The 144,179-nt window shown below is 36.7% G+C and overlaps 1 protein-coding gene and 1 pseudogene across 7 annotated transcripts; one reads left to right on the forward strand and one right to left on the reverse strand.

Moving 5' to 3' along the window:
* Positions 1-2,906: 2,906 nt before the first annotated feature.
* Positions 2,907-121,462, forward strand: PIKFYVE (phosphoinositide kinase, FYVE-type zinc finger containing). Of its 7 annotated transcripts, none has more exons than XM_072617428.1 (42): positions 2,907-3,012; positions 6,965-7,145; positions 8,171-8,323; positions 12,004-12,122; positions 16,352-16,523; positions 19,716-19,923; positions 23,174-23,263; positions 34,538-34,676; positions 41,763-41,920; positions 46,338-46,449; positions 48,018-48,165; positions 48,692-48,859; positions 53,945-54,004; positions 55,556-55,685; positions 56,094-56,274; positions 56,862-56,936; positions 58,086-58,193; positions 59,262-59,402; positions 60,146-60,272; positions 60,538-61,712; positions 76,685-76,785; positions 79,342-79,413; positions 80,734-80,905; positions 83,305-83,483; positions 85,204-85,317; positions 86,246-86,354; positions 86,463-86,617; positions 87,203-87,293; positions 88,873-88,933; positions 89,810-89,947; positions 90,157-90,277; positions 92,185-92,280; positions 93,663-93,746; positions 95,153-95,250; positions 98,527-98,691; positions 99,865-99,924; positions 100,538-100,714; positions 103,428-103,531; positions 104,559-104,687; positions 107,005-107,266; positions 107,495-107,569; positions 121,338-121,462. In XM_072617428.1, exons 2-42 carry the CDS (start codon positions 6,974-6,976, stop codon positions 121,364-121,366), a joined length of 6,228 nt encoding a protein of 2,075 aa, XP_072473529.1. In that variant the 5' UTR covers positions 2,907-3,012; positions 6,965-6,973; the 3' UTR covers positions 121,367-121,462. The 7 variants fall into 7 exon arrangements, with proteins under 7 accessions (XP_072473529.1, XP_072473527.1, XP_072473530.1 ...); XM_072617426.1 differs by lacking the exon at positions 121,338-121,462 and adding an exon at positions 108,484-112,442; XM_072617427.1 differs by lacking the exon at positions 121,338-121,462 and adding an exon at positions 108,484-112,442 and having other exon boundaries at positions 2,916-2,954.
* Positions 106,020-106,724, reverse strand: LOC140510887 (14-3-3 protein theta pseudogene; annotated as a pseudogene).
* Positions 121,463-144,179: the final 22,717 nt, after the last annotated feature.

The raw sequence follows: 144,179 nt of genomic DNA on the forward strand, positions 1-144,179 counted from the left end.
AGGCACTCTTTCTTTTCCTCCCTCCCTTCCCTCATCCTTCCCTCTCTCTTCTTCTCTTCCTCTCTTTTCTCCTTCCTTCCTTCCTCTCCTTTCTCCTTTCTTCTTCCTTCTTTCCTTCCTTCCTTCCTTCCTTTTCCTTCCTGCTTTCCTTCCTTTTCCTTCCTGCTTTCCTTCCTTCCTCCTTGCCAGGGACTATACTAGGTGATGGGGCTAAAATATAAAAAATGAAAGTCTTTACCATTATGGAGCTTACATTTGTGTGTGTGTGTGTGTGTGTGTGTGTGTGTGTGTGTGTGTTTGTGAACAACATACACAAAGATAAGTAAGAACAAAATATATGCAGTGTAATTTCAGTAATATCTGGGGAGATGGAGGACATTATCCCATTCATGATAAACAGTATTTTAATTAACTTTACTAATTCAACAAATCCCAAGTGGCAGACCAGATTTAAACTTGACTTTTTACAATTAAAATGAAAAGTAACTGTGAGTTTTAATTGAATGGAAAAACTTTTGAATTAAATGTTTCATAAAGCTGAGCTCTAGAGGGATACCACATTTTCTCCCTGACCTCTGCCCCATTTCTTTTTATTAATCCTGTTGCCTTATCAAGACAGCCACAGGGTGCCCAGTCACTGGTTTTCAAGCCTAACCAAAGGAGGAACTTAGTCTGAAAGGAAAATGCCTGTGGTAGAAGCACACTCTATACTTATTTGTATACTGTGTTATAGTTTCTCAGAAGGAAAGGATCATGAGAATTTAAATATAAACTGCAGCCCCTCTCCCCCTTTCATATAAGAGCTGGTTGTTGGAAAGAGCAGAAAAAAGTATTTTCACATAAAGAAGGGATAGATCATTTTGTGAAGAATATAAGGTAGAGAAGAATGTAATTGATTTATTTCTTCTTCTGTTCATTAAAAACTTCATTAGTTTGAGAGTTGAAGAGTATTTGCCTAGTAGGAGAATGGTAGGCACCAGAGGAAGAGCAATTAATAGAGAAGTCTCCTTGTGTGGTACAGATTTTCCTGAAAGGATCAATGACCTCTAGGCTTGTTCAGAGCTGGGAGTTAGCCTGAACACATGCATTTCCTTTCTCATGTACTTTGCTTCCAGGTTTCTAGAATGGTATTCCCACCCTACTCCTCCTTCCCCAGATATCACCACCATCACCACCACCACCACAACCTCAGATACCAAGTACATTGATGGGAAAGCATGATCCCTCACAAGGTCTTTGGTGAGTAATATTTATTTGTGGACTATGATGTATTAATTATTACTATATTTGCTTTGCTGTAATGTTTATGTTTGCCTTTGTTTTATTATTAATGATTATATTTAATTGTTATCATTGTGAGCAGATGATTTATATAAATAAGAACTACACTGAAGTGGAGGGGAAAGGCTCAAGAGCTTTAGTCGTGAATAAGTAGAGCGTATCTCCTGAAATAGCGTTACCCTTAGGACCCTGAGACAGTTGGAGTGTACTAAGATAGTAGTGGTTCTTCTCTGAGAATTCAGATCTGCCATTGTGAGGGTAGGCTACCGTTAACAAGTCAATGCAGAGACTCATAAATAATTACAGAACCTCAAAGTTTGAGAAAACTTAGAGTTTTCAACCTATATGTCTATATATCTCTAGAGTCCTAATAATCTATTCTCTCCCTGAAAAGTTTTAATGAGAGGAATCCCATTACCTCCTATTGCAGCCAATTCTACTTTTGGACAGCTCCAATGGATTAGCTTTGTATTAGCTTTGAATCTTGTCCCTCCGATATGTCTGTCCACTGCTCCTCTCCCTCCCTTGCTTTTGAGCACAGAAGACTGAATCTAATCCCTCTTCTTCTATGACAGAGTTTTAAAAAAACACTTGAAGACAGTTATCACATTCTCCGTAAGATTTCTCTTCTCCATACCCAAAAGTTTTTAGCACCTTCATCCTCATCTGTGTAACATAATCTCCAATTATCTCACCATTTATCTTCCTCATCTTCCAACTTTACAATACTCTTCTTAAAATAGGGTGCCCAGAACTGAACCAGATACTGGTCTGACCAGGGCAGAGTAAAGCAGAAGTATCACTTAATCACATATCAATATTTAAACAGTCAAAATTATGCTTGATGATAAAAATGCACGGTGATGGAATTATAAAGGAAGAGAACTACTTATATAGAAGGAATAAGAAATAACAGAGACAGACGCTCAGTCTGGTTAAAAGTCATAACTTGTTGCAGCTTTTCAGCCAATGACAAAGAGGCTGTTCCCAAGCCACAGGGTGGGGGAACGCAGAGAGGTCCTGGGTCCCTAAGCATGGTAGTGTCTGTACGTTACATCAACTGCAATGAACAAGACCAGCCCTGTTACGCTTGGGTTTGCTTCCTGTCTTTCCCCAAATGTGGTCCCCTTTCAAGTATACGTAGGTGTATACGTCCTTTAAATACACAGACATATCTTTCCATATATGCCCTTGGATTTATATATAGGTATAATGTGTGTGTGTGTGTGTGTGTGTGTGTGCAGGCTTGCAGGACAGATACCGCAGACATAAGGCAGGAGGTACAGACAGACACGTGCGCAGGTCTATTTCATCTCTCCTGAGAGAGGGTAAGCGCTCCGAAGACCGGAGCTGTTCGACACGTTTTATTTCGGTCTTCCCGGCTTACGTACGAGCGAACACTCCCCCCCACGTACGTGAGCTGGAGCTATCGGAGCGCGCATGCGTTCTGCAGCAAGTCTCTTCTCCCGCTTGCTCGACGGATAGATTGTGATGCCTGTTCCTGGCGCTCCCGCTCCTCTCGTTGAGTCTGGGGCGTGGGGGGCGGGCGAAGCCGCCGGAGAGGCGGGACAGGGTCGTGCTCCGGGGACAGGAAGCGGATTGGGAGGAGGAGGAGGGGCCAGTAGAGGGGGCGGGACCTGGGGGGGGGGGAAGCCAGAAGCCGCCTCAACCATGTAAGCGCTGCTTCCTGCCACGGTCGCCGGTCGCCGCCGCGGGCTCCTGCATCCCTCGGTGCTGCGTTACTGCCCTCCCCCCCGCGCGCGTTAAATTGAGGGACTGGGAGGGGGTGGCGGTGGCGGTCTGACGGGCGTGGGGGAGGGGAGGCGCAGGTGAGGGGGGAGGGGAGCGGACCGCTGCGGGGAGCGGGGAGGAGGGAGGAAGGAGGAAGGAGAAGGGGAGCTGGGGGTACCGGATGCCCCTGCTGGAGGGGGCGTCCCGGAGAGGTCGCGCGCCGGCCGGGCGCAGGGAGGCGGCGGAGGACTGTGGGCTGACTCCGGGTCATGTGCCGCGTCGGGGCGGGCGGGGATGCAGGGAGGGGGCAGGGGAACTGATGGGAAGGGAGAATGACAGGTCCTGGCTCCTGTCCCTGCCCCCCCGGCCTCGGCTCCCGGGAGGGGGCGGTCTCCTGCCGGCCGTTTCTTTTCGGGAAGTTTTCTTTCCGCTGCTCTCCCGACCTCCTCCGTGCCAGGGCTGCGATGCCCCTTGCTGCCTCTCCAGGGCACTCCCTCCTGCACCGAGACCTCTGGTTGTAGGAGGAGGAGAGCTGGGGGGCGGGTGGCCCCGTGGTTCTTCTGTAGAGAGCTGGAATCAGAAGCAAAGTTTGGGGGTTGCAGAAGTGGAGCCTTCTGTTGTGTTTACTTGGGATTTATTTATTTATTTATTTTTACCCCCCTGCTCCCTCAAAACCCCTTCAGGTTTCCTGGATAACCTGTTACCAAGTTTTCCTTTTCATCCTTCCTAATGGGTGGTTTTAACTTTAACTTGAAAACTGTTCCATGAAGGGAAAAGCATTATAGGATTTGAGGAAAGGGAGTAGAAATTAAGATTTACCAAAATACAATTAAAAAGTGTTCAATTTGTAAAGTATTCATGCACAATGTGAGATATGCCAGAATGTCACTTTAAGAAACCTGTTTATCATGGTTACTTTGGGCTACTAGGTTTCTGTGGACGGATGTGTGAATATTTCCAAGTCTGAGCGATTCTGCGTATCCAGAGTTCTTAAGATTGTAGTAAACATATTCATCTATGATGGGGGTGTTAGCATACAGATGTATAGAGATTAAATAAAAAATACATTTGCTTATTTCCAAGTTCTTTGAAGTTTATTTCCTGGTACTTGAAAATAAACTTTAAAAAAAATGAAACAGCACCTGAAATACACCCAAACTACTGTATTTTAAAAGCTTACTCTTAGCTGCCTCTTGTTTACTATTATTTGTGGAAGGGGGTGAATAGGTCAAGGCCTAGGAAGAGATAATAGGGACCTTCTTTATGGCACCCCATACTCCAGTTTCTGCACAATACTCCTTTATAATGGGAGTGACTGGCAGTTTTTTTTTCCTCCCCTACTAATGGGAAAAAATATTACACTTTAGTTTTTCCACATCAGCAACTCATCTGTCAAAACAAATGAAAGATCTTTAAATGTTCCGCTTTTTTGATGAGAGAGGTTCTACTGAGTAGTTTCTGTTTGGTTTTCTGGAATGTACTAAGAAAGCACTGGGAGGTCTATGCTAAATTTCTTTTATCTTCTAAAACCGTCCTACCCTGGTCAGTTGCACTTCCCTGGTTAGGGCCCCGTTTAGTTTTGTACATGTACAAAACTTTCCCACTTTTTTGAAGTGGGAAAGGGTTAAGTATTGATGATTAACTCATCAGTTGTTTCAGTACATAGTGCAGTACTTCTAAGAAGTGACTTTTAAAGAAAGAATTAGTCTGTATTTCATAAGGAACTATTAACTTGAAAAAAATCTCTTAATTTTGAAAGACAGGTTTTTCACCAAGAATTTTGGAAGCATTCCATATGCTTAGGTTTAACACTATTTGATTACAATTGTGTTGGAGCATTTTGCCCAGCATTTTAACAGTTATTTTTATCTCCAAATTGACATAATAAAAACTTTCATTTACGTAGGAAAAATAGGCCCCCTAAAGTAAGGATGATCTAACAGAAGTATACCAGCCCCATCTGGGAGAGTGCTGTAAAGGTTATTAAATCCCTGTTTGATTGTGATTGGTACCCATTGAACCATAAAGGGTGATTTTCAACAGTAGTGCCAGTCACCTATCTTATCCCATTTTCTGGCCTTTCAGAGCTGCTCCCTGAGAACATTTTAGCTTAGTTGCCTTGGTATGTGTGGATATGTGTGAATATTTTCAAGGCTTACTAATTTTAGTATCCAAAGTTCTTAAATTTGTAGCAAGGTAACTTTCTTGCTTGTCAAAGTCAGTATCTAGTTACCCTCACCTACCTCCCCACTCCACGAATACTTTATTTTAGTGAATTGCTAAAATAGGAGACTACTGGATGTTAAAATTATGCCCAAATCACTAGCATTAAGTTCTTTCTCACAATTTGGGCTTATTTTGGTCAAGAGGTTTCTTGGCTTAGAATACTAGTGTTTAGATAAGTTAAAGTTGGACATCTCTAGAGTCATGGATCTTGGTCTAATGTGAAAAACCTGAAGCTGGGACTAAAATTTGACTTCCATTTTCCCCACCAATTAGCAATATGACCATAGACAAGTTATTTAACCTTTGCCGGACTGTCCTTAATGATAACAAGATAATGCCTATATATCTCCTAGGGTTGTTGGGAGGATAAGATGAGATGATAATACGTAGGACTTTGAAAAGTTTCAATCACTATACAAAGGTGAAAATCATAAAGTTACAGAATGTTAGTGTTGGATGGAGGGCACTTTTGATACCTAGTCCAACTCTTCTATTTTAGAAATGAGGAAATTGAGGCACAAAGTATTATTTGTTAAGGTCATTCTGTTAATATTAAACTTAAGTATTAATGGCCATATCTTTCCTAGGTAGATGACAGGTAGGGAAACAAAAATATCCAAATCAGTGTAGTATTCTCATTATACTCTTGAAACAGTTCAGAGAGAAGCAGAAACTTTGTTGAGTCTGTTAGTATAATTGAACTATTTAAAAATTTTTTTCCCTCTTAGATGACCGTACATGCCTTAAGAACATTCCCAACTCTCTAAACTGATTCTTTAAAAAAAAAGGATTGGTGTAGTAGAATCTGCATAGGATTGGAGTCTGAAGAGCTTAGTCTAAACTTCAGCTTTGCTGCTTATTTAATCCTAGTTAAATCATTTTATTTCACTGGACCTCAGTTTCTTCATGTGTAAAATGACAGTAGTTCACTATAATCTCTGGTATCCCTTTCAGAGCTTAGCTTGAGGCAAGCATACTATCTCATTGCATTGTCTAGGTAGTATTAGTTAGGGATGACTACTTTCTCCATAAGTAATGTTAAGGGAAAAAGTTTAAAAAGTACGTTGATGAAAAGTGTATGAGGCAAGTTTGCCTAGTGGATCAGATGCTGATCTTGGAGTGAAGAACAAGGGTTCAAGTCCATCTCTAGCATGTAATTGACCCTGGGACTTGGACAAAGTTATTTTATCTCTCAGTGCCACAGATACTTCTCTGAGACAGGGGTTCTTAATGTAGGTTTTATGACTTTAAAAAAAGTATTTTTATAACTATTGTTGATTTCCTTTATGTATTTTATTTTATGCACTAAAAAAAATTCTGAGAAGGGATCTATAGAATTTGCCAGACTACCAGAGAGGGCCATAAAATCACTTCTTTTTCTTAAATACGCTAAAATGGAATCCATGTAAGTTGTTTGCTCTTGCTTTTATCTCATTATTAAGGAGCAGAATTGTCACATTAGCTTCATTTCCAGTTTTTAAATGTACTACAATTTGGTACTTGCTCTGGAAGGAGTGTTTTTGTCATTTTGAAAGCCACATGTAGCATCATTTCAATCTGAGGCTAGTTAGTTGTATGAGTACAATTTAGTCAAGATCCTCTTTTTGTGAACCAGAAATCTATTTTCATATGTGTGAATTTTCCCGAGGTTAGTCATTAACCTGTTTGTTGCTGACTCTGGCTTCCAAGATATCTTAAAGTTTCCATTTTGTCTTTCTTTTCTCAGACACATGAAATGGCCACAGATGACAAGACGTCACCAACATTGGATTCTTCTAATGATCTGCCTCGATCTCCTACTAGTCCCTCTCATCTCACGCACTTCAAACCTTTGACTCCAGATCAAGATGAACCTCCTTTTAAATCAGCCTATAGCTCTTTTGTAAATCTTTTTCGATTTAGTAAAGGTAAAACTTTAGATTTTGAAGGTCAAGGAACCCACATCTCTGATGAAGGAAATCTGAAGTTCCTTTCTTCAGCATTGCTTTTACATGCCCTCTTGAGATATGAGATATCAGCAAGGCAGCAGCTTTAACCCTTCAACTGCCAATAAGGAAAAACTGCTTAGTAAAGAAAAGGTGGCATCATCAATTAAATCTCCCACAGTAGAACTTAAATGTCCTTGGGTATACGGGGATCTGAATTGAAAACTAAGTACTAAAAGGAAATCTGTCATAGAAAAAAACGTATCAGTACTTCATGTTTTCTTTTTCATCCTAAATGCCTTTTTCTCACCTCAGAGGTCATTTCTCTTAGTTTTTAAGTTTATAGGACAGGCATTTGCTTGCATGCTTTTTCTCTTCTCTTCCCTTTTCCTCTCTTCCCCCCCCCCATCCCTTCTTTTCTCTCTTCTTAAGAAATAGCCACCAAATTCTAATTGAAGCAGTAAAGGAATAAAGATGTGTTCAAAGATAGCTGTTAAAGGAAAGCCTTTTTTTTTTTAAAAAAAAATACTAAGGAAGTTACGAAGTATATTGCTGAATAAATCTTTTAGACTGAAGTTCATCCGTGATGGATTACCATTATGACAATTTTTAAAGCCCTTGTTTACATAAGCAAAGATTTCTTGTCTGAGGGAAAATTAGAAAAGAGCTCAGTTAATGTTTTGCTTTACAGGTGACTATTTCATGTGAAATTCTTTGTTAAGTCAATCTGAGTGATGGCCAGTGTTTTAAGATTTATGAGGCTTAAAGTTCAGTTCATTTAGTCTTGTAGAAATGTTAATGACATCAATATAATGTAAAAAATTGTCTTTAATGGTGAGGTCAGCATTTGTGTATGTTAATATAGTTTAAAACAAAGTTTAAAATTTAAAAAGTAGAAACAAAGGTGATTTAATTTATCTCATTCTCTTTTCTTTTTAAGCTCCCTTTATGTCTTCAGTACCATATCTTAGATTTTTCAAATGATGACATGTTGTCTTCTTCTACAGAGAGACCAGAAGGTGGACAGGGAGATCAGCAATCTCTGAGTGGAAGTTGGGCTAGTCCTCAACATTCTTCGAGGACACAATCCGTGAGATCCCCTGTAGCCTATAAAAAGCCGCTTAATGAGGATCTACATCATCGATCATCTGCCGTCTTAGGTAAAAGAAAGTTTTTCCTTGAGCTGCCTTTGTGTGATGATGATAAAATGTTATTCTTTCAATCATTGTTTTCTCAGATTGTTTTTTGTTATCTTCATACTTTATATAGTCTTGATTTTGAGTAGAGACTGTAAATGAATGAAGTTCATAAGCTTGGAAGACCTTTGTTTAGTGTTTATTACACTTTAGTCCATGTTACGTAGAGAGCTCCTGATTGACTATTGAGTTACTTACTTGAGTTTTAGTGGTTCTTAGTTTGTAGTATCTTCAGAAGAAATCAGGCTGGTTTTAATTTCACACATGAATACTGCATCAGTGCTTTGGTGGCACTTCTGACATGGGTTGCTTTCTCTTAAGAGGCCTTGCTCTTATGTTATTCCTCACTCCTGCTTCTTTCATAGTGGTAGAACAGATTGAGTTTCTGTTGTCACAGAGAGTCTTAGTACCTATTGTCACTCTCTCTGCATCTTTTCTTGATTCTTCTGCCCTATCAAGGATTTGAATCAATGCTTGAGATAAGAAACTAATAAAGGAAGAGGGCCTGAAGACGTTGCTTCTCCCCTCTCTTTTCTTAATTAGGAACATAGACAGGTCATGTTCTTCTTTAGCTCTCACATATTCCTTTTCTTTTTCTTTTTTTTAAAGTGAAATTATATTGTTTTCAGTGTTTCACAATCACTTCCATATATCTTATATTTTTTTCACATCTCTCCCTCTCATTCCCCCCTCCGTTCCCACTCCCTCCCTGAGACAGCATAAAATGTTACATAGGTTCTACACATGCATTCCTATTAAATACATGTTGCATAGAATAATTAAAATGAATGGAAAAAACAATAAAACAAAACAAAATACAAAAGAAAGTGTTCTGTTTCTGTCTGCGATCTATAGTTCTTTCTCTATTTACCTCAAGAGTCCATTAGAAATTTTTTAAGTCCATGCATTTCAATGAATCACACATTCCTTTTTGTGCCTTTTCCTCAGGGGAGTGGGAAGAAGGGTGAGGTTCATGTCATTTTCTTGGGAATGGTCCCCTTACATGTGATTCTTAGGGACTAAATGCAGGTGGCTTCAGGATGGGAGCTTTTGTATGCCTGAGAATCCACTGTGATCCCAGTAGCTTCTTTTTATATCTCTCCCTTACTTGTTAAATCACAAATCACAGACTGCTACCTTGCAGTAGTCATCCTGTGATTCAGAAGAAATTGTACCTGGGATTTTTGTCATTCTTTACAAGTCAGTGTAGCTGAGGTATAGGAAAAATTATTTATAGAGATCTCTTATAAGGAAAAATTATTATTATTATTTTTTATTTAACTTTTAACATTTATTTTCACAACATTTTGGGTTACAAATTTTCTCCCCTTTTATCCCCTCCCCCCCCAAACCCAAGCATTCTAATTGCCCCTGTGACCAATCTGCTCTCTCTTCTATCCTCCCTCTCTGCCCTTGTCTCCATCTTCTCTTTTGTCCTGTAGGGCCAGATAGCTTTCTTGACTCCAGGAAAAATTATTTAAAGAGATCTCTTATAAGCTTTTCCCCATGTTCATATTTACATATCCCTTTTCCCACTTGGATCACAATGCATATCTTCTGTTTTCCCACCTTTGCCCCAAACTTTCAGGCATATGACAAACACTATCTCAGAACTAAATGATGATAGAGCATTTATTAAGCATAAGTTTTAAACAATTTATAATTATAATTTTATTAATGTATAAAATAACATTAACATATTTATTAAATGTTAAATGTAATAATATTTATAATATGTTTGTTAAGTATTATAAGTATTAATAAATTAAATATTTACCATGTGCCAGGCACTGTGCTAAGTAAATACAAGCAAACAGGAAAATCCCTGCCCTCAAGGAGCTTATGTTCTAGTGAGAGAAAGATAGTATATAAAGGGGAGCAAGAAAGTGGGTGAAGGGAGTATGCATTTGGCAGCAAGATTTAGAAGTGTCCAGCAAGTGGTGAGCTGGTCTAGTTATAGGTAAGAAAGAGTAAAAACTCACCTGTCAGAACCCCAGGACCCAGAGAGAGAATCCCGGTAATTCTGGTGGGAGGGAGTTGATGAGGAGGCTGAAGTGGAGGCAACATGGTGTAGAAATAGTATGGAATGGAAATAGAGTAGTGTAGAGCCCAGGTAATTTGAGATGGCTTGTTGCAAGAGGAATTTCTACTGTGTATGATATACATATACAATAGTGGGTTAGTGGGTTACTGTAAGGGAGCTGTCCAATAAGGAACTATAACTTTTCACACATTTTTTATATATGTTCATCTTCATTCTTTCCTTACGTTAGTAAGGAAACTGGTCCAATTAGTGCATTAGTGTTCTTTCGTATTCTAATTCTATTTTAAATGCTGTACAATGGACCCAGCAGGCTAGAGAGGCAAGGCATCTTAAGTGGTCAGAGACCTTCTGAGGACATTTAAATTAGATCAGAGCTGTTCTGGGGATATATCTTAAATTCTAGGAATCTTTTGGAATTCTGGTTTTTAGAGGAGTATGGGTGGGTTACAGAAGGTAGGTGGCTGATTCTTGATGTCATATCCTTTTGGTAGGGATGGACGATAAATTTGTTCATGAAGGACTTCCTGATTTTTGACTTACAGCAGAGCTCAAGGGGTAACAGGTTTAGGCTGGAATGGGACTTTTGATCGTGTCATTCTGCCTTCCAACATAAAGTAACAGTTCATGGTTCCTTTTTAATCTAACATCTTCTTTTTGAGGATGCTTGTTTATGAGTAATACTAAATGACCCTGTTATTTTGGTAGTGGAATTTTAACCATTTTAATACTTTGTTCTTTGCACCATTTTTTCTTCCTGATCTTTCCCTTGGGTTGAACATTTTCTATTTCCTTTGGTATGAGGGCCCCCAGTCCCTTATGAAACTATTTTCTTTATTTATGTAATATGTAAATTGCTGTTAGTCTCAGAGATAACTTTAAATTAAAAATTATTCTATACATTTTCACTTAGAATTTTTTACTAGTTTTAACCCATATAAAATCTAGTCCAAACCTATGTTTTAAAAAATAAAAGCTTATTTTTTAAAATAAAGACACGTTTATCACTAACATGAATATCCACTGAAAATCAAATATATTGTGTGCATACATACACTGAAGAATCTAAGTGTTTTAATATTTTTAAGTTCTGAATTTAATAAACACTGAAAAATATTTCTATGTAAAAAACAGAAAACACTACTATATGTAAAATTGCAAATTTATTCTGTTAAGTACAGATTGCTTTTTTAAAAGTTTGTAATACATTCATTTTGTTACTTTAAGAGATGTCCTGCTTGTCTGAGTTTTCCTCCAAACTTCCTTCTGTTCCCTTCTAAAGATTCTTTAATGACTGTATTATTTCTCTTTTTAGCAACCCAGTCTTCCTTTTCTAGTTTTGTTTTTTTCTTCTCTTTCCACTACTCCATCTTCTCTTCCCTAGCACAAAAAGAAAACCACAATCCTTGTTAACAAGTAGAGTTAAGCAAAACAAATTTTCCATGTCCAAAAATGTACGTCTCATTCTGTGTTTGGCGATTATCTCCCTATTGTCAAGAGGTAGTTATCATGCTCCATCATTGGTCTGCTGGAGGTTTTTCATTGCATTGATAAAGGATCTTAGGTGTTTCCAAGTTAACATAATCTTTTCAACCTTTCCCAGACACCCGAAGGAAAGCAGAAGCTGTCATAGGAGGCCATGATCCTCGAACAGCTGTCCAGCTTCGAAGTCTCAGCACAGTATTAAAGCGTCTCAAGGAAATCATGGAGGGGAAAAGCCAGGTATTGTCTAGCTGTTTGGGTAATGCCATAATCACTAAAAACATGTTATAAGTATCATCTGAAAGAAAAATTCATGCTAATGCTTGTTTCAGCAATTAATGCTGTTTGTTTCCTCTACTACCAATATCCTGAATGAGCTGTTGAACAGGGAGGAATGTACAAGAGAGAGAAATGGCATGTGTTTTCCCTTTCTGAATGTTCCTCAGAGATTAAAGCAGTAGCCGGAGGAGACTTTGGCATCCTTTTATCCTCTGTTTTTCTTATTAAATGTGAAAGTGGTACTGTTTTGCATGTGAATGTAACATTTCATTCTGGGAGTGCAAATAATGTAGGCTTATTCTTGAACCAGGAAAAAATGGGATACGTATTTTTCTATTAGTAAATCAAAAAGCAAGAGCAGCAGTCACATTGTGGTAAAACTATCTTGGGATATGGGCTGAACCAGATTGAGGATAACCAACAGGCTTCAGACCTGTTGATGAGTTAGGGGGATGTCTGTCCCAAGCATGTAAAGACTTCCCTTGGCAGAATGGGCAGATGAGAACAGTTTGTTCTAGTGGCCACGAAGGGGACTGAAGTAGGAGCTATGGAGCACTTCAAGCTTGGTCAGACAATGTAGATGTCAGGGCTATCAGCAGTTCTGACTTTTGTCCTGCCACTGGACTTTGATGACTCTGAGGATGAGTGAGGCTGATAACTTTGTGCAGCTCTGCCCCAGTTAAATCCAACTCATGTTCAATTGGAGACATCACAGTGATGTCACTGGTTCTCTTTGAAAAAAGAAAGAGCAACAATAAATCAACAAGCATGTGTTAAGTACCTGCTGTATGTTAAGCACTGTACTAGGCATTGGGATACAAATACTTCAGCCTCCTCATCAACTCCCTCCCACCAGAACTACTAGGATTCTCTCTCTGGGTCCTGGGGTTCTGATAGGTTAGCTTTCACTCTTTCTTACCTATAACTATACCTTCTGTATTTCCTTAAATGATTTCTTTTCCTATTCAACTCTTGTCTTAGTGTTTCTTGTATGTATATCAACCACAATTTCTTTTTTTATTTTAAGACTGAGTACATAGATAATTCTTTAATTCATCTATCAGTGTCAAGAATCTATAATTTGGTGGTGTGGGATGCGTGGAATTGCAGTTTTCTTAATATTCAAAACAAGATTTTTCTTTTTGTTTCTCCTTGTCTCTCTGAGTGCTTTTGTCTACTTCTGTTTCTTAATTTTGATCCCAAAGTCTCTATAGTCTCTTTAGTTCCTGGCCTCGCACTGATTTCATAGCCAAGTGAGCGGGCACTGAGGGCCTTGTGCCTCTCACTTCCTAGGTTTTCATGTTGCTTCCAGCCCAGTTCCAGCCTTGGAAGCTACAGCCTAGGTGAGATAGCTAGGATGGGATTAGTAGTGGCTAGAAGCAAGCATGCTGTAGTCATTGTTTATTCATTGTCTGCTCTGTGAATGAGCTGTTCTGCTCCCAGGGACCCCTCCCTGAGCAGGGAACATAAAGGGACTTTTATCACAAGGAAATGGAGTTGGAGGGGTAATAACAATAAAAATTCTCATCTCCAAAACTTTGCATATGTTTTCTCATTTGATCCTCATAACAACTCTGGGAGGCAAGTGATGTTATCTCCATTTTATAGATGAGGAAACTGAGGCTGACTTGCCCTCATCGAGTTGGGCAGGGTCTGATGCAGGATTTGAACTCAAAGCTTCTTGAATCCAGTGTGAAGGAAGCAGTATAGGGAGTGAACGTCAGCCTAAGAAGACAGATAGGAACTAAGGGTGATGGAAAAGACTGGAAATCCTTAGAGGCAATGAAGAAGCGAGGGCAGTGAACCTGGACATGATTACTCTTCTATTTCATCCAGTTTTTTTCATCATTTAAGGTAGCATCTTGTTTTTCTTGTAACCAGAATGGCCTGTCTTCTGTATTTACCTATCTGGTGCATGTTTTAAGGTCCAACTAATGCCCATCTCTTCATGAAACTGACCTTGCCTACTCAAGCCTTTGTTGATTTTCCTTTCTTTTCAACTCTCAATTTAGAGTTTGTACTATGAAATTTGTGCTTTTGGAGAAATAGTATGGTCTACTGGATAGAGTATTAGACTTGGATTCAGGAAGACTTGACTTTAGATCCTGCCTCTAATGCTTGACTCACTCTGTGACCATGAGTGAGTCACTTTCTTGAGTCTTAGTTTCCTCATCTGTAGAAAGGGCATAATACTGCTAATACATACCTCACAGGGTTGTTGGGAGACTCAGATTAGGTAATCTAAATTAAAGTGCTTCACAGTGTTGGAAATATTGTACAAGTATTTATGATTTTTACAGTGTAATGTCTTTTATTTTTCACTTTTGTTTCTTGAATGTTACTTCTGACTTTCCCAGATAAATTATAAGATCTTCAGTGTCAGAGATTCTCTTTCATATTTCTTCTGCTTGTATCTCAATGCCGGCTTTTGTAGATCTTCAACTGTTTATAGGATCACAACTTCAGAGTGGTCTGGAGAGATTATGTAGTCACCTGTAGAGATGAGAGATCTCTACAGAGTCTAGGGAGTTTATGATCACAGCTCTAGAGATATCAGAGAGATCACATTGAGAGAGAGACAGAGACACAGAGACATCCAAGTTCATATCTCTGAAGTCATATAGAAAGAGGGAGACATCATAACTCTAGAACTATATAGAGTGATTATGACTCTAGAGTTGTCAAGAGGGATCATGAGCTGTAGAGTCAGAGTGGGGAGTAGGTAGGTGGTCCTAGCTCTGGAATCTTCTAGAGAGATTATAGCTCCGTATTTGACTATGTAAGGCAGGTAGGTGGCAAAGTGGATATAGCACTAGACATGGACTCAGGAAGACTCATCTTCCTGAGTTTAAATCTGGTCACAGACACTTACTAGCTCTGTGACTCTGGACAAGTCACTAAACCCTGTTTGCCTTAGTTCCTCATTTGTAAAATACATTGGAGAAGGAAATGGCAAACTACTCCAGTATGTTTGCCATGAGAGTTGGATACCACCAAAACATCTGAGTAGCAACAACAAATTTCACTGTGAAGGATCTGTGATTGCCTTGGAACCTTAGGATCTCAGAAGTTATCTTATTCAAACCCCTGGTTTTACACATGGGAAACTGAGGCCCCTTTTACTTACATAACTTGCCTCAGGCCATAGAGGTAGCATGTGACTTTAGAAATTCTTCACCTTTTTTGTGTCCTGAACCCCTTTAACTGTCTTGTAAAGTCTGTGGACCTCTTTTTCAGAATAATGTTTTTAAATGCCTAAAATAAAATATGTGGGATTACAAAGGAAAGTAATTATATTGAAATTCAGTTATTCATGTATTAAAAAAATAGTTTATGGACCCCAATGATAGAGTTTTCAAAAAGATGGTTGAGAAACATGGCCATGACTGCTTGGTGGCATTAATGCTCTTCTTTCCTGGCTGTGTTTTGACAATGCTCTTAGTTGCCATGGACACTTGCCTAGATACCAATTTAAGGGAATTGAGTTAAATGGGCCAAGTATTAGCAGTTTTCCGGTGATTTATTGTAAAGATAGAAAATAGCAGAGATTACAGAACTTGTGTCTTAGTGTGTTACAAGCTACCCTTTAATGTCTAGAATATTCAGACTTCAGTGGTATGAGTAAAAATGAACTGGCTGTCTGTTAGTATCAGTAATTGTGTGTTTTCTACATAAGAAAAGTACTTGACTGTTTTATACAGTGAGTCTTTCTAGAATGTTAACCAGAAGCTTTAAACAGTACTGCATTATTTTGCATTAGAGGTTTCTTTTTGTATCTTCCCTCTATGCCAGATACTGAATTTGGATACAAGTGTTTAAAAATAGTAGTAACATTGTATATGGAAATTGGTTCTTAATTTTTCAAATTTAGTAATATGCATGAAACTGAGCAGGTTAAGATACTAGATCCAGAACCATCCTTGATTCTTGGCAAATGCAGTTCCAGGGAAAGCAACTTTAGATTACAGCCTCACATGTGCTGTTGTGCTCCTTAAAGTAATGGCAAGGCTACTAATAGAACTCTGCTATGCGCACTTGGATCCCAATGCATATTTTTGAGGAAGGAGATTTGTGACATTTCTAGGATGGTAAATACTTTTTCTTAATTGCTTGAGCCTTGGAAATTTACTTTCTGTGATCAAAAAGACAAAACAAAACCCAAACCAAACATAACACTTTTTATCTTATAGGATAGTGATCTGAAGCAGTACTGGATGCCAGATAGCCAATGTAAAGAATGTTATGACTGTAGTGAGAAGTTTACCACCTTTAGGCGTAGACACCATTGCCGGCTATGTGGTCAGATCTTCTGTAGTCGATGCTGTAATCAGGAAATCCCTGGAAAATTTATGGGCTATACAGGTAAGCCTATACTTCTGACAATTGTCATCATTATTATAACGAATACTTTTAGGCAATATATAACCCAACATTCATTTATTCAACAAGTATTTCAATATGTACTGTATAAAAGAGTGGTTATGTAGTGGGGTGGGAGATACAAAGATGAATGACTGGTCCTCCCACTAAAGAGCCAGACATTTAACAGATAAGTTAGCAACATAAGATTCAAAGAACTCTAAATTATTTCAGCTTGTTACAAACAGGTACATCATTTGATCCTCAAATTACTTGCTTTATAGAAATAACTTTTTTGAGATAAGGGCCGGTAGGTGGCACAGTGAATAAAATGCAGGGCCTGAAGTCTGGAAGGCTCATCTTAGACACTTAATAGCCGTATAACCCTGGGTAAGTCACTTAACCCTGTTTACTCCAGTTTCTTCACTTATAAAGGGGGTTGAAGAAGGAAATGCTAAACCACTCCAGTACGTTTGCCTAGGCAACCTGAATGAGGTCATGAAGAGTCAGACATAACTGAAATGTCTCAACAACAAAAAATTTGAGATGAGACTGGTAGTGTGGACAATTTTTACAAAAAGTTATTTCCTGATATTCTTATGTTAATTCATTGATGCTAGAATAGGCTTTTGCAAGTTTAATGTATTATAGATTAAGGATCAAAGAGTCTTTATTGGGTGATGAATTGTATTGAACAAGTATACATATTAATATTCTAAACTTTCAAGTGTTATTTTCCTAAAGAAGATAAAACCATTACATAGAAAATAATGAATCCTTCTCCTGATGTTATATTACTCTAATTGAAGATGGGTTTTATTCAATGTCTTTGGGAATCTTAAGCTGTGTTTGTGTTTCTTATTTTTAGTGCATCCTATATATTAGGTGCTCAGAAATATTTGAAGGAAGGAATGATGTACCCACTCATGCGTCTTTTTTCTCATTTTAACATAAACCAAAGAGTTATTTTTCTTTTGTCGCTGTTTAAATGTTGAGATTGCTTATATTATTATATTTTATAGCTTATGAATCTGGACTTAGGGTATGAAGATACGGCCATTAGCTAATTTCATTGTAATTATGATTGAGAACAAAATATGGATTCACGGTTTTTTGTCATCAACAACTTAGGTGAAGAACTATTCTTAAAATATTTACATTTGTGGGATGACTTCAGTTGCTATGAGAATTGATTTTATTTTGATCTCCCCATAGTATTTCTGGTAGAAGAGTAGAAACTTACAAATCTTATTCTTGAACATTTCTGCTTAATGAAATATCAGTAAATCCCACCATGAAGTTCATCAGACACCAGAATTTATGGTCTCCTTGTCTGTAGCAAAAATCACATTTTGTAATAAAAACTTTCTAACCCAAAGACCATAAGTTGCCCTCAAGTAGCTTATATTCTGTTAGGGGAAACAGCATGTCTTTTTGGGGGAGCTTACATTCTGTTGGTAATTTTGGGGGAGAGGCACTAACAGCTGTAGTGAATTAGGAAAAGCATACTGTTCGTTTGAAGTATGTGATCCATTTCCTCAGAATATGTGTGACTTTGCAAAGAATTTGTGATTGCATTACCAGTATGGGGCCTCACTCCATTGAGGCAGATTTGAGGGAGGTACTGCCAGCACATAGAGGGTAAGTGACTTCCCCAAGGTCACACAGTTAGTTAGTGCCAGGGGTGAGCTGTGAATTCTGGCGTTTCAGGGGTTTGGTTTGCTGTGGCTTAGGAAAGCCATAGCTGCCAATCTCTGCTGTGTTCAGTGGCACCTCAGTGTGTTGGTGAAACATATTCAAACATAGAGCATGCTAACGCTGAGCTGAGCAAAGGGAGTTGAAGCAAGGGTTAAGGCAGGTGTAGTTGGCAAGCATGCTTTGCAGACTTGTCACATGCGGAAAATAGTATCTATCCTGCCAAGTTTGGTCTTGGAAGTAATTGCACCTGATGCATGAGATGTTAGTACCCATTATAAAACACATTCATCTGTGATACTTTTTTGGGGGGCAGTACAGTGGATAAAAAAGCCTTTCCCTTTTGGTTCACATCTGGACTATCAAAAAACACTTATTAAGCATACCTACTCTATGCTAAGGGCTAGGGATACAGAGACAAAAATGGAGGAAGCAGCTTGTATACACCTAAGTGTGTATAAAGCAAATATTTATACTAGGTCAGTTCTGGGGAGAGGGTCTTATAGCTGAGGAAATCAGGACTACCCTCATTAGAAAGTGGTACATGAGCTGAGCTTTGAAGGAAAGTAGGGATTCCAAGAGGTAGAGGTCAGAAGAGAGAACATTCTGTACCAAAACATGGAAATGGATGATGGAATGAATACCCATTTCTGAGGAACATCCAAGAATCCAGGAAGCTGAGAAAGGTAGACTGGATACTTAAGAGAGGTTCATCTTGGAGGCAAGAGAGTCTCTGGGGCTCATGGAGCAGAAGAATATGGTTAGATCTGTATTTGAGGAACATTGCTTTGGCTCTTGTGTGGAGGATTGATAAGAGACAGAAGCCATCTGTTCTCTCCTCTGTTCTACTTTCTCTTCTGTCAGTTTACATATACTGTTTTGTAGTTCAGATGCACTGGAGAGCTGACTGGACCAGCAGATTCCTCTGGGTTTGCTGAATTAGGAAGTGGACATTTTACCCTTTATTATAGTTATGTTTCCTGATGAATCAGTGACTGTCACAAGAAATGTTTCTACATTCTGACTGAAGTTCCATCTGTTTTCTAGCACTTTCATTTATGATACCCTAGACAAAAAGCCCCTTTTCAGGGCCTAATAACATTTTTTCCCCTCTTCTTGTAGTCTAGGGCCATATCTTTTTTTTGTATTGCTTTGCTTACTTAACCTTGTTAAAAGCTTGCTTTTTGCTCTTAACGTATTCTTTTCAATGTGGCCTTTTTTCCTCTTGAAGCTTTAGCATTCTTTGAACTATGTCTTTCTGGCACCTGATTAAGTATTGAGATAGGTAGTTTATATACCTGAATATTGGTTCTTAAAATTTGTAAAGTAATAAATTAATTGAATATTTAAAAGTTTTCTTCTCTGCTTATTTCTATGTTAACTCATTGAGACTTTCTGTTTACTGATTGGTAGAACTCATGACATCAGCTCTTAATCTAAGAATATAAAGTATTCTTTTACGCACCATGTCTAACTACATTCTTTTCATTTTTCCTTTAGGGGATCTTCGAGCTTGCACATATTGTCGAAAAATAGCTTTAAGTTATGCTCATTCCACAGATAGTAATTCCATTGGGGAGGATCTAAATGCTCTCTCAGATTCTGCCTCCTCCGTTTCTATACTCGATCCTATTGAACCACGAACACCTGTTGGTAGTAGGAAAGCAAGCCGCAACATATTTCTAGAGGAGGATTTAGCTTGGCAAAGGTACTGAAAATCTTATTTTTATGTGTGTGTGTGTGTGTGTGTTTGTGTGTGTGGCGGTGGTGGTGGTAGGGATGGGGGGTAAGATGGTTTAAAATCTTAGTATTTTAACATTACAGTGTAAAGATATATGGCTGTTTTTGTTAGACCAGGGCTCCTTCTTTTTGTGTCATGGTCTCTTTTGGCAGTCTGATGAAGCCTGTAGCCCCTTTCTCATAAAAAGTTTTTTATACACTAAAACCAAAGTATATAGAATGACAAAGGAAACAAATATATTGAGATAAAGAAAAAACTTTTGTCTCATCCAAGTTCACAGGTCCCTTGAAATTTGTACACAAATCAGGGTCTGTGGATTCCAGGTTAAGAACTCTTGGCTTAGAAGATAAATTTTCTTTGAAACATTTTCTCAAATCAGTTTTACTTTTCTTTTTGCCTTGATTTACCTAAAGGAGACTAATAAACATAGTTCACGAATGATACTGTGTTTTAATGGTATTGATTTTTTAAAAAATTATCAACCACTTTCTTTTTCCTAAAATGGCAGCTATCCCTTTCTTAAAAAAAAAAAAATCCTACTGTTTATATGAACCCTTGTAGAAAAAGACATTGGTGAATTTCTTTCCTGGAAGAATAACTGCTCTAATTAAGAATCCTATGTTCAACAATTTCTGGTTAATGTTTTCTTCAACTACTTTTTCTCAGTTGAATATCAAACCTCTGGTAAGTAGTGACCATGATTAAAAAAGTCATATTTTGACTCTTGACTTTCAGATTAATATTTTTGTCTGTTACCTTAGACTGTACAAATAACAAGTATCTAACTTGTTAATGTGTTTAAAGAAAGTGTAATCATTTCTAAAAAGAAGATATTTTTTTCTTTGTTTTGGAGGGGCTTTGGACCATGATTTCATAAAAACAGAATGCTGAAAATATTTGATGGATAGAGCATTTAATTTTCAAAATGTAATGGAAATAATTAATGATCTTGAGATGCATAAAATAAACTCTTAAGACTCCTGTAGAAATTATAGGAGGAATTTGACTCTTCATTAAGTAATCTTCCCTCAGGCATGAAGACCTTGGCTGTCTTTTGCTTGCCTAGGAAGTATATATTTGAATCATACCATTTATAATAGTATGCCATATGTGGGTATAGAGAATCAGAGTCATTCATAAATCAATTATAAACCCATTTAACTTGATATAGAATGTTTTCTTATTATAAGATTACTATGAAGAGAAAAAGATCATAATTAGGGTAAGGATTGGTGGGGTAGGAATAAAAGGGAGAAGTATTCTCCTCCTCCAAGAAAGAAGTGTTAAATGAGTTTGTAAACATTATTTTTTCAAGTTAGTATAATGTGAAAATATTCTCAGATCTTTTGAACTTTTGCCAGTGTAGTCTGAAATTGGTGATGTGTGAAAAATCAGATTTTAGTATTGTCACATTAGTTCATTCTTTGTCACCTTTGTGAATGCTTTCTGCAAAATGCCCCATTCCAGCTGGCTGTCCATTGTCTAAGTTTAACAATTTTTTTTTAAACAAGCAGGTTAGTATAACTGTGAAAACTAGCACCTGTTGGTGTATCTGATATGCCATTTCATCCATATTGCTGTCTTTATCTCTACCATCTTCTAACCTGCTATGTAAACCAGCTTCTTTCTTATACCACATCCCATGGGAAGCCCTCTTCTGAGGTAGGGAGGAGGAGGAGGAGGAGGAGAGGAGACAATCACTTTAGCTAGCCCTTTTTCACGTTCAGTTGCCATGAGGGAAGTTCCCTTCTGGGGAAGATATTGAACCTCTTCTCCAACTTCATCCTCTACCCAATTTTTATTATGACAGCTATAGCCAACCTGCAGGGCTGAGAAGTAGAGCAACTAGAATCTTGCCTTTGCTCCAGAGGGAAGTTCCTGAGAGACTGAACTGTTAAAGTTTTCAAAAGCTAATTTATTCAAAGGTGTCTTGACTCAGCAAGGTATGCAGCTCTCTCAGTCTTGTAAATATATGATTACTGGCTAATGGATTGAATTTTAGTTTAATATAGGTCTGATTTTAGCATTGAGAATTATTAATATAAAGATATGTTAATTCTTTTAAACTAGAAATAGTACAGTTAAGTTCCCATTTTATGTAACACTCGTTTGAATGAAATGCCAGTTTTGGGAATGGAAAAAGCAATCTGACTATTTTGGTTGCAACATAAGTGCATGGTAGAGAAGAGTGGGAGATCAGCCTTAGAAGACCAGATTGTGGAGGGACTTGAATATTCGCCAAAGGAATTGATAAATTACTCAGTAGGTCGTAGGGAACTGTTAAAGTTTCTTGAGTTTGGAGTGAATGATCAGAATTATGATTTAGGAAGCACTTAAGAGGCCACTTTAGAAGTCGAAGTAGATAAAGAGGACCTGACCTAGTAACCTCATGAAATGAAATTGAATGGAAAAAGAAGATTTGTATGCTGCTTGTAAACTTTATTTGTGATTGTTAAAATTGAGTTTTTGTGTGTTCTTATTTAAACAAAACAAAAACACTGTTTCTGTCTCACTCTCCAAACATAATTTTTCCAATAAAATTATTCTCAACAATAACCAAGGACAGCTTGGTTCTCTACTCCTACCATAAAAATTATATTTTATTTTAATTTTGGTACATGGACCAAAGTGATCTGAAAATGGTAATATAATTAGGTTCGTTACCTGTTCTGTTATTTCAGACAGCTGTATTCTCTCTTTTTGGGGAAGAAATAAGTTGAATCCTAGTAGTTCACTACTTTGCATGTGTGACCTGCAAATAAGAAAAACTTGGTGCTGTGTTATCTATCCACTGGAAAATGAGTATGGAAAGCATTGTATATTAAATTTTTGGGGCGGAGTTAATTAGGGTTAAGTGACTTGCCCAGGGTCATTTTCTTTTAGTTCTTCATTACTTCTTTTAGTAAAGCACTTTAATAATTGTCTTCATTGTTTTATTTATAGTATGATTATAAATTAAAGCTAGATTAAGTCACATGCATGAAAACTACTTTCATCAGAGTTAGACCTACTGAATAATTTGCCATTCTTATATTTGTGATATTTGATTTCCACATTTAATATTTTAAAAGCATCTCTTTAGACATTTTAGACACTTGGAGTAGGGACACTGTTTTATAGCTCAACTATTAACTCAGAAGAATAGTGTTTTTTTTTTTAACAACTGGTTCATTAATTTCAATGTTTGTGATAAAACTTTTTATTATTTTCCTTTTAGTTTGATTCATCCAGACTCCTCAAGTACCACTCTCTCAACAAGACTTGGGTCTGTTCAAGAGGATGCTGGAAAATCTCCTGCTCGAAATAGGTAAAATGGAAAATGGAATCTCTGCAGATTATACTGTTTATATATAGCCCTGGAGCCAAGGGAACAAGGTTCTGATTCACTAATGATATACCCCCTCGCCCCCACCCCAGTTCTTTGGAAGCCATTGCTTCAGCTTCCTGGTAATATTAATGACAAAAATTTATATTTATGTAACATTTTAAGATTTGCAAAACATTTCTCTCACTACAGCCTTGTTAGGTAGCAAGTAAAATTATGTCGGTTTCACTGATGGGGAAGCTGAATCTCAGAGATTAGTAATTTGCCCTGGCTGCTCTTAATAATAAGTATCTTTGACAGAATCTAAACTCAGAACTCCAGACTCTGAGTTTAGTATCATGGTCACTGTACCAAACTCATTTTACCTGGCACAGTATTTTTTTTCCTAGCAATTATTTGTAAGAAGCAAGTAGGATTTTGCTCCAAATTTATAAAAATGATTTGATAAATGTGCACAGTTCACAGAACAATTTTTTTCAAAGTGCAGCCAAACTACATTTCTTCCTGTGAGAAATTCTGGATAGGTTATTTGATATAACTTAAATTACCCTTCCCCCAATTAATTAGAATCAGAATCTCAGAACTAGAAGGAACCTTTAGATTCTTAATCTTTTCATTTCATAGATGTGAAAACCTCAGTCTAGGGACTGTTCACCGACTCACTGATTAGTAGCAGAGCTGAGATGACAACCTAAGTTACTTGACTCTTACTTTCTATTGCACCATGTGATAACTTTTCAAAAGCAGTTTTTAGAGATTAAATTCAAGATATGTGCATCCACTGTATATATTGCATTGTGTAGCGATTGGTTTTGTGTGAGGTGCTAGGCAGGATGCCAGCCAGACTTACCATTAGATCTGTCTTGTGGATAATCAGAATCATCTCAGCATTTTTTTTTTGTTTTGTTTTTATTTTGGAAACCAACTTTAAATAAAGGCTTAAACTTAGTTTTGGTTTCATGGGATGTGGTGTGATACTCCCATTTTATAATATTAACTGTCACTGGAAACTTTTGCTAGCTAATTGAATCAAATATGGCTTTTTTTTCTGTACTTGGTAACTATTTTTGTAGGTGAAAATATCTTTGGGTAATATTACTAGATTTTAATTAAATACTCTTTTCATTACTTAATCTGCGTTATTGTTGTAATAGGAAGTTGTGATTGGACACATATAAGAAGAGAAAAGTAAATATAATTCACTTGCAAATTTCCTAGCAACATTAGTGATTGGTACATATTGGCTAATACCTAAGAGATGTTTTCTTTGCAGATAATGTTGTGATAGATAACCAGACTGTGAAAATCTCCCTTAGAGACTCTAGGATCACAGATAGGATTTTAGAGGCCATCAAGGCCCAAACTTTCATTTTAGAGATGAAGAAACTGAGGTACAGGCCAGTTAAGTGCCTTAGTCCAGTTGGATAGCTAGGTGGTGCAGTGAATAAGAGTGCCTGGAGTCAGTAAGGCTCATTGTCTTGAGTTCAAATTGCCTTCAGACACTTAGTAGCTATATAACCCTGGGCAAGTCAGTTAACCTTGTTTGGCTCAGTTTCTTATCTGTAAAATGAGCTGGAGAAGAAAATGGCAAAGCAATCCAGTTTCTTTGCCAAGAAAACCCCAGTCTCTCACAGAGAATTGGACACTACTGAAACAAATGAACAAATCAGGCCCTATCCACCGCATCATGGCTCTACATAGACATTCTGACCTTTCTTTCACAGTATTATTCTGTTTCTTTGTAGAAATGTTTCTCTCCAACAGAATATTAGAGCTTTTCACGAATATCCTCAGTTAAGAGTGATTTTTTCCTTCTTGAGTCTCTCATGTTTCTCTTACATCTCCTATGCACATAATCACTTAAAAGCTCTTACTATTTGTTTGCATGTTATGTCCTCCTCTAGTGCATTAGATTTTAAATTCTGTGAAGGTAGAGATTCACTGTTAATTGTCGACTCTTTAGGAGATAGATGTGTGTGTGTATCTCCAGAAGAGTAGTCTATAAATATATATATCCTGAAGAGTAGTGTCTTTCTCTTCGTGTGTGTATACATATATACATATAAATATATTTGTATATCTATGTACTTATATATGCAAATACTCATGTTACTTCCCAGAAAAAGATTTAAGATGTCATCTTTGTAGACCAGGAGTTGAAAAACTCTTTAAAGGCCACAGCTATTTAGAAAAGAGGAACTGAGATCCAGTTCTGGAAAAGTGACAACTCTTCTAATTGGTAGTCATGAGGTCCACCAAGAAAGTAACTTGTTATGGTAAAGACTGATCTCCAGTGTGTCAAATGGCACTGGGTTTATATTGGAAAAGTTTTTAGTGTACTTAAGACTGTGAAATGAATTTTATGGGTGCTTAGAGATTCAAAGAGTTAAGCTTTTTAAAATGGCAATTCCAAATGAACAAACAATAACAAATGAGGAATACTTTAAAATTTGATGTGTATGATCCATCAAGTCAATTAGTAAATATTTATGGTTCTTTCTTTCTCAAAGAGAACAAATAACATTATGAGGGTGATGTCTTGACTTGCATGTGAGTTAAATTTAAGTGAGATAGAGCTTTGCTAATTTGGCAGCCTCACTTTCTCCTTCAGAGTCATCAAAGTCCAGTAGCAGGACAAAAGTCGCTAGAACTGGTGATGCCCAGGATGTAGCGGGTGACCTTGGCCTTTCTAAATTAAGGTCTTTCTAAGTATCAATTTTCGTAAGACATAGGTTTCCACAGTGGGAGAAACTGCTACCTGTAGGGCTCTGGAACAATTCAGGAGGCCAGTAGTAGCCTCGGGTGTGATTTGGGGGTGTTGAATAAAAATAAGAGAGCGTAGAAGCACAAGGAAAGAAGAAAAGAAAAATGTGGAAAACCATTAGTACATGTTTCATCTGTTGTCTAACAGAGTGATTACATTATTTTCCAAATAAACATTCAAAATGCCAGTTATAACCTATCAGTGGGTCAAGTCCTCTGACAGGTCTTAACAAGCAAGTGTTGGCAGGCAAGTGTGTAGCACGTTGTTGGGAAGTCCAGCATACGTGGACGGACAAGAAATATGTGTGCATAATGACTTGTTTACAAAATTGTTACGTGATGCAGTATTGCATCATCAGAATTTCAATTCAGGGAAAACCTCACAAATTGACAATAAATTATTAAATTTAAGATACATCATTAAAGATATATTTTTTTGAAATGATGCAAATTTAAAAAAAAACACTAAAGGGTTAAAGAAAGAAGGGAGGGGAAGGGTGTTGAGTAATTTTTTTTTTTTGAAAAGATGGTTCTTAGACCAAATAAGTTTGGGAACCTCTGGAAGGCATTGTTATTTCATGACTGAGAGACAAAAGATGGCCCAATTTACCATCAGAAAACCATCTGTCTGGGAGGAGTAGGCCTTGGACAGAAAACAATTGCTGTTTACATTCCTTCTAAACTGTCAGATTTTAAATAATGAGCCACAAAGCTTGAGGTGGGGGCTACTACTGACCCCTGATCCGAGCCTGAGTGATTTGGGTGTAAAGGTGGAGTCAAGTAGCTCCATTTGAAACACAGTGGGCTTTTTTAAAGCCTGTTTTTTCAGAGCTGTATTTCAAGAACTCAAATGAAAGCTGTGGTGGACAAAAAGTAAATTGTTCAGTTTTTTGAAGAAGAAAAGAATAGTAATAATAATGAAGATAAGTAAATACCTAAGATCCCAAGATTATTAGCGACAGAGCCATTTATTAATTACCTTTTAGGTCCTGTGCTAAAGTCTCTGTCCTCAAGGAGCTTACCGTCTAATGGGGAAGCTAGATAGAAAGGAGGGAAGGAGAGGTGGGGAATATTCCTGCATCTTGACTTGTGACTCATGACTCCTGACTCCTGACTGGAAGGGCTGTGAGCACCAAGGCCCATTGAATCCTGGACCCCTATGGAAAAAGACAGGCCGCCATTGAGAACTTTGAAAATATTGCATAAATTTTGTAAGCATTTTATATAGAATTGTTAATCTTGCTTGATAGGCTTTTATTCCATAAGGAATGGGATAGTAATAGAGGAGATATGTGTGAAGGTTAAAAGAAATAAGGAGCTAAGAAATCCTAAAAAGATGGGCTTTGAAGATTAGGTATAAATTGGGCATGCCTAGAGCTGGGAGGGGGCTATAGATGATGAGCCAGCCAAGTAGAAAGAGGTGCTTAACCAAGATAACAATTCATTAGTCAGCAAGTATTTATTAAGCACTTCCTGTGTGCCAGGTGCTAGGGATGTAATTCGAAAGAATGAAACAATGCCTTCCTAAGCTCTTACGTTATGATGGGGAGGAGATCAAATATATGCATTACAATATAGTTAATTTATCCAAATATATACAAAGTGTATAAGCACAGTAGTTTGAGAGGGAAAGCTCTAGTGTTTGGGAGAATCAGGAAAGGATTCATGAAGAAGATGCTGCTTTTGCTTAAAGCTTAAAGGAAGAGAGAGACTTTGAACTGGAGGTGAGGAGTGAGGGCATTTCTGGCTTGTGGTGTGGCCAGTGCGAAAGCACAGAGATGAGAGGAAGAGTATTGTTTGTGGGAAACAAGGAGACACCAGTTTGTTTGGATTGCAGAATGTGGGGGAAAGTAACATTCATTGAGGCTCTGTTGTGGGCCATGACAAAAGTGGAACCAGGGTGGCTTGATTTAACCAAGGTTGTTGTATGCCAAGCTTCTGTGGAGCATAACTTTGAGTTGGCTTGCCATTTGGAGGGTTGGTTGTTGACCCAGCCATGGAATTTTTGCACAAGGAAGTCTTTAGGACTTTGGTGGGAGACCTCTTGATAATTGTTTTTCATCTTTTTTTTTTGGCAGCTTTGAACTGCTTTTACATTTCTGAACTACATTTTACTTCCTTGTGGATTTCTTTTTACTTGGGGGAGTTCGATCATTTTCAGTGAAATGGTTTGTCTGAACCCTCAGCTTCTGAGTAATGAATTTCACCAGACAAGTAACTGACAGCCTGGAAAGAAAGGTTGGGGACAAGGGCTTTAATACATAAGAGTACTAGACTTGGAATCAGAGAAACCATGTTCAGATACTGTCTCAGACACTTACTAGCTCTGTGACCCTCAGTAAGACATTTAATGTCAGTCTCAGTTTCCACAGCTGTAAAATGAGGATAATAGCACCTGTCTTCCAGGGTTGTGGTGAGGACCAAATGAAATAATGTATAAGTGCTTTGCCAAAGAAACTTTAAAACAGTCTATACTAGCAGTGATAATAATAATTTTTGTTGTTTTAATTGACTTAAAATTAACCAACAAGCATTTCCTAAGTGCCTATTACATACTAGATACTTTGCTAGGCATTGGGACACTGATAGGACCTGTATACATTGATAGCTTGTAGAAACCCCCACAAGTTTTATGCTTAGTGGGGCTTTTTTTTTTTTTAACTAAACTGTTTCTGCTTTCCCTTAAAGCAGAAAAGAATTGAAAAAACAAATAATTTTTTTTTTGATATATTGATCTGTTTTTCTGAATTGTTTTCCTTTTTTTTCTTTTTAAATTATTTGTTATAAAAGATGACTTTCTGGGAGAGAGGTAAAGGGAGAAAATTTGCATGATGAAAAAACAAAAGATATCAATAAAATTTATTTTTTAAAGAAGACATTTCATGAGGTAAACTATTTCCTTTTACTTTAGCAGGCAAGGTGTCCCAGTTGTTGTCTTTTAATTTATTCTGCTTGCAGCAGTCTGAAAGGCATCATTCTGAAGTGTGCCCGCTGCTTTGTAGACTGAAGGAATATGGAAAAGATCATTTGTCTGTAAGCATTCAGAGTACTTTTGTGTCCTGAGTGATTCCTTAAACAAATGCATATAAATTCACAATAGCCAAGCAACTTAAAACCCCCCAAAACTGTCATTAAAAGTATGGACAATACTGTCAAAGGAGTATTATTGTTTAATTTTTAATCCTTCAATAAAACAGTTCTGCCAACACTTCATATTAGCTGCTTAGTCTTGGTATCATATCCAAAAGGCCCAAATATGAATGTGAATGAAAAAAAAAGGGGTTAAAATTATATTTGTTCCTTTCTCCTTATACCCTTATTATTCTCTATGAACATTTAGGGGCTGCTAGTTGGAAGCTTAGGGCATGGAGTAAGGAGTATTCATTGTCCTGCGTTTAATATGGCGTCAGACACTTCCTAGCAATGTGACTCTTGGCAAGTCACTTAACCTTATTGGCCTGAGTTTCCTTATCTGTAAAATGAGCTGGAGAAGGAAATGGCAGATCACTCCAGAATTTTTGCCAAGAAAACCCCAAATGAGGTCACAGAGAGTTGGATATGACTAAAACAATTAAACACTAAAATAACAAAATGAACATTTAACTCCTGTGCACAAAAAGCCAAGACAGTCCCTGACTTCCAGGAGCTTACACTCCTAAGGGAAGAGCCCACCCTTCAGGGATTGGCGGCCAGGGAGGGGCAGTTTTGTTTGCCTCCCTGACACACCCAGTGATTAGAATTGATTTGATCTTGATTTCTCCAAACTTCGGGAGGGTATAGAGGAAGGCCAGGCTTTTAGACAGGACGTTGTAAAAAATGTTAGCTTGGGGGCTCAGGCTTCCTTGAAGTGATTTTGGTGGAGAGTCTGTCCCTAATCCAGAGAGTGGAAGGCCCTGGGTAGAAGTTCTTTTCAGAGATTTTTCTGGTGTGATTGCCTTAGAGAGGAGTACTTTGTGGAGGAATTGGCCAGAGGAGGAGGACTGGTAAGATTTGGAGGCTGATACATACCGATATATAGAGCTATAGGTATTTATCCCTATGTATCCCACTTAGACCCCTCTCCTCTTTGATACGTTTGATCATTAACAGCAGACCCTGTAGATTTTAATGACAAGAATCTAAGTAGGTGCTATGTAGGTAGGAGTAATTAATGGATTTTTGTGTAGCCAGTTTCAGGGGTTCATAGATAAATCAAATGAGTTGTCTTTAGGAAGGTGATTTTTAGGGGAGTTTGCCAAAAAACTGTTTTGATACACTTTTTAAATTTAAAAATATCTTTGATGTTTTTGTCTGTATTATAGTTATTTCAGCCAGTCTTACAAGTTGAACCTTTATGACAAAGGGAAACAATGTTCAATAAAATTTAGATTATCTGAAAGTTTGAAATGGTAAGAGCTATATTTTTGTTGTTGATCTTTGTGAGATCATGACTTCCACATAGAATCACAGAATTCTGCCTCATTGCAGCTCATAGGCTAAAATAGAAGGTTCTTTAAAGAGTTAAAGCATTCTACCATTAAGGTGACAGAATTCTGCCAAGTGGACAGTGTATGAATATGGGGGAAGATAACTAAATGGTAATAATAGAAAACTCACATTTTAGAAAAGAAAAATTACATGTGGCATACTTTAGGTGAGGAAAGTGACAGACTAGAAACCATGAAGTAACTTTTTATCCTTCCTGTGTCATTAATAAGTTAAATAAAAAAGATTACTTAAACATTTTATTCCTGTGGCCTTATCTATGAAATAATGAAAGCTATGTTTACCTCTTTGGGTTGTTATAGGGTATCATAAAATTTTTGCAGTGTAGGACTGTATCTTTTCAAAATAGAAGTTATAGAAGTTCCAATAATGTTATTTCCCCTTGTTTGAATTCATGGAGGGCCAAAGGAAAGGGAAGACATGGCTCCATCCTAAACTTTTTTTTCTTCTTAAAGTGCATGGGAAAGTATTTAAACAGTACAAAATGGTCTTTTTTCAGAATAAAGATCAGCTGAGTAGGTAACATAGGTCAAATCATAGTATAACAATAGAAAAAAAGTGACCTTTTTGTATTGGAATGTTACTTCAAAGCACTGAGCCATTGCCTGGAACTTTGGTTTTAAAAGATTAAAAGACTAGTGTGTTTAGTTTTCTACAATATTTATAAAGTGACAAAAGATAGCTGAACCACGAATCTTGGGTTGAAACACTGTATTCCATTACCCCAAGGGAATAGTGAAATTAGTGAGAATATATGCAGAAGAGCTGGAAATTCTTATATCTTTCAGTAAGTGAACCATGAAAATAGTATCTAAGCACGTTCTTCCTCTGACTTTTGCTTTTTGCAGAGATGTACTGTGATTTTTTTTTTTAATCAGATAGTTAATGAGGATGTAGGGCAAGTACTGTTTTAAGAAAACATCCCATTTGGGACTTGGGGTAAACTACCTACAAATCATTTAGAAAGGCACTTGCTTTCCAGGATATCAAATCAATTAGATGAATTCTAAGGTCTCTTCTGGTTCTTTGATCTTATACATTTACCACACTTTAAAATCTCTTTTTCAAGGTTAGGTCTAAGTATGTCTTTTTCATTTTAAACAAGATTGTTGTCTGAATTAGATTTATAAAAACTTGCCTGAAAAGCTTCCTCCTTGTTTCTACTTTTAATAGTGTGTGTAATAGTTAATGAGGATGTAGGGCAAGTACTGTTTTAAGAAAACATCCCATTTGGGACTTGGGGTAAACTACCTACAAATCATTTAGAAAGGCACTTGCTTTCCAGGATATCAAATCAATTAGATGAATTCTAAGGTCTCTTCTGGTTCTTTGATCTTATACATTTACCACACTTTAAAATCTCTTTTTCAAGGTGAGGTCTAAGTATGTCTTTTTCATTTTAAACAAGATTGTTGTCTGAATTAGATTTATAAAAACTTGCCTGAAAAGCTTCCTCCTTGTTTCTACTTTTAATAGTGTGTGTATGTGTGTGTGTGTGTATGGAAGTTTAAGAGTGTTTATTAAAATTATTTTTATTCATAACTTTTTCTTTGCATAATCTGTTTTTATTGAAGTTTATGACAATTTCATTGCATAAATAGAAAACAATAATTTCTTAAAAATGCATTCTCTTTACCCGAAAAAGGAATAGTCAAAGAGTGTTTCATAGGTTCCCAAAGTGGGTAATACTGCCATCAGGGGTGTGCTTTAATGATCCTGGGGGGTGATAGTAGAAGAAGCCTAAGGAAAGAAAAGAAGAAAATTTTGAAAAACTGTTTGTACATGTGTAATGCTAATTGTGCTAAGGAGAGTTAAAGATCTTCCCCATGCATTAATAGACCTGCCCATTAAGGGAAGCTTGATTAGGGTAGATTTATTTTGTAGGAAGGCCCTCACCTTTTGTTAATTTTTAAGGAGGCTCTAGTTCTCAAGGTTCACTGGTTCTCAGAGATGCCCACTGGTTCTGCTGAGGTAAGGTTTTGTTTTGGGGCTTACTCATTGGAAGTGTTTGTTTGGCCAGACAAGACATGAGTAGCCGTTAAGGAGTCACCCAGCTTTGAAAACCCAGATATTGGTGCTTCTCTCTTTGGTAACTATGTATGTATGTAATGGTCAGACAGTTGACTCTGTCTGTTGGTCTTTATTTCTCTGTTTGTATTTTCTCTGAAATTCAGGGTGCTGATTTTTTCCCCTAAACTATAAGTGAATGATATATGTGCTTGATTAAAGTAGATTGTTGACCTATCAAAAGTTACTTTCTTTTTAGAAAAGCAGATCTAAGAATCTGTACAGCAGGCCTTGCCATTTTAACATGTTTCATCTGTTGTGTAACAGAGTGAAAGTTATAGTGATTATGTTATTTTCCAAATAAACATACAAAATGCAAGTTAGAACTGATCAGTAGTCAAGTCTACTGATCAGATGTCAAATCTGCTGGCAGGTCTTAACAAACAAGTGTTGGCAGGCGAGCATGTAGAGCATTGTAGGGAAGTCCAGCATGCACTTGCAGGAGGAATATGTGTATGTAATGACTTGTTTGCAGTACGATACTATATAGTTACATGGCGTAATACCGCATCATCAAAATGTTAATACAAGAAAAACCTCAGAAATTTATGACATTATTAAATTTAAGATGCATAATTTAAAAAATATTTTTTGAAATGATGCAAATTAAAAAAAAACTTTTAAAGGGTTAAATTACTCAAGGGTGGCCCTGAGTAATTATCTTTTTTGAAAAGGGGGCATTAGGCCAATTAAATTTGGGAACCTCTGTTTTAGATTAACATTATTGTTTCTGATGGCTCTTACTTCCCCCACTCCTAATTTTGTCTGTCTCTTTTCTCTCTTAATATTAACTTGTTTAAATTAGAGCACAACCTCAGCTTACTGTCTGCATTCTTCCCTTTCTATCTAGGCTTTATTTTTATTTCACTTCCACCTTGTGGTTTATAACACATTGATGTAAGGACACTTGGATACATCTTTGGTCACCTATAATTATATGTGAAATTGACAAATTTCCTAATCAAACAGGTTTTCAGGTATTTTTAAGTCACCTGATGTAGCTACTTGGTGACAAGAACTCTTGTCTGAGCTCCTCAAAACTTGGTACCTTCACCTAAATGGAGACACATTTGAGATACACCATCCCAGAATCAGCTGTCCATTTTCAGATAGATGCCTCCCTCTTCTATCTAGTGAGCCATCTCATGTAACAAATAATAAAAAAGAAAAAAAATTTAAAAAATCATTCATCAAAATAATCAGTGCATCTGACAGACCGTATATTGTAGGTTCCCATTTCTTGAGTGAAGGAAGGGAGGTTTGCATTTTCATCTCCAGTTGCATGCTTGGTCTTTATAATTGTGTAGCATTTAGGTTGTGTGTGTGTGTGTGTGTGTGTATATGTGTATGTGTGTATGTGTATTTGATGTATACCTTGTAGAAGGTTTGTATCTTGTTTTGCTGGTTCTGCTTACTTCACTGCATCAGTTCATGTAAGTCTTCCTGTGCTTCTTTGAATTCTTCATAATCATCATTTCTTAGAGTGCAGTGATAATCCATTACAATCATCTGTCACTGTCGTTTAGCTATTCCTCATTTGATGAAAACTTAACTTTGTTTTAGTTCTTTGCTACTACCAAAAGTGCTGAGGTATATACATATACATACATATATAAAAATACATATATACATGTAAATATAGGTGTACATTTAGCTCGGTACCTTTTGTGGTAGCAAAGAACGCATATATATGCTGAAGTATATACATACCCACATCCACACTTATCTATCTTTATCTTTGTATTTGACTTGAGATCTGGCAATAGGATCTCTGGGTCAAAGGGTATAGATATTTTGATCACGTTTTTGGGCTTAATTCTGAATTTCCTTTCAGAATGATTGGACCAGTTCACAACTCCACCAGCAAGATGTTAGTGTGACTTGTTAAATTCAAACAAGTTCATTGATGAAACACTTCATATTTATTTCTTTTGTTTTCAGGTCAGCCAGTATTACTAACCTATCATTGGATCGATCTGGTTCTCCGATGGTTCCCTCATACGAGACATCTGTCAGTCCCCAGGCTAATCGAACATATGTGAAAACAGAGGCCAGTGAGGATGAGCGCAAAATTCTTCTGGTAGTAGCTCAATTATTCTTCAACTGTGAATGACTTTAGTTATTGTCTTTTGTACTTTATTCTTACAAGTGCAAAAGAACATGGGTTAATGGAAATGAAAAACAAAGAAAAGTTATCATTAGTTTATGCTTTTCTTTGGCCTAAATAAGGAAGTTTGTACATTTCAGTAATCATTTTTTCCAGTTCTCTTCTTGTTTCTTTTCTTCTTGAAGTATATAGCCTCATTTAACTGACAACAGTATAGGTTCATAAATTGCATAGACATTATCTTGAATTTTAGTTATTGGAGTAAACTTATATAGCTGTTCAGTATGTGAAAGTTGCTTTAAGTAATAAGACATTTAATAATTTTATATTGGAAAATTCTGTGTATTGATTATCTTAAGAATCCGATTTATTTTTATTTTGAAATTTTTTTTTCAGTTTGGTACTTTTCTTTTCTAACCCAGGTCACAGGCCCTCTTTGACTTAGTCACTTCATTCTTGTCAGTTGCTGGGGCTAAAATTTTTTTTTTTACCCTGTAGACAAGGGTAAAAGGCTTCTGCAGAAAAATCTTTCTTCTCAGCTGAGCTTGTTTCCCCAAATCAGCCATTCAGTTAGCTTTGGAGAATACAGAGTCACTTTAACAATACCATTATGATTAGAGTAGGACCAGTGGATGACTATTACAGATAATTACAAAATATTACAGAAATTAACATATGTTTTTTGGGTGCTTGTTTCATGTAACATTTGAGGTTTGGGGTGAATACTGGAAAGTTGATGCAAAAAAATCTGAGAAATGGTTATGATCTGCATGGGTTCTAGCTAGGGAGATGAAACTGGCATTGTTAGTTATTGTTCATATGTATAAGACATTATTAAATGATAAGTGCCAGATACATGATTTAGAGTCAATGCTAGAAGAATTCAGAGGGCATAGATCATTGGGAGTGGGGTTAGGTAGGGTAGGGAGGGCCTTACTGAGGATCTAGAACTTATATTGGGCCTTTAAGTATCAGAGAGATTTGGATGGAAGAGTAGGGGAGGGTTTCTTAGGGATGGGGTGGGGAAGATTACAACACAAGAAAAAACTGAGACCAAAAATATGCTTAGGTATATTGGAGGAAGTATGGGCCTTGTGATGTTCTCTGTCTCTTGTTTGAGGACTAAATGATATTAGCTAAATTCAGATGGACTTCTCACTAGATTGGTCACACAAGGTGTGAATTTTTTGACTTCAGCAACCTGAAGATACCATCTAATAAATCATAGAAAGGTTGTAATCTACAACCCAGAAGGAGTACCCAACATGACCATAGATTCTTCAGTTATTGAAGAAAATAAGGATTGAGGGTCAATGAATAATCCAACCCTGTTGGGGTTGAGGGTTTGTTTTTGAAGTACTAGAGTAATATAAGGTTGGTGAAGTAGGTTAGGACATTAAATCCATCATAATGAGTTTGATGAGAGATAGTGTGTTTTGTAGTAAAAATGTATTAATGACCCATGGTCAAGAAATCTAGGTTCTAGTCAATGTTCTGCCACTAAGTAGCTTTAAGAATTCAGTTTCTCATCTGTAAAATAAAGGTGTTGTACTAGATTTCATTCATCAGATACTTGGTTAAACTAGATGATTTGACTCTTCCCAACTTTAAAATTCTAACTTTATGACTATCGTGACCACTTAATGTTTTGTGGTGAAGTGGTATTGAATTAAGGAATTTTAAAGCTGATAGAGAAATTAGAAGTCTAGTCCTTATTTCCAAATGGACAAACTGAGGCCCACTGTGGATATGTGATTTGCTTTATGTTTCACCTAATAAAAGTGTTATCGTAGAAAGATAAGAGTAGGAACAGTGTGTCAGATGGGAATAAGGAAGAGAAAAGACTACTTGGCAGCTTATCTCAGTGGCCTATAAGTGAACTGGAGGAAAAATTGATTGAGGAACTGGTTGGTTTCTTTCACTCATTTACTCCCTATATCCAAAGATAATTCAGATTTTGGAATCTGGGTGACTTGGTGAATGATGGTAATTACTAACAAAAATTAGGAAATCAGAATGGAAGAGGGGCAGAGCAGTTTGAGGGCTGGAATATAGATGCTTTCTGTTTTAGATACACTTGAGTTTTGGGTGGCAGCAGAAGCGCAAAGTGGAAATATCTAGTTATGGAAGATAGGTCAGTCTGAATCTTACTCATCCAGAGATGATGGAAGCCTGCTGATACCTGAATTCTCCTGGGAAAATGTATAAAGAGGATAAGGAACAGACTTAGCTAATGCTTGTAGTTTTCAGTTGGAAAAAGAGATACAAACAAAGGAGAAAAACAAGCTGTTTGAATATTAAAAGATTTAGGATAATGTATGATAGAATCCAGGAAAGGAGAGAGTTTTAAGGAATGACTTACTAACAAACAGTATGAAATACTTCAGAGAAGTCAAGGAGAATGACTACTGAGAAAAGGGTATTGATTTGTTGGATTGCTTTTTTTTCTTTTGAAATTGGGCAGGCCTTTATTAATCTTTATGTCCATTCCCCCTGAAGAAGGCCCTTCCTCACGCAGCTCCTTGGGCCTGCTCATTAGTTTCTGATCTCTAACCTGTCTATGCTAGGTTGCAACCCTAATCACCTAGAAATGTCTTACTTCCTAGTCACATGGCTCCATGTTCTCCTCTCTGATAGGCCCTTCCTGCACCTTAGTTTTTGATCTCTAACCTGATCATGCTAGGCCACAACCCCCTATCACCCAGGAATGTGGACAACAGAACCTTCTTACTTCCCACAAAATCCCCCCTTTCTTTGTTAAAATTTTTGTTTCCACACCTAAACCCAATCAATAAATACCTCCTTACATTCTTCCCCTATGAATTCTTCCTTTCATCTGTTCCCCTTTATATGAATCTGGAAAAGGAGCAAAGTTGACCAATGCATTGACTGATTGCAAGGGGGCAGTCCCCTTGTTATAAGTATAGAAACAGATTCAAAATACAAAGGTAGATCAATGAATTGTCCATTCAGAGGTTCCATCTCATACAGCAGTCTGGGGAGGAACATCATCTGATGCAGTTTTCTGCTCTGGATGCTCCTTCTGGCTGTCTTCAGTACTACATCTCTGCATCTTCTTCCCTTTATCTTTTTGTAGAAATCCAAATGTTCACTCTCCTACAAAACTGACCTTGATACAATTTTAGATGACCATTTCTAAGCTTTATGTGCTTATCACTCTTACAAAATCAAAATTAGAAATTTGGCCAATTGTCATGTTTAAGAAATTGACATTAGAACCCAGTTTTTACACCTTACGTTAATTCACTATTCATTTCCCCCATCATCAGGAAGATGAGATTTCCTAAGGAGTCAATAACAAACTCCAGTACTTACATAAATACAATAAATAATGATTTTTAACACAGTATGTATCACATCTTAAAACAATTTCAACTTCTGGTTATGTGATGCTTCTTTTAAAGCATTTACAGTATAGACCACAAACCATTTTTCTTTTAACATTAACCAACTGAGATAAAATAATAACTGTGTACACTAACCTCACAAGCCCTTGACCTGATTGTCTCCACACTATTTCTAAGAATTAAAGGACCCTAACTTATTGTTGTTAAGTCTGAAATCCCAAGTCCAGCTTAATTTTAGACTTAACCTCAGATGTTCCCTTAGCCACAATCTATTATTTAGTAGATTTGGTATTAAGCTTACAAAACTTTTGATTATAGGAAGTTGCTACTAAGAGTAGGGACTTTTCAGGGAAACAACATCTCCCTTACTTCGTGTGAATTCCAGGCAGGAGTAGATTGTCAACTGGCATTCAGCCAGGCTCAAAGTCTGCCAGGTGTCAGTGGGGAAAATGAATCAGGAGAATCCTCCCTCAGCCCAAGCTGAACAGCCACTCCCCCAACCTTCCCATGAGATCACCTTTTGCAGTTCTTACCAGTATCTCCCAGGCTTACTGGCATCATGGATCAGACCGCCTCTCTTGCTATCCATACCTGGAGTTAGACCCAGAAGAACAGACAGGTAACAGTCCCATAACATCTTGAAATAGCAAGCTCCAATAATCAGTTTCAGATATGACTATAACTTCACATTGGCTAAGGAACATCTTTTGAATCAAGTCTTAAGAAGCTTACATGCCTCTCTATGTATGTTCTAGTTCATGATTAAATAACAATCATAAAATAAAATTTACCATTATAACTTTGTTATTGCTCTAATATATTTATATGTTTCCCAAACTACTCTATCCCTTTCTAACCCTGCTCAGTTTAAAAGAATGAACTACACGTATGATAAGTTCAAACACTAAGTTCAACTTTTGTTCATGAAATGAATTTAAATCAAAACAGAAACATTTAACTTTTCCATCAGTGTGAAACGTTACCAGAGGTTACCTGCCTCTAAGAAACTTAGACTGAAATTCTTTTCCTCAAACTAAAGATGTCTCTGATTCAGTCTCAGTAATTAATTCAGTCGATTATATTTACCCAATTTTTTTATATCATTTTGTAACAGGTAAAGACTATATTCCAAGTTGGGACCTTTGTTCATTATCCAAAAAGAATTTTAGTTCCATTTGTCTCAAAGGGCCCTAGAAAACCTAACAAAGTGAAAGGCCACACCACCTGGGTGATCATTTTAAACTCTCCAAATCTTAGCTGCCCTTGGGTGGGGATGGGGCCACTCCTCTCTTTCTACAATAGAAAGAGTTAACATCTCTTCTGAGCATCTCCAGTTCAGATTAGATCTTAAGAAGTCCTTCAGTAATGAGTGGACTTCAAAAGAAAAGGCAGATGGGGCCAGGAGGCTTTCTTAAAATTTACCATGGAGTTACCTGGAGCCATAAAATTTCTGGTCTCCCTTATCTTTCCCCTTATTTTCCAACCCCCTATAAAACCTGAAGTTATTATAACAAATTAGCTTACAAACATAAATTTGGTAGGTAGGCCTTTCAAAAATCATACAAAAGATTTTACAGAACATTTCTTCATACAGCAAATATTATCCTCTTTTAAGAACAATTTATAATTTATCACAAAACCCTAACTGGCAAAAATTACAAGGTCTAAAACCCAAAGCCTTTTCACATTTGGCCATAAGCTTCTTTTTACAAACATACTTTTGAAAATGCTTGATTCATAACAAAAATAATTTTAGTTAAAACTTCCTTCTTAACAGCAGAAATAAGCTTTTAACTTACATCCTTAGATGGAACAGGCTTGAAAATAACACACGGACAGGGTTAACGCTTCTAAGAGAAATCACTGAAATTCTAAAGTGAATTTGCAATTTTACACACATAGTCTAGTATCAGATATGTTTACTTAATTTAAACATAAAGTACAGATTTTAGCTTTGAGATCTCATTAAATCAAAACTCAACTTTTCAGTCCAGACTGCCTGTCTTTTACTCTGCTAATATCCATTACAAAAAGAGATCCTCCTAACCCTGGCAAAAGGGTCTAAATAGTTTAATACTGACAAAGTGTGACTTTCTCAAGCATGAAGCTTGAGGGCTTAATAACTAATAGTAATAATTACAAATCACAATAAACAATTTTTAAATCCAATATCCTTCCATAACTTTGTCTCTTGGTTTCCCAATCAGGCTAAACATTTTCTTAAGTGAGATGGGGGAGGAGGTAATACAAGGTCCAAGCACATCCCACGCATATTCTTTCTTTCCTTTTATATTTCAAAGGAATCAAATACTCTACACCTCTTCCAGCTTCTTTGTTACTTAAAAAGAAACCTTAGAGGTTAAGAATCTAACAATTTAACTTATCAATATAGCCACATTTTTTTTTAAAGTTGAATAATCCGCAAAGAGCAAAAATCTTTTCACTTCACAACCTGGCCAGAGTTTAGAATGCTGAAAGATTTTTTTTTTTAAGCAACTTCTTAAAAGTTTTCAGACTTTCTATTAATACCATTATCAATCCAAACAGTAAAGAATTTTTTTCTCTCTAAACCCACTCATTCCTCTGAGGCTGCATTTACAGTTTAACTAAACACTTCACAAACACACAGACACAGAACAGACAGAGCAATACAGATCCTCTCTTTTTAGGAAATAGACTAATTTTAGATTAGACTGGTCATAATCCAGTTATTCATGTCAATTTACTCTGACTGATTTCAAGCCAGTTTCAAAAGGATCCTTCCTAGACCCTCTTTCTCTCTGCCCTCCAGAGCAGACAGAGGAAGAAATATACCCAGCATTCCTTCATACGAGCTTCCGAAGCTATTACTCAGGGGATATATTCACTTATCCCTTCCCTGGTACCAAGCGCTCACACCCCATCTTAGAACTTAATACTCTGAAAGCCCCCCAAAAGGCTGGTAGTGCCTAAGAATACCGAGGCACGCGAGGCAGTACTTAGCTGCCGATTTTCCTGCCATTGCTCAGGTTCCTGACTTACGCCGTTTAATCCATTATTTTAGCTGCGATCCTGAGTTCACAGCAATTCCAAACAGTCCTGGAGAAGTTAGCAGTCAGAAGAGGGGAACTGGGCCTGTGGGTGTCTGGGTCACTGAAAAATCAATGGGCGTGCTCTCATTCCCCACAAGCAAGATTCCACCCTAACCTTTCTGATGCTAAGGATCCCGCGAGGAGCCCCCAAGTTGTTAGAAGTGAGCCTGTTTAACAAGCCCCCAACGATGAGAAACATGCTCACCTTAAATAAAGAACAATACCTGTTGTGAAATCAGGAAGGCCTTTATTAATTTTTATGTCCATTCCCCCTGAATGGACAGGTAGCCTCCTCCAGTAAGGTTACAGAAAGACTACAGGAAAACTACTGGTAGATTGCTTTAATTGTCAGTAACTGTAAAAAATTTACAATCATCATAGATCTGGCATATAGTAGGCACTTACTAAAGGCTGATAAGTTCATTGGTCCAGGAAAGAGAATACTTGTTGCTCTTTTTGGTGTTAAATCTTTAGTTATTTCTGTGTATTCCAACTTGAAATTTGCTTTTATGGGCCTCGAAAATGGTTTGAAGATTTGTACATCCCCTTTTCATAAGTAAATTGGTTGGCTGTTAATGTTGCTTAGCAATACACTAAGCAGTTGCAAATGGTTTTTTCAGGACTCTGTGCAGTTAAAGGACTTGTGGAAGAAAATCTGCCATCATAGTACTGGAATGGAGTTCCAGGATCACCGCTATTGGCTGAGGACTCACCCCAACTGCATTGTAGGAAAGGAATTGGTCAATTGGTTAATCCGAAATGGACATGTAACCACAAGGTATTCAGACCTTTGGAAGTATTTTTATTTGTTTATATCACAGATGTTTTTGGTTTGTACTGTCTAAGTAGGGTGAAATGTCTATTTGGAGACAGGAGCAGAATAAAACACAGTTTAAGTGGCTGATATTTTGGCTTACATGTTTTAGGTACTGCCAGAAGAGGAGTGGCAAATATGACATGGATTAGAGTATTTTGAAGTTTGTATTGATAATGAAAAAAGAAAATAAGTATAAAAAAGAAAATAAGCGTAAAGATAACAGTTAATGCTTTAAAAATTGTTGGGAAAATTTAAAGGTAGAAGTTTTTGAGAAGCTGTGCCACTCTGGTGCCTTCACAACGAATCCTTTCTTGATCATAAAATAGCTTTATTTCCCCAGAAGAAGTTACCATTCCAGATTACTACTGGGTGATTACAAAGATGATGTTAGGTTTCTGAGAGAACTTGAGCTCATAAAACTTTTTTTTTTAAAATTAATTTATTTAACTTTTAACATTCATTTTCACAAAATTTTGGGTTCCAAATTTTCTCCCCATCTGTCCCCTCCCCCCACCCCAAAACACCGAGCATTCTAATTGCCCCTATCACCAATCTGCCCTCTCTTCTATCATCCCTCCCTTCTCTTGTCCCCATCTTCTCTTTTGTCCTGTAGGGCCAGATAACTTTCTATACCCCTTTACCTGTATTTCTTATTTCCTAGTAGCAAGAACAGTATTCGACGGTTGTTCCTAATACTTTGAATTCCAACTTCTCTTCATCCCTCCCTCCCCACCCATTCCCTTGGGAAGGCAAACAATTCAATATAGGCCATAACTGTGTAGTTTTGCAAATGACTTCCATAATAGTCGTGTTGTGTAAGACTAACTATATTTCCCTCCATCCTATCCTGCCCTCCATTGCTTCTATTCTCTCTTTTGATCCTGTCTCTCCCCAAGAGTGTTGACTTCAAATTGCTCCCTCCTCCCATTACCCTCCCTTCCATCATCCCCCCCCACCCTGCTTATCCCCTTCTCCCCGACTTTCCTGTATTGTAAGATAGGTTTTCATACCAAAATGAGTGTGCATTTTATTCCTTCCTTTAGTGGAATGTGATGAGAGTAAACTTCATGTTTTTCTCTCACCTCCCTTTTTTTTCCCTCCACTAAAAAGTCTTTTTTGCTGGCCTCTTTTGTGAGAGATAATTTGCCCCATTCCATTTTTCCCTTTCTCCTCCCAATATATTTCTCTCTCACCATTTAATTTCATTTTTTTAAGATATGATCCCATCCTATTCAATTCACTCTGTGCTCTCTGTCTCTGTGTGTGTGCGTGTAATCACACCCACTACCCAGATACTGAAAAGTTTCAAGAGTTACAAATATTTTCTTTCCATGTAGGAGTGTAAACAGTTCAACTTTAGTAAGTCCCTTATGACTTCTCTTTGCTGTTTACTTCTTCATGCTTCTCTTCATTCTTGTGTTTGAAAGTCAAATTTTCTTTTCAGCTCTGCTCTTTTCATCAAGAATGCTTGAAAGTCCCCAATTTCATCGAAAGACCATTTTTTCCCCTGAAGTATTATACTCAGTTTTGCTGGGTAGGTGATTCTTGGTTTTAGTCCTAGTTCCTTTGACTTCTGGAATATGATATTCTACGCCCTTTGATCCCTTAATGTTGAAGCTGCTAGATCTTGTGTTATCCTGATTGTATCTCCACAATACTTGAATTGTTTCTTTCTAGCTGCTTGCAATATTTTCTCCTTGACCAGGGAACTCTGAAATTTGGCCACAATGTTCCTAGGAGTTTCTCTTTTTGGATCTCTTTCAGGTGGTGATTGGTGGATTCCTTGAATACTTATTTTGCCCTCTGGTTCTAGAATTTCAGGGCAGTTTTCCTTGGTAATTTCATGAAAGATGATGTCTAGGCTCTTTTTTTGATCCTGGCTTTCAGGTAGTCCCATAATTTTTAAATTGTCTCTCCTGGATCTATTTTCCAGGTCAGTTGTTTTTCCAATGAGATATTTCACATTATCTTCCATTTTTTTCATTCTTTTGGTTTTGTTTTGTGATTTCTTGGTTTCTCATAAAGTCATTAGCCTCCATCTGTTCCATTCTGATTTTGAAAGAACTATTTTCTTCAGTGAGCTTTTGAACCTCCTTTTCCATTTGGCTAATTCTGCTTTTGAAAGCATTCTTCTCCTCATTGGCTTTTTGAACCTCTTTTGCCAATTGAGTTAGCCTATTTTTCAAGGTGTTATTTTCTTCAGCATTTTTTTGGGTCTCCTTTAGCAAGGTGTTGACCTGCTTTTCATGCTTTTCTTGCATCTCATTTCTCTTCCCAGTTTTTCCTCCACCTCTCTAACTTGATTTTCAAAATCCTTTTTGAGCTCTTCCATGGCCTGAGCCCATGGTATATTTATTTTGGATGTGTGGGATGCAGAAGCCTTGACTTCTGTGTCTTTCCCTGATGGTAAGCATTGTTCTTCCTCATCAGAAAGGAAGGGAGGAATTATCTGTTCACCAAGAAAGTAACCTTCTATAGTCTTATTTTTTTTCCCTTTTCTGGGTATTTTCCCAGCCAGTGACTTGACTTCTGAGTTTTCTTTCCACCCCCACCTCGCCTCCAGATCCCCCCAGCCAGCACTTGGGGTCTGAGATTCAAATGCTCCTTCCCAGCCTTAGGGCTTTGGGCAGGGGCGGAGCTGCTATTCAGTGTGAGATTAAGTTCAGGTGCTCAGGTGGGGGCAGGGCTGCCACACGGGACTCAGTTCTCTCAGGAGGTTTATGCAGAGTCCTTCAGCAATGGATCTGAGCTCCTGCCTGCTTTGGGAGCCCCGGTACACTGCAGCCCTGCTGCTGTCTCCCGAGGGGGCCTGAGCCACGGGGACACCCCACTCCCCTGTCGGCCACCCAAAAAGACTCACTAACCCTTGTCACCTGTGGGTGGAGGGACCTGCGCGGCTGCCTGAGATTCTGTCCCTGAAGCCTGCTGGGATCTGCTCCTCTTGGTGCCCAGCGGCCAAGGCAGGGCTGGGCTCTGCTCCGGGTCCACTGCGCGACGGACCTTTCGCATCAGGTTTTCGGGTCTCTCCGGAACAGAAATCTCCTCTGCTCTGTTGTTCTGTGGCTTCTGCTGCTCCAGAATTTGTTGGGAGTTCTTCTTTACAGATATTTTATGGGCTGTGGCTTTGGAGCTAGCATATGTATGTCTTTCTACTCTGCCATCTTGGCTCCTCCCCTCTCATAAAACTTTTAACTTGAAAGACTTTTCTTGGTTATTTTGAGAATATTTTCTTGAGTCAGAATGTTACTTTAGCATGAATTTTTTTAAACATGAAGTCTTCAGGATTTTCTATGTAAACACTAAAACATTTGTTATTTTTGATAGGTAATGCATGACAGGTTGGCTAAAGGAAAAAAAAATTATGCAAATAACCCCACACCTTATTTTAAGCCACTGTTTCTGTCTTCTATTCCTTCTTAACCTTTCATCAGATATATAGACAAGGAGCAAAGTTGACTGAAAGAGTAAGAACCTAGTTTATGGATTGGCAGTTGTATACTGCCTTGTATTACACTACATATAGTTAGACTTTTGGTAAATGTTTTTTGATAGTGACTTGTGTTTCTTCTTCCTTCTCTTTCAATCAGTGGTAAAAGTGATGATAAATAGTGAAATGTTAAACTGATAGGTAGCTAGAAGTAAGGACAGTCAAATGCATCTATGATCCACAAATCACGTAATGAATCCCTGAAAAATTCAGAGCTGACTAGTTAGCTAAAATAGGCATATTACTCTTTGACTTACTGTCCTTCATATGTGACTTAACATTTCTTCTGAATTACTTTTGGAGATGACATAAAATCTATATTATCCTTTCTCTCCTTTTTCTTCTCTCCGTACGCCACCTGTCTCTTTCTTTTCCTCTTTCAGGAACCAAGTCAAAGGTGACCTAGGAAGCCTTCCCACACAAACCTAAACTTATGACAGTTTAATTGTATAATGCTCTTCATTTAATAATTTACTACTATTATCTTTAGCTTGCCTATAATTTGCTTTTAAATTGCAATCTTGTTTCTCACATATTTTACAGGTAAGTTTATACAGTTGTTTAATATTATCTTTTCAATGAGATTGAGTAGAGAGCATGGCAGCTTTTATTTTACTCTAAAGTGTCTGGTATAAAACAGGGAACACAGTTATTACTCATTATCAAAAATTATTCTGTTCAGGTCCATAGTGATACAAGAAGCTAGACTAGCCTTTTACATTTAGCTCTAAGGGGCTATCTTTTGTTATCTGTCACTTAGCTTAGATGTTATTTTTAATCTCCAAATCTGCTTTAACTTTAAAAAAAAAAGTTTGTATATCCTAATCTTGTGTCTCATGATCATTTTACCTTTATTTTTAAAAAGCATTTCTTTTTGCCTGCTTTGATCAGAGCCCAAGCCATAGCAATTGGACAAGCAATGGTTGATGGACGTTGGCTAGACTGTGTCAGTCACCATGATCAGATCTTCAGGGATGAATATGCCTTATATAGACCACTACAGGTAAATGAATAATCCTGGTGGAAGGCTACTGTGGTTTAAAATTTTGAGCTTGAGTCTCTTGATGTTTTCTTTTTACATTTCGACATGACTTTTGGTAAATGTTTTTTGATGGTGAGTTGTGTTTCCTCTTCCTCTTCTTTGGTATGGTAAGTTAACACACAAAAATACTTGCTATAAAGAATATTGTTCTTGGGCTACTGAAGGCTCTCTTTCCATATAAATAGGAAAAAAATCATTGGATTACAAAGATCACCTTTTCTTACTATTTTCACTTAATTTCATTTCAACTTTGGCTGGAAGAAAATGAAACGTTAATTCATGAGAGACAATTGGATGTTTTCAACTATGTTGTTGACATAGATATTTTTAACTCCTTAAAAGTATTGAAATAGTAGCGAAAAGTCCATGAATGTTCCAGCTACAGCAGTAGGTTTTTATTTTTCATTAAGAAAAATAAAGAATATTTGCATATGTGTATGGAATTCTGTATTTATTATTAGAGATATGTAAAAATAAGATACATATACAGTAGCACCTTAACTATTTGCAATGAAGCAGGGGACATCTGATTTTGGGAAAAGAAAGGAAAATAACAAATGGATATGAGTGAACTATTATACCTTAAAGTTTACCGATTCAGAGCAGTCCTCCAAACTACCTTCTGTATAATCACAATTGGTATTACATATGAGAGGACCTGATCTCAGGTGCCTGTGATGCCTATTTTTTTGTGTGACCTTGAGTGACTTTCCCATAACTTTACTGGATATCAGTGTCATCATGTATAAAATGAAGGGGTAGAATAGACTGTCTCTGAAAGGCCCCTTCTCACCCTATGACCCCAAAGGACTGAATTAGCAATGAACTATTATGCTTCTACTAATTCATTAATTTCACCAATAGCTTCCTTCATTTGAAACCTCATTATAGAGTGAAAGTGGCCCTAGTTTCCTGATACCAGATCACAAGTTTTGAAAGTTCCTAACAAGCTGGAAAGACATATGCTTGGTGATGGGCTCTATTGTCTTTTGTCAGAGAATTATCCTGGTTAATTTCAGGGAATCTGGTCACTAGGTTGGCTGCAAAAAATTGAACTTTTTCGCTCCTGCACCTCATGAAAACTATCTGCTAAGTTGTAAAGGGATTATGATTGCCATCAGTGGTTTAGATTGCTCATGCTAGCGAAGTCAGAGATCTTTAACATATGGAAACATGTTTATTATATTGTGTAGACTAATACATTTTACAAAGATTTTCAACAAATATTGAAACAAAACTCCATTTTGAATGTTTATCAGAAAAATTTAATTGGTCCTAAGCCTTCTTTTAAAAATATTTCAGCTGAGAGAGATTTTAGTGTAATTTATGTTAGAAATGAAAGGTTTTCTCAGTATGGTTATAGAATTGTCATTCTGAAGGACCAAGAAAATGAAATTTGTTCGACCTCAACCTAAAATTTTGTCACAACCTCATGACATAAACTAGGATATGGCAGAAATACTGTAACATGTCTTTATTTTATAGTTGTTGACATTGAGGGTAAATTGTTTGGATTCTGTTCTTTTCAGAGCACAGACTTTTCCGAGACACCTTCTCCAGATAGTGACTCAGTAAACTCTGTTGAGGGACACTCTGAGCCATCCTGGTTTAAGGATATCAAGTTTGATGACAGTGACACGGAGCAGATTGCTGAAGAAGGGGAAGAGAACTTAGCCAGTGAGTTTTTGCTTTTGAGGAAGCAGCTTTTGTTGCTGGTTTGTTTAACTGGAAAAATTCTAGGCTTTATGGATCAAATGAAATAGAAACATCTGGTGTAGCCCTTGCTGTTGATACAGTATTTTCTTGAATTATTGTCTTTACAGGTTACCAGGGAATATTCTGTTTTCCTTAGTCTCTAGTTTCCAGCAACTTAAAAGATAACTTTGTGCTAATGATAACTTAGTAGTATCAGCTTGCTCATCTCCTTGCTTTGATACCAGGCTTGGCTTTTTTTCTGCAGAACTTCCAATATTCCTCTTTGTTTTTTAAACTGATTTTATAATGAACTTATTCAAAATTTTGGTGAAATACTATTTCCTAAGTTTGCTCAAAAATACATGAAAATACTGTATCCATTTTGGTATTGCACATTGGGCTTGTATATTAAAAACAATTTGTCTCCTTTCCCCCATACCCTGATGATACCGATTTTTTTACTCCCCTTTCCTCCCTATATTTCTTTCCCCTTCCCCAACACTAAAAGATTCTGCCAGTCCTAGCAAGCGTACATCAGTCAGCAGCTTCCAGTCCACAATGGACAGTGACTCAGCCGCGTCTATCAGCCTGAATGTGGAGCTGGACAACGTGAACTTCCATATCAAGAAGCCCTCCAAGTACCCACATGTGCCCCCTCACCCTGCTGACCAAAAAGGTAGGAGGTAGTCACCATCTGAAATCAGAACACAGGATGGAGACTTTGGCCATGAGATTTCATTTGAGTATTTCCTCCTGTGCCCTCCTCCCCTTATGGCTGAGGGTATTTGGTGTGGGTCTTTTTCCACCCTCTCTTTTCTTTTCCTTTTTTTAAGTTAATTACTCCTGTTTTTCCCCTCCTCTCCCTGGCCCCTCTACCTACCTCCCCCATGTCCAGTTTTAAGCCTGTGGCTTTTCAAAGGAGATTTGTCCTATAGTGCTTACTTCAGCATAATGTGCAACTTCCAAGGTGGTATTTCTTTGCAGTTTTAATGTGGATGTTCTGCTCTATTCTTTCTTTTTCTCCATTAAAAACATCTAGAGTTTTTTCAGACTTATTAGCTTATGCAAATAACTCGCAACATAGTGCCTGACAAGTCCAATGAAATTCTTCAAATTAGTTTTCTCAAACGACAATAAACCTATCATTATAATTGAAGATGTTTATTATTTCAATGGTTTTAAAAATCAGGTTTTTTTTGATATCTTTTGTTTAATTTTATCTATATTTCCTTCTATATCCCTGTACCTTTTCAGAGAGCCATCTCTTATGATAAAGAATAAAAGGTGGAAAAAAGGAAAAAAAGTTCAGGAAAAAAAACTAGTCCATAAAGAAAGTCTGCAGTGTTTTGCACCCATAGACTCCCATCTCCTTAATGGAGTAGGTGGAGGTGTTTTGTTATATCTTTTCTTTGGGGCCAACCTTAGTCATTATAATTTCACAACATTCTTTTGGTTATTTTATTCTTCTTTTTTCTATTTGCATTATTATAGTCATTGTGTATATTGCTTTCCTGGTTTTGCTTTTACTTCACTTTGTATCAGTTCACGTAAATCTTTTCATATTTCTCTATTGCCATTTATTTTTAAGATTATTTCTTCCCAAATTAAGAAAACCAAAAAAATTAATTCTGTCATGCCATTAATTTTTTTGAGAAAATATTTTCTTTTACCCATCCAAGTATGAGAGTGACCATATTTTAAATGAAGGTAATTAGTAAAAGAATGAAATGCTAATATATAGCTAATTGGTTAATAAATAGCACTTAGCATACCACCACTTGCACATTAGAGGCTTAATGCTTTCTTAAGGATGATGAGGTTTAAACCTACCAGGTATAATTAAACACTAATTTAAAGTGGGATAGTGTCATTCTGTGAAATAAAATAATTGGGCTTTTATAAGTCAGGACATTTAATATCAGTTTAAGATAAAGTACCAATAGTCTTTTTTATTTTCATTTTAAGCCCTGCTAGAGTCAATTTCAGTACACCCCTTTTGTTTATAAATTAGTCTTCCATCTTGTTGTCCTTCATCATTTCTCTGATGGGAATGGTCTTCTTCGAAAACAAAGGACAGACGAACACAGACAGACAGACCAGACATTCCTAAATTACAATTCAAAAATATTTGGTAACCTCTAGAATTTTATACATCTACACAGAAAAACCTGAAGAAAATAAAAATTTTAAAACAAATAATTTGGGGTTATCACCAGAGTGAGATAAGTGAAATAAAGGAATGAAAGTGTATTCATTGTTTATGAGAAAAATATGTAATAGGAGGAGGTAAGTAGCAGTGTGTGTGTGTGTGTGTGTGTGTGTGTGTGTGTGTGTGTGTGTGTGTGTGTGTGTATGTATGGTATCAATTAAACTGTGATGGAAAGAATTGAGGTGAGTATAAAAAAATTCCGTACAACTAGGTGGCACAGTGGAAAAAGGGGCAGACTTACAGTCAAGAAAACCCACCTTCATAAGTTCAAATTTGGTCTCAGATATTTGCCTCAGTTCCTCATCTGTAAAATGAGCTGGAAAAGGAAATGGCAAACCAATCCAGTATCTTTGCCAAGAAAACCTCAAATGGGGTCATGAAGAATTGGACATGACTGAAATGGCTGAACAGCAGCAGTAGAAAAATGAAAGTGATATCATTTGGGTATAGGTGTCACAGACTCCCTGACTTGACTGAAAGATGTCCAGGATATTGAAATGATACGGGGACTTGGAGTATAATGTCTCTTGGAGTCCCATTTTTCTAAAAATAGAACATTTGAACCTTGGATTGTGGGGAGGCATTCTCTATGTATCTTTACTTTCTTATTTAAAACAGGGTATTAGGGAGATTGAAGTAGTCCTTGAAAAAATGGAAGATAGAGATCAATATAAAAAGAACAGAAATAAAGGACTTAATGAGGCAGAAGTGAATACTCACTTGTTTAAGGAAATTGGAGGACACAGATGAGTATTACTTAGAAGAAAGGAAGGAACTAAGAAACTTTGGGTCTTTCTGAAGAGTAAAGTATGGGTATCAAGCAAGTTACAAGTTACAGAAAAGAAGAAATTGGGGAGCTATCACAAGTAGAGTTACCTAGGTATCTTTGGGAGTGCTGTCTACCAAAATCAGGACAGCTAATAAATAACGTATTGATGTTGCTAGTGAAGATCCCTCTTCCAAAAGGTTGAGGAACCAGCAAGGGGAAATTTTATTCTGGAAACTTTCTTACCAACAGGGAGAAACTAGTTGTTGGTATGGAAAAGGATAAGACTCTTAGAGAGAAATGACCACTTCATTTGTTGTAGAGGAGGGCAAAGTTGAGAATAGTATGACATACTCCATAGACTTTGGAATATCAGATTTTAAAGGGTGCAGAGGAAAAAAGTCAGTAGTATTTGAAACTCTCAAGAATGAGACTCTGAAAACACGAAGAAAAATAATTAAAAAGAGAAGGGAAATAATAAGTTGGCCAGAAATGTCACTGTGGCTGCACGGGGGAATCACCAACTTAAATCTAACATATATGTTGCATTTCAAGGTTTTTAGAGAGCTTTACATGTAGTGCCTTGATTTTTTATAATGATCCTGTGATGTGTGTGCTATTATAATTCCAATTTTACAGTTGAGAAAACTGATACTGAGATATTAAGTCATTGTCCAAGATCACAAGCTAGTAAGGATCTGAGGTAGGATTGGAACTCAATTTCTTTCTGACTCCCAAGCCCAGTGCCCTATTTGCTATGTCATCTTGATGTCCTTAAAAAGACATATTAGAAATATGGAAGCAAGGACAAGTCACAGTGGATGGATACAAAAGTGTGGGACCGTGCCAGAAGTCTGGTACTCCTGGAGTCAGGAAGGATCTACATTTACATTTTACCTGAAGGACTTTTTTCTGTGGTTCCCCATACTAGGCACTCAATCTCTTTGAACCTCCATTCAGACAACAGAGATAAAAGAATAACAGCACCCCTTCACACTGTCACACCATAAAGCACTTTTTGAATGAGAGCTATTGTTAGTAAGAGAAAGGTCAGGAGTGCTGAAGCTCCAGTTAGAGAGGAGCACCACTTGGGGCTGATGGGAAGATAAAGGATTGAAATGAAAGAGCAGAGCTGCTCTGTATTTTGCTTTTCTTCTCTGCTAAGAAGATTAGTTGTCTTTGGACAGTAGGGGATGGAAGAAGCTAAGAGGGAACTGACAACTGCTCTGAATGAGGGGCTTTCCAGAGAGCACCCTTGCCCTGGATGAAATCAAGTTAATTGAGTCATAACTACATTGATGAAATGACTGGGAGGTTAATGATCTTTGAAAGGGAGTCTAGTATCATGCGTGCTCTACGTAGTCTTATTTTGCACTATGTAGTTTTATCAGCGAGTTGGATAAAGCCATAGGAAGCAAGCTTATAAAATTTGCAAATGGCAAAAATGGGGAAGGATAGTTCTAGCTTGGCTAATACACTAATACACCATGGGCAGAGATAAAATATTTCCCTTGAAATATTTGAAGGGCTGTCTGTCATGTGCAAGATGGATTAGACTCATTCTGCTTGACCCAGATTGCAGAACAAGGAACAGCGAGGAAAGTGGGAAAGAGATTGAGAAGCTGATACGAAAAAAATCTGTTGGACAAAAAGTGGAATGGGCTACCATGGGAAGTGGAGAATAACAACTCCTACTGTATAATAGCTAACAATTATATAGTGCTTACTATGTGCGAGGCACTGTGCGAAGTACTTTATAATTTTTGTCTGTTTGACTTTCACAATCCTGCGACATAGATGCTATTCTTATCTCCATTTTACAGATGAGGAAGCTGAGGCAAACAGGTTAAATGATTTGCCCATGGTTACAAGCTAGTAAGTATTTCAGACTGGATTTGAACTTAGGTCTTCCTGACTCTGGCTCCTGGCACTTTGTCCACTGCGCCACCTAACTGCATACATTTGTACCTCTGGTCTTTAAGCGAACAATATAAGGTGACTTGGTGGAAATATTGTAGAGGTAATTTCTGTTTTGTTAAAGGTTAGTCTAGAGGTCCTTTGAGGACCTTCCCAACTCTGAAGTTCTTGTTTATGAGATTCCTAAGATTTTCTGCTCCTGTTAAGCCACATCTGGAATATATCATGGTCAGTTCTAGGTGGCATATTTTAACATGGATTTTTGTTAAGTAGAGCAGAGGTGTCAGTCAAGGTTCATGGGTAGCAGCACTCCTGAGTATTAGATTAAAATGTAATGGGGTATATTTAATATAAATTAAAACACAGATGACATTAACATGTGGTTTTATAAGTCAGTATTTGGCCTACAGGATCCTCATGAATATATGGTTTAGCGACCCTCATTTCTCTTTGAGTTTGACACCTCTGAAGTAGAGCATTTCCAGAAGAGGGCAATGGACAAAGATCTAAAACTATGCCTTAAGAATTAAGACTTAAATATATTCAATCTTGGAATAAGAAAGACTGTTGCAGTGAGCTAGGAAGCCATATCTGGAAGTTCATAGAGTAGAAAGTTTTGGTTCAGATAGGGAAGAACTTTAATGATTACAATTTTCAGTAAATTAGCAAGCATTTATTCTTTAAGTGCCTGCTATATATTTCAGTCTCAAAGTAAAAAAAAAAAAAATGAAATAGTTCCTCCCTAAAGGAGCTTACATTCTGTGACTAATGCCTTCTATATATGGAGTGGGTGTGTTGTGTATAATTGTACCAGCATGTTAGTCATCTCTCACTTTGCCTTCCCTCTTTGCTTTTTCCCTGCTATTCAGAATATTTGATTTCTGACAATGGAGGACAGCAAATCTCAATAAGTGACGCCTTCATTAAAGGTAAATTAATGCATGAGAAATAGAGGAAGCTACTTGCAAGTATAGTGATTTTAAGTGCTTCAAGAACCAGCGTTACGTATATGTTTTGACTTGTTTTGGGGTAAGGAGGATTAGTCTAATTTGAAAGTCTTTTACTAGAGAAATTTTGTTTTGCTCACTCTGAGGCTTACATGAAATTTTCCTTTTTCAAGAATTCAATATTAAATACTTCCCCCCCCCCCCCCAAGAATTGACCACTCTGGAGTCAATAGACAGATTTGACCCAGTTTGATATTGTCATGAAAGGAAAATGGGACAGGAAGAATGTTTGCCTGAGTATAACTTCATGGGGCTACGTGGATATGAGGATCCGAAGCAGCCACTTCCTAACCCCTCCCTAACCATGGTGTAACTTCAGGCTTCATGAATGGAGAGAACTGAACATGATAATATGCTTTCTCTCTGATGTAGGACTCTGGGGGCAGGAATCTTATATAAGATTCTTAACTCTTATACAAGATATCAGAGATTTCCTTTCTCTGCTTTTTCTTAGCCTTGAGGATTTCAGCCAAGAGAGGGTAGGATATGGTAGCACCAAGAATAGTAATTGGATAGCTTTAGTCTTTTGGAAGTCTAAATTATCAAGATGTAGAAAGACCTTACATACCTCAGATCTTAGAGATGTAATATATTTATTATATTAGATGGGTGGAATTTTATGTGTTTCTATGTCTTTGGAAGGGTGGGTTTTTTTTTTTTTTTTGGTGGGCTATAGTTTGGAAACTTTTCCTCCACCTCCAAGTTGTCTCTTTCCCTATATACCAAAAACGATACTGAGTTTCATTACATACTTAATATTATTTGGTAATTCTCTGTCTTTTATAACAAGACTGTTATAAGGGAGAGATTGAGAGTATGCTTCTTGAAAAAAAACTTGGCTTATTAATAGCTTTTTATCCTACTTGAATTCTCATCTTTTTCCTTTGCCTTGTGTTAAACCTACCAAACATGTGGCAGATTATTGAAAAAGAACTTTTTAGAAGTACTGGTTTCTGAAGAGACATTTTAGATTTGTTACTTGATTTTAAAACATTTTATGCCACAGTTTTTTACTCTTTAAAGTTCAACACCTACACCATTGCCACATGGAGCTTTGTCAGCATTTAAATTTCTGTTTTCTTCCAGACTTCATAATTTATCAGGATGGGGGAATTCCTCTTTTTCAGCTTTCTTAGATAAATAAGAGTACTGTTTAAGTCGCATGGGCCAGTGTGCTAGTTTCCTCCACCTCTAAGTTGTCTTTTTCCCTATATACCAAAAATGACACGGAGTTTCCTTACATATTTAATATTATTTGGTAATTCTTTGTCTTTATAACAAGACTTTCAAAAATGTGGCTTGAGCTACTATGTGGAGACACTTATCAAAAACTTATTTCTGATTTTGTTGTTTCTATGTTTAGTTATTATTACCTAATATCCAGGTTTATACATTAAAAAAGTTTCTAAAAATGTGAATTTATAAACAGAGATTTGATTATGAAGCAATCAGTTATTATTTTGTTTTCTCTAGAGTCCTTATTCAACCGACGAGTAGAGGAGAAATCCAAGGAGCTGTTTTTTACACCTTTAGGTTGGCATCATAGCAACCTGGAGCTCCTCAGGGAAGAAAATGGGGAGAAACAAGCCATGGAGAGATTACTGTAAGTCAGTATGCTATTTTTATTTTCATTCCCTTTATATAGAGTCTCTGTTCTTAAATAAAGACTATTAGGTGAAATTTGCAGGTAAAATTTTTTAAACAGAATAGCATAAAATTGCATAACTGCAGTTAGCTATTTATTCCCTATGGTGAAATATTCCACCAACTAGTTGAAGGAAGTCTTCTTTTTGAAGTTTGCATTCTACTTCCATTTATGGACAAGTAACATAAGGAAAGAACATGATGTATTTAAAAGGAATCAACTGACTTAGAGCAACTTATATAATACGTTTACTGTATTCTTTCTACATTATTTACTTATTGTATCTTAAATATTACCTTATAGAAGAATGAACTAGAAATTACCATTAATCCTTTCCCTTTTTCTCCTCCATTAATATTTTTACAGTTCAGCCAATCATAACCACATGATGGCACTACTACAACAATTGCTCCACAATGACTCATTATCACCATCCTGGAGAGATATCATTGTGCCAGTGGTTTGCCAGGTTGTTCAGACTGTCCGGCCTGATGTCAAAAATAGGGATGATGACATGGATATCCGTCAGTTTGTCCACATCAAAAAGGTGAGCTTTATTGGGAGGATGCTGTAAGAATTGGGGGTACAAGGACAGTATCAAAAGAATGATAGAAAGAGGTCGGGGGGAAATGGCGCCTAGGGATATTGTGGTGTTCAGGGATCAGAAATGAAAGAGGTACTGAAAGGAAAGGGTGAGAGATATGTTGGGGGAATCTTCAGAAATCATACTTACACCTCTTTTAAAATATCCTTTCATTACTGTGATAGAAAGCTGTGACATGATCGCGATTTGTGTAGATAATATTGACTGGAGTTTTGTTCCAGAATATTTAGCTTAAACCTTAAAAAAAAAGTATTTAATTTAAAAAATATTAGTTTGTTTTATTTGCTTGGTTCCTGAGTCCTGAAGTGACCCCAATTCTTTAATTCTAGAAGTAGTAATATAAAAGACAGTTATTCTACTAATGCCATTTATCATTTAGCATAAAAGAATTGCATTTTGAGAGGTATTTTTCTTTTTTTATTTAATAAAATTTAAAATATAAAAAAAATCCCTATAGCATGATTTGCTTTATCTGACTGAAATAGAAAATATTTTGCCTTTTTAAAAAAAATGACATTTCTTACTATTAGATTCCAGGTGGAAAGAAGTTTGATTCTATGGTTGTCAATGGCTTTGTGTGTACCAAGAATATTGCACATAAAAAGGTATTGTAACTAGCAGAAAATATAGGAAGTAATTTTACTGATTTTTAATCAGTGATATAATTGATCAGGTTATTTTTTTCAGGTATTTGCCAGCTGGTATTTCCTTGATAAAAGGAAAAAATTATATCTATGTAGTAGCTAATGATGAATAAAATCTGATGCTAGTAGGAAGTATATTTAGCAAATTAGAAACTTTGGTCCTGTATTCACTTCTGTCTTTGTTAAGGCTTATTGTTTCTTTAAGAAAAATATTATACTTTATTAAAATTATAATTGACTGTTGAATTTTTTGTATATATGACATTATTATTATCTATTTGTGTCCAAATTTCATAAGTCGTGTATTTAAGGACAAAAATGCAAATTCAGTTATTCTTTCCATTTATGGTCTATTTAAGCTAACAAATTTATATCCCCCACAGAAGGAGAAAGCCAAATTGCTAACTCATGAATTTTCTAACTGTTCTTTGAATTTGAACAGTAGTTTTTCATTAATCCATAGTTATGTTATATGAAGCTTTGCTTCAGGGTAGTACTCAAAGGTTTCTTCATTTCTTCCTATACTTGTTAATATAATAAATGCTTGAAACTCATGCTAGAAGTGTTTTCAAAATATTTTAATTTTTTTTTCTTCCTAACTTTTAGTAAGGTGATATTTAACTGAAAAATTTCTTTAAGACTGAAAATTGAAAGAAAATGTGAAAAAATATTTCCTTAAGGTCCAGGAATAGTAAAGTATTTTAGAGTACAAAATACTGTCATTCTTCAACAACTTCTTGTAGGCTAACATTTTTTTTCACATTTTCATGGAATGACACTACTGCTTATATAAAAAGAGTTGGATGATGGGAGAAGGATTTCTAAGGTAAAATGAAACTACCATGAGAGGAATACTAGCTTAGTGTCATAACCTGTGTAAGTCAAGAGAATGTAATGATTAGCAAAGATTTATAGTAGGGGAATAATGTTTTGTAGAGGGACTACATAGTAAAGGGACTATGGGATAAAATTTATAGGGATATAAAATTATATTTTATATAAGTTATGCAAATTTATATAGGAGTATATTTAATATGAATAAATATTATCCATTCTTCAGGTTTCTATATACTTTTAATGACTAATTTTCTGCTTTTTTTTCCTTCCTAGATGAATTCTTCTATTAAAAGTCCTAAAATCCTTTTATTGAAGTGTTCTATTGAGTATCTCTACAGAGAAGAAACCAAATTTACTTGCATTGACCCAATTGTTCTTCAGGTTAGAATTTTGTGTTATAGAAGTATGTGTAGGACTGCAGTTATTTTATTTTTGTTTTTGTTGTTGAGTTGTTTCAGTTACGTTCAACTCTTTGTGACCCCATTTGGGATTTTCTTGGCAAAGATATTGGACTGGTTTGGCATTTTCTTGTCCGTCTCATTTTATAGATGAGGAAGGAGATTGAGGCTAGCAGAGTTAAGTGACTTGTCCAGGGTCACACAGCTAGTAACTTCCAGATGCCACATATTTGAACTCAGGAATAGAAGTCTTCCTGATTCCAGGCCTGGCATTTTATCCAGTGCACCACCAATCTGCCCTATCATTTTACTGTGTTAGGTATTTACTAATTCTGTTATTTTAGTCATTTTAATTGTACTGTCAACTGAGGCAAAGGCAATAGCTTGTTGTCACGTTTTATTTAATATAGTTTATCACAGATTATTTTGTAGTAAGTTTTCCTAAGCTGTTCTAAAATGAGTTCAACCAAGCAGCACATATCTGAAGAAGTGGAATTCCAGATTCCCAAATTCTTTTCCCTAGCAGTTTTTTAAAAATAATTTCTATGTGGTTTTGTCCAATTTGTCAGCTTCCCCATTGATAGAAGTTAATAATTGCTGCCAGATGATACTTGGAAAGTGTAATACTTGAAAAAAATAATTAAAAGGGGGTGCATATATAAATTAAGCACGTTTTCCCACGGAATGATTGTACTTGTTGCAAAATGAGTATGTAACCTCTTTTTGAGAAGTACTTGTTGCATTCTTTTTATTTTTATCTTCATTGTTTGGTATATCATATGTGCTTAATGAATATGTATTGATTGATATAGGCCTTGAAAGAGATATCCTACTTTGAAAATCCTTTGGAGCTTACTAGCACATTTGTGATATTAAATTGAATTGGAGGTAGAGGCAGATATTTAAATTTAGTCTTTCATAAAGTATTGGAGGAGATACTGATGAATGAAACAACCTTCTTTTGTTGAGATTAACATTAATGCTAGTTCTAATTTTAGCAATTACACTTTGCATCATAATTGGCATGTTTGTGGTTTATTATTTTAATTAGGAAAGAGAATTTTTGAAGAATTATGTGCAGCGGATAGTCGATGTCCGACCTACTTTGGTCCTAGTTGAAAAAACTGTGTCTCGAATTGCCCAAGATATGTTGCTGGAACATGGTATTACTTTAGTCATTAATGTAAAACCGGTGAGTGGTAGTAGTTCATAACAATGTAGACATGATTGAAAAATTATTGCTGTTGGTTTATTTGGTGATGTAGAATTTGTCAGTTACTTTCCTGATCATTCCTTTGTCCTTTCTGTGGATTGGAAGTGGGAATAGTGAGAAAATTTGGAGGATAAACAGACCACAGCATAGAAGAAATGGATATTTTTTAAAAAATTATTTTCTTTTGCCTCTCCTCCTTTTTCTATTTTCCCTTAGAGCAGAAAGCTCAGACTTAAGAGAATAAAGATTAAATATTTGTGACCTTAATTACTTGAGGTCTTTGTAATGGGCATTAAAGTCAGTCAATAATATTTAACAAATAGCCTCTCTATACAGATGACTAACTATGAGTTATCATGTTTGGAATTACAGAATAAATAGAAAATAACATCTTAAGTGAAAAAAAGGGCAAAAATTCTGTGTAATTTCCTTTGTATGTAGCACTTCGTACAAATCAGCTGCATTGATGCTCTTGATGGTGAAATGATAAAAAGTATTTTAGTGTTTTGTTGAATAAATTAGCATTTGATTGTAAAGAAAAAAGACCAAAAAATCCTACTTATATAATTATTCAGCTGTAGTGAGCAGTTACTGTATAATTATAATGAAGATTGCCCTTTGGTACTAAAGAACTAATGATTTAACTTGTTGTTACTTTTCTGTGTCATCTTTAAAAAGGATGTAGTATCTTCACTTGTGATAAGGTAATTTTTGTTTTCTAGCAAGTTTTAGATCGGATAAGTCGAATGACCCAAGGTGACCTAGTGATGTCAATGGATCAGTTGCTAACAAAGCCACACTTAGGAACTTGTCATAAATTTTACATGCAAATATTTCAGCTTCCTAATGGTGAGTAACACGTTAACGTATTTCATTAAAGATTTAAAAGGTATGGGAAATAAGTAAAATAATCATTGTAATAAAGTTAAAGTGGTAAAAACTATTGATTTACATAAAAATTAGTAAGTAAGACTACTGTATCTATAGTCATTTTAAAAGCTTTTTCTCATTTTGGGATACTTGCTTTTTAAAGTTGGTGCTATCCTTCTGAATAGTGTAGTAAATTTGTCCTATATGCTACCTAACCTTTCCCATCTTTTTTGTGGCTTAACAGATCAAACAAAAACACTAATGTTCTTTGAAGGCTGTCCACAGCACCTGGGCTGTACTATCAAATTGAGAGGAGGCTCTGACTATGAGCTAGCTCGAGTGAAGGAGATCCTTATATTTATGATCTGTGTGGCTTACCATTCTCAACTGGAAATCTCTTTCCTTATGGATGAATTTGCCATGCCACCAACATTAACAAAAAATAGTTCATTTCATTCTCTAATTGAAGAGCAGGGAAATGATGGTGGTCAGCAGGACCAGTTCAGTGGGAGCCCCCTTGCTAGGGAGACTGACTTTCTTCCTGACAAATTGCCTATAATATCTGAGTCTTTATCTTCTGATGATAGTAACCAGTTGGAATCAAGAACCTTGTTTGAGAAAACGTACCAGGAGAGTGAAAACGTTTCACAGGATAGTGCCTCTTTGAAACATCAGGAGCATTTCGCTACACCTGGACCATCAGTGATAGCCACTTTCTTTCCATCAGTGCCAGAGTCATTATTGCCTATTCATATTGAAGAGCAAGATGATGCTTTTGATAATGAATCAGAGGCCTTGCCGCAAAGAGATAAGATACAGGAACGCAAAAGTCAGATGAGAGTCTTCAGAGACCCTCTTCAGGATGACACAGGATTTTATGTTGCAGAAGAAGTGACATCTTCTGAAGATAGGCTCAAGACTCATTCTTTGGCCTTCAAACAAGAATTGAAAGATGTTATCCTCTGTATCTCTCCAGTAATCACATTCCGGGAACCCTTCCTCCTAACTGAAAAAGGGATGAAGTGTCCTACACGGGACTATTTCCCAGAGCAGGTTTATTTGTCTCCTCTACTTAATAAAGAATTAAAGGAGGTAGAGAGCAGAAGGAAGAAACAACTTCTAAGAGATCTTTCTGGACTTCAAGGTATGAATGGAAGTGTTCAGGCAAAGCCTTTCCAAGTGTTACCATCCCATGAGCTAGTGAGTGCCAGAATTACAGAACATTTGGGTGAGAGTCAGAGCTTGGGTAGAATGCTGGCAGATTACCGAGCCAGAGGAGGACGGATACAACAGAAAAATGCAGACCCTTTTGTTCAGTCAAAAGATATATCGGATAATTCTGGTGGACGACCTGGAAGCAAAACTGAGGGAGATGAAGAGAGAATCCCAAGTCAGAGTGATGCAGCATGGTCCACAAAGGTAAGTGAGAACTCTTAGTGGGTAACCGACATTTTAGGTCTTTTTTTTTAAGCAAATATATTAGAGGGCATAAATTAAAGAAATGCTTTCCTTCCTAATTTTATTCTTATTTGACTTAAATATTTCAACTCCAGTGCTGCTTATTTAAGTAATATGAACAAATTAAATAATAAAGCAGCAATAATGATTTGACAAACCACACAGGAAAATTTGTAAGGTGTTTTTGATGTAAAATTGGATAGTTACAGAGTGTAATCTGGAGTCAGGAAGACCTGAGTTCAGATGTGGCCTCATACAGTGGCTATGATACCAGACAAGTCATTTAATCTCTGTTTGCCTCAGTTTCCTCATCTGTAAAATGGGGATAATAATAGCACTTACCTCTCAGGGTTGTTTTGAGGATCAAATAAGGTAACACTTGTAAAGTGCTTAGCACAGTTTCTTGCACATAATGTGGGCTATGTTGTTGTTCAGTCATTTTCAGTTGTGTCCAACTCTTTGCAACCCTATTTTGTTTTTTCTTGGCAGAGGTACTAGAGTGGTTTGCCATTTCCTTCTCCAGCTCATTTTACAGATGAAGAAACTGAGACAAACAGGGTTAAGTGACTTGTCCAGGGTCACATAGCTAGTAAGTGTGTGAAGTCAGATTTGAACTCAGGAACATGAATTTTCCTGACTCCAGGTCTGGTATTCTATCCACACCACCTTGCTGCCCCTATGTGCTATGTAAATGTTAGCTAATAGTATTATTAACTGTGAAGAGTATAGATTTAGGGCTGGGTGACACCTCAAAGCCCAGTACCCTTATTTTGCAGGTGAGGAAACCAGCCCAAAGATATTAAGTGACCAGCTTCAGATCACACAATTAGTGTGTGTGGCAAGATTCAAACTTACTGAATTTTTGAGCCCAGTTTCTGTCCACTATATCATACTTCCAGTAAGATCTCTTTTGAAATATGACCAATATGGGCCAAAATCTAAGTTTCTTATTCCTTGAATGTAATAGATACTAAGAAAATACTTATTCAATGAATTAAAACATTTAATAATCAGTGTCCAGAGGTTTGTAGTACAGTTTGGGTAGCTTTAAAACTTTAAAAAAATTGTTAATGTTTTATTGATGTTTTTAAACACCTCTACTATCTCTCTACTGAGGAAAGATTTTTTTTTATGTCCAGTAGACTTTTAAGGACCTTCAAGGAAGAAGAGACTTTTGTGTTTGTCTTTTTATCCCCAGTGCTTTGCACTGTGCCCAATGTGTTAATGGAATGTAAGCTGATTTTAATAGCTTAGTACAGTACCTGGCACATAGTAGGTGTTTAATAAATGCTTTTTCTTTCCCTTTTCCCATTATAATAATCATCATAATGATAATTATAGCTAGCAATTGTGAAGTACTTTATTATTTTCAAAGTGTTTTACATATAATGTCTCATTTGATCATCCCAATAACCTTGGGAAGTAGGTGCAAATGTTACGCCCATTTGACAGATGAGGAAACTGAGACCAGTCAGGTTAAGTGACTGTCACATGGCTAAGAAAGTCTGTGAAGCAGGATTTTAATTTTGGACTTCCTGACTCCTGGTCCAGCACTGTATCCACTGTGCCACCCCAGTTGCCAACATTCAATAGATAGTTGTTGAATTAAATCTAACCAGATCTTCTTCCAGAACCAAGATTGTTCATTTAATTGGTGTGAACTTTTTGGCCCTTTCATTTATGTGATAGATATGTTATTCTCCAGGTTCTCCATATTGCATCAGTTAATAGAAGTCTAAGCATGATTTTGAGACTTCCTCAAGTTAACCAAATTTTATTCTGTAACAATATTCCATTATATTTTGGTTCCAGAATTTATTCTTTCATTCTCCAGATGATGGGTACTCATTTTGTTTGTATTTTCTTGTACTTGAAAAAATGCCGTGAACATTTTTCTGTATATGATATTCTGCTTTCTGAATATTGACTTTACAGTGTGTGCCCATGTCTAGGATTGCTGAGTCTCAAAGAGTATATGAGTAATTTAGTAACTTCTGTCATGAAGATCCAGAATTCTTGAACTGATTCACAGCTCCACTAGTGCCTGAGTTTCTATAGCTCCTCCATCAGGGACTATTTCCATTTTTTGTCATCTTTGCCAAATTGCTTTGTCAAGTAAAAGCCTGAGTTGTTTTAATTTTCACTTTTCTTATTAGTAATTGAAACATCTTTATATGTTTAATGGTAGTTTACATTTCTTCTCTTGACAACTATTCTAATCCTATGGCCTCTTATCTGTTGCAAAATAATTTTTAGGCATTTTATGCCATTTTTCTACCTAGCTTGGATATCAAACTTTTATCAAAGATATTTGATGAAAATAGGTTTTTTCCTGCGTGACAGTTGCTCCTTTCTAGCTGCATTGATTTTGTTGGTCCAAAAGTGTTTATATTTTATATGCACAAGGGCATTATAGTACACTTGCTAGAGGAACGTCTTTGGAGTCAGGAAGACCTAAGTTTAGATCCATTCTGTCTTTTTTGCTTGCTTGGAAATCTAGTTCTCAATTGAGCCTTTTCATAGCTTTTCTAACTTTTACCCTACAATTCACTAACTTCCCTACCTGTTATTAGATTTGTTTTGTGGCCATAAGCAAATCACGTAATTGCTTAGTGCTCCCCAGCAACTTTCTGAGGCTTTAAGTTAGAGATGAATTGTTTTCTATGTTTACTAGTGTATTTATCCACAGACATTTCAATTCTAAGGTCTAGATTAGCTGCTGTTCTTCAAGCCCCAACAAAACAAAGCCACATAACACAATAAAGCCTTATCTGTATAGTGCATAGTGTCTTTAAAGTTTGCAACAATCCTGTGAGGTAGATACCATAAATATTATTATGCCTATTTTAAAGATGAGGCAAGTGTGACTCATAAAGGTTAAATGACTTATCCAAGGACATATAACTGATAATAGGGGAAAGTAAGCAAACACAGGGCTGTACATACAAAGGAGTGTATAATTAGTGGGTAATTTGTATGGTAAAGACCAGACCTACACAAGTTGGCAGTAGGTAGGGGCCAAAATTAAAATAGGCTAAACTTCAGACTGCAGATAGGTTAGACTAGAGACAGACTGATGATGGTTGCCATGGGTCAAGTGACAGACAGGAGAGATTGCGGTGACAACCCTACATTTAAAAAAAAGATTTTTGAAAATTAATTTTTTTTTCAACAATTTGTTTCCATAAGATTTTGAGTTCCAAATTTTTTCCCCATCTCTCCTCTCCCCTCACCCCAAGATAGCATACATTCTGATAACCCCTTCTACCAGTCTGCCCTCCTTTCTATCACTCCCTTCATTCTCCCCTTCCCCTATACTTTCTTGTAGGGCAAGATAGATTTCTGTACCCCACTGCTTGAATATCTTATTTCTCAGTTGCATGTAATAACGTTTTTAACATTTTTTTTGTTCTTTTTAAATTTATTTTTAGTTTTCAACATTCATTCCACAAAATGTTGAGTTCTCAAGTTTTCTCTCCATCTCTTCCTTCCCCGCACCCCATAATGCCTTGCATTCTGATTACTTCTTACCTCAGTATACCCTCTCTTCTCTAACACCCCTCCCTTTCTTATCCTCATCTTCTCTCTTGTAGGACAAGATAAATTTCTATACCTCATTTCTTCTATTTCTTATTTCCCAGTTGTATGCAAAAACAATTCTCAATATTCATTCCTAAAAACATGGAGTTCCAACTTCTCTCCCTTCCTTCCTCCCCACCCATCCCCACTGAGAAGGCAAGCTATTCAGTATAGGCTATATATGTGTAGTTTTGCAAAAGACTTACATAATAGTCATGTTGCGTAAGACTAATTATATTTCTCTCCATCCTATTCTGCCCCCTATTTATTCTGTTCTCTCTTTTGACCTTGTCCCTCCCCAAAAGTGTTTACTTCTAATCCCCCCTCCTCCCATTTTCCCTTCCGTCTATCATCCCCCCCTCCTCGCTTGTCCCCTTCTCTCCTATTTTCCTGTAGTGTAAGATGGATTTTCATACCAAATTGAGTGAACATGTTATTCCCTCCTTACGGCAAATGTGAAGAGAGCAAGCTTCACTTTTTCCCTCTTACCTCCTCCCTTTTCTCCTCCATTGAAAAGGCTTTTTCTTGCCTCTTTTATGAGAGATAATTTGCCACATTCCATTTCTCCCTTTCTCCTCCCAATATATTCCTCTCACCCCATAATTTTATTTTTTTAGATGTCATCCATTCCTATTCAACTCACCCTGTGTTGTGTGTGTGTGTAAGCCCTCCAACTACCCAAATACTGAGAAAAGTCTCAAGAGTTACAAATATTATCTTTCCATGTAGGAATGTAAACAGTCCAACTTTAGAAAGTCCCTTATGATTTCTCTTTGCAGTTTACCTTTTCATGATTGATTCTGGTGTTTGAAAGTCAAATTTTCTATTCAGTTCTGGGCCTTTCATCAAGAATGCTTGAAAGTCCTCTATTTCATTGAATAACCATTTTTTCCCCTGAAGCATTATACTCAGTTTTGCTAGGTACATGACTCTTGTTTTTAATTCCAGTTCCTTTGACTTCTGGAATATCGTATTATAAGTACTTTGATCCCTTAATGTAGAAGCTGCTAGATCTTGTGTTATCCTGATTGTATTTCTACAATACATGAATTGTTTCTTTCTAACTACTTGCAATATTTGCTGCTTGCCCGGGGAACTCTGGAATTTGGCTACAATATTCCTAGGAGTTTCTCTTTTTGGATCTCTTTCAGGAGGTGATTGGTGGATTCTTTCAATATCTATTTTGCCCTCTGGTTCTAGAATATCAGAGAAGTTTTCCTTGATAATTTCATGAAAGATGATGTCTAGGCTCCTTTTTTGATCATGGCTTTCAGGTAGTCTCATAATTTTTAAATTGTCTCTCTTGAATCTGTTTTCCAGGTCAGTTGTTTTTCCAGTAAGATATTTCACATTATCGTCTATTTTTTCATTCTTTTGGTTTTGTTTTGTAATTTCTTGGTTTCTCATAAAGTCATTAGCTTCCATCTGCTCCATTCTAATTTTTAAAGAACTATTTTCTTCAGTGAGCTTTTGAACCTCTTTTTTCATTTGGCTAATTCTGCTTTTTAAGGCATTGTCCTCATTGACTTTTTGGACCTCTTTTGCCAATTGAGTTAGTCTATTTTTAAAGGTGTTATTTTCTTCAGTATTTTTTTGAGTCTCCTTTAGCAAGCTGTTGACTTGCTTTTCATGATTTTCTTGCATTGCTCTCATTTCTCTTCCCAATTTTTCTTCCACCTCTTTTACTTGGTTTTCAAAATCGTTTTTGAGCTCTTCTATGACCTGAGACCATTGCATATTTGTTTTGGAGGTTTTGGATGCAGAAGCCTTTACTTTTATGTCTTCCTCTGATGCATTGTTTTTCCTCATCTGAAAGGATGGAAGGAAATACCTGTTCACCAAGAAAGTAACTTTCTATAGTCTTATTCTTTTTCCCCTTTTTGGGGCATTTTCCCAGCCAGTTACTTGACTTTTGAGTCCTTTATCAAGATGAGAGTATACTATGGGGACCTGTAAATTCTCAGTTCCTCCAAGGTGGCACAATCAAGGGAGAGGAGTTTATTCCTCTGCTCGTCTGTGCTCTGGTCTGGGAGATACCAGAACTTTTTCTGCCCAGGATCTGGGATTAGATCCGTCTCCACAACTGCCTCCAGCTCTGCTAGGCCAGCACTTCTCTTCACCCCTGGGTGGAGGCCTGAGATTCATATCAGCTTAAGGGGGGGGGGCAGGACTGTCACTCAGGATTGAGATTCAGATCAGCTGCTCAATTCCCCCAGGGGCTCCAGATGGAGGACTCCAAAAATGGGTGCTGCAGTGGCCTGTCGGTCTTCCAGGTTACCTTTGGCTGGAAATCTCTTTCATTCTGTTGTTCTGTGGCTTCTGCTGCTCTAGAATTTGTTGAGAGTCATTTTTTACAGGTATTTTGTGGGCTGTGGGAAAAGTGCTAGAGTATATGTGTCTTTCTACTCTGCCATCTTAGCTCTGACCCCTGTTGTTTTGTTTTTAAAGAAACTTATGTCTTTTTCACTTGCTTCCCATCATATCCCATATACTTTCCCTCAGAGAGTTATTTATTCATAATAAAGAATTTTTAAAAAAAGAAAGGAAAAAAGTCTAGGTTTTACTTTTTCAGTTAACAAGCATTTATTTTCTCTTCTAACCTTTTCCTCCTTAAAAAAAAAAAAGAAAAAAAATCTTTGTAACGAATATGCATAATCCAGCAAAATATACTCCCTCAGTGACCATGCCCCAAAATATGTCTCATTCTGCATTGAGTCCATCGCCTCTATCAAGGAATACATGGTATGCATCATTAGTCCCCTTGTGATTGGTTCTTGTGTTGGTTGGCATTCTTACATCTTTGAAAGTTATTTTTCTTTACTATGTTGTTGTTATGTAAATTATTATCCTGGTTCATTTGTTACTTTCAAAGTTGTCCTATTTATTTGTGTTTCCACTTTTGAACTTCTTTCTGTTGTTTTATGTCATAGCATTAAACAAAGTTTCAATAACCCTTTTTTATTATAGTATCATTGTTGGTAATCTCTCCTCTCTTCTAATCTCTAATCCTAACCTAATTAAAAACTGAGAGGCAAAAAAAGCTTCTTGTAACAAATAAGCATGTTCAAACAAAAGGAGCATGACCAAAAATATATGTTTCTCCTATGTAACTTGAGTCCGTTAATCTGTCTGTCAGCATGTGAGTAATTTTGTAGATTTTCTATAGACTTGGTTGGTCTTTGCATATATATCAGAGTTCCAAGTATTTTTCTTTGAAATGTTTTTCTTGTATTACTTGCTTTCCTGAGTTTTTCACTTCACTTTTGCATCAATTCATATTACCCAGGATTCTCTGCAGTTTTCTCTCTTGTTATTTAGAAGTTTATGGACATTTTAGTCACTTTACTTGCATAATTCCAAATAGCTTTCCAAAATGGTTTTTCCAGTTCATAGTGTCAGCAAAACTACATCTCTTCCTTCACCCCTTGTAGCACAGATTTTGTCTGGTTTTATCTTTGCCATTTTTTTGGAGGTCTGACCTGTTATTTTTAGCATTCTTTCTTATATGGTTGTTAAGAGTTGGGAGTTTTTCCTTTGAGAACCATTTGTTTGTATCCTTTGACCATTTCTTTATTGAGAAATTGCTTTTTGTCTTAAATATTTTTGTTACTTGTCAGTATCTATCTTGCATGTCAAAACTTTATCTGAGAAACAGGATACAAATATATTTCGCATTTGCTTCTTTTATATTAGATGTTTAATTTCATTTGTAGAAAAACTTTTTAACTTAGAATCAAATTTATTTTGTCTTTTATAATTGCCTCTATCTGATTTGGTTAAGAGTTCACCTCCTACTCATAGCTATGCAAGATAAAAGATATGTTAATTTTCTAATTTTTTGTGGCATGATTTTAATGTTCAGGGTCATCTATTTTGAATTTATTTATAATTTATGTAAGATGTTGATCTAAGCCTAATTAGTGCCAGATGGATTTTCAGTTTTCTTAACAGGTTCTTATCAGATAGGGATTTTTTTTTTCTAAATAATCTATTTTCTGGTTTATCAAACACTTGGTTATTGAATTTCATTATTTCTGCTTCTCCTTTATGTAGTCTCCTCCACAAGTCTACTTTTCTATTTTTTTAGCCAGTACCAAATAATTTTGATGTTTGCTGCTATATAACATAGCTTGAGGTTTGGAAGTTCAGTTTCTTCTCCATTCCTGCCTTTAAAATGTTTTTTCTTTTGGAATCTAATTTTTTTGCTCCTCCAAATGAATTTTATTATTATTTTATCCAGTTCTTTAAAATAATCCATTGCTCGTTTGAATTGCACAGCATAAAAATTGTAAATTGACATTGTTATTTTTATTATATTGACATGGCTCATTCATGACCAGTGGATATTCCTCCAAATATTTAAATTTTCTCTTTGGTTTATTTTGTAATTGTATATCTAAGTATTAAATATATTTTAATACACCTCAACAGCCTTTGAAGACATTAAGTTTCTGAAAGGACACTAGTTTCTTTTCCACTTGATGGAATATTAGTATTATGTCATCATAACAGCTCATTCTGATTGCTCAAATAAATTTACCTTTCTAGGTTTCTCTTTGTATTTTTTTGTCCCCCATCTGCCAGCGGAGTGCTTTGTGAGCGGTGAGATGAAAGACCCTGAGATGAAAGACCCGGGGCGGGCAGGAAAGCAAGAGAGCAATCCATTTATTCAACTGAGGGTCAGGGTATTTAAGGGCTATAACCACAATCACATGCAGGCTGAGCTCATCCCATTACTTCACCATCTCATGACATCACTCACCCATGTCCTTGTACCTGAAACAAGTAAGAAAGCTTATCTTGCTCCCAAAGCTAGTTCATGAGTTCCCAGACCCAGTTGCAACTTTCTGCAATGTATGTCAGTATCTGCAGGAACTTCGGGTTCCAGAGTCATGGAGAGCTTTTGCCAGGGTTTGTGTAAGCACAAGTCCCATGGGAACAGGTTTCGCCTCAGCTATGGCCTTGATCATGGGACTTGCACTCCCCTTAGCCCATCCAGTCCTATTCAGCTTGCTAAGCTAAGTTATTCTTGGTTGTAAGCCTATTGTTGTTCAGTTGTGTCTATCTCTTCCAGACCTAGACTATGCTCTCCATGAGATTTTCTTGTTGAAGATACTGGATTGGTTTGCCATCTCCTTCTCCAGTGGGTTAAGGCAAAAAGAGATTAAGTGACTTGTTTAAGGTCACATGGTTAATAAGTATCTAAGGCCAGATTTGAACTCAGGTTGTGTTTCCTCTCATCACATCTATGTGATCCTTACTTTTTTCTTGGTACTTTAAAGTCTTTTTGGGTGCATACTTTATTTTAAATGTGGAAGCTTGGGATTTCAGCTTTCACAATCTTGAAACTTTTGCCTTTTGGAGTTTTTGAGAAGTGATTGGCGGAGTCTTTCTAGCTTCATCGTGCCCTATTTTTTCAGATCTATTGATCCGGACAGTTTTCATTTATCATTTCTTTAAATATAGTGTTCAGCCTTTTTTTTTTAAATCATACTTTTTAGGGAATTTGATTCTTTAATTGTCCTTCTGGCTTGTTTTCCAGATCAGTTCTTTGTGATGTTAGTAACTTACATTCCACCCCCAAACCCCCAATATATTTTTTTTGTATTTAAATTTATTTATTTAAGTTTTCAACATTTATTCCCACAAAATTTTGGGTTTCAAATTTTTTCCCCATTTCTCCCTTACCCCCACCCCAAAATGCCAAGCATTCTAATTACCCCTATAACCAATCTGACCTCCCTTTTAACATCCCTCCCTTCCCTTATCCCTATCTTCTCTTTTCTCCTGTAGAGCAAGATAAATTTCTATACCCCATTACCTGTATTTCTTATTTCCTAGTTGCAAGAACAATACTCAACAGTTGTTCCTAAAACTTTGAGTTCCAACTTCTCTTCATCCCTCCCTCCCCACCCATTCCCTTGGGAAGGCAAGCAATTCAATATAGGCATATCTGTAGTTTTGTAAATGACTTCCATAATAGTTGTGTTATGTAAGACTAACTATATTTCCCTCTATCCTATCCTGCCCCCCCATTGCTTCTAGTCTCTCTTTTGATCCTATTCCTCCCCAAGAGTGTTGACTTCTAATTGCTCCCTCCTCCCACTGCCGTCCCTTCCATCATCCCCCCCCCCCGCTTATCCCCTTCTCCCCCACTTTCCTGTATTGTAAGATAGGTTTTCATACCAAAATGAGTGTGCATTTTATTCCTTCCTTTAGTTGAATGTGATGAGAGTAAGCTTCATATTTTTTCTCTCACCTCCCCCCTGTGCCCAGACCAGTACACGCTTGATTGTGCCACCTTGGAGGAGCTGAGATCTTATAGATTCCCAGAGTATATCCTACTCTTGACAAAGGACCCAAAAGTCAAGTAACTGGTTGGGAAAATGCCCAAAAAAGGGAAAAAAATAAGACTGTAAAAGGTTACTTTCTTGGTGAACACATATCTTCTCCCATCCTTTCAGATGAGGAAGAACAATGCTTACCATCAGGGAAAGACATAAAAGTCAAGGGTTCTGTATTCCAAACATCGAAAATAAATATTCAGTGGTCTCAGGCCATGGAGGAGCTCAAAAAGGATTTTGAAAATCAAGTAAGAGAGGTGGAAGAAAAACTGGGAAGAGAAATGAGAGAGATGCAAGAAAAGCATGAAAAGTGGGTCAACACCATGCTAAAGGAGACCCAAAAAATGCTGAAGAAAGTAACACCTTTAAAAATAGGCTAACTCAATTGGCAAAGGAGGTTCAAAAAGCCAATGAGGAGAAGAATGCTTTCAAAAGCAGAATTAGCCAAATGGAAAAGGAGGTTCAAAAGCTCACTGAAGAAAATAGTTCTTTCAAAATTAGAATGGAACAGATGGAGGCTAATGACTTTATGAGAAACCAAGAAATCACAAAACAAAACCAAAAGAATGAAAAAATGGAAAACAATATGAAATACCTCACTGGAAAAACAACAGACATTAAAGAGAATGAAGAAAGGCTTCTTGCAGAATGTGGGATTTTTGCTGACACTTGAAGGAAGACAGGGAATCCAAGAAGCAGAGATGAAGAGAGGTAGTATTCTAGATATGGAGGACAGCCAGTAAAAATGCACAGAGCTAGGAGACAGAGTATCTGGATTGCAGTATATGTGGAGGGGAGAGGTATGTGGGTAAGAACATTGTTAAGGTACAATATGTGAGGTTCTGAAGGGCTTTGCAAGCTAAACAGAGGATTTTCTCTTTGATCCTAGAGGCAATTTCATGGCAGGGATGACATGGTCACAGTTGTGCTTTTGGAAGATCACTTTGATAGCTGGGTGGAGATTGGGGAGACTTGGGGCAGGGAGACTTGCAGATTATTGCACTAGTTCAGGCTTGAGGTGATGGGGGCCAGCCCAGAAGGTGAGGGATGCTACAAAAGTAGAATCAGCAGGACTTGGGAATAGACTGGATATATAGGGTGAGTGTGAGTGAAAAGTCAGAGATAATCCCTAGGTTGCAAGCTTGGGTTGAGGAGGTTTTGTTTGTGGTGCCTTTGGCAGAAATAGGGAAGGTCAAAGAGGAGAAGCTCCTGGGGAAAAGGTATTGAGTTTTGGTTTGAACATGTTGAATTTAGAATTTCTCCTGGATATCTAGTTTGAAATGTCTGATAGGCATTTGATGATAGAAGATTGAAGATCAGGTAAGAGGTTAAGTAGGGCTGTAGTGATCTGAGAATCATCTACATAGAGATGGTAATGTAATCCTTGGGGCGTTGATTAGATCACCAACTAAAATGGTATAGTGGGAGAAGAGAAAAAGTCTCAGGACAGAGCCTTGGGGGACACTTATGGTTACTAGACATACTAGATAAAGATCCAGAAAGAGTCATACCGAGAGGAGGAGTAGGAGAAAAGAGCAGCACAGTGATAACACAGATCAAAGAGGTCAGGGAGACTGAGGGTTGAGAAAAGGCCCTTAGATTGGGTAGTTCAGACATCATTAGTAACTTCGGAGAGAGCCATTTCAGTCATCTCATGAGGCCAAAAATTGGACTTCAAAACACTTAGAAGAGATTGAGAGAAAAGGAAGTGGAGGCATCGATTTTAGGCAGCTTTCTCAAGTTTAGTCACAAGTTTCCTAATTTGTCAAGATCTTTTTTGGTTCCATATTCTGTTGTGCCCACATTCTAGCTGAACTTCCCAGTTTCATGCAATTTGAAAATTTCTTAAGCATTCCCAGCTTATTGATGAGATGTTGAGAAACTCAGGGCCAAGTACATTCCCTGGAAATGGAGCGTAAGGGTTAGTAGACTTCCTCTAAATTGACATTGTCCTATTAGTAAATAATCTTTGGGTCTTGGATTCAACCAATCCCAAATTCTCTCAGTGTCTCCATTTGAGGAGTGGGCCCAGGGCAGATCAATTTCCACCTCTGGCTGCTATTCTGTATAATTCTTTTCCCCAGAAGCTCATCTTCCTGCAAGATCGCATCAACCCTGAAACTTACCCTTACTCAGTAACCCATGACTCTAGGGCCCCTCTCTCCTTCTGATTGGAGAGGGTGGAGGGTAAACACTGGAAGAGTCTTTCACCTATAGCTATCACTCTAAGTGAGTACCTGAATAGGCCAAGGTGTCCCAGTGCATCTTGGGCCTTCCCCAGTCCTCCTGATGACTATCAGGACCTATCTGGTCACTGGATCCAGATAGCCCAGGAGGGGAAGTGAGGCTGGTGACCTGCACAACCCTCCCTCACTCAAAACAAAGTCAAGTGCAAGTCATGTCATCATTTCTCTGATGTCATGATCTTCAAAAATGAAGGATGAACACAGACAGACAGCTATCTATATCCAATCTTGTAACCTTGTCAAACCAAATATACTCATTATAAAGTTGGTTTGGAAAGACCTATTTTCAATAAAGCCATGCTATATTGTAGTTATTACTTTTCTACATTTGTTGTTCAGTTGTTTCAGTCATCTCTGACTTTTTGTGTCTCCATTTGGAGTGGCAAAGATGGAGTAGTTTTGCTATTTCCTTCTCCATCTCATTTTACAGATAAAACTAAGGCAAACAGAAGTGTCTGATATCAGATCTGAACTCAGGAAGATGAGTTTTTCTGACTCCAGGCCTGACATTTTATCCACTGTGCCACCTAGCAGCCCTTGTACTTTTTAAAACAGAGGTTCACAAACCATCCTTTTGCTGATTTGTGGCTCAGAGTTTGAAGTCAAACTCACTGACTTATAGTTTGAAGACCTTACTCTTTATTTGGAAAATCAGGACATTTACCCTTCTCCTATCCTCTGGCATCTCCTATTCCCCATGGTTTTTCAGAGATAACTGATGATGACATCCACAAGTGGGGCAGTGTCCTAGGTATGGCACTGTAGATGTCAGATATCCTAGTAAGATGCATTGTCTTGTGAGTTAACCTTCAAATTTCTGTAAAAGTCCTTTTTTTCCAAAAGGAAGTGTCACTAAATATAATAGAATAAGCTATCATCTCTGTGTGAATGAGCACCAAATGTCCATCTCTCCATAGAACTCCAGTCCCATATTTCCAGCTCTCTGCTAGATATTGCTACCTAGAGGGTCTGCCAGCACCTCCAGTTTAACATGTTGAAAACCAAATTATCTTCTTTATAAACCTGCACCTTCTCCTCACTTCTCTTTTCCTCTTGATTTTCCTAAAATTGTTAGACAATCTCCCCACTTCATACATCCAATCAGTTGTAAAGTCTCGTTGCTTTTACTTCTTCAGTACCTCTATCATTCATCCATTCTTCTTCCTCATCATTTCTACCACAAATATTCTTATTCGTTAATTTATTCTTGCCTATTGTGTTGCCATACCCTTCTAAATGATACTCTCCAATCTGTCCCCTTTCCCAGCCATCTTTTACACTTCTTTCCAAATAATTTTCCTAAACACGCTTCTCAGATGATATAAATCCTCTACTGAAAAGCCCATAATACCTCCCTTTTGCCTACTGAATAAAATGTAAATTCTTGATTCTTTCGTTTAAGGTTCTCCACAGTTAGACGTCAACCTGTCTTTCCAGCCTTGTTGTATTATTCCTGTTGGTGTATTTTGAATTCTGACCAAATATTCTAACCATTCCAAACTGCTCTCTGTCTGCCACTCATGTCCTCTCCTCTGCAGTTTTCATGCTTTTTGTTATACTGTATGGGTTGCTGAAATGAACCTAGAATATCCTATTTTTCATATTTACCTGATGAAGCCTGCATCACTTGCTTGATCTTTAAAAAGATCTCAATGAAAACAACCTTCGGCCCCCTGAAAAAAACCCAAAACAAAAAGCAAATATTCCTAAAACTTCATTCTCTTCCTATCGTAATTGGTCCTTCACCCAGTTGCCAAATTAATTATGTTACTCTACTCTTTAGAACCTTTTAGAGTATTTATGCTGCTCCATGTTTAGAATGAATTCCTTCTCATAACTGCCATTTCTTTGTGTTGGAATTTCTCTCTGCAAATCCCTCTTTTGGCTTTTCCTCCTATGCAGAGCCTTCTCTGACCGTTCCAGGTAAATAAAAGTGATCTTTCTCTCATATATGTCATAGCACTTTGTCTGGATTTTCTTTTAAATTTATCTTATTTTCCTTTGTATCATAGTTATTTCTGTGTCTATGTCTCTGTGTTCTCCCATTAGATTGTAAACTCTTGGAAAGGAGGGCTCATGTCAGATAATCATTGTATCAGATATTAATGTGTGCAGTGCTTACACCCATAAAGTACTTAATAAATATTGGATGAAGAATAAATTAATGCATAACCATTTTGTTTATGAGTGAGATGATATTGAGAATTTGGGAAATGAAATACAGGAATCAACAAAAGTATGATGATTGCATTGTGCATTGCAAAGGAATATACTATAGTCCATGTCAATTTTTGCATATCTATATAATATATAAAATCAAAGGTCTAGGCAAAAAACATCAAAATAGGTAGTTATTTGTAAAATACGTTTCAAAGTAATATAATTTCATTGGTTTGGGTACTTTTCACTTTGAAATCAATTACAATTCCTCCTTAAGTCATCGTAGATGATCTTTTGCAGTGGCTGTGGTATTAAACAATTCATCAACTTGTGGTCAACCTGGTGATGAGCATTTCTGGACTTAGGCTGATCATTGGATAACAGGCATACGTTGTGTCACTAGTTTATACTTGGGATGTTTTCCAGTTGGATGGAAGACCCTTTAGAATTTGTGCTTATGCTCTGCTTGTATAGCCTTCAACAATAGAGGGTCACCTCTATGACACAGTGAATTATTTAAGTAGGACTTTAGTACAGCCTGCATTTACAGATACTTTTTCTTTAAAATAATTATTAGCTATTAAACTGTGACTTCATCTTTTAGGTGGACTGTCTGAGTGCTGTGAACCACCAAAGGCTTTGTGTACTTTTTAGTAGTTCCTCTGCCCAATCCAGCAATGCTCCCAGTGCATGTGTTAGTCCTTGGTAAGAATTTTTTTTCCTATGCTGTTGTATGCATTCACTTTTCCTTGAATGAATGGATAGCATTTATTAAATTATTATTTTATGCTAGTTAAAATGAATATACTGTTTTTCTAAATTGGTTGTCAATCTTAGATATAGACATAAGAATTGTTTTTAGTTGTAAGAATTCGTTTATGCCATATTGAAGGAGTTGGAACAAAGCTTTGTAAGTAAGTGTTAAGAAGTATAAAAATGAACACTCTCTGGTAAGGAATTCTTGATATCCTAACCCACTTTTGGTAGTTGGAGAAGTATGAAAAGAATAAAATTTTTCTATGTTTGTGGTACAAGTCTGAGAATTGGTTTGAAAAATTTTCAATTTTGTTTACATAGTTAACTTTCAGACATTGGTTTCATAAAAGTAGTACAGGCATATCTCATGTGACAAATACCCTTTCTTATAGAATTAATATTATTAATGAAGATGGTCTCTATGATGGTCCTCAGAATCCTGTAGCTAACTTATTGTCCTAAAAGTTCACATTGTAGCGATTAGCTCAAGAAGATGAAACCAGGGTAGCGAAAAGATCTGAAACCATGCTATATAAGGATGGTTGAAGAAAGTTGGGGTATTTATCCTGGAGAAAAGAAGCCTTTGAGAAGAACTTAATCATTGCCTTCAAGCATTTGAAGGGCAGTCATAAAGGAATTAGATTTATTTTGCTTGACTCAGCCACAACAATAATAATGATAATAATACTAGCTAACTTTATATATGGCATTAAGAGTTGCAAAATGCTTTACAAATATTATCTTATTTGATCCTCTCAGCAACCCTGGGAAGCACATGGTATTATTGTTTCCCTTCTACGGGTAAAGAAACTGAGACAGGTTAAGTGGCTTGCCCAGGGTCACCCAAGTAGTGTGTCTGAGGCTGGATTTGAATTCAGATCTTTCTGATTCCAGGTTCTAGCACTCTATTCACCATACCACCTAGCTGTCTTTTCAGAATTATGCGTAGAAAATCTTAGGCAGCAGGGATTGGATGTTATAGGGAGACTTAATATGAGAGGGGGAGAAATAATCCCTTTTTAGTAATTAGAGTTTAGGATCAGAGGATCATATATTTATATATTCATATATTTAAAGCTCTTCAGAAACTTTCTAGTCCAGTTTTCATTTGATAACGGAGGAAACTACAGCTTGGGTGAAATTAAATGACTCTTCCATAGTCCACTGAAATACTATAACACACAGTGTCTAAGTATCACAGAGAGTCAGGGCTTAAACCTAGGTTTTCTGATGCTTTCCATTCTACCAGGATCTTGTAAAAGGAAATCTGAGGTTCCTTGTAATGTTGATAATCTAGGACTCTTGCCCTATAGAACTTTGGTATCACTTATGAAATTGTTTCCTGTGAGAAAATGCATTCTAGGTTTTAGCTGGGGATTCCAAGGGCACATCTTTCTCCTCGGGATTTGGGACTTTGGAAAGGAGTACTAGATCTCCCAACCCATACTCTTGAGCTGTCTGAGTTCCTAAGGTAGAGTTCACCAGCTTTACTGTGATTATGAAAAGCTGTTTGCAATAAGGTAACCAATTAGACAATCTTTGATTCAATTCAGTACATGTTTATTAAGTGCCTACTATGTGCTAGGTACTGTGCTAAGAACTGGTGATACAAAAAGAGCCCCTGGAGAGCTTACAGTCTAATGGAGGAGACAGCATACAAACAAATATATACAAAACAAGCTATGTATAGGAAAGCTTCTAAATTAAGAGGGGATAGAGAAGGCTCGGTAGTCAGGACAAAGGAGAGAGAGACAAAAAAAATGGCCAGAGCCAAGAGATCATAGATCATTGAATTTAGAAGTGGAAGGGGTCTCAGAAATTATTTAGTAGAGCCCTCTCATCTTATAGATGAGGAAACTGAAAGCCCAGAGAAATCAAGTCCATTAGGCTGTGAGCTCCTTGAAGAGCTTTGCCTTTTTTTGTAACTAAGCACTGTGTGCTTAGTGCACATAGTAAGCTCCCAATACATGCTTACTGAGTACTGACTGTTAAGAGACTTCTATAGTCACAGTGATTGTAAGAAGAGCCAGGATTCTAAATCCTAGGTTTTCCATTCCAAAGCCATTATATGTAATAATACTTAATCTCCTTGTGATGGAACCTTTTACATTTACAGCTAGGGAAAAATATCTTAAACTACCTCATTTTTAATCTCAGATGATAAGAGAGTTAATTTCTTTTTATTAGATAACTTTAGAAGAAACTTTGGGGTGTGTGACACCAGGAGTGGAGACAGATGCCGTAGATTTATCTAGTTTGAGCTAGTTTTTCCAGATGAGGAATTAAGCCTTATATGGCATTGCTTCTATTAAAGCTGTATAGTAAACACAGGGCATCCCAAAAGTCTTAGTGCAGTTTTAGGCTTTACTAGCTCATTAGCTTAAAACTGCACTAAAACATTTGGGATACTCAGAATACTCAGAAGTTTTGTGAAATAACTGGACAGCACCAGTTCTTCTAATGTGCTTTTGACATAATATATATTTCTGACATTTCTTCCTTTAGGATTGTGACTATGGAATTTTATGGGAAGAATGACCTCACTTTAGGAATATTTTTAGAGAGGTATTGTTTCAGGTAAGAAATATTTTTCCCATCTATCTACTTTTTTTCCTCATACTCTTAAGTACAATGGGGAAGAAATATTGATTTGTGATTTAGGAAAGACTTCTGAGTGTCATCCTTAGCAGGATATTTTCTGTCCTAGTTTTGTACATACTAAATCACAGTATACAGAAGTTACTTTGTTCTACCAAGTAGTTCTTTTCTTGATTCTTTGTTATCTGTTTACCATACTGTTTCCAAGATTTACCTGGGAATTGCCTGTTTTATTAATGAGTAAAATGATGGAAAATCAAAGATTCTGAAATTAGAAAGCTAAGCTAGATGATCTCTTCAGATCTTTCCCAAACCTGTTTCTTTGATAATGATAAGAGCAAGCTTTGTTACAGCTTTGAACAGCATCTGAGACAGGTAGTATGAGTATCCTCATTTTTCTAGATGAGGATTTAAAGAAGATATTGTTACAAAACTAGTGACTGATAGAACTGGGAATAAAGCCCATGTGTTCCAAGTTCAGTGTTTTGTTTTTTTTTTTGTTAAAATTCATTTTGTAAGTAGTCCAAACTTGTGGAAAAGGAAGGAGTGGGGGATGAGTTTGGGTGAGGCACAGTTATTGTAAGGTGTTTACAATTCTATATATACCTCAAGGATTGTCATTTTGATCTTTAGCTTCAACAAAGTATTGTAACTCAGTATATATACTTACAGATTACGTGAATAAATTACATGTCTCATGTGTATTACTGTTTTTCATATGTATAGATACTGTTATGACTTACAAATATAGATTTGTTTTGAAGCATTACTGAATTTGCAGTAACTTTTTGTCATCATACTTTTTTTCTGTGAGTGGATACCAATAGTAAAATAACTGTTATAAGGGTACTTCATACAGTGTTTTTTGCTAAGAGAGGACCCTCTCTCAGACTTGAAAAATTTGGGAACCAATATACTACATTATATCACTTCTCTGAATCCAGAATATCTTGAATGAATGAATTTAAAGGTTTTATTTACTTTTTAGTCCTGGGTTGGCTTTGCAGTTTTTTTTTAAAGATATATAGAGTCTTGGTGATAAACTGTAGGGGAATTTACTTTTTTTTCTGAGTTTTTTATGCTTAATTTTAGAAATCTGAATGAGTTACTATCCTAAATTCCTTCATTATTTCATTTAAATGTCATATTTAGTGCATTAAAGTTGCTTAGTGCTTTGGTTTATAGTGAGACTACCCATAGTTACTAAGCTTTCTTGACCTAATGTTTGTTATATGCATTCTGGCAAGGTTTTCCATTTTATGACCTATGAAGAGAATTTACTTCACTTTTCTGTCACAGGCCTTCTTACCATTGTCCTAGCATGTTTTGTGATACTCCTATGGTACATCATATTCGTCGATTTGTGCATGGGCAAGGTTGTGTCCAGATCGTACTGAAAGAATTGGATTCTCCAGTGCCTGGATATCAACACACAATTCTTACCTATTCCTGGTGTAGAATCTGTAAACAGGTAATGTATATTAATGTTTCTTAATATTCATTTACCTGTTTGGCTTGTCTCATGTTTTTTATTATTGTTTTTTAAGCCCATGTAGTATGTAATAGTTGGGCAAAGTTATTTATATCTTGTTAATTTTGTTTCATTTTCTAGCCATCTTTACTCAAGTGTTATATGTTGTTTTTATATCTATCTATCTATCTATCTATCTATCTATCTATCTATCTATCTATCTAATAGTGTACTGTTAGAATTGATTAGCTGCCTAAAGATTTCAGTAGCCCTAAACAATAATCAGTTAAAATAATGCTTTTTTAGTTCCTTGTATGGTAGAATTAAGTTAACATAAAATATTTCTTAAGTATATCTTATGGGCAAGACTATGTGCTAATAGAACTTAGGGATGCAAAGTCAAGATTTAGCCACCTTGTCCTCTAGCAGCTTATTATAAGCATCCAGCACACACAGAGGTAAGTATAATATGAGAAGGAATGAAAGGAACAAGGGAGAAATCAAAGAACATTACTGATTGTAGTGCTGGGGAATTCAGATAAAGAGTGCTGACACAGATTGCCAGACTAGTATTGCTACTCATGAGGGGAGGAGGACATTGTGTGGCTTCCCTGCTCACTGTGGGCAGCACATGGTGGTGGGCTATGTAATCGTTGCTCAAAAGGCTGTGAGCTGCTGGGGCCTATCCTTGCATGTCATTTGAGACAAAAGAGCCAGTATGATACCAGTGGGATGATGCGCTGTTATCTATAGGACTAGTAAAGTAAGAATATTTGCCAAAGTACTTAATAAGGAGGAAGTAATGCAGAGCAGGGAAGTAGAAATAGTAACTTAACAGTCCCATGCTAGTCAGAGGCTGAAATGGGGCGCTAGGACCATATAGATCAACCCAGGTTTCACCAGTAGATAGGACTATTTGAGGAGGAGGAGAAGACCAATGACTTGGAGGATCAAAGGAGAGTGGCAACCAAACTGAATCTTGAAGGATAAGGATTCTGAGAGACAAAGCTCAGTATAGGGAATACATTTTAAGCAGAGCAGGAAAGCAAGAGAGGGAATTTGGGAACAACTAGTAGTTCACTTTGGTGGAAAGTAATGCAAGGTCAGCTTTTGGTGGACCTTTACTCCTAGGCGGAGGGATTTGTGTTTCATTTAGCTGTATTAAGGAGCCTCTGAAGGATTTAAATAGGGGAGTGATAGTCAGACCTCGGATTATCTGGATCATTTGGACAGCTATGTAAAGAATGAGTTGAAAAGGGGAGAAACAGGAGGCATGGAAATGAAACCAGTGTTGGAGGCGTTTAAAATAATTTAAGACAGTGAATGATGGTGAGACCTGAACTAGGATAGTAGCACTTTTGAATGCACGGGAGTCAAATGTGAGAGATGTTGGGGAGGTAGAAAGAATGAGACTGGTCACCTGTGATTGGATGGGGATAAGTGAGGAGAATGGAAGAAGAGTCAGGGAATGACTCTGTGTCAAATCTGAGCGACTGGGAGGAGGGTGATGCTCTCAGATGAAATAATGACTGTGAAGCATAATATCATGTCTCCCAGATTAATTCTTTTTAATTTTTTCTTTTGAGGTTATTACAATCCTTCCAGGCATGAAGATTTACCTTGGCATCATCTTTAATTCCTCACTTGCCTTCACTCCACATGTCCAGTCAGTTGCCATATTTTATTGATTATGCTTGTGCAGCTCCTTCTCTTTAGTTTCCTTGACACAAATCTTTCTTCTTTCCAAACTCTCTTCCCCACAGTGGTCAAAGAGAAATTCTTAAAGCCTAGGTCTGATCATGTCATTCTCCTACTCCGTAAATTCCAGTCAACTGTTAAAACAAAAATATTAGTCATGTGAAATTAGAGCATGCCAATGTCTGTCTTGCTTTGGCTTTTAATTTAAACTAACTTTAAAACATTTCTGTAGTTGATTAGAACAGGAAAAGTTATAGAACATTACCAACCTTTTCTATTTTCCCCCATTTGTTTATATTTTGAACATTGTATGGCAAATAAAATTTTAAAAATGTTGATAGTGAACACTAAAAACTGGTGGTAATAGTTGGCACAAAAGAAAATGATAATATATCAAATCCTTTGTGTCTCACCCCCCAGCCCCCACCATGAAGATATGCTCCTATTTCCTTGAGATACAAGAAGTTGTATGTAAAAAGCTTAATTTCTACTGACTCCCAGTTGTAATCTTTTATGGTTGTTTATGAGGTCATTTATTGTCTGCTAAATGTTTAATAATATTTGTCAGATATTGAAGTATAATTCTTAGATTGAATGAGGTATGTGTATAAGTAAATCTGTCAGATACTTATGTACAAAATGTCATTATGTACTTTGTTTAAAAATCCAATTGCTATATTTAAGCATATTTTAAATTTCAGGTTACACCAGTTGTTGCTCTTTCCAATGATTCATGGTCGATGTCATTTGCAAAATACCTTGAGCTTAGATTTTATGGACACCAGTATACCCGGAGAGCAAATGTTGAACCATGTGGTCACTCTATCCACCATGATTATCATCAGTATTTCTCCTATAACCAAATGGTGGCTTCCTTCAGGTAAGATTTAGAGCACTGTAGTTTCTAAGGTCATGTAATACTTTATTTTTATTTTTTATTTAAAAAAAATTTTTTTTATAAATTAATTTGTTTTCAGTTTTTAACAATCACTTCCGTAAGTCCTGAAAAAAATAATTAAATTGTTTTCGGTTTTCAGCAATCACTTCCATAAGTCTTAAATGTTCTTCCCCTCTCTCCTTTTCCTCCCCGAGACGGCATGCAATCTTATGTGGGTTTTACATATGCATTCTTATTAACCACATTTTCACATTAGTCATGTTGCATAGAAGAATTAAAATGAATAGGAGAAACCATAAGAAAAACCAAACCAAAACAAAACATAACGGAAGAGAAAACAGTCTGCTTCATCCTGCATTCTGATTCCATAGTTCTTTCTCTGGATGTGGACAGCTTTTTGCCTTGAGTCTTTTGGGAATGTTTTAGGTCCTTGCATTGCTGTGAAAGGCTAAGTCTATCAGAAACAGTCCTCGCTGTGGTTGTTGCTGTGTACAATGTTCTCCTGATTCTGCTCTTTTCACTCAGCATCAGTTCATATAAGTCCTTCCAGGTCTCTCTGAAGTCCTGCTGTTTTTCTTTTCTTATAGTACAGTAGTATTCTATTACAGTCATATGCCACAACTTGTTCAGCCATTCCCCAATTGATGGGCATCTCCTCGATTTCCAGTTCTTGGCCACCACAAAGAGGGCTGCTATAAATATTTTGGTACATGTGGGACCTTTTCCCATTTTTATGATCTCTTTGAGATACAGTCCTAGAAGTGATATTGCTGGGTCAAAGGGTATGCCCATTTTTGTAGCCCTTTGGACATAGTTCCAAATTGCTATGAAGAATATTTTTCATCACAAGTTCTTTGGAATTATCTTGCATCACTGTATGACTGAGAATAGATAAATCATTTACAGTTGTTCATCACATGATTTTAACAGAAGAGAAAGGATGGATACATTTAGAGCCAGAACAGGCAGGTTTCTGGGGGGGAGGGGCAAAGTTCATTTTTTCTTGGGCTCTCCCATAAAGGAAGAAGGAATGTAGATGGGAAAGAGAGTGAAGAAATTAGAAGGTAGGAAGGGTTGCACAGAGAGGCATAGGGGGCCATGAAGGTAAAATTACTTAAGGTTTGGTCAACTTCTATGAACCCTTCTGCTCATTCAAAGAGATATTTCCATAGAAGCTTTTGGATCTCCTCTTTGATTTCATTGGTAGAGGAAATGACCTCTACCAGTGCAGATTGGCACCTGCTTTGAAACTTAGAATCATAGTGGCCTAGGAGTTAAACAACCTTTAAATCTCAGGTGAGAATTGAATGCAGTTCTTTCTTACTCTATATCTAGTTCCATATCTATTATATAGTGCTGCTACTTTTCTACAAAAGTCATTTTTCGTAAAGGATAAGAGGAACCTCAGCTCATTTTCACAGATATTTATTAAGGTCTTACTGCATGCTAAGACAGAGTATATGAGGATATTGTCTCATATCTTAGAGAGATGTTTTAGGATTTCATTTTTGTAAAAGCTGAAAGTTATCTGCAAGATTCTTATTGTCATTCTTAGAAAGTTATTTTCCATCATGTCTCATAGAATTTAGGTGAAGATACCACTCTTCTCAAAGTACACAGAAAGTGTCACAGCATCCATAACTATGTAACTAGTAGGGAAAATTAATTCAGTTTATGACATATCAGTCATTTTTTCTTTCAGTTACTCTCCCATTCGGCTTCTTGAAGTATGTGTTCCATTTCCCAAAATATATATCAAACGCCAGGCCCCATTAAAACTGTCCATTCTTCAGGATCTTAAGGACTTCTTTCAAAAGTAAGTTTTTTGCCAGGCTTTTTTTGTCAGTGTTTTCTGTTTTCTTTAATACCATTTGCTTTAGAAACCTAGATTAGAGAGAATATTGCTATTAGAGAATGAGATTAAAGTTTGTTGTTCACAACAATCAAAAAATGGATCAGGTTTAGTTCTTTTTTTTTTTTTTTTTAGTGGAAATAATGTTTCTTCAGATTTTCTTTTTGTACAGGAAATTGGAGCACTTGGAACTTTTAATTTATCATAGTCACAAAAATAGGAATTAGGATATAGATTGGATCTGTAATTTCTAGAACTCCCAGATGAGGAGCCTTTCTCTACCAAGTCAGGTCATCACCTTGTTTGCAGATTATAGTTTTAGGTCATGGAGATGTTACATGACTTTCCAGGGGTCACAGGTTTGGTGTATCATGAGATGGGACCACAGCCATTTCTTCTGGCTCATAGGGCAGCTCTCAGTCTAGCTGTTCCATGTCAGTAGATGGAGAAGGCAAAGAATCATTTTGTCCTGATAGTGGTTTAGCTACTTCAGAAATGCTAAATATGCTTATTCATTTTAATTTCTTTGGCTTTTATTGCAAGTAAGTATCTATATATATAATTAGGGAGAGAGGTTGAATATAGAAAGGTTCTAAAATTATTTTGAATTGTTTTTCTTATAGTTAGGTATAGCTTCATGGCATTTATGAATTTTTCTTTTACTTTTTGAAACTACCAAGCATGCATAGATCATCATAAAATAATAAAATACCAGTAAAATAAGTAAAAGGCCAATTTTCATTAACTGTTGAACTATAAAATTTTAATCTAAACTTTTCTTTTGAGTTGAATTTAAATACTATAGTTACTTCATTAAAAATTTTTTTTGCTGTTTCTCTAGGGATAAAAAGTTAAATTTAATTTATCATGAACTATTTTTTCTCTTTGTTAGAGTATCACAGGTATATCTTGCTGTTGATGAAAGGCTTGCCTCTTTGAAAACTGACACGTTTAGCAAAACAAGAGAGGAAAAGATGGAAGACATCTTTGCACAAAAAGAGGTAACTGGTTTTCCAAAGACCAAGTAAATCAACCATTATAATAATAATTTTGCTTTTGTTTGTTTAGACAGACTCTTAAGATACTCTAAATATTTACCCTCTTCATAGATGGAGGAGGGTGAATTCAAGAACTGGATTGAGAAGATGCAAGCAAGGCTGATGAGCTCCTCAGTAGAAACCCCTCAGCAACTACAGTCAGTCTTTGAGTCTCTGATTGCCAAGAAGCAAAGCCTTTGTGAAATGCTCCAAGCCTGGAATAACAGGTAACAACAACAACATTTTTACCTACTCTTTAATTGCTGTGTTATTTTTGTTTTCTTCTCAAATTTTCTTGTACTATGATATTGTTTAGTTAAAAAAAAATCTATTAACTGTCTTCATTCATTGCAAAATGTTGTACTTAACTCTAAAGTTTCAATTTTTTTGTTGTTATATGTCATCATTGATGTTGCAAAATGCCAAATAAATTTTTAAAAACTGAAAATAACAATTTTAGGTGTTTCAGTAAATATATCTTATTTTTATGGCATTAAATTTTAAGATATTATTTAAACCTCATTTTATGTATTAAAATTTATAATGCAATATTTACATTTTTCAGAATAGGAATTTCCCCTGGAATGTCTATTTCATTATCCAGTTTGAGTTTTTTGTAGATTAGACTGAAATGCCAGGGTGGTCAGAAGTGAGAGAGAAATTTAATTCATATAGATAAAACTTTTAAGCTTTATTATGACTCAGCTAAGCATGCTTAATACACATTTCAAAGATGCCAAAAAATATTTATAGGCATGATGGCGTGTACTGTCAACAAATAGAACTACCTTGCTTTTTGTCTTTTAATGTAGATTACAGGATCTTTTCCAGCAGGAAAAAGGGAGAAAGCGCCCCTCAGTTCCTCCAAGCCCTGGAAGAATTAGACAAGGAGAAGATAGTAAGGTAATGAATTTGGCTTTGTGTATTTGGTGTTTGACACCAAATATATTTGGTATATTATTAAATATATTAAGTATATTATTACAGTAATATAGATATACTGTAGTATATATTACAGTAATATATATAGTAATAATATATACTTAAAATAAATATACTTAAATATTTCCTAATTATTAAATAATATTTTAAAAATATTGATAATTGAAAAATAGCTTGTCTGGTAATAAGTTAGACCTGTTTTATAGTATATGAAGTCAGGCTGTTTCAAGGAATATGAGGCAGACCACATTATTAAGGAATCTGTGCTTTAATAAGACCTGCTATAATAGGATTCTATTTTATTTTACAAAGACTGATGTTTTATGGTTTGTTCTATGAGTGTTGAATGTGCAGTTCTCAAAGAGCCTTGAGTATGCCAGTCAATGCACATTAACTTGTTAATAATAATATTCATAGTATCCCACTTCAGATAACTGCTTTTTAACCCAGGGAACATCACTTAGCTTTTCTCAGATCCAGTTTCCTTATCATCTGGAAAATATAGATAATAATTCTGTCTACCTCACAGATTGTTGTGAGGAGAATGTGGGATGGCAAAATGTTTGCCAAGAGTTTTGCTTATAGTGTTTGATTTTTATCCTTACAGCCACCTTGTTGTCAGCTATTCTCATTCTTTCTGTTTCATAGCTGAGAAAGCTGCATAGTCAAGTTCAGTCAGTGACTTGATTGTCATTACATAGGAAGTACTGCAGGCCAAAGGCACACCCAGTGCTTCCCCTTTTTTTCTATTCTTCTGCATGAATTTCTACTATTCTGATTGACAGGGATCTTTTTTGATATATACGTAAAAAGTTGCAGTCTTCAGGTCTCCATAAGTGGGTTTTTTTTTGGAATACTTACTGTAGTACCAATTGCAGGATATTTGTTGGGGATATTTTTGTAGAGAGTTGAATCAGAGTCCTCTTGGGTTTCAATTAGGCGATTTCTTCATTTTTATTCCTTTAGGCTTTAGACTATAGTGCTAACTGTATTATTGTATAGACAACAGTAGACTAGTAAAGGAATAAGCAGAAATGACCGTAGTTCATCAGTGTTATGTGGATTGCTTGGAAGTCATTAATGATTTAGCAGAATGATACTGACAAGTGCTGTTTTTGGAGTTAATGCTTCTGGGTCAATTTAATATATGAGAGGCAGAAACATAATCTTTAGCATAGCCATAAGAATGTAATTTGAAAGTTCATTGAGAATTGTTCATAGAGTCTAAATACGTAATTTCATCAAATAATTTGTAAAAATTAACAGTATTATCTATATTGTTATAGTAATATAGATATACTACGGTGTATATTACAATAATACATATATATGTATATATAGCAATATATGTCCCTGGATGTGGTCCTTAGGAAATAAAAAAATCACCATAGCTGTTGAGGGTATAGATTATGACATTATTGTGGGACGAGATGAATAAATCACAAAGAGCTGTTAAATATTGGAATAGTAATTGGAACAAACCCATGCATGGTAGATCTTGAACACTTTTCTTAAGAATGAGTATTCTGCTTCTCTGCAGATAAGTGCAATGGATGCATCCCCACGCAATGTTTCTCCTGGACTTCAGAATGGAGAAAAAGGTTTGTCCTACAGTTGAAAGGTCTTGTATTACCTTGAGAGCTTTTAAAATGGTCATTGTAATTTTTTTATTTCTCTTGGAATTAGTGATGTGCTTTGTTTCTAGAGTTTTTGTTATATTATTGGCTTTAAAGAATCATATATTAGCTGCAGATAAATTAAAGCTATGTTAGCAAGGAATCAGAGGAATAAAATGAAATTTGTCTTCTAGTTTAGAGTAAATTTTCAGGTTTCACTGTAAACCCGACATATTTGTTTTTTTTCCCCCGTAAATCTTTTTTCTCCCAAAAATATTTACTAACTTAAGTCTTTGAAGCTGTTTTGTTCAGTAACTTGGTGAACTTCTAGTCAAATTTGTAGAAAAAAATTATGTAGAAATCTTTTTCCAAAGAAAATATCCAGATTTAGAGCAGTACATCTTAGTTATGATTAAGTGAGATTTTCATAAAAGCTTTCTTGAGGTTATTTTTGGTAGAAAATAATCATTTATGATACATTTTTTAAAGAATATTATTGTTTTATGCATTATTATAGTAAAGGAAATTTCATTGTGGAAAGCTGTGTCATAGCATTTAAGAATGTTAGATTAAGAACTAAGATTATATTTGAAGCTCTGTAACAAGTGAACTATGAGATCTTAGGTGAGTCAATTAAAAAACTGAAGCTCAGATTATCTGTAAAATCAGATTATCTAAGTGATATTCTTCACTTTTAGTTTAAGAATCATACAAATAAACTTGTTTTCCATTTAAAAAGATCAGATAAAAATAGAATTATCACAGATCTGGAATCCTAACACCATCACGATAAGAAATAATAAATATAAATAATAATAAAAATGCAGATGGTTGTCAAAATGTGTTTTCACTTTTCTTCAGAGGATCGATTCTTAACAGCTTTGTCAAGTCAGAGTTCCATCAGCTCCACGCATCTCCAGCTACCTACTCCTCCTGAAGTCCTGTCTGACCAGCTGATGGGAGGGCCTTCTGAAGCAGATACAACTAGTGGCTCAGAAGGTAGTTAAATAATTCTGCATGGTATACCGTAACCTTCTTTTTCTTTCCCAAATAATGGAATAATTATTTAAAGCTATACCATTCAACTTTATTTATATGTACAACATAGAAGATAAATACTGTAGGAAGACATCCAAGATTGGGACTATACATTTTGTACTGTGGTTTTAGAATATTGGATATATACAAAGTATTCTTCTTCATTCCAGATGTATTTGATGGACATTTATTGGGATCTACTGACAGCCAAGTGAAAGAAAAATCAACAATGAAGGCTATATTTGCAAATTTGCTTCCAGGAAATAGCTATAATCCTATCCCCTTTCCTTTGTGAGTATTAGTCTAATGCATGTTCATTGTGTTATTGGTTTGTTTGATTATTATATGATTTGTTTTAATTTAAATATTCCTATTTCTTTTATCAGAAGTAATACTCTCTTATGTATTACATTTAATATAAATTGACATAGATCTGACTGATTTTATTAGTTTATGATGAGAGGACTTGCTTCTATGAGATAGTTTCATTATTTATATATCATATAGGAATTGACAAATTGGGTTGGTACACTTTGTGACTGCTCATTACTTTGAATTATTGGTGCTGAAAAAGAATGAACTGAAAAGATAAGAGGTTTTGATATTTGCTACCTTTTTACACAAAATGCTATGTTACTATGTAAATATATGTATATTTTCTCTTAAGATTTGGTGAGGTTGGGCATTGAATGTATATGTTTCTACAGGTATAGAATTTTGTGATGAAATGTATGTACAAATTGAAATTTGATTTTTGGTGTGAATTATCACTTAGATACAGAAAACAGGAATGTTTAACTCCTTCCACTTAACCAACCAATCAGTCATCAACAGTCACCAAGCCCCTGCTAGTGGCCCTAGGGATACTAAAGAAAAAAATATAATTCTTCTTAGCTTAAGGAACTGAGATATGTATTTTCACTTTGGGTAATTGTATTTTAAGAACTGCAAAAATAATGGCAAATCATAAGGTGTTTTTAAGTATTAGTACAGTTTTTGAGGTTGGAGGCAACATAGGGTTGGTCCTGACTTAGGAGTTCATTGGTATAGGAATTCCTCCTGGTGAAAAAACTTCCTGCAACTGCTCAGCAGCTAAGAGTCTTAGAGAATTACCTCGGGCAGTAAGAGGTTAAGTGATTGTCTGGGTCACATAGTAGGTAGGTATCAGAGAATGAACTTGAACCCAAGATTCCGGACTCCAAGGCTGAACTCTTTCCCCTGTACTATATAGCCTTCATTGAAGATACAGTTGCTTACCATGCTGACTACCTAGGTGTTTTCATATGTACTTAATTTTTGTACTTAATATATGAATATGAGGCTACTGATACCATTTCTTGAAAGACTTTGTGCTCTTTAAAGGGGTGCTTGTTTTCCCTAAGCCATTTGTATTTTTACCTAGTCTCCTTCTTTGTACGTTTTGGGACCTAGATTAGGAGTTTAGTGTTGACTGTTTTGTCTGTGTGAAACTGATTGACCTATATGGGAATCTAACATTGATCTCAGTACCACGTACATATGCAACTAAAAAGAGATGCCTATTAATATTGTTTTTCTACGTTGTATATTACAAGAAAATTTTTTTCTGCTAGAGAATTCAGTGACATTTTTGTAGGATGTTTTGCTTTTATTTATTTATTTTTTTTGAGTAACACAATTTTGACTTAAATTGAATCATCTCATCCTTCAGTTTCTGAATACTTACTGTGTCCTGTGCTTTCTGACTTTTTCATAGTAGATATGTTGTATTGTTTTGGGTGTATTATATCTTAACTTTTTGATGTAAGCCCTCTTTCAAGTTTACCACAAGACAAATTGTTTTAGGAACATGTTCTTTATTGCCCATCCTCATTGATAAAAACAGCCAAAGGCATGTATCAAAGAGCTTTAGTTTTGTTGGTGAGATGACTGTTTTAGAACCTCCTGATTGGAGATCCATGCCTTTCTTGTCATTTAAAAAAGTTAAATTATTAGTCTTGAATTTGCAGTATCTGACTATAAAGTTTGCATTTGTAGTTAGCAATGTTTAGGTAAGTTATAGTTACTTATAAGTTCTCTTAACAATTTTTATTTTTATTGTTTTAAAATAAGATCACAATTATCTTATTTATGTGGTTGAATATTTCTTTGTTGTTCATGCAAAACTATACCTTTATCATTGTTCCTCCATGATTTTTGCTACATTTTTTTCTGCTTAGTGACCCAGATAAACACTACTTAATGTATGAGCATGAACGTGTACCCATTGCAGTCTGTGAGAAGGAACCCAGCTCCATTATTGCTTTTGCTCTCAGGTATTTGAGTTTTTGGATATTATCTTTGAGATCCTTTGCTTATGTTTAAAGCAGTAGTTCTTGAAGTCTGGGAACTTATGTTTAAAAATATTTTGGTGACTATATTTCAATAGATTTTGCTCTATTTATAATTCTATGTATTTTATCTTATTCATTTAAAATATTTTTAGAAGGGGTCCATGACACCAAAATAGTTAAGAGCCTCTGCTTTTATAAGTCTAGAAGCAAAATCATTAGTTTTAAGTAAAATTAAGCTTTTTAGTATGTATTCATGTGATTGAAATATCTTTTTAAAGGTAGTATGACCATAGCTATTTCTCTTTTAGGTGTGGAGTCCAAAGTAATTTTTTAACCTAATAATGACTAAACAAGCTAATTAAAGAGCATCATCCTTCTTGTACTTTGTATTTTCCCATTTTCTTATCACCTTATTCCATAAGTGCCCTCTGATAATGAGACATTTCAAAACATTTGTCTTAGAATTATAATATGCTGTACAACAATTGTTTATCAGTTTCTCCCATGCTGTGGTTTCCTAGCAGTTTCACTGAGCAGGTTGAGTTTTCTGGCCTAGAGAATATATTTTGTTCCATGGTATGTCCCATGAGCTGTAAGTAGCTCATGGTGTGTTTTCCTTTTAAAAAGATTAGTAATTTTCAGTGCATTTGAGATTTCTTTTGTTTTTCGTTTGCTTATTATGTCTAAAATGAGATCTGAATGTTTATTTTCCAATTGTTAATATTAAATATTGCTATGGCTGAATCTAAATTTTTTTTTTAATTTTAAATTCTATTTCAGTGTGCAGCCATTTGCTTTTTTGCTTTTAGAAATTGATATTGCTTCTCACAAGCATTGATGAGTCATAAAACAATAATAGATGAGAAATCTAAAAAACATTTAGCTGAGCAAATAATATCCATTGGATTTGCAAAGGAGCAGTTTCCCTAGTTTAGATATTACTTTAAAACAACTTTTTAATTTCTTAAAAATTAATTTCATCTTAAATATGTTTCTTCCTGTATGAATATAGAAGTATCAGGCAAATATCACTTCAAGGTTAATGGCTGCACATTTGTAATCATCAAATATTCTTATGGAGGTAGAGGGAATTATGGACAGTTATATGAAGACTTACCTTTTCCTCAAGCTTAGATTTCCTTAGGCAGCCTGGATGAACTTTTGATTAATTACCAGAATTTCTTTAACAGTGGTGGATTTTCTTTATTGTTATGGTTCCCTGAAAACTTTTAGGTTTGCTTAAAGTGGAGAACCAAGTTATGAAATTAATAAAGAGATTGCATTAGATGATCTTTGAGGAACCTTCTAGCTCTAACATTCTGTGTTCTGTGATTCTAAATGTTGTTCAACCTTTCTACTTTTAGTTGTAAGGAGTACAAAAATGCCTTAGATGAATTATCCAAAGTGTCTCTGCGGAATACTACTGAGGAAGTGCTGCAAGCAAGCAGGTTTGTGAAACTTCACAGAGTATTTTATAAATTGAAATTCTTGTAAATTTTTTTCTAAAAGTAAATTTTTTTGTTTATAGCAAAGCATTTATATGATAAAAATTTCTAGGTTATAGAAGATGGCTCACTTATTTTGAGTATTATTTGAAAAAATAATTCAAGTCTAACAAATGATTCTGAACAGTCTTTTGGAGTGGGGTAGTGGAATTTGACCAGTGACTGTATAATTATTCAAATTCTGTAGGATTTTGAAACTCTCATTTTTCTTTTTCATTCAAAAATAAGGCACTTATTAAATTAGTTGTTATGCTACTGCCCAGCTTTGTAAAATGAAACAAAAAAAAAAAGAAGATATCTTTTCTGAAAGAATTTGAGGAATGTTTTGGGAACTAGATTTTTTTGGTTCTGTTTTAATAGGGTTATCTTCTGAAACACTGAGAGACTTGATATTGTCAGTGTAATTGAAATTGATTCGAGAAGTAAAATATTTCATTTCACTTTAAATATTAGCATTATATTTTAAAGTAGGACATCAGTGATTTCTATGATAAGGTTACTAAAAGGCAAGCTTAATTTTTTTCCCCATAAACTGAGAATTTCTTTTTTAAGTCTTCCAAGGTTAAACATACCTAATCATTGATTTTACTAAATTAGGTTTACCTAATATAGTTTAGCTAGCTGAGGTGAAAGATTTTGTTTTTCATTAACTCAAGAATCTCTGAATGAACTCTGTTCATTTAGGAAGAATATGAGGAACATAATCCAGTCGCTGAAACTGTTTGAGATAAAATTTTAACTGAATTCTAGATTTTGTGTCTTCAGCAGTATAATTTAAAAAAATTTAATGTCTGCTTGTTTATCACTTTGTTTCCTTCCCAATCCTGAAAAATCACTGCCTCATTAGAGTCCAGAACATATTCTTTTTAATATTTTGTCTCACTTCAAGTTTATCCAAGACCTGCCTGCCTTACAAGATGATGGTTTTGTGTCCACAATAAGTTATCACCTGTGGCCCACCTTATGGAGGTATCATGTTCCAAATTTGCCTTGGCTGGTCCTTGGACATCAAATACAGTCAGTTTTCATACTATTTCTAGGTTGGTAGAACATGCCATAACTTTTTATATACCAGAATTCCTTTAGCAATCCTGGGCCATTGTCATACCAGATTGAAGTATCCAAATAGGGTTTTCATGGTTACAACTAAAACCTTAACCAAGAAAAAAGTTCGTGATTCTGAGATAAAAATCAAAAGAGATTCCTAGGAGCAAACTTCTTACTAGTTAATTTCATCTTATTTTCCCTTTTTGTCAATAAAAAGGCCTTTTTTTCTATTTTTTCTGTTTTATAAGGTATGAATTAATTGTATAAATCAATGTATAAAACATTTCTATTCGACATTTCAGTACTTTGGACAGCAGACCCAAGAGTAGCAGCCCTGTCAGATTACCTGAGATTGCAGGGGGACCAACAAGTAGACCAGCAGAAGCCGAACCTCAGCCACGTAAGACTATACAGCTTCAATGTTTGTTAGCCCCAATAGTTGGCTTAGTTTGTTATTCCAACTGCAGTGAGATGTGTTTATAGGTGTTAGTGAAAAAGGAAAAGCAATCATATAAGAAATGACCCTCAGAAGCATTTACTTCTTTGGGTTTTTAGCTTTGAAATTTTTCTGTAGTCTCTTTTTAGCATGCTTTACCATTGTCCATACATTATAAATTATGCATTGTAGCCTAGGGTAGCAGAAAGTTACTAGATTAACCTCTCTCTCTTCATGTTTTGTAGTGTGAAGGGGTTGATTTAGACACATATCCCTGCCAGCTCTAAGTCTTTAGTCTTATTAATGTAAGTAGTCAGTTGAGTAACAACTTCAAGCACCTACCCTTGGCCAGGTGCTATTCAAAAGGATACTCCTTTACTACTATGGAGCTTTCAATGTACAATCTCTACTAAAGGATCTAAACTGTTGTAACTGCAAGTACCCTGGCATATCCAGAGTGACCTTGAATCTGCTTTTCTTAAAGGAAAGCAACTTTTGAGGGGTGAACAATGTACTTTAATTACATTCACCAACAAAGAAAATGCAAGCAGAGGAAATAAAGACTGACAGACAGGGCTTCTAATGTCTGACTGTAAGCAATACACATACATCACACATCAACAGACAGATCCAGTCTGACCATTACATCCATACATAGTTACCCGAGAGAGAAGTACCAGCATCTGGGTTTTCAAAGTGGGGTGTAGGGTGTTCCTTAACTAATAGTAACCCAGAGACTTATCTGACCAAATCACTTGAACGCTCTTCCATTGGATGAACCCAAAGCAAAACCTCACCTCAGAGTATATATACACTTTTCAGAGCTGAGGGCATCATGATCCTCCTGACCCAGTGCCTCATTAACAATTAGCAAGCAATTAATAAAAAATATGGACCTTCCTATAAAAAAAAAAGCCTTTCCAATCAAGCTCTCCTTCATGGGCTCTACCTGAGGCCTGTTAATGGCTAGATCTTTAATTGCCATTAACATAAATCCCATTAACATCATAACTATCATGAACCTGAGAAAATAGAGGCTGTTTTCCCTGAACTTTCTCTTCTCCATATCATAAAACTCCTTGATCTCAATCTTCTGCTCTTTCCTTTACTCCAGTTTCTGATAATGAGGCCATCCTTCTAGCCAAAGCCAACATCTCTTCATGTATTCTGTATCCCATCCATTCCCATTTTCTCCAGCAGGGTGCCATCTCAGTCACCTTCCCCCCTCCCCCCATCATCCTTCCCTGCTACCTACAAACATATATATACAAGTTTCCTTGTCTTTCATAGCCTTCACTAACCCTACTAGGCTCTCAACCTGTTGTCCAGGTTGCTTAATCCTTTCTTAACCTAGAAATGTTTTGCTTCTATCTCCTCACCTTTATTCCCTTCTCAAGCCTTTGAATTCTGGCTTCCCCAATCTCATAGCTTAATTGGAATCATTTTTTCCCAAAGTTATTGATGACTTTCAAATCTGAGGCTTTTTTCTTATTCTTAATCATTCTTTACCTTTCTGCTGCATTTCATGCCAGCCTGTCCTGGTTATTCTCACTTCTCTGTTTTTGTGACACTATTCTTTCCTGTTTTTCCTTCTACTCATCTAATTATTTCTTCAGTCTGCTTTGTCTGGCTTGTCGTCTATGTCATGCCTACTGAATTCTTATTGTACCCCGACTCTCTGCCTTGGTCCCTCTCCTCTTTTCCCTTTACACTTATTTATTGACCACATCGACTCCCATAGGTCCATTATTTGTTTATGAAGATGACTGGCGGGTCTACATATCTTTCTTGGCCTCCTAACCTCCAGTCACCCGTCACCAGCTGCCTGTTGGACACCTCCCTCTGATGAGAACAGTCTGTTCAATCTGTCCAAAACAGAACTCTGCCCATCATTCTCCAAACCTTCCTATTCCAAACTTCCCTACCTGAGAGAGTAACTGCACTGTCATTCTTCTCACTACTTATCCAGATTCTCATCCTTGGGTTTATCCTTCATCTTGCCAAACTGACCTTGGTTTTTCTCACATATGATATTGTCTTCTGTCTCTGCTCAACGTTCCTTCAAGACTCAGTTCAAGTACTGGCTACTATCTGAAGTCCTTCCTCATCTCCCTCAAATGCTAGTGCTCTCTCTCCCCAAGGTGTTGTATTTATTATGTGTTTATTCCACATAAACTTGCATGTGCACACATTGCATTCTGGGGTCATTTTGTTTTGTATTCCTGGCACAGTGCCTAGTAGGTGCTAAATAGAGGCTTATTGATTTATATAAACCATATAGATTCCTCTGATTTGTCTGTCTTACACCTTACTTTTTTGAAAAGTGGTTTCGAAGCTTAGTAATGCAGTGCTGCCTTAGTCTCCTAAAACTGTGGAATTTTAAACAACTTCTCATTCCTGAGGACTATTTTGTTGTCATACTATTAGCAGATAATTGCCTTTTTTCTTGTACAACCACAAGCTCTTCGTAAAATATGCAATTCCTGTGGAGTTTATTAAGACTAAATGATAGGAGATTGCCCATTGTTAACATCGAGCACATCATGAAGCTCAAAACCAGCCACAGTTAATGCTAGAGTAAAAATGAGGCCCAGTTGTATTCATGCCCCATTTCCAAACCCTAAACACAGAAGCAAAACTTGGTTTTTATCATCCTCCAGAAAGAAAAGATTGTATAAAAGACTACAGATATTATTAAGATTGATTAACTGTAAATTCCCTTGGTATTCTTACTTGTTTTGTCAATTTTATTATTATAATTCTGGCTTTAAGCTTAATATGCTGACTGGCTGATGTAAAGTAGTGTTGTTTTCTTTGACAGTCTCTGTGTTGATCCTCAGGAATTGCTGCCAACAGCACATGATCGATCTTGTGGCCTACGGTAGCTTCTCCTCTTCTATGCCTCTAACCCAGGCTTGCATAACCTGGGTGGCCCACCTACAAATAATGTAGGCGATGTTTTCCTCTACATTTTTTGTGGGCTGCCCTAAATCCTTTGGCATGCAGGCCTGCTCTAACCAATGAGAAGAGCTTACCTGGGAGACAGCTGACTGACCGAGCAGGGCAATGGGGTGTCTCACAAGAAACCATAAAACATGAAGTTGAGAGTTTCAGTAAAACTCAGACTTCCTTCTTTGTTTAATGCTTCCTGCCATCCAAGGAATTAATTCAAATATTTGAAATTCAAGTACAGCTGATAAGGCTATTTGGAAAATAATAATCCCTTTATTTTGTTTTTAGCCAAAAAGGCTTCGGGAGTGTTGTCTTTCTTCCGTGGCACAGGAGGGAAGAGCCCTGATCTGTCTTCCCAAAAGAAGGAGACTCTACGTGGTGCAGATAGTGCTTACTACCAGGTTGGGCAGATGGGCAAAGAAGGGACAGAGAACCAAGGAATAGAACCTCAAGGTGTGTTCAAAGTGGTAAAGTGTAATTTATTTTAAACTTAAATGTTTTTCAGTTTAGTTATTTTATGTTACTTGTAGGATGGGCAGTATGTGCTCTTGGTAGGACTTTGAATTTATAATGTACCTGGAAAGCTGAGCTTTGCCAGAATCTTTGAAGTCATGTTGTTTACTCAGTGAAATTCACACTTCTCTTCTCATACTTCTTTTACTTTAGGATTTGAGAATATTTTTCTCATTTTGATTTTTTTTTTTAGCATTAACTATTGAATATATATAGATGTATATATATATTTATACACACACCTGTGTGTGTATATATAGGACTAGAGTACAAATAACTGGTCTAAAAATCCCTTAAGAATAATTTTGTTGCCTTTTTTTTAAACTAAATGTAAATGGACTGTTCAGGTATCATGTTATAGGTTGATTATGGCATATAAAGTCATAAATATTGTCCTTCAAGCATTGGTCTGTCTTTTGAAAGGTAAATTATGAAATGTCGAAAATACAAAAATAATGTTTTTTTTTTATTAATTGGATTTTTAAAAATGATTAACAATGTTTGTAAACAGTTTAGTTCAGTAAGCATTTATTAAGTGCCTACTGTGTGCCAGGCATTGTAGTAGGGTTAAGAGATATAACAATAAAACAGTCCCTACCCCAAAGATTTAATGTTTCACTGTGGGGAAGGACTACAGGAAGAGATGAACAATCCCAGGCAGAATAATTTTATTGGAGGCTGGGGAGAACAGTTACGACAGGGAGTATCAGGAAAGATACATATGTTGGGAGGTGTCATAAGCTAAGCCTTGGGGAGAGTTAGAGATTTCAGAATGTGGGGAGGTAAGTCATGAGAGCATTTCATACATGGGAGATGAAATGAATTTTAAAAATTTTTTCTTTTACTTAAGATAATATATTCTGCAGGGCAATCTTAAGAGAAAGATTGACCTCCAGTTTACTACAAGTTGGGTAGAATTTGCATTTTTTGCTTGAAATTAAATTGAGCTTAGATAATTACAGTTGATTTGTTTGTTTAAATACAAGCTAAGGAAAGTAAGTTCTTTCTAAGGATGAGAACCATATTATGTTGTGGCGTTTATTGATAATTTTGAAAATTAATTGGCATCTAGTATGAAAATTGCTTTATCTGTTCCTGAAATAATTTTTTTAGATGAAATAGATGGAGGAGAGACCCAAAAAAAACAACTTGCAAATCCTCATGTGGAGCTTCGTAAGTATAGAGTCATTTAGGATAATTTTGAGGAAAGGGATTGTAGTGTTTACACATTATTATTGCTTCCAGGGCTTCTGACTTCAAAACAAACAATAACTGTTAGTTGTTTTACCCTATGGTGATAAAAATAGGTATCTAAGTCTGTGCATGCTGTCATAAAACTTTTTAAAAAGGTAGCTTTATATTTAAATAGGAACATCATCTATAGTGCAATTCATATCTAGATTTCATATCAGTAATTGAAATTTAGAATCTTTTTTGCCTTAATTCATTAGGGGTCTGGATGATTTCATATAGAGTGATGAGAATAATTTTAAATTATATAGTGTATATGATTTTAAAGCCAGATCCAAGAACCACTATAAAAAGAATGGGTTCTTGACTCTACTTTTTTTTTATATGAAAATGTGTGACTTATAGTTAATAAAATGTTTATCTTTTCTGAACATATCCTTCACAGAACTATGGTAATGCTCTAGAAGGATAATCTTATACTAAAAATGTCATTTTACATAGGGCTATGGAAGGAATGAATTGGATGGGTTTTTTGAAGGCAAATGTCTTATTTCTGACTATAAAGTTTTCTTTCTTCCTTTGTGTTTGTTCATAGAGTTTTCTGATGCTAATGCCAAGTTCTACTGCCGACTCTATTATGCTGGAGAATTTCACAAGATGCGTGAAGTAATCTTAGGTAGCAGTGAAGAGGATTTTATCCGTTCTCTTTCTCATTCTTTGCCCTGGCAAGCCAGGGGCGGAAAATCAGGAGCTGCATTTTATGTGACTGAAGGTAAGTTAGCCATTTACTAGACAGATAGTGTTTATCTTTTTTTTTTTTTTTTAAAGTGTATGAGTAGGAGAAAACTTTGATTTAGTGGAAATTAGGTTTGGGAATTGGAGGATCTGAGTTTGAATCCTGACTCTGCTCATTTCTACCCTGCCTGTGTGATCTTGGACAATTCACTTATTTTCACTAGGACTTTTTGATTATAATATCGCTAAAGTTATTTCTCTAAATCCTTTGATCTTGTGGCTTAGGTATCACACTAGTTTTGAGGTATATGATACGATAGTTTAATTTTTCAGAAAAAAAAAACTTTGTTTTTCTTTTTGTGCTTGAAGATGTATATATGATATAGCAAAGAATATGTATTTTTTGGGATTTAATGGATTGAATAAGCTATGGTTAAATATGAATGTCTGATTCTGGGTTCCACAAACTAAAATGTAAATGGAATAACTGAGCATTTCAGAAGAGAACTGTGGAGTAAATTAATGAAGAAAAGCTAAAAGAAATTAAGCATATTTAACTTGGAGATGATGAAAGGTAGACAGATGGCATATTAAAGATTTTTCATCTCTACCTGAAAACTAGGTGTTTTGAAAAGGACTTAAGCTCTCAAAAGACTAATTTAGATTAGTAAGAATTTCTATTGTGATGATGTTGTAGGTCATTAGTTTCTATAATTGATTGGTAGAGAAGGCTATATTTCTTTAAAGAAAGAAAAGGATAGGTTATCATCTGCCTAAAGAGAAAATGGGTGTGGTTTTAGGTCAAAAATTTTTTTTCCCCTCACATGTGATTTTATCAGTACATGTGAAGAATTTCCTCTACCAATGTAGGTTGGTACCTTCTCTGTAACTTTAGTCTTAGATAGTTGCCCAGGGCACTGAGAGATGAAGTGATTTGCTTAGGCTTACACAGTCTTCACCTGGCAGGGGAGGGCCTCCAAGTCAGGTTTGCCTGACTCTGAGGTCAGCTTTTTGTCCACTAAGACATGGCCTCTTTGCTAAATGGAGGTTTTTATATATCCTTTTAATATTCTTTCTAGCCTTATAATTGTTTTTGATAATAACCATTGAGTAATTAAAGCGAATGAATTATTTAGTATTTTGTTAAATGTGATATATGTGTAACCATGAAATATCTTGTCATAGCTATAGATCTCTCAGGGGTAGATGTGTCTATGTGTAAACACAGAACTATCTGTGCATAGGGCTCTCTCCCTTTGTATACGTATATTTTTTGTTTATATTCAGTTCTGTGACAATTAAGCATCTACCAGCCCTGGATATACAAAGACAAAAAGGAAGCAGATTCTTCCCTCATGGAGCTTAGATTTTACTGGGGAACACAACATATAGAAAGACAAGCAAGTATAAGGTAGTTTGAGGAGAGAGAGAACTAACAAATGGAGAAGGACCAGGGTATCTGCAGAGAAGGGAGGAGCATCTGAACTGAGCCTGGAAGGAAGATTCTGAGTCTGAGAGGTTGACATGAGGAGAAATGCATTTTGGGCGTGGAGAATAGCTTGTGTAAATGCATGGAGTTGAGCAATGGAATGTTGAGTTTGGGAAATATCTAGGCAGTCCAATTTGTTTAGAATGTAGACTTCAGGAAGGGGAGTAACATGGAATAAATCTGCAAAAGTAGTTGGGAGCAAGATTGTGGTGGCTCCTGAGTACTAGAAGGAGAAGTTTGTATTTTATCCAAAGGTAGTGGGGAATCACTGAAGGTTTTTGAGTAGGGTTTTGAATCATATTCACATCTGGGTTTTAGAAAGATTATTTTGGCAAATGTGTGAAGGATTACTTGTAGAGAGAATATGTGGGTGCTAGAAATACCACTTAGAAATTTACTCTTGTAAATAGAAAGGGAAATGGTGATGAGGGACTGGACTAAGTTAATGGTTTTGTGAGTGCACAAGAGAGAGAAATGAGAGATGTTGGGTAGGTAGAATGGAAGAGTCCTGGCATCTGATTGACTATAGGAGCAAAGGGATGGGGAGAAACAGATATCACTGCATATATGAATCTGGGTGAGGGGAAGATAGTGCCTTTCAGCTTAATAGGAAAGCTTTTGAAGGTTTTAGGGGAGAACGTGCATAAATGTATGTGTTTTTATATCTTACAGTTATGAAATATGAAGGGGAAGAATTACATATATGTTTGCTTCAGTTATCTCATTTTTTTGCCATAGAACAATATGATACATGGATATTCATGTAAACATTTATACATTGTTCAGATTAGACAGCTGACATAATGAAAGTAGACATATTCTGCATTTTTGAAGTGGTTAAGTACCTTTAAGATTTAAGCACTGTCTATACAGAGATAAATTCACAGCAAACCGTTTTAGAGAACACCTCGAATTATTTACCTAATTAGATTACCTAGTGTGTTTATTTTCTGAAGTACAGGAAAGTTATAGATAAATGTAGGTATTGCATGTGTTCGCACACAGTCTTATATGTTCACATAGGATCCATGATTTCATCAGGATGAGACTCCTCTTACCTCTGGGTCACAACCTTCTTCATGCTTAAGATGGTTCCAAGTTGCTGGGTTCAAAGAGCCATCATCTAGTATCTGACTTTCTTTTGATGGAGACACGTGCGCACACATGCACATGCACATGCGCACATGCACACGTGCACACACACACACCACCCCCCAGTGAGAGAGAGATTTTGTGAACATATGAAATTGAAACTTTTCAGATGACAGATTCATTTTGAAGCAGATGCCGCGCCTGGAGGTCCAGTCTTTCCTTGACTTTGCGCCGCACTACTTCACTTATATTACTAATGCTGTACAACAGAAGGTAGGAACAAAATGGACTTCTTTTATATGTACTGAATTTCTCTATACTTCCCCCTCTCCCCCAGTGTCTTGAACCTTGAATTAAAAGGGACAGATTTCCAGAAGAGACAGCTCTGGATATCATGTACTTGGAATGGAAAGATCTGAATTTTGTCCTTGGACTTGTTGTGTTCAGATCCTGGCTTCACCACTAATAGCGTGACACAGGATAGAGCCCTTTACCTCTGGGCTTTGAGTTCTCACCTGTAAAATGGGAGTAATAATTTTTCTGCACTTTTCTTCAGAGGGTGGTTATGAGGATCAAATGAGGTAGTCCTGATTTCAGGCCACCCTGGCCACCATCTTGTCATCTTCCCTGCTTCCTTGGGGTGTAGCAGTCTACTCTCCTAGACCTAGATTCCACCTCCTAGAATGTATGATTTTGGGAACAGGCATGATTTTGCTTTTTGTGTTTGTATCTCCTGAGTAGTGCTTGGTGTGTAACAAGTGCTTAATAAATAAGTTTCACTCATTCACAGTGTTTTACAAAAGAAAATGTTGTAAACGCTCAAAAATTATATAAAACATCAACAGCTCTTTCTTATTAAGTATTTGAATCTTTGATCTCATTGATATGGGTATTCCCTCCATCAGTGCAGATTGAAACTGAGCCATGCTTTCTCATCCTTTGTGATTCCATGTTCTTCCTTATATCCTTAATGTGCTGGAGGCCTTATTATATAGGATGTTTTATCATTGTTGAAGTACTAATGAAGCACTTGGACTATCTATCTGTTATCTTTTTTAAAAACATCATTCATGCCTTGAGAAATCTATCAAAGTATTCAAACTGGTTAAAATTGCTGTATAGAAAGAACCTACTGTTTTATTGTTGTTACAGTAATTCAAATATGTAGTTCACATAATGCAATTATCAAGCTGTCCAACTTGTCAGTAACAGTTGAGCATATTTCAGGTGCTATTAAGATACTATACATATACTCTTATAATTTTCACATGTTGTCTTTGAATGATTCTGTCTTGATTAGAGACCCACAGCATTGGCTAAAATTCTTGGGGTTTACCGAATTGGTTATAAGAACTCTCAGAATAACACTGAGAAGAAACTGGATCTCTTGGTCATGGAAAATCTCTTCTATGGAAGAAAGATGGCCCAGGTGAGGTATTCTGGATCATATAGAACAACCTATTTTGTACCTTTCTGCAGATACCTAAATGTAGTAAGTTATAATCAACTTTTTATGTGAAGAGTGGTCCACTAACAAGACTGCTGGTCAGTTTCACTCTCAATAGTTCTTTATGACAGTTTGATAGAGAAATTTTTGACCTGCTGAACCCCTGAGGAAATTATAGTAATATGGTAGGATTGCTACAATGTAATAATATAATTCATGCCAGTAAATTGATCACATGTTTTAGGTGTCTGCACAGTTGCTTAGTGCTAAATATATGGATATGTTTCTCTGACTTACTGAATGACTTCTTTTAGGGGATGGATGGGACTAGATCTATGATTATGTTACTTTGCTGTTACATAGAGCATAGCATTTTCACAAGGCTCTTTTGGGACTGCAATCAGTGATTAGCAACACACAATAGTAATCCAAACTTTCTAAGTAATGGTCACTGAACAGATGTGACTCCTTCTCATGTGTGCACAAATCTGCATGGAAAAGTACTAAAAATGTTAGACCTGGACTCGTGTATTTCCAGTGGTTTCCCCCAGTCTAGTGTATTAAGAAATGACATGCACTTTAATTTGCCAAACAGCAACATTTGTATTCTGGTAGTTACATGCTACTTCTATTACATAGTAAAGTGGACACCAGAACTACAGAGGCAGGAGTGTGAATGAATTTTTATTGAGACAGGGAATTTGTCAAATGAAACAGCAGCAACTGAAGAGTAAGAAAACTTTGTGCTATCACAGAACTTATTTTACAGTAGGCATATTTCAGTTTTTGATCCCTAACTCTAAAATGCCAAACTTGTTTCCATTTGACCCAATACTTCCAAGATTTCTTCTTAAAAGGAACATATAAGAGCATGTGAAAGTTGTTTGGTGAAAGGAAAACACTGAAAAGTAAGATGGGAATATGGAAGAGGGTTAGGTGGCAAGGAAGCTATGTAAAACACTTGTTGTATTGAACTGTATTTTCATATCTTCACTGTAATACAAAACACAGCCACTTGCAGAACTGGTTCAGATTTTTAAATACCAGATACACTTTAGTCCTCTGCATGAGTGTTCAGAAGTTACTTATGTTTATAGGAAATGAAGCTATTAATACTTTTCTACAGCAGTAACCGCATACCAGGAAGGCCAGGACAAACACAAATCAAGGAATGGAGTTTTCCCAAAGCTGCAGTGTGAAAAGACTATAAATGATTGATTTCCGTACACATGGAGGGATTCTCTTTGCTATAGGAAATCCAAGTGGAGCTATAAGGAATTGATATGTGTAAAAAGGTTTGAGAGAAAGGGAGATGACACCCTGTATGAATTTTAATTTTCTGCACCTTCTGCAGCATCACATTCTTTTCCTGCCGTGCCTGATGTCCATAATGTTAGGTTGAATCTAAGCAACTGCATGATAAGGGTACTGTCTTTGTAGGAGTCTTCATTCAGTATATCAAGTTCTGTAGTAGCCTCATCAAAAGCCATTTTAGCCAATGTGCCGGCAAGCTCTGGGTTGTAAAGGATCTCAGAGTAAAATACAGAAAAGTTAAGAGCTAGTCCCAGGTGAATTGGAATATGTAAGTTGCATCTCTTTCTTGCTGGTATCAAAGGCTTCTTGATGAGCTCCTTGGGAATTATCTGTTGTTTTTTTTGGTCATTGCCACATGCTACTTTTTGCAAGGTACTGGAAGTAGTCTCCCTTCATTTTCAGACAGAAGATCTTGCTCTCTGGATTAGTCGCATTGGCTATTAAAAACTTATCCAACAATTCCAGGACGGTGGTACAAATGGATCTTAGTTCACACTCTGCTTTCTCCCAGTAGTCCTTGAACAGCTGCTGCTTCTTGTCAGTTGTGTCAGTTTTCTGCTCAATACTAGAAATGACCCTCCAGGATGACCTTCACCCCCCGACTGTGTTCTTGTAGGCCACCGAGAGCAGGTTGTGCTTTTCATTGGAGAGCTTGGCCCCTTGCTCTGCCAGTTTGACCTTCTGGATCATCTTGGTTTTCTCCATTGTGGGCAGGTTTTGGATGTGTGCAGGGGCAGAAGGAGAAGCAGCACTGAGGGTGGGGGCAGGGGAGAATCAACCCAGGTCAGGAGGAGTCCTCAAAAACCTTCACCTTCACCACCTCTGATTGCTCCTACTTTGATCCGCTTTACGCTTTGGCGAAGGAGCCTCCCCATCTCTGCCCCCTACATTTTTCATGACATCACTTGACAGTTGCTACAAGATATGATTAAAAAATCAACTTCATAGTGTGTTAGTGAACTAGAACTCTTCTTTTTTTAATTAGGTTTTTGATCTGAAGGGCTCTCTTAGGAACCGAAATGTGAAAACAGACACCGGGAAAGAGAGCTGTGATGTTGTTCTGCTGGATGAAAATCTCTTAAAGATGGTTCGAGATAATCCTCTGTACATCCGTTCTCATTGCAAAGCTGTGCTGAGAGCCTCTATCCATAGCGACTCCCATTTTCTCTCTAGTCACCTTATTATAGACTATTCTTTACTGGTGGGACGAGATGATACCAGTAATGAGCTGGTAGTTGGAATCATTGGTAAGTAAATACATGAAATTTGCTTTTATTAAGAAGATACAAATTGAAATGAAATACTATAGATTATTGCTGAACCCTGGTGATAATATCTTGTTGAGTTTTCCCCCTAAAGTTTCTTCCCTTCAGTCTTTCATTTTTTCATCAAAACTGTTGAATATGAAAACTCACAATTTTAATTTGATGCATTTCTAAATTCCACTTTATTGTTACCTCTTTTTCTTTTGACAGATTATATTAGAACATTTACATGGGACAAAAAGCTTGAAATGGTGGTGAAATCTTCTGGGATTTTAGGAGGCCAAGGTGCTTGAACATTTCTTTGTCCTCATTTGGTCACTTTTCCTGTACTCCCCGAGTCAGAGACTGGTATTCCTCAGCCCTTAGCACAGTGCCCACACACCGTTACAGTTATTTCCCACAATGCTAAGACCTTATACCCATCTCTAAAAATTCATGAAAGTGAATGGCTCAGCCCCCACTCCTCCCATTCCCAGGTTTACTAAACGTATGCCCATTTTTGTTATTGCTTCTTCTTGAAAGTTCAAGAGAATGCTCCTTCCTGTAGACAAGATGCCACTGAATACTTCTGTCTGGTTAGGCCGCCCGGCCAGTGTGTGTGCTTAGCTTTTGGATTTCCAATAAGACTTCCTATTTATGCCTCTTTCAAGAAATGTAAAGTGATTTTATGTATGATTTGGGAGGGATGGTAATAATAATAACCAGAATTTTTGTGCAATGCCTTTAAGGTTTATAAAATGCTGTATACATGTTTTCATTTTATCCTTATGACAGACTTGTGAGGCAGGTGCTTTTATTTTTCCCATTTTACAGATGAGGAAACTGAGGCTAAGAGAAATTATGTATCTTGGCCCAGAGTCATATAGCGTGTGTCTTCCTGAATTTGAACTTGAGTCTTCCTGAATTCAGTGTGGATTTGTCTACTATACCATCTAATAAAATACAACTTAGTTGACTGGTTACTTTAGGTCAGAATAAAGTGAACCGCACTGTTATTCTCTTGAATAATAAAGTCATGATGACAGAAAATGTAGCAACACATTAGAAATACCTAAATGCCAGTTAGAGAACTGTGCTTTTCTGGTATATTGGGACAAGTTATGTATTAGAAAGAACATTATCTGTTCCAATAACCTGCTTGTCAGTTAATGGTTTAGTTCTCTAATTTCCCCTCCCCTCCTCTTTCTCTTTTTAATCAGGTAAGATGCCAACGGTAGTCTCTCCAGAGTTGTATAGGACTAGATTTTGTGAAGCAATGGACAAGTATTTCCTAATGGTGCCTGACCACTGGACAGGGCTGGGTCTCAATTGCTGAGACGAAGGCCGTGTTTTGCGGTGAGCTAGAGAGAAGTGGGAACAGAAGAAGAAGGTCCAAAAGAAGCTCCAGGCTTTTCCTGTCCTTCATACTCACCACTGTATGCAAAGGCCTCTTATTTCAGTACTTGTAGAGGCCAAATGTACCCGAAATGTAAAATCTGCATCTTAATCTGCACTTTTTTTCTGATACAAGTGAGTTAACTGTGCGCTGTCAGAAAACGTTGGAAGATGCCTCCCTCTTCTTCATTTGAATTGAAGGAGAGACATATCAAAGGGCTAAAGGTGAAATGTACAGTTATGGGCCAGTGTATAAGAGGATGGGGATAATGAACCATAAGAGCTGAATGGTGACCAACATAATGCTGTCCTCATCTTTTGAAAACATTTTTGTTGAGTTCTTATTTTGCGTTTTTGATACACAGCCTAATATCAGCTATCCTCAGAATTTTAAAATAGGTATACATTTGCCTAGTGGTTGGGTGAGGATTCGTTTTTGTTTTATGTAGTCTTCCATGAATGGCCAGTTAAACAATAGGTCCATATGATGTATTACCATAGCATAAAGATTTGACAGAAGGTGGTTTCTGTTTTTCCTGAAGACTTGTATTACTTGTATATCCCTGTAACTTTTCCCTACTTATTTATGATGGTTTACAGAATTAGTCCTCAGGCTTCTATAAGTGCTGACATTATGAGTGTTTTAATTGAATGACGAATGCAGCAATCACCATAAATCATTTTGCAGCCCTAACTTTTTTTCTTTGCATAAAGATTTTTTTGCAGTTTAATGTATTTTAACTATATCTTGTTTCTATGTCCTTACTATTTAATCTCTCCTTTTCCCCCAACATGTTCAAAAAAGTCAATCAAGGCTAGCAAAGCTAAGGAAGTCTCTGATCACTTATTAAATCTTGAATAGTGTTCTTACCTTACCCTTCCAAAGCTATCTGATTCGCCAAGTGAAGAAGGCAGTCCAGTGTTTGTTTTATGAAGATGAATCAACTCAAATTTCTTCCAGTGTAAAGGAACCCAGGGTGAATTTGTGGGATTTTCGAATTTCTAGTGGCCTAAAGTGAATCTGCATCTTTCACCTAAGCCAATTTTCTACCTTCTTTCTGTTAGACTAGTTCTTAGTACTCAGAGATATTGGATAAAGTACTACCTCTCAGGTCTGTGTAGTTTCATGGTCCCTTTTTGCTAATTGTTTAATGGTCAATGTGCTTTAAAAAATATGAGATTTTTCTTTTAGGAAATAAGTATCTGATTATCTTAAAGAATATCTTAAAAATAATCCTTTGAAATCATATTGTTGCCCCTGGATTTTTTTCCTACATTATGAGTGGTTGAGCCATGATTATTTCAAGTAGCACATTCCTCAGTATTTATTCAGTATACATTCTTCATGTTGTAAAAATAAAAAAATTGGATATTTTGAAGTTACATATAGCTCAGATATCTGGACACCCGAAGTAACACGTCTTTTGAAAGTTTCTTTTGAAAAATTAAAGGACTAATCTATTAGTACTTATTAGAAACTTGTTTGCTACATACAGTAAGTAAACTTTTTCCAGGGATTTATGAATTGCTATAACATGAAGATAAGCACTTTTTTGTTTTTTACATTTTTTAAAAAAGCTGCCCTTTTGTAGATGTAAACAGGGTTAGTGGTTGTTTTGATAAATGAAGGATTATACAGAGATGAGAAGTGTGGGCATTATTATTCTCATCTTAAATATATAACAAAACAAATAGTAAAACTGTGCTTTGCTTCCTAGAAGGTGGGAGACAGAATCCATGAAGATCATGATATATCTTTACTTTTGTCATTTTGTCATTTGTCATCCAGTAGAAATAGTGCTCTTCATTTTTTAAAATTGATAGAGAGGGTAATAAGTTCAGGCCAAGAATCCCACAGTAAGTTCAGTAAGTTGGGCCCAGTGTCTTGATTCCTAAATATAGACTGAGACTGAATTGCTATTTCAATGCCTTAGTAAATAAATATATAGCCATATTCTAGAATGTGGAGAATGGTAGTGAAGGGATTTTGAGGATGTTGTATAGAAGATGGCTTTTATAGTCTTCTGTCAAATAGTCATGTCTAGTCATTTTCTTCTTCAGTAAGGCTCACTTTCTGTTAAAAAAAAATTCTAATGTTGATATACATCTTCACTTCTATAATTCAGTTCGACAAGCACTTAACCCTGTTAATAGGCTCAGAAAAGATAGGTTTTGAAGCAAAATAAAGCTTTGAACTGCTCCTTATTTCTCCTGTTAGGGTATTGAGGGTTATATGCTCAGACTGCTTTTTCCTATCTTTGAATTTACTAGAATGCTTTAACTTGTTTTTCCCCCTCTAAAATCAAAGATGGCCTTTTTTCAATACCATATGCAGTTGCTGTAACACTGTATGGATATGGTTGGATACATAATGCCTTCCCTTTTTTGCGCATAACAGAAAAATCCCTGAATGCCATTTTAAAAGGACTGCTGTCTAATAGAACTTGGTAGAAGCTTATAAGATTATGGTTTGTTTTGCTTTTCAAGATAAATCTTGAAACAACATAAACACTTGCCTTCAAGGAATGACATTTACCTTTAAAACCAGCTTCACAGCTGAGAGCAGGAAATATAAAGTAACTTTAATTAAGTCACAGAACAAATTTGCCTCAGAATTAAAATTTAAGCCTTTTGCTTTAAATAAATAAACCATAATTATTTGGGTGGGTTTTTTGTTGTTGTTGTTATTTTTGCTACTTGTAACAAATTTTTCACATATAATAACTGGAAAATGAATGTCTAAAAGTGACTGACCTCTTTTCTCGTATTTCCTGTCATTGACTTGAAAATATTAATACTTAAAAGTTAGGGACCAGAAAGAAATTTTTATGTTTTTGTTCTTAGAATAAGAACTTTATGAAAGATGAATGGATAATTGATGAATGCAAGTAAGCTCTTTGTATGTAACTTTACAGGAATCTTTTAAATAACTATCAAACTGCATAGTTTTTACTGGTATCAAAGACTAATGAAAGTACTTTGCCAAGTAATATCTGTGGGTAAAGATAATAAATGGCACCATCATTTAAGAGAAAAAGAACTTTCTCAGGCACTTGTGAACATTTGAGTACTTTCAACTGATAAATGTATAAGAACTATTACCATGACAGAAAAGAGCCTATTAATTATGTCCTTGACACAGGAATGGATTTTTTCCCTTATTTTTAATACCTTAGGTAGCAGAGCTACACCAGCTTTTGTTGTTTCAGTCAGAAGCTTGTCTTTGATCGTGCTCCCATTTGAAGCTTGACTTGTTTAAAACTGATTAACAAGGAAGGATGTCTGTACCCATAAGGAATTGTGCTTTTAGATCCTGGTGAAGGAACCAAAAAGAGAGCGGAAAAAAGTACTGTTATCCTGACTGGGGAAACAAATGTGGGTATTGTTAACAGAGCTGTTGTGGATCATGCATTATTGTCAAGTGCGATGTCTTTTTTCTTTTTAAGAAGGGTGCATTGTATTATAGGAAAATCAATTACAATCATGGGCAGTGTTTTACAAAACACTGCTTTTATCAGTTTTGTGTAAATGTAAGATGAATTTTTGACATTGTTCATTTTAACTAGGAAAATTACTTGTGTTGTATATCACAATAACTTTTAATTAAAGGAGATCCAGCTAACTGTTGAAAGCCCTTGATGTATTATATTGTATATATTTTTATTCTGCTTTGGTTCTAGCTGTTTTATATGATTGACATGCTATTTAAGTGTTATTTCCCATGACTTTGGAAAATTGTACTGTATTATAAATAAGAGTTCCAATAAATTAAGATTTTATTTCATTTGGTTTGCTTCTTGAGCCATTTCCTAAGGGGCACCTGCTGGGTTGTTGTATGCTCCATCTTCTGTAATCTAGTCCCCAACCATTCGCTACTTTAGGATGCAAGGATTTATGATTCAGTAGGTGCAGCTCCCATTTTGGTGCAACCATGAGTTTAAAATGGACCAGTGACTTTTGCAGGCTTTGGCCTTCAGCCCAAGCACAGTTGCAGCCTCACTTTTTTGCATCGACCCAGGTTGGTTGTAACACCCCACAGGGTGCGGTGTGTCCCAGGGAAGGTCCACCCCACCTAGTGGGCTCTGTGGTAGGACCAGCTGCCCTGAATGGGCAGGGAAGGGTTGCTGCTGGTGTGACCTTGGTATGACCTCTAGGTCTCCTCATCTTCAGCGGCATGCCAGCAGGTGGGACCTTGTGGGTGGAATGTCACCCAAACCTTGCTGCCCATGTGGCTCATGGTTCAGAGGGACTAGTGGCCAGCTATCCCCCATCACCCCCAAAGTTATAGAGCAGAGCTAGGGCTAGTGGCAAGGGAAGTAAGGGGCCTCTGAGAGTGCCCTGGACCTTCCCACTACAAAGGCATCCATGGGTTATGATACTGCCTTACCTCTAAATGCCACACGAGGAAGGGCTAAGTCAAGTCAGGAGGACATGATACATTTTATTCAAAATAACAGATTTTATAAGATATCCAACATTAACTTAGAACCACACATGGCTTACAAATACAAGTATATAAAAACTACAGAAATGTAGAAAAACCATTGGTGAGAGGCTTGTTGTTCAAGGTTAGGTTGTTCTATAAGGTTAGGCTAAGTAAATAAAATAGAAATTACCACTCAGATTAGTGATTAGTATAATCACTAGATTAAATTACAGATCAGACATGAGAAAGAAACATGGGGTTAATTGAACTGATTGATGCATTGTGAAATAAACAGAATCAGGAAAAAATATATGAAATCACTACAGTGATGTAAGTGAAAATTTAAAAAGTCAGTTGAATTCTACAGTAAGTAATCCTGGTGTAAGATAACTGATGGCAAACACATCTTCTCCCTAGGGAGATATGGAATGGAAATATCTGCTGTTGGAGGCATTGTCTTGTCACATTTGAATAAATGTATTTATTTGTTAAAAGGAAAGGACTGGTATAAAAAGAATAAGCAACTCTCCTCCCTTCTAAGTCCCAACATGTAGAAAAGCTATAGTGTGGAGTGTGGTGGAAGGGTGGTTAAAGAGAGCTCTCTAGAAGACAGCAATTCTGTAATAACTACAATTAAGACAGAAAAAAGAATGGAACAGTAACAAGAACTCCCAGCTAATAAGAGGATGAACTATGGAGTAAAATCAGAGCTCTTAAAGAAAAAGTTGAAAGGAGAATTGATGGTGTATAATAAAAAAATGGGACATTAAAAAAAAAGTAGTAGGCACCCAAAAAAGAAAGGAGAACTACTTAAAAATGGGGAAATGCAACAAGAAAAAAATAAGTGCGAAATTAAAAGACTTCCAAAGTAAGAGAACTTGCCATTTCTGCAAGCCACTGTAGCCTAACTCAATGACAGAGCTTGGTGAAGAAGTCTAAAGAATCATCTGTTGGCTCCCTGAACACATGGAACAAAAACTCTGAAATTATTTTTTTAGGCATGCATGAAAGAGAATTAGCAAGAAGCATTGGAACTTGATGGCAAAAGCAGCTTAAGGAATAATACCTAGATTTTATATATTGCCTCCTATGTACCAGGCACTGTACACAAGTTTACAGATATGTCATTTGATCCAACAACCCAGCAAAGTAGATGCTCCACAGGATGCCAGTGGAGAAGAAACCTATATTTAACTCTCCCAGAAATGTAGATGAGTTCCAGATGTTCCAGGTTAAAGAAATGAAATCTTGCAAACAGAGATAATGAACCAAAGTACTTCTTTGTGACTTATCTAGGATGATTACTCATAATGGAGTGTAGAATGTAAAAGGAAATGTCTTGCACCTAAAGATAACTTATCCTGCTGAGCTGACCAGAAATGTATTGGTGGGAGGGGAAGGAAAAAGGGGGTGAAGGTGAGAAGTGGACTTTTAATAGAATTAATGACTCCCAAGCATTTCTTTAGATAAAACCAAAGTTGAACAGATTAAACAAAATTCAAATGGGTCATAAAGTGGTGAGATACACACCTTAAGTGTTGCAATAGTCCCCCAACGAAGGTAGAAGGGACTATAAGTAAAGGAAGACGATCTAGCCTCTCTTATTGGTCCTCTATCAATGCCCTGTGGGAAACAGGAATGAAATAAGTTCAAAAGGGATAGATGGATTCAGTGAGCTTACAGTTCTATTCAAGTATAATAAAAAGGGTTGTACATGGGATTAAAAAAAACAGAGCAAATACAGAATGACTAGAAACCATTTCATATGAAAAAAAATGGGTATTTTGGTAGACTTCTAGCTCATCATCTGTCAGTCTTGTAATAGGGCAGCCTAAAAAACTAATAGATGTGTAGTTCCCTAACTGAAGAGCTGAAAAGTTGCATTGTAGTCATCCCATGTATGGAGTATTATGTCAGGTTTGGGGTACCATATTTTAGGAAATAGGGTAACTGTGGTGTGTCCATAGAAAGATGCCAAGATGAGGGTCTTGTCTAGCTCTAGAGGTTAGAACTGGTGCCAATAGGTTCAAGTCACAGGGAAGCAGATCTTTGATCCTTGTAAGGACAAGATTTTCTAACAATTAGAGCTGTCAAAAAATGGAACAAGCTGCTTTGAGAAGAGGTAGTGTGCTCTCCAACACCAAAGATCTTCAAGTGAAGGCTATATATAAACACTTAAAAGGGAAGAATTCATCCTTAGGTATTGGGAACAAGAAAATTTTGTTCCAAATGAATTCTAAGGTTACTTACAACCTAAATGATTATGATCTTCAGAGATTCCAGAGTTGTCATGTGGAAGAGAAGCTACATTTCTTGGCTCCAGATAGAATTAGGATCATTGAGTAGAAGTCATAGTTAGGCCAATTGAAAAATGATTGTTAAATCTACTGCTTTACTTTGCTGATGTGGGTAATCCCCAAATGGCACAGATCACATAGAAAATCTATTCAATGTACTGGAGGCTGTCTTCAAGCCTTTTGATATTTTGTGAGTACTAATGTCTAAGTCTAGCTTTTCATCTGTTAATCCATAACTATGCTGTCTTTTTTATGTCATGCATACTTTTAGTAATCTTCTATGTTATTTCCTGAATGGAACTTTACATCCTACTTAAATTGACCAAATTCCCTTTCTAGTCATCCTCAATGTTAATATTTTGGAGATTATATCAATTTATGACTTACGGCCATATAATATTGTTAAGAGAATATTAAAATGGAGGGCTTTGGTGTGAGGGAGCAGCTTGTGATTATGGAAAGTGTTACATGACTTCCAAAATATGATCTAGATTTTTCTTCTCCTATTTAATTAGATGCCCAGATCATTATATATTTATAGTGCTTATCTAAAACATAATGCTGATAGATTAACTCAATGGGCAGATCTAATTGCATATAATGATTTGGATCATACCCATTCTTCACCTCTTGGTTTTTTTCTCTGTGGGTTGTAACCCTGATTTCTAGTAAGTGGTTATGGATTTGCTTCAGGAAGCTTTGCAGTATTTTTAGGTTTGCAATGGGCATAATATTATCTGGAAACAGGAGCATGAAGTAGAACAAATTCACCAATACTGGTCTATTTTTGTGATTGATGGCAGTGGCTATACCACATTTGGGCTCAACATCTTATGTTCTTCCAGTTTCATTTATGAATGCCATACCTTTCAAGTTGAAAGGATCTTAGAGGTCATCTACTTCAACCCCTTAGTTTAATGGATAAAGGATTGATTTCAGGTGTTTTACTACGTGTGACCCTTGCCAAGTCACTTTGCCTCTGTGTGTATCAGTTTCCTCATCTGTAAAGAAAAAGAGAATAATAACAACATCTACCTCCCAGGGTTGTTACAAGAATCAAGAATGGGATATTTGTACAGCACATAGCATATAACATGGGCTATATAAATATTAGCTATTATTATTAATGAGAGCTAGCTATGGTTTTAGGTGTATGGAATCTCAGAGTACCTTGACTCTAGGATCTTTCCTTGACCTTATTCTGTTTAATAATTATTATCAGTGATTTAGATGATTTATCCATGCCATGCTTCCCAAATTTGTAGAAAAGCAAAGCTGAGGGGCATAAGCCAAACAGTGGATGACAGAGCCAAGACTCAAGGGTCTCAACAAGCTAAAGTCAAATAATACATGATTTAACAGGGAGAGGCAAAGTTCTACACTGTAAAATGGTGATGATAACTGGATTGTTGTGAGAATCAAGTGAGATAATATTTGCAAATTTGACACATAGTAGGTACTATTTAATGCTTATTCCCCCCCTTCCTTTCCTCTTGTTCAGATCCCAACTGGAGTACTTTGTTCAACCATGTGTCCCTGTTAGGGCAATCAGGGTGGCACCAGAACTGGGGACCATGTCATGAGTAATGGTGTAAGGAACTCTACATCTTTAGCCTGGAGACAAGGCTTGATATTTATGTATGGAGATGGTGGTAGGTCATGGTGGGAACAAGATGGAGAAAGACCAAAGGGTGGAAGAAGCAGAAAGTGAGATTTAAGATTGATGTATGAGCAAAAACAAAGCTTCTCACAGTGAGAGTAAGAAATTTTAAAACATAGAATGGGCTATTTGGGAGGGAATTGCTTTGTCTTCAAAGGCATTTCTCAGAGGTTAAATGACCATTTCATCATCATCATCATCAACCATTACTTGTATTTATACAGGGCTTGAAGGTGGTCAGATCTTCCTATGAAGTACTTTTCATGTGTTCTCTCATTTGATCTTCATAACCCTGTGAGGTAGACACTATTATGATCATCCCCTTTTTACCAATGAGAAAACTGAGGCTATGAAGGGATTAAGTGACTCGCCCAGGATCACACACCTAATAAATGTCTGAGGTCAGATTTGAACTCAGTGTCTAATCCCTTAACCCATTTGAGGGTTAGTGTCCTCATCTTTAAATTTAGGAGATTAAAATCTGAACTACCTACCTCACTGAGTGGTTGTAGGGGAAGCACTTCGTAAGATTTAAAGTGCTATGTAAACGTAAACTTTTATTAGCGTGGCGCCGTTGTTGACTCCCAAGGTTCCTGTTCTTACTTCATTTCTGCATTAAGCTCCCCAAGGGAGATGTTGAATTAGGGGACCTGGAATATCCCCTTCTCATTCTCAGACACTGATTCTTCATTACTAGATAAAGCCTCAACTCCCTCAGCTTTACCTTACATGCCAATTGATATTTGTTATGACCCGCATACTATGCACATCATAATTTTATGAATCCAATGCTTAGCTTTCTTAAAATCACTTATATGTTGCTTTCACTGTGCAATGGAAAAAAATATTTAAAAGTATGCAAAACAAAGGCAAATAAAAAACCAGTTAATGGGCTATAACTCAGTAATTCCAACTACATCTGGAAACATCTCAGTATATACAGAAATGGTATTGCCTTTCCTTTTCCATTGGTCAAATGTGCCTATAAATCATTTGAATCTTTGCTATTAAATAAAAAGCACATTGATAGTAAATGTACAAAAGAAATGAATAATTCAGAGGAAAAGCTTTTAGTGTATTATTACCATCCTATGAGAATAATAGAGACTATAGTTCATTTTGGTGCATGGTTCATATGCCACTAATTCAGAATTACTGATAGCTTGGTAAAGCCTTACCCATCACATGAAGAGTTTGTTAAACAAATTAAGTGTAAACAAGGTTTCTGCAAGAATGATGACTGTTATTTTGGAGACCTGGACATTTGGAAATATGTGCAAATATTTTAGAACCTATGTACACTATCACAGAGTCTACAAATTAGAAGAGACCAGAGACCATCTAGTCAAGCTTGTGTTTGATATCACTGACAACTCCTAGAGAGTAGAATACATAGAGTGCTGGAGTTGGAGTCAGAGAGACCTGAGTTCTTATTGTGACAGCCATTTGGAAGATGATTCCAAGACAGCAATGACTGGAAGCAGTGAGATCAATTAGAACTCTATTAAGGTAGTCTTAAGTGACAGGTACCTAACTTCTGAACTAGTGTGGTGACTTTGTTAGTAAAGAGAAGGAGGAACCAAAAGTTTCATGAATATAGAATGAACAAGTCTTGGTGACTGATTGGATATGGTGGGTAGAAGGAAGAAGAGTCAAGGGTGACGTTGAGGTTGTGAGCCTGGTAGAGTAGAAGGTTTCCAACACTTACCACACTGCCTGGCTCATACTAAATAGTTAATAAATGCTTGTGGACTTGATTAGGAGGGAAGATAATGAACTCTGCTTGGACATATTAAATTTGAGATGCCTATAGGACATCAAGTTTGAAATGTCCATGAAGCAGTTAGAGATGCAGAAATGGACTTCAAGAGATTAGGATTGGGTGTGTGGTTTGGGAAATTATCTGCTCTATTTCCGTCAAGATGGCATCATCATTCTTGTAGTCAACCTATTTCACAAATCTTAGCATCATCCTTGACTCTTCACTCACTTCCCATGGCCAATCAGTTGTCCAAAGCTATCTTTTCTATTTCTACAGCATCAAGGTTCGGTGCCTTTGTTTTGCTTGGAAGTACTGGGATTCAAACAGATAGATCTAAATAGGCTAGAATGGTAAGTGGAAGCTTTACAGGATGACATTTAATTATGATAAATGTAAAGTCATATAACTGAATTAAAAATATCCACTGCACAAACGTAGGATGGAAGATGCGGGGCTAGAAGACAATTCATGTGAAGAGATCTTGGTAATTTGGTGAAAAGAAAGAAAACAAGCATTTATATAGCACCTACTATGTTCCAGGCACTGTGCTAGGTGCTTTACAAATATCTCATTTGATCCTCACAACAACCATGGGGGGTATAGTTGAGGAAACTGAGGCAGAGGTTAAGTGACTTGCCCAGGGTCATCCAGATAATAAATGTCAGAAGCCTGATTTGAACTCAGGTCTTCCTGACTCAGAGTCTAAAGTTCTATCTACTGCACCACCTACCTCAATTTGAGTCTTCAGTAGGCTATGTCAGCCAGGAAAGACTACATAATGGCAACACATGCCCACATCAGGAAATATGATAGTCCTATAGAGCTCCTATGTTAGCTTTCTAATGCTAATCATCACATTTCAGGAAGGACATTTGATAAGAAAACAAGGGCACTTAAAACCATTTCATATTATGTCTAGCTGAAGAAATTGGGTATATTTAGTCCAGACAACAGAAGATTTAGGCAAGACATAATGACCACCTTCAAGCATTTGAAAAGTTGTTCTGTTGAAGGAGAAAGTGACTGGACATCTTAGGCTCAGCCCCAGGGAAAAAACTAAGAATGAAGGACTGAATTTGCATAGAGGAAGACTGTTGCCTGATGCAAGGAATGACTTACTAACAATTAGAGCTACCCAAAAGTAATGGGCTGTATCAGAATCCCCTCTCCCAATGGAAGCTTGGAGAGCCATTTGTTGGAGAGGTCATAGCAAGAATTTCTGCCTAGGTATGGCTTGGATTAGATGTCTTTTGAGTGTTCTTCTAGCACTGAGATTCTTGTAGAGTTTGGAAGGCCAAAGAGGATGGAAAGAGGAAGGATTGCCTCTTTTTTTTTTTTTTTTTGCCATGTCTTCACGTTGATTTAGGCCCTAATTTTGTCATTTGGCACAGTATAATCTGTTAGTATAAGACAAAAGGGTCCCCAAGGTGGGAGATCCAGAGATGAAAGAGTTGAGCCTTCCAGGGTATGGCCTCTGGTTTTTTAGCTAGGAGGATGATGTCTAGGGATAAAAATCAATTAAACTAGGCTGAATTTCAGCACTTAATTTAACTATTCAAATGAACTAGTCAGTTCTAGGAGAGATATCTTTCACCAGGCTGAGGTTTTAAGCCGTTTTCCTTCATTTAGACCTACCATACTTCCTTGGGATAGATTTTAGTGGAGAATTCTGAAATTTAAAAACTGAAAATGGGCAGATACTGGTGAAAACCAAACCAGAGAGTGGCACCCTAATATTTCTTTAAAATAATTGGTAGCTCTCCCACAAAGTCCTGTTCCCTCTGCCTGTCACAGCATGTGGCCCTGATACTTGAATATCAGATACTTATTCTAAGGACAGTGTCCTTAAAATTCTAAGGACAGTGATTGCTTGTGAAATACTGAGATATTAAAAGTTGCTAACTTCTCTTTGTATGTAGATTTCCCAAACAATTTAAAACTTCAGAGATACAATGATAAGTTTGCACAATGAGAACACAAAGACTCTCATGAATAAGGCAGAAATGTGAGGTTAGGTTAAAGCCAAGTATTTTGGGGTTTCCAAACAAATAACTAATTGATTCTGACTTGTGTAAACAGAGAAATCTCTATGGAATTCTTCAAATCTTTTCCATATCCTGACTCTTTGCCTTCGCACTGATTGTGCCTTATGCCTTCAATAACATGCCTCCCTCCTCACCTCTACCTACTACCATCCCTGGCTTCTTTCAAGATTCATCTCAAAGCCTCCCTTCTGCAAGAAGCTTTCCCCAGTGTTCCATCCTCCCTTTCAGCGAATTCTCCCAGATTACCTTCCATTGACACTTATATGTGTACCTAGATCTTTTCATATTCTCTCCCCCATTAGAAGGTGAGCTTTCTGTAGGCAGAGAACCTGTTTTTGCTTTTTTTTCTTTTGTATTCCAGCACTTCACACAATGCTTGGAATATAGTGAACACTTAAATGAATACTTGTCAACCGACCCCCAAAACATTAAAATAGTTTACTGTCTATTTCTTCATAATTTCAGCTATTCATTTAAACTCTTTTCCAGACAAGATTCTGATAACAAATCTCCATTGAGACTTTGCAGTGTCATGACTACTGCTGTCTCCAGAGAATTAGCGTTTGGATGTTCGTGATAGGAGCTATCCAGGCATCTTCGACCGACTAAGTGGCCTTTCCTATTGAGGATAGCTACGGTTTCTGCAAAAACACAAATAAAACATTTCCAAAACCTTGGGTGGAGTATTTTTAGTTATAGGAGAGAAGTTGAGGATGACAGGAGACGCTTCCTGCTTTAATTCGTGAGTACTGACTTTTTGTCTCAAGCTACTGAATGAGAGGAAAGAAATGAAAGCGCTAAGGGAATGGAAGAATTTTCTCTTGAATATAACCATTCTGGATTTTGCTATGTACTATACAAGAAATTCATATATATATACATATATATGTAGGTAGATATAAAGACATGTATACATACCTATATAGACATACACACATATACATATATACACATATGTACATATACATATACACATTATATATCTATGTATATATCCATATCTATAGATATAAAACCACTTCACAGGATTCATTATTTGCATTAATCAGGATCTGGCTGTATTTTAAACCAAGGTTTTTATTTGAGACCGTGTGGAAGGAAAAAAGAAAAAGGAGTAAAGGAAGATAGAATTATTTCATGAAGAGACCAGGAAATAAAGCCACCCAGGAAACAAGCTGTCTGGACTTGTAATCTTGCATCAAGATTTGCCACTGTAGGGCAAAATCAGGAAAACATCGTACAGCAGCAACATTGTGTGATGATTAACTAGACTTACTCTTTTCTCAGTAATGCAATGATCCAAGACAACTCCAAAAGACTAGAGGTGGAAAGTGCTATCCATGTCCAGAAAAAGAACTCTAGAATCTGAATGCAGATCGAAGCATTCTATTCTCACTCTTTTCTTTCTCATGATTTCCCACTTTTGTTCTGATTCTTCTTGCACAACATGACCAGTGTGGATATATATTTAACATGATTGTACATGTATAACCTAAAAAAAAAAAAAAATTCCACTGTAGAGGTGCTGAGTTCCCTGTCTTCTGGGTGAGAATTTTCTCCTTGTATTGAAAGATTAAGAAGTCTGTCTGGGCCATATTTAAACCCAATTTAAAAACCAAGAACGAGATCATCACTTTTGGCTTGAAATACCTGAGAAAGCTTTGTTAATAGACTAAGTACCGATTTACCTAGTGAATGGAGTAAGACAGACTTGGAGGGTCCTTTCAGAGGGTTCTCCTATCTATGTCTCCAATCCTAACTTTTCATTTATATTCCAGCTTCCAAATATACAGAAGATGACTGTTTTAGATAACCTGAAATCATCTCAAACTCATCATGTCTTCTTACCCACGTCTCACTGAGCTCCTCTTCTTCACTAACTCATTTCTATCAGGGATTCCATTATTCCTCCAATTTTTTACTTTTCTCTCTGTATCCAATTTCTAAATAAATTTTCTAATTTGCTTTTTGGCATGTCTATCAGATTTTCTCCTTCTTCAGCCTTTCTGCTAATGATGCCCTATTCAAAGTCCTTTTTGGGCTTACTGAATATAGTGTAACAGCTCCTTAAACTTCTTGCTTCTCACATATTGAAGGCTTCTTAAGGGCGGAAACTTTTGTCCCTTTTGTCTTTGTATGACCAGCATCTAGCACTGTCCCTGACAAATAATGGACTTTTAATACATACTTGTTAGTTGAATGACTGATTTCAAATCCTATGGCACAAGGCTACCAGATTAATGTTCCTTAAACACTGTTTTTGTCATGTCCATCAGTTCTCTTGCTCAGAAACCAGCAGGGGCATCCTATTGCCTAGTGAATTCATCATAGACTCTTCTACTTGGCTTTCATAGGCTTTCAGTCTGGATGAGCCTGCCCTACCCATCCAATATCATTTCCCACTATTCTGAAAAATACTACCCATCTGACTTAACTCTTCTCCACATACCTCTGTGCCTTTGCTTCTATTGTTATCCCTGGTTGGAATGCCTACACAAATCCTACCCATTTTTCCAAGGCCTAAATCAAGTCTCACCTCTTATAGGATCATAGATTTATTATCAGAAGGAACAACCTGGGTCATTTAGTCCAGGTCTACTTTTTTTTAACAGATTAGAAAACGGAGGCCCAGAGAAGTGAAATGATTTGCCCAAGGTTGCACAGTCAGTGTCAGAGGTTGGATTCAAATCCAAATCTCAGGTGTGAGCATTTCCACTGGATCATGCTTCCATGAATCTTTCTTTGACATGCCTAGCCCACACTGATATCTTTCTTCATTTAATTCCTACTGTACTTTCTGTTAGTACCACACAACTTTCCAATTATATTCCAGTGGGTCTATTTATTTATGTTCCAGTGGATCTTGATTTCAACAATTTCATCACCCCAAAAAGGAAAATGATAAATGTTGGATAAGATGGAAAAATGGAACACTAATACATTGTTAGTGGAGTTGTGAACAGATCCAACCATTCTGGAGAACAATTTGGAACTATGCCCAAACAATGCTATAAAACTGTGCACACCCTTTGATCTAGCAATACCACTGCTAGATCTGTATCCCAAAGAGATCATAAGAAAGAGCAAAAAACCCACAAGTACAAAAATATTTATAGCAATTCTTTTTGTGGTGGCAAAGAATTAGAAACTGAGCGGATGCCCATCAATAGGAGAATGTCTACACAAGTTGTGGTGTATGAATGTAGTGCAATACTATTATTCTATAAAAAATGATGAGCAGGAAAATTTCAGAAAAACCTGGAAAGACTTACATGGACTGATGCTGAGTGAAGTGAGCAGAACCAGGAGAACATTGCACACAGTAACAGCAATATGGTGTGATGATCAGCTTTGATAGACTTAGATCTTCTCAGCAATACAAGGATCTAAAACAATTGCAAAAGATTCATGATAGAAAATGCTATCCACATCCAGAGAAAGAGCTATGGAGTCAGAATGCAGATCAAAGCATACTATTTTCTTTTTCTTTCTCATGGTTTTTCCTTTTTTATGATTATTCTTTCACAACATGATTAATGTAGAAATATGTTTAATATTATTGTACACATATAGCCTTTGTCAGATGACTTGCTGTCTTGGGGAGGAAGGAAAAGAGGGAGAAACAATTTGGAACTCAAAATCTTATAAAAGCGAGTGTTGAAAATTATCTTTATATGTAATTGGAAAAAATAAAATACTGTTAAAAACCAATTCTGTCATCCCATCCAGTGATGCAGTTTGAAACCCACATATGTCTTCTGTGGGACTTCTGTCCACATTCTCCTCCAAGTTGACATCAGGGGATAACCTGACACACTAGAGGTCTTTCTTGCAATCTCAAAACATAGTGAGAATGGTAATCTATTATGCAGACTTTTCATTGGTTATCCCTTGCTCTTACCACACCATTGACTCAGTTTTTTTGACTGTACATTTTTTTTTTTGATGATATCCTTTATGGTGCTTCTTCTTTGTAATGCATCATAGTATCCTTAGAGTTGCCATGAGCTTCTCTGTAGCCTTTTGATGGGTCCTCAACTTTAATTCTGAGGCCATAGTGTTCTGTGACTTCTAGTTACCTGGCATCTCTGGAAGAACATCATTGTTAAAAAGATGGACTTTTATTTTAGGAATAAGTTTATCAAGGTCATCAAAGGCATTTTGCAATATCCTGAAAGCAACTCTGTTCAGTTTTGAGCACAGCTCATTTCCCTTCTGCAGCGTCTGTCACAGAAATATCTACTGATGGGTAAATTAATGGATTTGAACAGTTTCATTTGGGTTGGTTTTGTCTTTTCAAATGGGCTGCAAGCTTTCTGAAGGCAGGGAATCTCATCTTTACTTTTAAAATATTCTTTCCATTCTTATGTATGGAAAGAGCTTTAGAATTGAAGTCTAGTTATAGCCTTTACTCTGCCATTAATATCTATAAAATGGAGAAGAATATAGGTGATATTTTAAGTTCCTCGCAATTCTTTTAGACATCCAAATTCTATGGTTCTGACAATGTATTGGGAATATAGTAAAAGCAATTGTGAGGATTAAATAAAAAGATATGCATGAAATTATTTTTAAAAACCAGTATAAACAATCATATACACAAGTTCTTATTATGATTGAACCTCAGTTTTGCAATTAGTTATGGCAATAGTTTGTCCATTTGCTAGGAGAATTACAGGAAGCACAAAAGAAGAGCGGCACATCAATGGAAGATCATTTATATTATATTGTATTGTGGTAAATTACCATGAAATCCCTTTGACTGCTGGTACATTTAGTTTGGCATGTGACATTTCAGTGTTTCTTTTTTGATTTTTTTAAAAAAAATCCTGTAATATTAAATACTACAAACATCAAGTAGAAAGAGTCTGGATTTAGACAACCTCATCTGGAATCCTGGCTCTACCAGCTACCATGCATGTTCCTGTGCAAGTTCCTTCACCCTCTAGGATTCAGTTCTGATTCTAAATCTATCATCCTAGACATGTATAGAGATTTTGTATTTGTGGCAGGTGGTTAGAGTCAAAGATTGTGCAAGTGGGAAGAGACTTTTGAACAAACTCCTTGTTTTACATTCTAGAGAACTAATGTGCCTTTTTATTAGTTGTGTCTGACTTTTTCTGATCCTATTTGGGGTTTTCTTGACAAAGATACTGGAGTGTTTTGCCATTTACTTTTCCAGCTCATTTTACAGATGAGTCAGGAAGACCTGAATTCAAATCCAGCCTCAGACACTTACCAGCTGTGTGACCCTGGGCAAGTCTCTTAACCTTGTTTGCCCACGTTTCCTCATCTGTAACATGAGCTGGAGAAGGAAATGGCAAACCTCTCCAGCATCTTTGCCAAGAAAACCCCAAATGGCCCCAAAGAGTCAGATGTGAATAGAAAACAAGTGACCAGCTGTAATGACAATATGCTTTAGCCAAAGTCACACTTTTGGCAAGTTGTGATGCTGAGAACAGAATACGGTAGCACAGGAAAATAGAATTAAAAAGCCCTACAAACTTCTTACTTCATGTTTTATTATTTCCTATTTGATACTGTGGGGCAGCTAGGTGGTGCAGTGGATAGAGCACCAGTGCAGGAGTCAGGAGGACCTGAGTTCAAATCTCACCTCAGACGCTTGACACCCACTAGCTGTGTGACCTTGGGCAAGTCACTTAACCCCAATTGCCTCATCTTGGGTCATCTCTAGTCATCCTGATGAATATCTGATCACTGGATTCAGATGGCTCTGGAGGAGAAGTGAGGCTGGTAACCTGCACAGCCCTCCCTCACTCAAGACAAAGTCAAGTGCAAGTCATGTCATTATTCTCTGATGGAATGGTCTTCTTCAGCAACAAAGGACGAACACACACTCCATTCGATACTGCACAAAATACTAGCTACAAATCTGCCTGAAGTCCTTTTAGATGCTTAGAGGAAGGACGTTTCATGAATGTGTGTCTTTTTTTCATGTTTTGTCTTTTTTGTAGATAACAGAGGCAAATGAACTGAACTACCTGTCTCGGCACAACCATTCCTAGAGTCAGCCCTTATGACCTGAATAGTATCAAAGAACTGACTGGATTTTACATGAATAAATAATATTTTTATTCAGCATCTGAGCAAAGAGGGCTGAATTCATAAAGCCACTTAATGACATTTACTCGATATAGACACTAGAGAAAATGGTAGCCTTACCCCTCAAAGAGTTTACAATGGAGTGAGAAAGAGATTTTAAGTATAGCTGATAGAATGACAGGGAACAGAAATACATCCACCCCCATGGCTGTGAAGAGTTAATCCACAAGTACTCAGGGTGGGAAGTCACTCCTGAAACCTGATGAGGTTTCATGGGAGGAAATACTTACGAAGACATGGAAACAAAAGAGGACAAATCACTTAAAATAATGACACCTGAGGTTTACAGAGTTCTTTAAGGTTACCAAGTGGTCTGTATACTTTAGCTCCTCTGATCTTCTTAACAAACTGGAGAGTTAGACACTTCAGGTATTTTTATTCAGTTTACAGATGAGAAAATTGAAGAAAAGAGAAACCAAATGACTTGGCTGTGGCCTCACAGCTAGATGTTAGAGGCAGGGTTTAAAATGAAGACATTTCTGATGACAGGCTCAACATTCTTTCTTTCTTTTTTTTTAACCATACCAGACTGGGAAAGAAAAGTTGATTTTTTTGGGGGGAGGGAGAAATAAATCTGAGAGTACTAGCTAGGGACTTGCTCAAAATAAGTGTAATTATATAAGAGACAGCCAACTGGATAAAAAAAAGATAGAAATTTTAACTTGATTTGACAAGTATTTAAGAGTCATTGAGGTGGTATGACTCCAAACTGATATTTAAAGACACAGTTCTTGCTGCCGGATGTCGTACTGGGTGGAGAGGGAGACAAGGAAAGAGCAAAGTTATTTTCTTCACCCCCTTTGGGGTGAACAGGGTGGATTGAGACTGTAAGATGGTGAGTGGATTCAGAAAGTATTAAGGAGAAAGAACCATAACTTGCTGACAAACTGGAAGTGAAGAGTGAAGGAGAGAAAAGCATTAAATTTGAGTACAAAGTCATGGACCTGGGCCCTGAGGGGAGATAGTGGCATCATGATGAAGAAAAGGAGAGGGTTTGTGTGGGAAGATAGTATCTTTTTTTTCCTGACAGGTTTTATTCCTGATGCCAGTGACACATACAAATGGGGATGTCCTGAAGGCTGTCAAAAATATGGAACTAGACCAGACAAAAGGGGAGACTGGAATTGGGGCAGATCCCTTTGAATCTGCTGAATATAGGCAATGGCTGCTGTCATCTGAGCATACTCCTTTGCCTTGAGAGTCAGTGTTGAGAGGAAAAATCAGATAGATGAGAACTTAACCTTTGCTATTCTGTGAAATAGCTACTTTGCACATATAGCACGAAGGGATATTTGGTATTTTTAATGAGACGCTTCTGTAAAGTGATAGAGTTAGATGGTGTGATGTCTAAGAGGAGTTCTGTTTCTGATATTCCTAAAGACCTGGCTCCACCTTGTCTTTTCAGCATCAAAAAATATTTATGCCCTTACTTCAATCTGTAGTCTAGGAGGAATTAGAGTTCTTTCTGTTCCTCACGCGTAAAATGGCATCTCCCTTCTCCATATCTATGCCTTGTCTGTCCCAGGGCCTGAAGTGCTCTCCTTTCTCCCTTAATGATTAATCCCTTAATGATTTCTCCCTGAAATGATTCTGATAGAATCGTTTACTTCATTGAGATTCAGCTCAGGCTCTGTCTTCTACTTGAAACCTTTCCTGAGCCTCACAACTACCCAGGCTCCCCTTCTTACCATTATCTTATATTCATTTTTCACTTATTCTGTGTAATTGTTATGTATGAACATATTATTTCCCTCTGTATACTGTAAGACCTTTCAGAGCAGAGACTGTTCTATCTTTGTCTTTAGATCCCCAGTGCCTATTATATATAGTATAGTGTCTGGAATATAGTAGGTGCTTAATAATGCTTGCTGATTGGTAGATGTCTGTGAATCAGAAGACATTTAGGAACCTGAGGGTCATAAAATTAAAAAATGTATATATATAATATACACAGAATATAGGTAGCTCATATGTATACTTATATATGGCTACACGTTATTATATATCTATACACATATTCTTCCATTCACAATACATATATATGTGCATATATATGCATATAAAATCGCATTGAGTACAGTTTTAGTGTTAGGTCTATTTAATTGTACACTAACTCTGAAAATTGATAATCTATATGTGGTGTATATACATACATATACATACATGTGTACACATATATATGTACACACACATATATATACTTTGCCTTATATTTAATGCATTTTATTCAAAGTTTTACTTGTTGCATTTGATTAGCAAAGGTTGTGATTTTAAAAATGATAATAATGAATAGGCATCAATTACTTCAAGAAATAGTACCACTATTGCCCATGAATGAGGTACAACATACATATACCCATACACATATTATACAGTTGTATTGCTAAGAATATTTTGGTGACCAAAATGTTCCTTCTATGACTGTGACAAGATAGTAGAAAACTTGGTGTATCTTCTGAGCTAGCATTTATGGAAACCGATAAGCTATGAAACACATGATTAAAGGATCATAGATTCCAAGCTTGAGGGAAGCTGGAGGCCACTGCCCTCATTTTATGGCTAAGGAAACTGACCACAGGTCAGGTGCAGTGATCTGCCAAGGTCATACAGTGACAGAGCCAGGGTTTCTAACTCAAATCTTCTGTCTACAAAACGCCAGTGTTCTTTCCACTGCACCTCATATTCCAGGAATGATGGGAAAACTAATTTCAGTCTGGCTTGTGTACATACAAGTTGAATATTTCTCTTGAGGGGAAATGAATTAATCTTGCAATAAATAGCCTTTGTCAGTGCAAATAATACAATATACGTATTTTATGGAGGATGATATAGTAACAAGAGAGAAGGGAAGGAATGGGAGTTTAGATTAATTCCAGAAGGTGGTGCTGTTAAACTGAATACTATAGGCAAATAGACCAAACGTTGGTAAGCTGAAAGAGAAAAATAAAATCTAATCCCAAACCACAACTAAATAGACAGTTGCCTTTGCTTTTCTCCCCTAATTCTTTAACTATCTTCCCCCTTGGCCTCTTTCCTATGAAATTTTGACTAAATAGAAGATCATTTCTTAACTGAGTTGCAAACAATCCAGAAAGCTCACTCAGTATGACTTTTGAAGAATGCTTCCAATTAGGTTGGCGGACAATAATAGATTTCTTGCTTCTTTTTCTCCAAACTGTATCAGACCAATTTGCAGAAAAGTTGAGCTTGGAAATCTCATTAGGACACAATAGTGAGGCAATTTCTTGAAGTTATTGATGCCTATTCCCTGTTATTACTTTTAAAATTATGGACTTTGCTAACCAAGAGAAACAACTAAATCTACTTTGAAGAAAATATTAAATATAAGAAAGAAACAGTAACATATTATGTTAGCAAGCTAATATATATAAAAATGCTAGCTTATACCTTTTCTCAAAGGATGCCTGGGTAGGTTTTTATTGTCATTCTTTCCCTTTACATGCTACTTTTACAGTTTACTCTCTGTGATGGCACATCTTGTGTTTATTTGTCTGAATTATATACACACACTTACACATATGTGCAGTTACATACATACATACCCACACACATTGTGTATATATATATGTATACACACACACATATATGTGTATATATATATATATATATATATATATATATATATATATATATATATATATATATATATATATATATATATATATATATATGAGCAAAATCCATGGTTTGGATTAGGCTGAGGTAGCTGGCACCCATATGAGACAAATGAACAGCCAAGACTTCTTAGAGTAAGTCATCTGCTCCCTGGAGTCTTTAACATTCCTGCCCTACCCCCACTCCCAGTCCCTGCAGAATAAGTGTAGTGAGTCTAGCCACAACTCCACCAGAACATCTGCTACAGGAAAGAAGTTATCTGTGACTGAATAAAAAAAAAAATGTATCCAATAATAGCTTTCCTCCCATTTAAAGAAATGTGAACCCTAAAGAAAATTCTGAACATGCCTTGAACATGCAAGATCTTTTGGTTACTACTAGTCTGGGCCAGCAATATGAAAACACATCTGGAGTATAGTGGGAGGATGAATGATTTCTTTGGCTCTCTACATGTCTGTGGACCTCTAGAGGGGTCCCTTAAAACAAAAGTACAGAAGAGGAGTGAGTCTATATAAATCAGAAAGATAGGTGAGAGGATAGAAGGCAGCCGCCTGACTTGTTAGAATAAAAACATGACTCATCTTTATAGCTGAGCTTTGAAACTTAAAGGACATTTTAGCTACATTATCCCATTTTAAGGAAACAATTTCAAATTCAGGAGGAGAGCAGTTCAAGGCCTGTGGACACTTAAAAGGAGCCCTAAAGGCACATGTTAGGGTTTTGGACTGGCTTTCCTTATCTTTTTACCAGAGTAGCAATTTTAGTGCCTGGATCAAGTTACACAAAATGCGTCCTTGGAGACCTCAGACTTTGGGATACAATCGATCATGGGGAAGAGGGGAGAGAGGCTCCAGCTCCCATAGATAGAACCCCTGGGACAGCCCAAGGTTGCTTGGACTGGGAAAGTCTCCCACTTGGGGAAGTAGCAGAGAGGCATCAGGATGGGGAAACTAAATGGGAATAACCATCAGGGGAAGTGAAAATACCATTTAGTAGCTTCCTATTTTTAACTAGCATTTCTTCTTAAATGCTAAGCACAGTTGTTTCTGTGGCTGAAACAGTCCATGTGGAGTCAGCACCATGTAAATTTGCATACTATAGACTCAACTAATCAATAAGTATTTATTAAACACTCAATATTTGCCAGATACTGTGCTAAGGTCTGGGGATATGGATATGTGTAACAACCCTTGCTTGTAGGGAGCTTACATTCTAATACATTCTAATGCAGAAGCCTACAAGAACACACACATAACTATTTATGTAGACTATGCAGAATAAATACAAGAAATTTGGAAGGAAGGGCACTAGCAGTCGGGGGATCAGGAAAAGCTTCACATAAAAGGTGGTGTTTGAGCTATGTCTTAAAGAAAAAGAGGGATTTTGTGAGGTGGAAGTGAGGAAGGAGTAGACTTCAGGCATGGAGGAAAGCCAATGAAAGTCTAGGAGATAGAATGTGAGGAACAGAGGAATGGTCAGCTGGCTGGGTTGAAGAATTCAGAGGGAGTAATGTACCATGAGCCTGGCAAAGGAGCTTGGAGTCAAGTTGTACAGGGTTTTGGAAGCTAAACACAGGAGTTTATATTGAAATTTAGGGATAACATGAGGAGTTGCTAGAGTTGATTGAGTAGGAGGTGACATGGTCAGATCTGCTTTTAAGGAAAAGCACTTTGGTAGTAGGATGGAGGATGAACTGAAATGGGAAGAGATTGTTGTAGTCTCTTGTAGTGTTGTAGAAGGCTGTTGTAATAATCTAAGCATGAAGCACTGAGGCCTTAGACTAGCTGTGTGAGGAGAAAGAAGGGGTAAGATGAGAGAAATGATGAGGAAGAAACATAAAGAGTTGACAACTGATTGGACGTTTGGTGAGAAGGGGTGCATAGTAGAGTTGATGAAGCCAAGGTTATGAACCTGGGAGATTGAAAGAATGGTAGTGCCTTTGACAGAACTAAAGAAGTATACAATAAGGTTGAGTTTTGGGGAAAGATAATGATTTCTCTTGGATATTTTGAGTTTTGAGATGATTTTGAGACATCAACTTTGAAATGTCCAGTGGGCAGTTGGTGACATGGGACTGATACTCAAGAGAGAGACTTGGGTTGCATATTATTACTAATATTCATCCTTTGTTTTGAAGAGGGGTGATATTTTGACTCTAGTATGAATTGGCCTTAAATGAGGTGGAGTTGTACAAAGTCATCAGCTTCACTCTTTGTCTTCCAGATTCATCAAAATCCAGTGGTAAGATAAAAGTCAAGATGAATAGCGATGGCCTTGGATACAATGGATGACCTTAGCATCTTCAGTATCTGATGAAGCTCTAAGTACTCCATGGCACCCGCTTCAGCCTCTTTCATGGTCATTGAAACACATTGTTCTCATTCCTCCATTCTGCCAAGGGAAAGTCTTTACATGCTTGGGCCAGACATCCCTCAAAGTCATTGATGGATTTGAGGCCTGCTGGTTGCCCTCTTATATAGATCTGTGAGTCATCACCATTCATATGATAATTAAACTCAGATGATGAGGTCATTAAAAGGTAGAGAAAGAAGAGTATGGAGCCAGAACAGAGTTTTGAAGAACAGCCATAGTGCGGAGAACCAGCAAAAGGAATCGAGAAGTCAGACAAGAAGCCAGAGAATTAGGAGAAAGTAGCGTTCTGAAAGCCCAGAGAAGATAGTATCCAGGAGAAGTTGGTCAACAGTGTCTAGATCTATAGGAAATAGTTGTGTGATAATGAGCAAGTCACTTAACCTTTTTTCAGTTTTGGTTTTCTCAAATGGAAATAATAATAATGCCAACTTCACAGGATTGTTGTGAGGATTGAATGAGACATAAAATGATCTGCCAACCTTAAAATGCTAGCTAACTGCTAGTTATTTACAACAACAATAATACAGCTTTTTCTAAGGGTTTGGCTAAGAAAGTGAGAAGAGATAAAGTGTGGCAGCCTTAGAGATTTATAGTGCAAGCAAATCTGTATCCTAAGAACTAATGATATGATCAGTGTAGTCAGTTTCACCTTCAACAAGGTGAAATTTTAAAATGCATTTCTTCCCTTTTGAGACAAGAAAAATCTGTATTTATGTTTGCTTTGGAGAGTCCATGTTAAATACAGTCTTCTTACTTTACCTCTCCCTAAGGTCATGAGAATAAGAAGGAAGGGAAGGCACATTAGGTCATCCTCAGTTTGTATTCAAAAGTCAAACTATTGAAGTAAGTGCTAAAAATGTAGGGTTGTGTATGGCAGCACCATGATAGGAAGTGTTTCTAAAGGAGCCAGATGGAGAAATGGGCTTCCTTTTAGGAGGTACCCCCTAAAGAAAGTCCTGAGAGGTCCCAATAGCTACTGTTTGGTGAGGTGATTTAACTCCAAGAGGCAGCATAGTACAATGGATAGACAGCTGGCCTTGAAGCTATCAAGATCTCAGGCCAAGTCCTGCTTCTGACACCTACCTGGGCAGGTCACTAATCTTTTCTGAGTTTTAGGCTATTTTCTAAGGTTATATGTAGCAGAGAAAGTGACAATCTGCATTGGTAGAGAGAGTTTTCTTACCTGGAGTTCTTCATATCAATAATGAAAGCACAGGTTCAGTCCCTTCTATGTTGTTTGGGTTTTAATTTCTTTTGTTTGGTTTAAATGCTTTTATTTCTGAAACAGAGCAAATGGATAGAATCCTTCTGAAGCATTCAAGTCTAATGAAATCTACAGAAAAGACTGGAGGGTTATTGAGGGGCAGGGAAGCAGTTTCCCATTTGCTAAGTGTCAAGTGTGTGAACGTAAGCTTTATGTCAAGGGCTTTTTCATTTATATATTTAAATTTTCAGAAAACACCATCCTTGCGATTTCAGCAACATTGATTTTTCTGATTTGATTCTGACTATTGGGTTGTCTGGTTGCCATTTAATTTGTTTTTCAGATGAAGATCCTGCTCTGTTCCTCTTCCTTGGCATGTGTTGCTAATAGATTACATACAGCTCCTAATGCTGAACCCTATGGGAGGAAGAAGGGAGGCAGCAAAGGACTATCAGCTCTAGCTGATGAAATCTAATCAAAACACGAATTTTGTTTTATTACATTTAAAAGAAGCACTCCAGCAAACAGAGTTACACGGGAGGGACAGAAGGAAGGTCGGTATCATTGGATTGCAGAGTACATAGTAGTGAGTAAGGTGTAAAAAACCTGGCTGGAAAGAAAAGAAAGGGCTAGCTTTGCGGGTTTTAAAACCAAATGGAATTTTATATTTGATTTGGGAGGTGAAAGGGAACCACTGAAATTGATTAAGTAGATGAGTAACAAGATTAAATTTATACTTCTGGAAAATCACTTTGACAGCCAAGTGGAGGATGGATTGGAGTGGTGAGAGACCTGAGACAGGAATCTCCATGTTCAGGCAGGAGATGATGAGGGCTTGCCCCGGGGGTGTTTATTGTGAGAATGGAAATGAAGGGATCTATGGGAGATAGGGAAGGTAGCAGTGACAAGAACTGGTCATTCTATTTACAGGCTAGGCAAACCTTTGGAAATAAAAATTATAAAGCATTTAGTTGAAACATACTAATCAAGAGGAAACCCATGCCATAAACTCCTTAACTTCTTATAAACCAATGGAAAATCATGCCTTCTCAGACTTTCAAGTTACTGGGAAAAAGGAACAAAGGCCTAAGCTAGAGAAGGGAATCTCATGGTCTGAGGACCGGAGAATGGGGACTTAGGACCTTTTTTGTATGATGGACTTTTTTAGTCTGATGAGCCCTATGGACCCCTTCTCATAATAATAATTTTTTTTAAATGCATAAAATAAAACACATAGGATTACAAAAAACCCCCCAAAGGCTGGTGGTTATCTCCAATTTACTAATCTTGACTTTCTCTAACTTATTTTGTATACAGTTGTTTGCATATTGTTTGTTTTTCCTCTCCCTTAGATTCTGAATTCCTTGGGAACATGAACTGATTTTTTCTTTTTTAAATATAAATCCCCAGGGCTCAGCAAAGCACCTGGAACATAGGAGGCTTAATAAATGCTTATATCTGACTGATTTGTGAAAATAAAAATTTTTTCCCTTCCAAATTCGTGGGCCTCCTGATATCTATCCGCAGGTCCCAGGTGACAAACCCCTGTGACTTGAGTTGCTGCTAGAATGGATCTTCAGGCATTTCCTTGGCTCTTCAGCCATTATTGAGAGAGGCTTTATTGAGAGAGGCTCTGCTGTCCTCAGCTGTCAGTTGTTTCACCTCTGCCCCAACCTGTTTCAGTCCCAGCAGCCCTGTCTCTGAAGACTGTCCTCATACCAGAACACTACTCTTCGAGTTATTTCACTGGGACAGAGAGAAGTTTCACTCCCTCTCCTCACTTCTGGAACTTTTCTTTCAGGTAAGTGGTCTTTTGGCTTTAGACTGCCCAGACTACAGGCCTGATGGCTGTGGCTAGTACTCTTAAGCAACATTTAAATAGTTTAGGCAAAGCCTGTGCCAAGAAACTCAAACTGAGCTATTTCTAGAGTCTTCCAGTAAGGACTAAGTTGCCGGGATTCTTTCAGGAAGAGCTAACTGTCCTGAATTCTTCCAGAAAAACTGCTCAAGTCATGGGGACTTTCTCTTTTCCCCCAGTTCAGGCCTTCATTCCTTCTCACTGTACTATTACAACAATGCCCTTATGTCCTTGTTTCTTGTCTCTCTCCCTTGTGATCCATTCTCCACATAGCTGCTAAATTGATACTCCTAAAACAAGAGATTAGACCATGTCACTACCAACCCTCACCCCGTCTTCAAAAATCTTCAATGAGTCCCTAGTCCCTTTAGGACATGATAAAAATTCTTCAGTCATCTGCAGTCAGGCTCCCATCTGCTTTCCACTCATATGTTACACACTTTATGATCCCATCAGAGTAGCCCATTGACTATACTTCACATACAACATCTTTGTACAAACGATCCCTCACATCTGGAAGGTACCCACTTCTCACTTGTCTTCAAAGTCCAGTTCAGGGACTGCCTATGAGGGGTCTTTCCCTATGCTGCTCCAACTCTATATGCTTTCTACCTCTTGAAATGATTTCATATCATTTGGTATTGATTTTGTCTTTGCTTATTTATATTTTCCCCCAGTAGAATGTAAGCTAATGAGCAGATACTATTTCATTTTCATTTTTGTATCTCAGGCACCTAATTATGCCTTTCCATACCATCATTGGTACTTCTTACATTATTTTTGAGTTAAGATTGAAAAGGTGGCTCATTAACATACTAAACCATGCAAAATACGCTTACATGAATATAGTTTTCCAATTTAGGAGTCACTGCTGTAATCGAATGGTTAATGAGGTAGCTAGATGGTAGTTGATAGAGGATTTGGCCCAAAATCAGACGTGTGTGACCCTGGGCATCAATGAACTTCTACCAGGCTCAGTGTTCTCATCTGTAAAATGGGGATAATAATAGTCCTTACCTCACAGGTTGTGGTGAATGTCAAATGAGGTAATAAACTTACATTGAAGTCCTTTGCAAACCTTAAACCTTGTAGGGTGGGTATTATTAGTAGAGAAGAAAGAGCACTGACCTGACACTCAGGAAACATAGAGGCTAGACCAGTTTTGCTACAAATTTGCTGATTACCTTGGATAAATCATTTTAGATCCTTGAGTCCCAGTTTCCTCATTTGTAAAAATGATAGAGTTGGATGAGATGATTTCCAGGGTCCTTTTTAACAGGTGATGTAGTGAATAGAACACCGAACCTGGAATCAAGCAGACCCAAGCTCAAATCTGGCCTTGGACACCTGTTAGCTAGGTGACCTGCCTGACTCAATGTCCTGCCCTGTAAAGTGGGGATAATAATAGCACCTACCTCACAGAGTTGTCATGAGGATAAAATAGATGTAAAGTGCTTCAAAAACCTTACAGAGTTATGTAAAGGCAAGCTACTATTGTTATTATCATACACCTGTTAGCTATTAATGGAATAGCACCTTTATAAAGAATATATTTCCAAAATTTGGCTCCTTTTCATAAAGTCAGTTTGCTCTAGTGGGTAAGCATGCTTTTTCTTTGCACCATCAAAAACAGAAATTGTAAATGAGATTATTTAGGAAGTGGAACTTCTGTGCTAGATTTCTCATATCATTCACATTTACGAGTGCTTTAAGATTTCCAAAACACTTGGCTTACACCAATCCTGTGAGGCAAGTAGCATAAGTATTGTTGTCTTGTAGCAGTGAGTACTCTGGCATACACAGGAGGGCCTGCTGTACAGGTGCTTAGATCCACTTTTCTAAAAAGAAAGCAACTTTTGAGGGGTCAACAATCTTCTTTAATCACATATACCAACAGAGAAACTACAAGCAGAGAAATAAAGACCCACAGACAAGGCTTCTAACCATCTGACCACAAACAACATGTATATCACAGATCAACAGACAGAGCCAACTCTCTGACCTTTACGTGCATACATACATACATAGCTACCAGAGAGAGAGAAGCACCAACATCTGGGTTTTCAAAGCTGAAGGGGGCTCCTTAATGGCTACTCAGAGTCTAATCTGGCTCATGAACCTTCTTCCAAAGAGTAAAGCCCTAAAGCAAAACCTCACCTCAGAGTATATTTACACTTTTCAGAGGCAGAGGGCATCATAACCCTCCTGATCCAGTGCCTCATTAGAAATTAACAAAAGGTATGGGTCCTGCTACAAAACAAGCCTCGCTTAATTCAGCTCCCCTTAATGAGCTTCATCTGTGGCCTATTAATGGGTGGGGAAGATCTTTAACTCACATTACATATCCCCATGTTAAAGATGAGGAAACTGAGACTTAGAGAGGGTATGTCTTAAAGGCTTAGAGAGGCCAGGGTCATACAACTAACAAGTATCAGAGCAAGGACTGGAACTCAAATCGTATCTGGGGAGGAGCCAAGATAGTGGAGTAGAAAGACGCACATACACATAGCTCCGAACCCACAACCCATAGAACGGCTACAGGGAAGTAACTCATGGCGAATTCTGCACCCAGAGGCCACGGAACATTGGAGCGAGGGAGATTTCTGTTCCGGAGAGACCTGCAAACCTCTCGCGGGGGTCCTTCGTGCTGCGGACTGGGTGCTGGGACTGGGAGCTGAGTGCAGCCCTGCCGCAGCCACGGCACCGAGAGGAAAAGATCTGAGCAGGCTTCAGGGACGGGATCTCCAGCGGCCGCACAAGTCCCTCCACCCACAGGTGACGGGGGTCGGTGAGAGAGTCTCTTTGGCGGGTCGAGAGGGGAGTGGGGTGCCCCCATAACTCAGGCCCCCCTGGGAGGTAGAAGCTGAGAGGCAGCTGCAGACCAGGGCTCCCCAAGCGGGCGGGAGCCTGGATCCATTGTGGAAGGTCTGTGCATAAACCCCCTGAGGGAACTGAGCCTGAGAGGCGGCCCTGCCCTGCCCTGACCACCTGAACTTAATCTCACACTGAATAGCAGCCCTGCCCCCACCAAAAGCCCTAAGGCTGGAAGCAGCATTTGAATCTCAGACCCCAAACGCTGGCTGGGAGGATCAGGAGGCGAGGTGGGTGTGAGGAGAATATTCAGAGGTCAAGTCACTGGCTGGGAAAATGCCCAGAAAAGGGAAAAGAAATAAGACTATAGAAGGTTACTTTCTTGGTGAACAGGCATTTCCTCCCTTCCTTTCTGATGAGGAAGAACAATGCTTACCATCAGGCAAAGACACAGAAATCAAGGCTTCTGTGTCCCAGCCCACCCAATGGGCTCAGGCCATGGAAGAGCTCAAAAAGAATTTTGAAAATCAAGTTAGAGAGGTAGAGGAAAAGCTGGGAAGAGAAATGAGAGACATGAAGTCAAAGCATGAACAGCATGCTGATCAGCTCCCTGCTAAAGGAGACCCAAAAAAATGTTGAAGAAAATAACACCTTGAAAAATAGGCTAACTCAATTGGCAAAAGAGGTTCAAAAAGCCAATGAGGAGAAGAATGCTTTCAAAAGCAGAATTAGCCAAATGGAAAAGGAGATTCAAAAGCTCACTGAAGAAAATAGTTCTTTCAAAATTAGAATGGCACAGATGGACGCTAAGGACTTTATGAGAAAGCAAGAAATCACAGAACAAAGCGAGAAGAATGGAAAAATGGAAGATAATGTGAAATATCTCATTGGAAAAACAACTGACCTGGAAAATAGATCCAGAAGAGACAATTTAAAAATTATGGGACTACCTGAAAGCCATGATCAAAAGAAGAGCCTAGACATCATCTTTCATGAAATTATCAAGGAAAACTGCCCTGAGATTCTAGAACCAGAGGGCAAAATAAATATTCAAGGAATCCACAGAACACCGCCTGAAAGAGATCCAAAAAGAGAAACTCCTAGGAGCATTGTGGCCAAATTCCAGAGTTCCCAGGTCAAGGAGAAAATATTGCAAGCAGCTAGAAAGAAACAATTCAAGTATTGTGGAAATACAATCAGGATAACACAAGATCTAGCAGCTTCTACATTAAGGGATCGAAGGGCATGGAATAGGATATTCCAGAAGTCAAATCATATCTGATTCTGAGTCCAAATATCTCTAATATGCATCAGCATCTTACAGTTATAGAAAGCTTTGTAGTCTTCAAAATACTTCATCCAAGAACTCTGAGGTAGGCAAGGAAGAAAATAGTATTTCTATTTAATGTATAAGGAAACTGAGGATCCTAGGGGATTAAATGAATTGACCAAGATCACCTGATTCTTAAACTGAAGAAATGGGATAAGAACCCAGATTTTTTGATTCTTATGGGAGGGTTCTTTCCACTATTACCACGTTGCCACCATCCATATATATTATATATATATGTATATATATATACACACACACATACATATATACATACATATGTGTGTATGTATATATAATTCATATTTATATATCTACATATATAGACACATATATGCACTGCATAGTTATATATGTACATTATATATGTATATATAGCTCTGTACTATATACACATATATGGTGGCAATGTGGCATATACATGAGGCATGTATTAATATTCAATTTTTATTATAATTATTTGTGTTTTCAGCTGTATCTCCTTTATTACACCATATACAGCCTATAAAGAATGATTCTATTTTATTTCCTATTCATATCCCTAGCACTCAGCACCATACTTTGCACATCTATTCACAATAAATGTATGTTGAAAGAAGAATTAATTTATAGGCTTAAGATTTGTAGAAATAGTTATCCATTTTCTCAAAATGTAACTTTTATATATTAAATAATTGTCTCCCTCACAAATTACAGGGCATTGATTTTTATCTGCTATGGTGAACTGGAACTAGCATTTAAGTATTAATTTTTCATTATTTTGTAATTAAACATGGGAGTTTTTTAAACACTGCAAATTTCTCTTGCTAAGGAGAAATTTGGAAAGTGTGTGTGTGTGTGTGTGTGTGTCCCCATTAGATTCTAAGTTCCTTAAAAACAGGGATTGTCTTTTATTTCTTTTTTACTTACCCAGCTCTTAGCACAGTGAAATCTCAAGTTGTTCAGTTGTTTCAGCCATGTCCCACTCTTCATGACTCCATTTGGGGTTTTCTTGGCAAAGATACTACAGTGGTTTGCCATTTCCTTCTCCAGCTTATTTTACAGATGAGGAAACTGAGGCAAATAGGGTTAAGTCACTTGCCCAGGTCACACAGCTAGTAAGGCTGTATTTGAACTCAGAAAGATGAGTCTTCCTGACTCAGGTACAGTACTCTTATCTGCTGTACCACTCAGCTGCCCATAGTGGTACATAGTAGGCACTAAATAAAAGTTTATTGATGATAATGATGATGATATATTTTTGTGTGTGTCAAATTCATGGCAGCACAGTGGAAAGAATACTCTAGGGGCAAATCAGAAAATCAGAATTTGAGTCCAGGTTCTCTCAAAGACTATTGTTTGACTTTATCACTTCACCCTTCTCAGGTTGTGTTTTCTCATCAGCAAAATGGATGTAAATTATCCTTGCATTTCCTAACTCACAGAGTTGTTGTAAAGAAACAGCTTTGTGTAGGCTATAAAATAGTCTATGAATGTAGCTAATAGGTGTGCACCCGTACAGGCCGGGCTGTGTGCATCTTTAATCTGGTTTTGAAGGGAGAAGAATGAGGCAATGACAGGAAGACAGTTCTGACATCTCAGATGCTCTGCTTTGCATGCATGGGGGTAGAAAGAAGAGACTGAGAAACATCGCTTTTGATATGTAATCTCTTTAGGTAGGACTGCCTACTGAAAAAATATAGGATGTGGTACATATATAAATAGTAAACTGTTTGAGACAGTGAATTCTAAGGGGGAAAATTAAATTTTAAGGTAAAAAACCCCTCTAAATAAACAAACTAGAGTTAAAAACAACACTGGAAAAGCACTGAATGTAAGATTATGATATGTGTGAAGTGAAAAGAAATAGTAACATCTATGGATTTATACTGCAGGAGTCATTCAAAAACGTGAATTTCTTGTGTTTGTAAGTAGATCCCTGATTGTCTCTCACTCAAATATTACACGAAAAAAATGTGGCTTATAATGAATCCCTGTCTCCCTCCCACCCCCCACCAATTTTCTTGTTTAAGTATCATTTGATGGTTCATTGCCCTAGCCCCCTTTTTAAAAATAAGTCTTACTGATGACTTGGTTTTTACATTATGATCAGTTTTGGAAATATAATCCACCTCTCCTACTAAATCAAATCTTCCCTTGTAATGTGGAAAACAATTGAGCAAAAACACCTGATATACTTACCCTGATTGACAATGTGTGTGATACTCTGACCTGGTAGCCCATTGACTCTTTGAGATGAGCCGGGGGAATAGTTTTCGTTATCTATTATCCAGGATCATCACTGGCTTTCAGATACTCAGAGTTTGGCTTCCTCTTACTGGTCTTCTCATTTACATTGTTGCAATGATTGTGTATATTCTTCTTTTGTTTCTGCTTCTATTTTACTATGCATCAGTTCATAAAAATATTCCCACATTTCTTGGAATTCCCCATAGTTGCCATTTTTTCATATTCTTATTACACTAGCATTCCAATTTCTTTAGCCATTCCCCAGTGGATGGCCACCCTCTTTGTTTCCAGTTCTTTACTACCACAAGGAGTCTGAACTCTCTTGTCTTTCTGCAGTCAAAGAATCTCAGTGTTGGAAGAGATCTCAGAGCTCTTAGAGTCTAATCTGTTCCTGACTTAGGATCCCCTTACCAATCTCTTTAGCCAAGTGGTCATTCAGATTTCATTTGAAAATCTACAATGAGGAAGGAATGCTTGCCTCTCAAAGCATCCAGTTCTCCTTTTCTAGAGCTCTAATTTTGAGGAAGATAAAGTCCTCCAGATGCTCCTGTCAGCAGATGATCTCATGTTGGCCTTTCTGTCATAGTCAAGCAGCTGCTATCTTCACTCTGAATTCAGGTTCATTCAGAGAAATCAAGGTAGTTTTAGGACTTCTTTTTCATTCTTTCTATTATCAAGGAGAAGGATCTTTTCCTTGAAAAAAAATGGAGGTGAGATTATGAGGTTTTGTGACAGGTAGAACAATGAGGAAGGAAAGGAAGAAAAAGGTCATCTGAACCCTTGGATCTAAGTGATAGAGAGAATGCTCTTCTAATGGTATTCCCAGAGCTTTGATAGTTTTTTCTTTTTCTAGTTAAAGGACCATCCCTTGATTACTTTTTTAAAATTTAATTTAATTATTATTATTTTTTAATGTTTTACAATCACTGCCATAAAATTAAGATTTTATCCCCCCCACACCTATCCCCCACTACCCCCCTCCCTCCCCATGACAGCATGCAATTCTGTATAGGTTCTACATATACTTTCCTATTGAGTACGTTTTCACTATAGTCATGCTATGTAGTCGAACTAAAATAAATGGAAGAAATCATATAACAAATCAAAACATGATACACAAAAAGACACATACATACAAATATGATCTGCTACATTCTGCGAATGACTTCCATATTTCTTTCTCTCAGTGTGGAAGGCATTTTGCCTTAGAAAACTACCATTTGGAATTTTTTTTTTAATAAGTTCTTGCATTACTATGAAATTCCAAGTCTACCAGAAAAAACTCTCACACACTGTGGTCGTTGCTGTGCACAAAGTTCTCCTGGTTCTGCTCCTTTCACTCAGCATCAGATCATATAAGTCCTTCCAGGCCTCTCTGAAGTCTTTCTGTTCATCATTTCTTATAGCACAATAATATTCCATTACATTCATATACCATAATCTATTCAGCCATTCCCCAATTGATGGCATTCCAGTTTTTGCCAACTACAAAGAGTGGGACCCTTTCCCATTTTTATGATCTCTTGGGGATACAGTCCTAGTAGCGATATTGCTGGGTCAAAAGGTATGCACATTTTTGTAGCCTTTTGGGCATAGTTTCAAATTGCTCTCCAGAATGGTTGGATGAGCTCACAGCTCCACCAACAATGAATTAGTGTTCCAACTCTCCCACATCTTCTCCAGCGTTTATCATTTTTTTGTTCTGTCATGTTTGCCAATCTTATAGGTGTGATGTGGTACCTCAGAGTTGTTTTGATTTGCATCTCT

This window comes from Notamacropus eugenii, chromosome 6 (genome assembly GCF_028372415.1).
Source record: "Notamacropus eugenii isolate mMacEug1 chromosome 6, mMacEug1.pri_v2, whole genome shotgun sequence".
In the NCBI taxonomy this organism is placed as follows: Eukaryota; Metazoa; Chordata; class Mammalia; order Diprotodontia; family Macropodidae; genus Notamacropus; species Notamacropus eugenii.

Excerpts from the sequence above, each read along its gene's own strand:
- PIKFYVE (XM_072617426.1), top strand. The coding sequence starts at position 6,974 with ATGGCCACAGATGACAAGACGTCACCAACATTGGATTCTTCTAATGAT. Across the intron at positions 88,934-89,809 it reads ACTTCAGAATGGAGAAAAAG|AGGATCGATTCTTAACAGCT; the intron begins GTTTGTCCTACA and ends ACTTTTCTTCAG. Across the intron at positions 89,948-90,156 it reads TACAACTAGTGGCTCAGAAG|ATGTATTTGATGGACATTTA; the intron begins GTAGTTAAATAA and ends TCTTCATTCCAG.